This window comes from Siphateles boraxobius, unplaced genomic scaffold, assembly GCF_051911475.1.
Source record: "Siphateles boraxobius isolate OS27281-9 unplaced genomic scaffold, OSU_SipBor_1 20, whole genome shotgun sequence".
NCBI classification, from domain to species: domain Eukaryota; kingdom Metazoa; phylum Chordata; class Actinopteri; order Cypriniformes; family Leuciscidae; genus Siphateles; species Siphateles boraxobius.
This window is the reverse complement of record NW_027508811.1, coordinates 8,041,946-8,169,675: the sequence shown is the minus strand read 5'-3', so window position 1 is coordinate 8,169,675 and position 127,730 is coordinate 8,041,946. Positions and strand designations below refer to the sequence as shown.

Genomic DNA, 127,730 nt, shown 5'->3' with positions numbered 1-127,730 from the left:
GTATCACAGTTTCCACAAAAATATAAAGCAGCACACCATTGATGATAATAAGAAATGTTTCTTGAGCACCGAATCAGCATATTAGAATGATTTCTGAAGAATCGTATGACACTGAAGACTGGAGTAATGATGCTGAAAAAAAATAAAGTATTGCTGTTAGAGAAGTCCTTTCGTATAACCTTTATATTTTAGGGCCAATCAAATCCATGCAAGCAGAAATCATAATGTTTTAATTATCATTAATGCATTTGAGCACAGTCGGAGCAGAAAGAACTGTCAGCACTGTATCAAGCGCTCCATGCAGAAGAAAAGGTCACCATGTTCCATTACTTTTTAAAGAGCCAGTTGTTAAGCCTGTTGATCAAAGGCTCCACTGATATTTATATATGTATTTAAACAAAAACATTTGTGCACAATAAGGGATGACATGGTGGGCTGCAGTAACTGTGTTGCATGACTAGCATCCATAACAACTAGGCCAAGACAGAAGAATCGGCATTGTATTGTACATTGTACATTTCCTGCTGATTTTAGGGGATGAATTCAGCAGAATTCATTTAAAAATGGTAAGCAGATCTGAGAAAAGGTTAATATATTCCAACTGGTAGCTGGGGGTGAAAAAATCAAATTAGCCAAAATGTTTGATAACAAACATATAAGGGGGTAAGGGTTACACAGAGGATTTCGTGTAAGTCTAGTTGTAACCAAAGTGCGTGAAACGACACTTTACTGACAAATGGAATTATTTTGCTATATTATTTTACTATAACCTGATGAAAACCACAAAACAGAGAGAGACAACTGCTATCCTAAAAATGTACTGGAGTGCATTTCATGATTTCAACTCCTTATCATCCTGACTGGGAAAAAAAGAAGATTTACATGTATACTGAAAACTATCTTACCATGCATTACACTTCTGAGAAACAATTGCACAGTGGCTCGTGTGCGTCATTCCCTTCTTTTTGGCAGGTACAGTAGCTGTTGCTTTTCCAGGCTCATAAAAAAAAGCAACTGGTACATAAATGTTTCTAATCAGTGAAGCAGGTCAGAGGAAACATGATTTGCAATTCATTCATCAAAATATAATTCACATAAAATAAAATACTCGTCATGTTCTGTATTTTACATTACAATGACATTTTCATTGCAATGCCCAATAACATGATATATGATACTGTAATGACATTTCATACAAAATGAAAAAAGATGAAAATAAATAAAAGCTGTGAAGCAATTGCTCTACATTGTGTCCTTTCTGGTAGCACAAACATTTACTTGAGCCATCTTGCAGTTAAATCTTAATAAAGCTATTCGGGATTTAAAATTGCAATTAAAATTGCTATTCGGGAAACGTGGCATTTGTTTGACTGCAGCTATCTTTCAGGATCCTACAGTCAACATAGGCTGAGTGTGTTCCTTCAAGGCTGCAGTAGCTCTTAAACATTTAATGGGTTTGAGCCTTTTTAAAGACTTTGAGTAAAAAGCCTGACTTCTCCCCACTCCCCTCCTCTTCAGCTTCCAAAATCCAGTACACACATTAACATCCCAGACTGTTAAAGAACTGAAACCCTACCGGGGGCTCAATTCAGGAAACACCTCTGACGGACCTCTAACAGTCTGTCAAACTCATTTAAATTACCAAATTGTAGCGCCTCTGTATATTCAGTTCACATTATGTATATCTAAGCTGTATCTGTGAAAGGTAGGAAGAGGATTCCCTATGGTTGCCACAGAGTGTCACTAGAGTGCAGACGTTCTGCTATCAGAGAAGAGGGCAGGAGAGGGAGAGGCGAGTTTTGCAACTTGGTATTCCAAGGTTTTGGGTCGTGTTACTGAAAAACCACACAAATGCTTTTCATTTACCACTCAGCAAAACAGATACGGCATGATACCTTGATCAAATATTTGTAGGAATACCAATTTTCCCCTTCATTTCTTTTACACGATATTCAAAGGCCATTTGAGAACGGCTTCAAACCAAATGCTCTCTTCCTCTGGCAAACATTTTCATCCAAAATCTTTTGCCAAAGAGCTCTTATTTCAAATTTCGCAAAGATGTTTTGCACTAATTTGAGCTAATGTAATGTAATGGCGCTCTAAAATAATGAAATAAAGTTAATAGATTTTAAGGGGGTGGCTATACATCTTATATAATGAGATTCTCTTAGGCACTGGTCCTAAACACATGCAATAAATACATTCTTTATGACAAACTAGGAGAGGGTTTCTATCCCCCTTGTACTGTTTCCCAACTTTTCTCTTTCGAAGCATGTTTTCTTTTGGTTTTGACTGCACTCGCCACCACAGAGAGGAGGAAGGAGAGAGAGGGAGAGAGGTAGATCCGGGAGAGGGCCTAGACTCCGAGCCAAAAAAAAACAGTGAGTTTCAGCACTGTCAGAAAGGGCTCCTCGCTAAAGAAAGCTGCAGCACGGTGTTTAACACTCTCCAACATATTGAACATTTCCTGTGTTTCTCTTGTTTCCCTGGGCCACTCTCCTGTTCACTGTCACAGAGCAAGCTGCTCTGTATAGCCACGCCCACTTTGGGTTTAGAAAATCTAATTGGTTGAGACTAATTATTATATTTACAGTCAGGTTCTTTCACCACCTTCCCAGGTCTCCACATAGGCAACGGATCCTCAATTGGCATTTTTCCTAGGAATTCGCCTGAATAACAACCATTTGTATTGGAGCAAATTATTACCAGTTTACATTAATTATACTGACGATTATACAAAACATTAGTTTAAGGGGTCTCTACTACATGATACCGCTTTCAACTAAAAATGGAAAACTTTTTATGTGTTTTGGCCATTCATTTACTCAACAATTGCGTTTTAAGGGCTGTCTCAATCGCAAAAACCTTTCACTGCACTGGAGTGTTCGCTCCCTAAAAAAAAATCCACAATGCACCTTAAAAATCTGGGATCATCAATGCTCACTATGCTCCCTTACCGGAAATTGCATCACATATCTAAAGCGCGAAACACAAAACGCACAAGCCAACTCAATAAATATAATGACACTCGATAGAAGATTTGAAAAAACAAGCCATGTTTTTAGCATAAACATCGCTTGTGAACACGTCTAGTTAACATTTCTAATTAACACTCGGATGAAATGTTGTAAGGATATGTAACAGGACAGTGGGTCTCATTTACTAATAATTACATGGATTATTATTTTGCATTTGTACACACAAGAGAACTTCTCAAGATTAAAAATATCCGCCTATAATTCACAACACATTTGTGCGCACATGAATTTGTTCTTAATGTCATTCTGATGTTAGTGAATTTTTAGTATAGAGAGTATGCATTGACGTCACTTTCCCTGCCGGAAAACGTCCTCTCAGCCGGACTGAGTGGCAAAAGAGCTGGCTGGATGACTATTAATAGAGGAAAGATCCAGTTATCCATGGATATTGACCTGCATTTCCTGACATTTTTATGTGCCTGATTTTGATGCCGGGAAATACATAAAGCAAATTTTCCTGTGAACGCTTTATATACAATATAGGTAGGTCTAAATCCGGGTGATCACTTATATGTTATATATATATATCGTCATATCATCCAGCCCTGAAACTTGTATAGTTTTTGTCAGGGTTTATTTTAAAACATCCAATTATGCAGCACATATGATGGTAAATATTAATTGATGAGTTTGGCAATATAAAACAATACAATATGTAGGGTATAATTTTACCCCAAAATTCAACATATTGACACAAAATACTATCTGCAAATCTCTGCAAAGTGCACACACTATCACACAGTTCTAAATGTAAAGTTAGCTATATGTTATATCCAACTTTATCTGAATCCATACAATACACACATGTAAAGCAATATAATCTAGCAAATCTCAGCTGCCTGATTTATTATTGTTGCAAAACGTTACTATGTTATCAGCCAGCTCTTTATGTAAAGTTGGAATTATACGTCCAACTTCATAATACATTATATTCGCGTAAGGGAATATAGCATGTCTTGTCGCAAAATATAAATTATATTATCGCTCAGCTCAAAACTGCTGAATGCAGCATGGAGATATTAAGATATTATAAACATTAAAATCATGATTTTCTGTGCAGCTGCTACAATGAGCATTGTTAAAGGCACTATACAAATCAATTTGACTTGACTGTTGTTATTACTGTCTTATTTCCATTTGTGTAAGCTTATTTTGGTGAGGTAAGTCGGTTATTATGGGTTTGTTTTGAAAGACCAGTGATACTGATCAAGCAAGATCTGAGATTTGGATTTGGATTTCTAACATGCTTTCCCATTGATGCACAATCCAGGGATTAGTGAGTTACTGAGATGCCAGTACTGTTACTTTGGCCTTGAGCAAACAACTAACCAATATCATTCATAGAGAGAGTAACTAGCATGACTATTGTGAAGCCATCCTTCAAATGATCATTCACAAAGGCTCAAGCACAAGACTCAACACGTGCTCTCAAAGCTCTTCCCCTCCTGGACACAATTATAGAAATAAAGTTGGCGGTGGAGGGATGGAGGACAGATTTTTCCAGGAGTGAGGTAATCAGCTGTTTATCTGCAGCGTTGTGATTCAGGGAATTAAATGAACATATGCCTAATGTTTTCTGAAATTATTTGCCTGTAAATAACTCTACATAAAAAAACAAAACTTAACATAATATTTGGAAAAGTGTTCAATGCAACTGTCATTGAAAATGACAGTGGCAAATACAAAGCGCATTAAACAAAATCCACATTTGAGCTACAAAATAAGGAGCATATGAAGTACAAATATTTAGTCATCAATGCTGAGGCCAAAGCATGTTTTGTAGAGCTTAACGGGGCTGTGTTTTCTTCAAAAGTCTGCTTTCTCATTGCCTGTGAACCAGAAACTACTAGGACGCACCTAAACAACATCCTCATGTTTGTGTAGAGCTCAAGTTATTGCAAATGTGGCCAAATATTTGGAGTTTCCCCTGGTGGCTGGACCTTAATGACTAGTGCATTGGAAACTCTGTCCAAATAATTGAGAGAAAAGAGGCAGAGAAGAAGGAGGGAGGCATTGACCTTGGAAACCTCTTTCACCTCTCCCCCTTTAAAGCCCTGAGGCTTCAATCCCATAATCAATTATCCACTGAAGGCTGAAGACCACCAAAGTTTAGCTGCAGTGAGGATACAGGGCTGCAGGACTGTGTGTGAATGAGTGGCGGTGGTACAGGCATTTTTGTTTTGTTTTTAACCAAATTTTTGTGTGAATGAGCAATGGGCTATTTTTTCAACTTGCATATGAAAGGGCAACTACATTCAAATGTATTTATGAAACAACTGCTGTGCTCTTTGCTGCAGCTGCAAGTCTATGAATGTTGATATGTCACGAGATGCCAGTGTTACAGTTATTTTACCACGGTTAAGAGGTGGCCTATAATAAGGTTCTATAAAACGATTACAGCAATAATACAATAAAAGTAACAGATTTTCAACAAATAGTTTTATGTATTAATATTACAATTTTCCATCAATCAACATTGATAAGCCACTATAATTATATTGAAAAAAAAAAATGGATTATATAATTAATTAATGTTGAAAACTTTAAGCTGTTAATGGTTGCTAGGCAATACAATTGTGCGCATTAATATACAATGTGCAGCTTCGATCCAATCAGAATTTAGAATTGTCTGTTTTATCATTTTGATTGAAAAATTTATTCTTTTTAAAACAATATTAAACAGGATTTAGTAAAAATACTAATTGTATAATAATTATAATTATAATATGTAATATATTAATTATATAATAATATAATAATTATAATATATTCATTATATAATAATATTTATTATTATTATATTTAGATTTTAATTATTAATTATATAATATAATAATTATATAATTATTATTATTGTTAAATCCTTAACAATAAATAATTTATAATTAAAATTATGATAATATTTGAATATTTCATTTATGTTGTTTGTTTATTTTATTTTTTTCAATAAATAGAGAAAAAATGACCAAACAGAGAAGGGATACAGAGACTATACAGTAAAAACACATAATATACACTAGCATCTTGCCTTTATTTGGCTTTGTGTTAAACTCAAGGAATAGTTTATTTGCCTCTTTTTATAAGAAACCGTACTGTTCCCACACCCAGTGTGGTTAAAGGAAAACCAATTCATTTGTCTTTAAATGAACTGATTGGCTTTCAGCAGCTAGAGTGTAAAGATGATGACATGAGTTAATCTTTCTCTCTCTCTCCCTCCCTCCTTTTTTTGGTTGGTCCCCTGTTTATCTTTTTATAGAAGGGGCCACTCGTCTCGTGCATGTCAGCATTGTGCCTTTCTTTTATCCTCCCCTCTCTTTCATGCAGGGAGAAAATGAGCAAAAGAATGAAAAAGAGTGTGTGTGTGTGTGTGTGTGTGTGTGTGTGTGTGTGTGTGTGTGTGTGTGTGTGTGTGTGTGTGTGTGTGTGTAGAGATGTGGCTCATGAAGACCTAATTTACAGGATGTGGGTTTGCTCAGGGTTCCTGACGTGTCCCAAACCCTTTTAGCCCAGCCCCCAACCCCCCCCCCCAGACAACACAAACACAAACACACACACTCATTTAATGGCATTAAGAGTTGCAGTGGAAACGTTTTGCACTAAAAGAAAAGACAAACTGAGGCTTTATACAAACTTTCCCATGGGAATGGTGTTTATGACCACCGGTTCCTGCTTTAAGACGCAGGTCCACTGTTATCAAGGATTCACTGCCAAAGATAAAAAGGCTTAACTTGACTTTTCTTTTTTTTCTCATATCAGATGTAAAATATTTCAGTCAGAACAATTTACAGAGGACAGGAAGCAGAGAGGGGAAACAAGAAAAACTGTCGCCGCAGTAGAGAGAGGGCCCAGAGGAGCAGAGAGAAGTCTCTTTGGTTTCTGTGGTAACCAAGGGGGAGCTGCGGTCTGGTCAAAGGTCCTATTGTGGCAAATGCATTATCAGGTCAAAGAGGGAGAATGTAAATGAAGCACCATGAATTTCTAGTCAAAACAAGGCAATTTGACCATCTTCACTTTCAATGTCATGATCTTTCTAATGGTCCTTACCAAAATATAATATAAAACCACCATAAGAACTTTACAGAGTAAAAAAAAATGAGGTGATTGTGAGATGAAGTTTGAAATAAGGTCACAATTGTGAGAGTTACCATTGTGAGAAATAAAGATGTATTTGTATGAAATTACAGTTGTGAGATAAAGTCTTAATTACTAATTAACATGTAAAGTTTGTTGAGAGAGCAGTTGTGAGTATAAATGCATAATTATGAGATATAAAGTCACAGTCGTGTCTATGAATTCCTAATTGTGAGATTTAAAGTCACAATTGTGAGTTTAAATTCATAAAAGATATAATCACACTGAGATATAAGTATTCATGCATAATTATGATATAAAGGCACAATTGTGAGTAAAAATTCATAACTGTGAGATATAGTCACAATTGTGTGTATAAATTCACAGTTGTAAGATGTAAAGTCAAAATTGTGTATAAATCCATAACTATAAGATATAAAGCCACAATTGTGTGTATCAATTCATAGTTGTGAGATATAGTCACACTGATATAAAGTCACAATTATGTGTATAAAATCATAATTGTCAGATGTAACCACAATAATGAGACATCATCAAATCTATGATAATGATTGAATGTTAATATTAAGTGTTATTCATTCACAATTGTGAGCAGTATCACAGTTGTGAGTATACTGTCATCACTGTGGGACATTAAGTCACAATTGTAAGTATAAAAACATAATTGTAAATATAAATTCATAACTTTAAACACTACAGACTTCATTTGGAGTATCTCGCCTTGTGCAACGCTCCATTCAGAAACCCTCCGCTCCCCTACTAGCAGCGCGTACACAAGCCTTCGGAGCACAATAGCACACCACTGGCATGTAGTTCATGCGCTCACCCCTTCAAAGTCCTTTAATTGCCCTCGCGCCTGAGCTGCCATAGAAATCAGTCCAAATGAATTGCAACACTTTAAGAATGGGCAGATTATAGGAGGAGAGGAAACAATGGGACATCAAATATGGTGAGCAGCAGGTCGGACAACAAGTCCTCCCCACCAGATTACACTGGCTGCCTGGCAGACTGTCCTTTTCAATAAAGCCTGACCTAATTTCCAAAACATGAGGATTGTTTTCTGTCAAGCTCCATTGTATGTCAGCCCAATAAAAGCCACTAGAGTGTAATTTGGATGGGCTTCTCTTCTCAGTTCACGATTCTTTAGAAGTATGTTGCTTGAAAGGAATTATAAAGGTTTATTTGAATGTGGCAATTGATTGGATGGCCCATATTGATCACTAGAAGGGGAAGTGATGGAGGAAGACACCTCCTCTTCAAAGAAAGACAAGCAGAAAGAGCAGATGGCTACAGTGCTATTCTTCAAATTCCCTCCTTTTTCAACAATTGGCCCATGGTGTCAAGAGTTTTTCATGATGATATTACTGACACGAAGTGGACTTAATCCACAAGTCCACTCGCTTAATGGGACAAAGTCTGAAAAGCGCTCATGAATAAAAGTGAGGGGGCTTTCTGACAAGTCTTGAAGAGCCTTAACCTAACTGCTCCTTATGAATCAAAGTAAACCTCAGTCTCAGTCTGATCTTCAACTTTCATTGTGTGGAATGAAAACACTGTTCCACAGAAGAAAGAAAATTATGCAGGTTTGGAATGACTCAACAATTTTCATTTTTGGATGAACTACCCCTTAAATAAAACAAAGAAAAGTTGTTATTACTCATGATTAAACTCATTCTCACATGATAGCATCATGACAATGTCACATTTCATGCATATATCCGTTATGATCGCTTTAATTGTTGTCTGCTCTGTAGGCTGAACTTCTAATACTGATGATTTTTGTTTTGGGCAAACATATGCATTTCGTGAAAGTCACAAATGGCTCATGGCTTACCTCATACACAAATCTTCTTAGACAAAGTTTCCCTCTTAAAATCTTTCTCCAAAGTCATAACTAATCTTGTGGTATGCTGTGCAGCTGAGGAATGTGTTTACTCACACCGAGTTGGTCTGCCAAGGGCTTCATGAGACAGAACCCAAGTCAAAAAAAAAAAAAAAAGGTAAAAGAAACAGCATTAGGCTGATGCCACTATTAATAATAATAATAATAATAATAATAATAATAAAACTAAGTATTCTTACATGTTGAATTGCAAATTTATTTCTATCGTAAATGTATTTCTATCATGTATATCACTCATGTCTATCCAATCCAAACCTATATGACTTTTTGTCTTTTGTGAAATACGGAATACTTTTTTTTTAAACAATGCCTGAGTGTTTTTGTCCATACAATAAAATTCAATGCTGTCAAATATTGTCTTCAAAATATCTTCCATTGTGTTCTGTAGAATTTTTTTTTGGAGGGGGGGGGGGGGGGGGGGGAATTACAGTATTCTTGTATTTTTATTAAAGCGTAAGTTCACCCAAAAATGAAATTTCTGTCATTAATTACTCACCCTCATGTTGTTTCATACCCGTAATACCTTTGTTCATCTTCGGAATACAAAATAATTCCGAATAAAATAATTCCCCCCCCCCCACCCCCCCACCGAAACCCCCGTTGTTGTGCCACAGGCAGGGAGTGTGCACTGTCCTGTTAATGGAGATTGCGGTTCTACTGGCAAAGGACACAATACAGCAAGGAGGTAAGCAGAAGGAAATGGCTGTCTCCAAACATTGGTTGGCCCACTGGATAGTGGATGTCATCGCCTTGGTGTACCAGGCCCAAAGCATGCCGTGCCCCCTTGGGGTGGGAGCTGAATGGCCGGGATCCCTATCTAGGCTCCTCAGAAAAACATGAATGAAGTGAGTAATGCCAGTCATATTTATACCCATATGTACGTGTAGGTGTGACTCGGCATGCAAATCTCACTGTCCAATGCCCATTGTCTCATTTTGTTTGGGCTTCCAGGTGAGACCCCATGAAGTCAGTCTGACAAAATGTCTCTGTTTCATCCTTCACGGAACGGGGGTTACATTGGTAACCTAGATGTTTTGTTCTGAAATGCCTGAGCAAAGTCTGTTTTCAATGTGGTTCGGTATAATTACTCCCAGAACTGTCTTACACGACTGTGTTCCCAAACAGCAGCATCTACCTTCTAAAGCAACATAACACATTTATTGCGTTTCGTCAGCGCACTCTGAGACTCAAGTATATACAAGTAGGGATCGCTGCATCCTGCGCTGGACATCCAATCCCAATACCTAAGGGTAGGTTTTGTGTGGGTTTCAGTGCAGTCTGTCATAAAAAGAGAATTATAAGAAGTAAATGAATGAGAATTAGGTGTGAGGGTTAAGTCTTCTGGATCCTTCTTCCTGTTTCAAAGTTAAAAAAAAAATATCCCAAACCACTTCACCAGAAATCTTGGCTGGCAGCTAATATCATTGAGTAAGGTTACAGTGATGGGCAGGTTTAGGGATCAATGTTTGGTGTAGGCAATCAGTGCTGTGATTGACATGACCAATAAAACCTTAAGAAATGGCTGCAGGGCGGAGTTTTCATTGAATTGATTTTGGCGGGGGGAAAAATCACGCTAATGAGAATAGGATGTATTTGGACATGGGCGCGGCTTCTGACATCACACATGGACCTTAGATTTGAGGTCCATCGCAGGCTGCAGCTAAATGCTTCTCAGTATATACGAAAATTATGTGTAAATTAAGTGATTTTTAGCGCCATTTTGTCAGGAAGTGACAATTTTGTTCTCTGACTCACTGGTTGGTGCTTTATTCGCAAATGTTTTATGCAATATTCCAATTTTGCAAGTTAAAATGGCAACTTTGGATAGAAACATAGCTAGTGTGAAGGTGTGTGAAAACAGCAAAAGAGTGAGAGTGATCATGTGACCACTCCTCCTCTCCCTTTTGGACATGGTGTAATGTCCTCAGATGGATTACACGCAGCTGTGTGAAGTCGGAAACCTGCAGTGATAAGTGTAATTATTTATCCACCTGTTGTGCCCTATTTTATCATAATAATTCACCTATTAAAATAAAGAGTTTAAACAAAATAAATTAAGCATATGAAATCGGATCACATTCTTTATTTATAAAACATGTTCAAACTTAATGGAAAAGTGTTCCTAATCTGATTGGCTGAGCAGCATTCCAAAAGACATTTCTCTGATTTGGAACACATACAAGCAGGATGATACCAACAAAGTATGCTCCTGTGAAAATTCTTTGGTGACCAGTTTAGTTGGGAGAAAAAAAAGGACAAATTTAGTCAGAAACCTCTTGTTTATAGAACAGTTGTATAAAAGAACATTCAAGCTGTCTATTATATGCTGCCAACGATGGTCTCGGTCAAAGTGCCATCATATAAACTTACCGGAGTAACAGACCACTAACAAAGCACAAAGCCGGTGCTTGAAAGAACACAAACACGCATGCACAGTCACACACACAATATGCATGTTGACAGAGGCTAATGAACGTCCTGCGATCTGCTGCCAAAAGCCGTGAGAACCACTTTTCGGGCTTGTGGTGTCCTGCTGGGTCCCTCGAACACAAATGAGCATCGTGACAATACATTTCAGCACAGGAACACAAATGTAATAACAAAACTGGGAATAGAGCACCTACATCTCATACAGAAAAGGGCACTTCTCCACCTCATCAGAAACAAACAAGGATCCTCAGCTTGCCAATAGGCCCTGTAACCAAGGGAACTGACATTTATTGTGCCGGGAAAACAGTTATAGGAAACCAGACACCTGCAATCCAGCCAATTAAGTTATGAGGGAATAGTACTGTTTCATTTCCTGACACTGAATGGGCTTTTCAAATGACCAAGAATAGCCATGAGGGTTATTCATGCTCGTCTTATATTCAAAACGTAGAGAGATCTCTTTATGCGCTTGCTTTGACGGAACTTTTGTCTCAGCAAGTTTAAGTTTTGTTTGTTTAGTTGGTAAGTCTATTTCACTAAACATTTTAGCTAAATGCACCTAAAAGGCAATGCAACATATTTAGATTATAGCAACTGTCATTGTTTTCAGTACAAACACACTTATTTATTTACACTTATTTGCTTCTTTATTAATCTCAATTACCGGTTTTATTTTTTTACTCTGGGGCAAAAACAGGTTTTCAAACTGCTAATTAAATTTTAAAAGATGTTTGTGTGCACTTTATTTTGATTATGACAGCTGATATAAATCAAATGATGAAAAAAAGAAGCAGTAGTTAGGAATTGCTGCTTTTCAAGTGATTTTTTTTAATACTAAAAAAAAATTGCTATTAACAAAAAGTTCCTATGTTTGCCACCTGTCTGGTATGGGATAAAACAAATCTCTCTATTAAAAGCCAAGCACCAGGGTAAATTTAAATCACTGTTTCTTAAGGAGGCACCATTTGTGATCTTTTTCCTGTTCCGCCCATTGGTGTCTCATGGGTATTATATCCTACGGTAGACAGCGGCAAGCTGCTACATACTCAAGTTGCCAAAGGTCCTCCACTTGCCTTGACCCCGGCTGACACCCGATCCCCCTAAAGCCATCTTTTATTCCTGCTTCAAGAAGAAACATTAGGATCATTCTTACACCCCTGCTGTTTGGTTGTGGTGACCTCTAAGCTTATGGGAATCCAAGGCCGACACCAGAGTAAACGGCAACAGTCGGTTTCTAACAATCAGCTCTCTCTCTCTCGCTCGCTCTTCCGGCATAATGTTTAAATGGAGAGATTGAGGGTTAAGCAAGTGGTGCTTGGGGTGCTGTCTCCCGTTCCGGCTCTTGTCCGAATTAGTTCGGGATCACCGGTGCTGCCAATGGCGTGTTCTCAGGCTAGTACTGCATTCCTCACAGCATTTCATTCTTTCATATAGCATCTGTCCCTCAGCCTACAGGCAAAACCACAGCACAGAATCAACAGCAATTTGATAAGTACGGGATAGTTCACCAAAAATGTTCCCTATTCCACCCGTATTTTGTAATCAGAATAATGCAATATCCAGGAAGTGATAAAATCAATCTGATATTCAAGGCGTGATGACTATGAAAACACATCTTTCTACAGCATACTTGTTTGAGCAAACAAGCTGCTAATCTCCAGTCTGTGTCTTGTAAGTGAGAAACTTGATTTTAAAGAATTGAAAACTAGTTTGGAAGATGCACCCAACCACACACACACACGGTATCCATGTTTTATGAGGATTTTCGGTAACACTTTACAATACGGGTGCACTAATAAGCATTAATTCATACTTAACTAATGCACAGATAATCATGAGTTAATGTATGACTCATGAAGAACTAAACCATTAATTAATTATTACTGCATCAGCAACTAATAAAGAGTCTATATGATTAATAGATTAAGTAATAAATGAATTGCTATTAATTAAACATGTCATCATGTATTAATTTCTTAATAGCATATTAGATTTTCCATAGACATAATGATTTTTATACTGTACAAACTGTATATTCTATCCCACTACACTAACCCTACCCCTAAACCTAGCAATCATAGAAAATGTTTTGCATTTTAGATGATTTTAAATTCATTTAGTATGATTTATAAGCTGTTTTCCTCATGGGGACCAGAAAATGTCCCCACAAGGACAAGGATTTTGGATATTGCCATATTTGTTGGGATATTTTGTCGCAATAATGTAGGGTTTACCAGGACACACACACACACGCACGCATGCACGCAGGCACGCACGCACACACACACACACACACACACACACACACACACACACACACACACACACACACACACACACACACACACACACACACACACACACACACACACACATTAATCAAAACTGTTTTAAAGTCTTCTGGATAATTGATAATTTTAGTAGAGTATGGTTCTCATATTTTATTGCTCAAAAACTAATATTAAAGATGCACTAATTAGGTTTTTGGGTAACACTTTTTTTCGGTTGTCCACTTTAGACATTCTACTAACTATAAGTAACTTTATAGCTACATGTCAACTAACTGTCCATAGAGTGTTAGTAGACTGTCTGATTAATATCTGCTAAAACTTTATTTTGATGTTCCCCCAACAGACATTCTACTGACTATAAGTAACGTCCTGGTTGCGTATGCAACCCACCGTTCCCTGAAGGAGGGAACGGAGGACGTAGTCGACGCGACTGAAATGGGATCACGCTAGGGAGCCTATCATCTTCGAGTACTATTGAACGAGCCAATGTAATTGGCGTGCGTGATTCGCATCACACACTCCGCCCCCGCGGCGCGGGTATAAATACGGAAGTGGATGCACGCACTAGTTGCTTTTCGCTGAGGAGCCGAGAGTAACCCGGGGTCAGCGGTGGTCCAGCGGTAGTGGCAAGGGGACTACGTCCTCCGTTCCCTCCTTCAGGGAACGGTGGGTTGCATACGCAACCAGGACGTTCCCTTTCAGTCGATAACGTCGGACGTAGTCGACGCGACTGAAATGGGATCAACCATTGAACACGCCACTAACGCTGCCACCTTCCAGTGCCTAAACCAAAGCCTCCTGATGCCCCCGCAAACTTAAGGCGGGGAAGGACAGGGCTTAGGCCAGGGAAGTCACTGCTGTTCCTACAGGACCACTGGGAAAGCGTTCCCCGTACGTTGGAAGGAAGGGACGCTGCGGAAGCCACATCCAACCCGAGGGAGGAAATGTGGAGAATACACATATGAACTGGGCGGAAACCGGGCAGTCTAACATATGGAATGTCACTGGGGTGGCTCCAGCCTAAGACGGGGGGAGACACACCGGACAGTGACGGCAGAGAGACTCTGCCGAGGGAAGACACGGGCTCACCGCAGGGAGCCGTATCGTGGAAGAATACACATATGGGGTCACCGAAGGGACCGCAACATATGGACCCAGCCTAACACAGGTTCCACACTGCTTACGAGTGGTAGGCCTAACACCAGACGTTCCGCACGTCCGACGTCGGAGGGGTGTGGAGGAACTCAACAGGGTTCAATTTTAAGGGAACTCAACTGGAGTAGAAAGGCGCACGTATCCAGTCCATAGGAGGGGAATGGCGCAGCAAGCCGACACTTGAACCGGGCTCACGGTGAAACTGGCTTCATGAGAAGGGAGCCCACGGGAAGCAGCGGTTCAACTAGGTGTCGTCCAGCCCCCAACTCTAGAATCTGTTTAGCAAAGTATATCGTCAACGCCCAGGCGGAGCACTTTACACTCATCATAGAGGAGCTCAACACCTAAGTGGACATGTTGCATCTCGGATCTTTGCCGAAATGAAGGCAAGCACTAAGTGCAACTTTGCATGGAAACAGCCTTCCCTCTCTGCTGAATTCCAACAGATATTTGAAGAGCTGGTCTGAGGTCTATGACTTGCATTCTGTACACGTCCAAGCGAATCGGACAGAGAAGCCAGGGCTGGATCTGCCTCCTCCAGGGCAGCGCTTGCAGGCTCACCACCTGCTCCTATTACGGGAGAGGTAGGAACCTTGGGCACAATCCGAGCCGGGGTCTCAGCTTGTGAGAGTTAGCCGGCCCAGACTCCAGGCACAATACGTTGACCGAAAGCGAGCAAGTCCCTACCCTCTAGTAGAGACCACGCGAGCAGGAGAACTGATATAACAGAATTTTTAACTCACTACCCGCAGTGGCTCAGGGGCGGTCTCTGCAGTGCAGTCGCACCAGGGACAAGGCCCAAGAGGATAAAGAGGGACACAAGGATTTACAAGACCTTGCTCCTCAGGAACCTGACGATCAGAACGTGCTTCTGCATACTTCTGCAACACGATGAGCGTCGTTTAAACACCGAGGCAACATCATTTTGAGGGTGATTTAGGAAAACAGCCTACTGCAACCCATTTTGCAGGAAAGAGAGCACTGAAGTGATCGAAAGCTTTCAGGATCTCCTCAGGGGAGAAGACGCACTCAACGACTAGGTTCCACTTCTAAAGGCGTAAGCACGCTACCCAATTCTAGGGGGTGCTCGCAGAAGTGATGGTAACTAACACATGTTCTTGTGATAGCCACCTGAACCTCCGCGTTCGGATGTAAGACCGCCCGGAATCTCCGGGGGAAGAACGCGTGTGCCATCGTGCCCCGTCCCCGAATCCAGGGGAAGTCAGGAAGGCTGTTGAAGGGAACCAGGTCTAGTTGGGCCAATGAGGGGCAACTATGAAGACCTGTTCCTCTCCTGACATGGCACGTAGGTGCAAGTGACGGGCGCAAAAGACAGGAGCATTGCTCAACACAACATGTGAAGATCACTGGGCTTCAGGAGCATTTTCTGCTCAGCACTTGGGTGTGACAAGTTCACTGAGCTTCAGGAGCATTCCTGCTCAACACCTGAGTGTGATAAACTCACCGAGCTTCAGGAGCATTTCTGCTCAACACTTGAGTACGAAGAACCTCACTGAGCGACAGGAGCATTTCTGCTCAGCACTTGAGTGTGACAAGTTCACTGAGCTTCAGGAGCATTACTGCTCAACACCTGAGTGTGATAAACTCACTGAGCTTCAGGAGCATTTCTGCTCAACACTTGAGTGCGAGGAACTTCACTGAGCACCAGGAGCATTTCTGCTCAGCACTGCGTGTGATGAATTCACTGAGCTACCTGTGATGGACTCACTGAGCTACAGGAGCATTGCTGCTCAACACCAGAGTGCGATGAACTTCACTGAGTTTCAGGAGCAAATCTGCTCAACATGAAGAGTGATGATTTCACTGACTTGCAGGCGCAAGGCGACCATGAGTCGCAGTCACTTTTAGAAGGCTCACCGGGGTTAAACGCATTTCTGCGGGCCCCTGGGGCCGCTGAGTCCCAGTGTTTGTCCAAGGGTAGTCCGCTCGGTTTACCCAAACACTGGCGGAAAAATAAAACCGGGGGGGCAACTGAGCGGCCCCGGAATGGTCATGACCCAGCCGGACCCAGGGGATGGAGTCTCCACTTGCCCTGGCTATAACTGTCGTGAGGCTCGATGGCGGCACGATTGAGTAAGCGGGAGGAGTGGAATAAGGCGCCCTCAGAAGCGTCTGACTCCAAGGAGGAGGTGACGGGTGAGTTTGTGACATGCAGGGGAAGCTTGCGCAACGGTCGCAATGTCTAACAACTCGAGGCACGAATGCCCGTGTAGTCGGGGGTCGCCCAGGCCCCCGTTAAAACACGCCCTTTGTACATGGCCGCTCTGTTGAAGAGGGTTTGGCAGCAGACCAGGATGAACTATAGTCACACAGGGTGAGCTGCTCTGCCACGGTCACCTCGGGACTCGATCGTGAAGCTAGCGCTGAAGCGGTCACATATGGAGGGAGCCAAAGGCTGCGACTACCATATACCCCAGGAGCCTCTGAAAGTTCTTCCAGTGGGACCCTTTCTCACTTCAACACCAGCTGAACACATTCTCATTGGAGAGACATGTTGGACCGAGTACCTCTCCAAAACTAGAAAAGAGATACTCAGCCCGTGGGCGAGATTACTCTCTTCCAGTTGACCTGAAGACCCAACGGGCTCTGGAGCACTCGAGGGGAAGGACACTGTACTGATACTCCACCCTTAGACGCAACACACAGGATGGCCTGCGGTGCGGGAGGTAGAGATCTGAAGCACATGTCTTTCAGGTCAAAGCTGCAGACCAATCTTGGGCCAAGATGGTCACGACCCACCACCTAGTAGCACGAAGAACGAGTTTACAACTGGCCTTCGTACCGGCTGGAGGAGCGGCTATATCAAATCCTTCGCCAGCAGGATAAGATAAGCACGCACAAGTCAGGAGCACTGCTCAACACTTGGTGTGATGAATATCACTGAATTTTCAGGAGCACGTCTGCTCAACACCTAATGTGATGACTATCACTGACTTGAGCGGGGTAGCCGAGCCTGAGGTGGGACAGCAAAGTAGAGAGAGTGGTGTTAGTGTGCTGTGCAACACTTACCTGTCTCCACAAGCGGCAGGGGGCGCGTGAGAAGGCGGATGACCGGGTCCTCGAACGCACCAAGCTGCCTGCTGGCGACCAAGGGGGAGCTGAGGGGTGTAAGGCTATACAGGGTCACACCCGCCAGACTGGCCCTCTTGGGACCCAGGAACAGATGAAATTGCTCTCTCTTTGAAGTGTGGGTACCGCTTGCTCCGCTTTTTTTTTTTTTTTTTTTTTAGGGAGCCAGCGGCGGAACAGACACACACACAAACAAAGGCTCCACCCGGCCCTCACCCGGGGGGAGGGAGTGATCGTGCCACTCCAAGAGCATCTCATCCATTCCTGGGCGGCCCGCTCCGGAATGCTTTCGCTGTCGCTTGCCACCTGGCTTGGCAGCGCCTGGAGCGGGCTGGGCGTCTCTACTGCGGCCGGCTCCCTGCTGAGGCCTGGGTGGAGGCTGCTGCGGAGGGCCAGCAGGAGCGGCGGCCGGAGAACGCCCACGGCGACGAGCAGGCGGAGGAGCTGCCACCGGCGGCGGGTGGAGGCAGCAGCTGGCCACCGGGGCAGGATGTGCCGGATGACCTCCGTCTGCGCTTGAGCGGCAGAGAACTGTTTGATGCAGTTCTCCACCGCGTCGCCGACCAGCCCAACCTGGGAAATTGGGGAGACCAGGAACCGAACCTTGTCCGCATCCGCCATACCAACCAGGCTGAGCCAACGAAGGCGCTACTGGACCACCAAGGTGGACATCGCCAGACCGATCACGCACGCTACGACACCCGTACCCCGGAGGGTGAGGTCGGATGCAGTGCGGTGCTCACCTATGAGCGCACGGTCTGGATTACCCTCGTGCATGCCATGGGTGCAACGCCATGGCACGCAAGAGGAAGGGGCTTGCCCACAGGCTTTGTAAGCTCTGCCCGTCGGAACGGACGAAACTCACAGGCCTTAGGGGGGAGACGAGGATCCCCCCAAAAGGCAGCGGCCGCCGGACACAGGTGCACCTGTGTCGACAGACCGCTCCAATGGAGGGACACCTCGCAACCCTTCACCGTTCCTCCATCAAGGGTAATGAGGGGGAAAAGCTATTCAGGCAGTTTCTGGCAGAGAAAGATGCTGTTCACCACCTGATAAGCTCTCCATGCATTTCGGGAAAGAAAGGCACTGGGGCGGCGAGCTGAGAACCAGCGCGGCCCGCCCCAAGATACCAAACTCCAGATTCCAACCGAGACTGAACGGGACACGGTGGAGGTTCCACTCGAGCCCGGCAGCCTCGGCGGCCCGTTTCAGCATAGCTGATAATTCTGGATCCGGCTCGGGCAACATTGAACTCCCGGAGGGAGACAATGCAGCCGAGTCATCATCTCCAGAAGTCAGCTCACCCTCTGATGCTGCAATCGGCGTCCTGTCCTCCAGGGGAGCCCCGAGTGAAACCGCTGGCCCACCCATTACAGATGGACCAGCAGACAACACAGGAGGCTCCAGTGGTTGCAGTGGAAGGGAGGAGTGAGGAGCCCACAGGGAATGGTTACCGGGCGGGACATCCAACACTATCCTCCGGTCACCCATCCCACACAGCACCCGAGGGTGGGGCATGGTAATGGGGACTCGCTCTCCGCGAACGAAGGCGAGTCTCGCCCTCAACACTGCGACAGTCATGTTCCCACAGTGAAAACATGAGCTGTCCACAAAAGCTGTCTCAGCGTGCTGTAAGCCAAACACGTGACACAACAGTTGTGACCATCAGAGAGAGACAGGGAACGACCGCACCCAGAAACGCACGGGCGGAATGACATCTTGAAAAAGACGCAAACGCACCCGTGTTGCTCTTTCAGAAAATAGGACCGTCACCAGTGCCGGAGCACACAGGGAAATGACCGCGGCAACACTGAACAGAGAACTGAAACAGTGAAGCACTCACTTTTCCGCCCTCTAACCAGCCATCAACACACACAAACATTTAGAAATTTGTTGCTGTTAAAACAGCAGTTGAGAGCTCAAAGCTCGCGATCACCGCTGCACTCGCGCTGTAGAACACCAGCACTGGGAGAGTCTTCCTGAAGAACACCGACACACTCGCTCGTTGTAGACAACAGCACTCTCAGAGACATCAAACGATCGGCTCCGAAGCGAAAGGCAACTAGTGCGTGCATCCACTTCCGTATTTATACCCGCGCCGCGGGGGCGGAGTGTGTGATGCGAATCACGCACGCCAATTACATTGGCTCGTTCAATAGTACTCGAAGATGATAGGCTCCCTAGCGTGATCCCATTTCAGTCGCGTCGACTACGTCCGACGTTATCGACTGAAAGGGAACTTGGAAACTACAAGTCAACTTATTCTTCTAATCCGATAATATAATTATATTTGCAATTAGTAGTACTGTAGTAGTAAGGGTGAATGCGAGTGCAACATAATTCATGTAAAATAAAACATTTACAAAACATTATAACACAAAAAAAAAATTGTATATATAAAAAGTTACTGATTAACATTTGGATTCATTGCATAAAGTGACGTTAAACAAAACTGTAAATCTTTTCAAAGTGTGGAAATGTGCTTGGGGTGTTATAATTGTTAAGACACTGATTGACAGTGTTGCGTCAAACAGGCATTGATGATATTTCTCTCATGTAATTGATGCACATGGTTTGAGCCCAGCCCTTGCCTGCAGCCACACTCAGGAATGTGCAAGAGAAGGGAAGTTCTTCTCCTTGGAAGAGTACAGTCCTCCATTGCATCATAGAAACGGCCTGTCATCAGCACCTACACTGCATGCTAACAACCAGAGCAGAATGCCAGAGATCTGAAAGTTGTGTTTTGATAAGGCCGTGTGATCTTGACCTAAAAACAGCAGAGAGGAGAGAACAAAAACACTGCAGTGTTAAATGCTTGAGACACCCAAAAGTAGCTCTACCTGCACTGTATACAAAACCTTTAAAAAAACATTAGCAACTTATAGTGTCTAAAAAAGCGAGAGGGAAGCTTTGTTTATACAGTCACCGCACTTTCAATGAAGACGACAATGACTTCTGTATAACAAGCCCAGACATACAGTATTTTTATTGCTGCTCAGGTACTCTATGACCATCACCCCATATCCAGATTCAGCCTGTACCTTCATTCAGGCTAACGTAGCAGAAGAATCCCAGGAAATCTTTCTGCATAGAGGAAGTTTGGATTGCAGAAGCTCATTTCATCCAGGGCCCTGACAGCACAAGAGGCGATGTCATCATGGGCCCGGGCCAGAGCGTTTCATTGTTCCTGCTCATGGCACAACAAAAGAGGTAAATAAACATCAGCAGACTTGACTCCCCTCGGCTGTCAGTCCAATTACCCACAAAACCATTCCCCTCAAAAAGACTATTTACCCATAAGTCATGACCTCAACGGCTCGTGCCTGAGGTGGGTTTTTTCGTGGGAGGGGAGGGGGAAAAATCTCTGGGTATCTGTTTGTGTGTGTTTGTATTAAACTGCTCTAACACTCTCGAGAGATGTTTGCTGAGTCAACAGTTATCTTTCCTGTTCAATGGCTGACTGTCCCATCCAGCAGATAAAGATCTGCCCAGTGTCCAAACCCCCTAAATCATGCAATTCACACATTCACTGAGCCACTGAGATTTAAGATCCATGAAGGACAGACATACTGTAGAACATCAGCCTGTATACTGCATATATATATATATATATATATATATATATATATATATATATATATATATATATATATATATATATATATATATATATACATTTTTTTGTCCTGTTGTCCAGTAATATATCTAAACATCCCTACAATAATACATAATAAAAAAGAAAATAAAAAAATTGCCTGATGAGCACCTGTGTATACCTGAATATAAGTGAATATATATTGTTATATATTTTTTCACTCGTTTTTCACCTAAAAGGGAATTTTACTGAAAATTAAGAAAGAAAAACATTGTAAAGAAAAGTTTCTCCAGTGTAGATGTACAACTTGACAGAAAAGCTATGCTAAATGGTAGGCCATCACCCTTCAACTTCAAATATCAATACTAAACAGGACAGATTGACAATGTATTTTTTTAAAATACAAAGAAAGCCCTTGAGAAAGAACTCCAAAAGATCACTATGTCCACATGATGTCATGGATACTAATATCTTCATTACTCTTCATACTCTAAATTCAAATTTAAGATACTCCTCATAAAAATATAATAACTTGTTGGTTATGAAGTTATATATTTTTAAACACACATACACACCCACACACACACACACACACACACACACACACACACACACACACACACACACACACACACACACACACACACACACACACACACACACACACACACACACACACACACAAAAGGGAGTGTGACATTTGCATCTGGCTCAGGTACTGGCAGAACCAGATTTTTTTTCTTAAATTACAACCTGTAGCAATAACAAGATTGTTAAGTAGTTAGGTAATAAGGCGGAATTCTAAATTTTGCCATGTCAGCTATAAAAAAATATTAGTTACAAAAAATAAAATAAATGTTAAAAAAGTACAAATATATTTGTTATATTATTCAAATATTTTGTTTTAATAAAACATTATTAAAGTAAAACATTGTCACTCATGACTGTGACTTAGTTATTTTAAATACTGTATATAACTGCGCCTTAATGTTGTTTTTACAGTAATAGTAATAAAAAAGGACAATTTGTTAATAAAAACACAATAAAACAATAGTTTATTATTAGCCTAAGTGCAAGATTTTTACAGATGCCATATACAAATTTTAATTTAATACAGAATTCAACTGACATGCTGTCACGGGTGTATTTGTATTAGCTATTGTCAAAAACGATTATTCAATCAAAATTTAGAATCCTGTATCAATGGTATCTATGGCAAATTTAGCAATAACTTAGGCCAAAATGATCTGTGATAAATCATCGTTTAATAAATTTCAAACTTCTCTTGTTATGGGGTGCATAATAATAATAATAATAATAATACATTTTATTTATAAAGCACTTTTCATAAAATAATCTCAAAGTTCTACAGAAACCACAACAAAACAATCTAAAACAAATAAAATACATGAGAGGAAAGGAAAATTTAACAAAGCCTAATGACCACTTAAGAAAGCCTGCCTGAACAAAACAGTTTTTAGCTCTTTTTTAAAATTGTCCACCGACTGGGGTTTTCGCAGATGTTCTATCAACACCCCAAAAGCTTGCACAATCCTATACCTCTTCCTGGGTGGACATCTCATTTGGTAATGTTAGCAGTTTTGATTTAAATGCTGTTTAATGTTTGATGATCACATTAGAATTCATGCACATAAGAAATGCCTTACATGGCTTGTTTCTGCTTCTTCTTCACTTGAAGACTCTGTACTCTTTCAGAAGATGAGTAATAGTGCGTATAACAGTGAAAACATGGATAGCCGGAAATTTCAGTCAATGGGGGGGAAAGAGTTAAATAGATTTGAAGTAAACGTCTCAGGTTACGACTGTAACCTATGTTCCCTGAGAACAGGGAACGAGACAATACGTCATCGACGCTATGGGGGAACGCCTCAGGCGTGACAGGTGTTTGAAATCACTATCAAATCACGGCAATCACATTGACAGGCGACAGCCCGTGAATCATTAGCAAGAATGATTAACGTGCGACCTGGAAGTATATAAGGGCGCCTTGCAAACATGACAAATCACCTTATCGTCTGAAGGGACTTTACGGTAGGCAAGCCCAGAGGCATGGCAGGGAGACGTATTGTCTAATTCCCTGTTCTCAGGGAACATAGGTTACAGTTGTAACCTGAGACGTTCCCTTTCGAAGGGAACTAAGCAATATGTCATCGACGCTATGGGGAACGAAATACCCACTCCGCCATGCTGAGGGGAGTGCATGCCCAAGGGTAGTGACAACTGTCAGAATCAGCAACTTCAAATGAAACGCTAAAACCACTCACCCTCATGTCACACTGGGCTGTCAGTGACAGCATTCCCTACGGTCATAGCCCAAGCTAAAGCAAAGCAGGAAAACCTTCATAAACATGGTTAAATGAAGGCCTACCTGGGCCTAATCTGGGCCTGGAACCACAACTTCCAATTAGAAGGGTTCTCTTCTAGGGAATGTGGCTAGGGAACCCAAAGGAACCCCAGCCAGTCACTATTCAGGGGACGTACTCCCCCCGAAATGCCACCAGGACGGCCTGACCTGGCGTCAGAACATAGACACTAGTCTGGCCCATTCCTGTCTGTCTGAAGATAGAACCTCTGGACAAATGCCTTAAGTAAGGCATCCAGCCCGAGGGACTGCGAAGCTGGCAGTGAACCACTCGGCCCGGATCTCAGAGACGGGATATCCCGGAGAGTATGACTCAGCATAGTGCTTTCCAACCCTTGCTAGCGAGGGGAGTTTCTCTACTCGATCCACGAATCAACCCAGTGTCTGTGTTTCAAAACACTGAGGAGGCCTGTGAAGGCCTGAGGGCTGATCTAACTGGGAGGCCTCACGAGAGGCCTACGACCGTCTGACCAGACTCAGGAGGCCGCATGCTCATAGTGACCCTCGTGGAGGGGAGCACAAGGTCCGCCTGGTAGGCAGACCAGGCTGTAGGCAGGAAAGGTTCTGGGAGGGAACCAATAGCAGAGAATGAACACTTTAGCGAGCCAGGGCGCAAGCTCGCCTTCACCAGCTGCCTATTAAGGCTAGCTGAGACTGATAGGAAGAGGCCACTAGCTTCATAAACCAAGCACCATTAGGGAAACGTTACAGGGAGGCTCAGAGAGGCCTACTACCTGATAGCCAACGTAAGTGGGAATTCACCTTCAGGGAGGCCCGTTAGGCCTACTACCTGATAACCACAGTATGTGGGGTGCTCACCTTCAGGGAGGCCCGGAGAGGCCTACTACCTGATAGCCAACGTAAGTGGGAATTCACCTTCAGGGAGGCCCAGTGAGGCCTACTACCTGATAACCACAGTATGTAGGAACTCACCTTCAGGAAGGCCCGGTGAGGCCTACTACCTTACAACCACAGTATGTGGTGGGCTCACCTTCAGGGAGGCCTGGTGAGGCCTGCTACCTGATTGCTACAGTCGGTGGGAACACTTCAGAGAGGCCTGGCAAGGTTTATTACCTGACCGTTCTCATTCAAGGAGGCCTGGAGGAGCCTACTACCTGATAATCACAGCATGTGGGAACTCACCTTCAGGGAGGTCTGGTGAGGCCTACTACCTGACAGCCACAATATTTGGGAGCTCACGTCCAGGGAGGCCTAGAGAGGCCTACTACCTGACAGCCACAATATTTGGGAATTCACCTTCAGGGAGGCCTGGTGAGGCCTACTTACCTGATAGCCAACGTATGTGGGAATTCACCTTCAGGGAGGCCTGGTGAGGCCTACTACCTGGTAACCACAGTATGTGGGGAGCTCACCTTCCGGGAGGCCTGAGTGGCCTACTACCTGATAACCACTGGTAGCTATGAGCCCTGAGTCCGGGTGATAGTACAAGGTGGCCTGCTCAGGCCAGCCAGCTGGGGACTCGCCTATCAGGGAGGCCTGGTCTGGCCTACTAGCTGATAGCAAGTCAAATTCTGCTAACATACACTGTTGGGAACCATACCACAAGCATATTTTACTATTGGGATTCCAGTAGCGCCATAAGGAATATCCCACAATGTTGGGACTCACCTCCGAGGAGGCCTGTTTAAGGCCTTATACCCATCAGTGAGTCAACTGCCCGAACCACCAAGGCCAACCACGTAAAGTGAGCTGGCCTCCAGCGCCCTCTTGGGGGCTGCCCAATCAATGAGGCCTGCTGAGGCCTACTACTCAATGGCGCAGCCTTCGTTGGCAGATAAGCTGTTCACACAGCGCCTACAGCAACCTGGTGCCTAATCACATCGCCCATGGCAGTGTACTCTGCAAGAAAGCTAGCACCTTTAAAAAACAAGGGGAGTACAACATACGCCACTCTCCTTTAACTGAAGCCCCAGTTAGTCAGGGGCCTACCATCTATGCATGGGCGTCAACTCAGGGCAATGCTCTGGCTTCAGGGGAGCGTACTTTGACCAAAGAAGAAGTGAAGGCTTACTTCATACTCAACCCGAGCCATAGTGGTGCGAGGTAGGAAAATACAGAACTGGGAGTGAAGTGCTCATACCTACCCTGTATCACAGGGGAATACTCACACCTCACCCTGGTTACCAGGGTGCGGGCCTGCAGTGGTGGTAAGTAACGAAGTAGAAATACTTCGTTACTTTACTTAAGTATTTTTTTCGGGGATCTGTACTTTACTTGAGTATTTTTTATTTGCATCTACTTTTACTCTTACTCCACTACAATATTGAAGACAAAGTTTACTTTTTACTCAGTTACATTTCCCCATGCCTGCTCCAAGTATTTATTACACTGGCTTTCCAAACCAATGAAAAACTTGGTTTTATTTTGAAAAAAAGAACGCGCAAGCTCTTTGCCAGCATACGCTCACATAGCAGTCAGTTCGCCATTGTGGAAGATGACCGCAGAAACAGGTGAAGGTGCAGCTCTGCCCAGCAATGACCCAGAGATTCCCGCTTGCACTGTATCTTGCAGATCTTCTGTTTGATGCAGCTAATGTTATGGAACATGTCTATTGCAGAGCTGCCAACTCTCACTCATTCAGTGGGAGACTCACGCAATCGACACTTTCCACAAGCTCTCACGACACACATCCATTTTCTCACGCAGAGAGATTTTCTCAAGCGAAGCAAAGAGGACACTGACACCGACAGACAAGACAGAGTAGGTTACTTTTGATATGGAACAAATTCTCAGCTCTCAGATTCTGTCAATTTTATTATGAAATTCAAACAATAAATTCCGTGTTGGAGCTTTTAAATGTGACGTGACAGATATAGCCAGCGCCTTCTATATGGGGTGCCGTTAATCTCTTTACTACTCTAGTTAATTGTAAATAAACACAAATGAACAATAATAGGTAGCCTATGTTGAAAGATACAGTACAACTTACCAAAATGTATATACCTTATACATAATATCAATAAATCAGTGTTTTTCACCTGCGGATAGAGGTCAATAAAACAGCTGGAGAACAATGTCACATAACGTTACATTTACCCCAGGAAAAAAAAAAAAACATTTAATGACCATAGTATGTTAGTTGGCTAGAAAAATTAGTATTTTATAATATATGTAATTTTAGTATTTTGTTAAATGTGCACTATATATTTATTATATTTTTTACTTATATCATTAAAATATTATAAAGTTGTTATTATAATAAAAATCACATGTATTTTTAACATGTAATAATACCAGCTGACAGGGCTCTCTGTAGCCTATGTTTACAGAATTAGGTGAGATTTTCTTAATTTAAAAATTAACATGCATCTACTGTACCAAATATTTATCAAAATGAATCTATTGAATCAAGATCGGAATCAAACCACAATAATTGAATTGAAATTGTAAAATTTGTATCAAAGAATGGCCTACCAGTCATTGCACCATAATATGCTGTCACTAAACTTAATGAAATTGTTTAGAATTGATGCAAGGTGCTTCATTGTCTCTTGACTGATTGCAAATCTAACAAATTCTTAATTGCAGTATCTAATAATTTGTTCAATTAAAACAGATCAATTGTTTTGGGAGTGATATGCAATGTTTAATCATTGATATTTACAGTTTGAATATTTACTTTTTACTTTCGGTACTTAAGTACGTTTTAAATCGGATACTTTTGTACTTTTACTCAAGTGATATTTGAATGGAGGACTTTCTACTTTTACTGGAGTCATTTTTTATTTAGGTATATATACTTTTACTCGAGTACAATTTTTGAGTACTTTTACCACCCCTGCGGGCCTGCCAGCGGCTCTAGGGGTGACAGAAATGTATCTGTGCCCAACCTAGGCGAGTGGGGCTTGACTTGAAAGCCACCACCTACAACCCAGCACTCGAGCAGTAGCTCAGCGAGGTAAGTAAAGCCTATACTGGCGGCCTAATCCATATGCCAGTTCTGCACGGCAGGGTCGACAAACCCAGTCTTCTTTTTGAAGCGAAAGACGGTCTAACCCTGCTCAGTAAAGACATAAATACCACGGAGGCCTGTCTAGGCCTACCACGTCCTTATAAACCAACCTCTGCACAAAGCTGCATTACTCTAGTCGCCCCAGAATGCAGAGAAGGGGGCGGGCCTTAGCCTAACGACTCCCATGGGAGGAGGCTGTTATACAGGGATGCTAGAAACCTACATTCACAAAGTGAAGAGTCAGAGGAAGAAATGCTATTCTTAGCAGCCTCATTATCCCTGGCACATCCTAGGCCAGCTACAGAGCAGCTACGGCCCTGGTGAGGGCCAGCCTGCAAGCATAGATCTATCTGAGGGCTCGGGGGAGCCACAGCCTCTAAAGAATATAGTCTGTATTATTCTATACAAAGGGCTGCAGAATCGCTCAGCCTATTGAAAACCCAAACAGAGCTCAAGGGGCAAAAACTCAGAGAAGTCAACGGACCCGTGGTCCGGACATAAGATCTATCTGAAGCTCTAGCGTCAGTCAACACTCAAAGTAACAGCCCGAAGGCTAACACAGGTACCGTTCTGGCCACCTAGTGGGGAACTTCAGGGCCCTGATATATCCAATAAAGTTCTCTTACCTTATTACCTTGACTTGACCCCATAACTCTATACAGGGAACGAGGTCTGTAAAGAGAAAACATATTTTTTTTAATCACAAAAAATACTCTTCAAAGACCAGTCAGCTCACCTGCGGCGTGCAAATTGAAGACCCGCCAGATAGTTATTTTAAGATAACTATTTTAAGATAACTATTTTAAGATAACTATTTTACATGCCTGAAAGGGGCGTTTCCACTAACCAAGCCTAGGTGGACCATCAGAAAGTAGTTCTCATCCTATGCCCATCCCCAGCCCTGATGTAATGAACGCATGGGGGTCAGGAGAGAGGAGAGGGCAGATTTCATGACCCTCAGGGGAGGTTATCCATTACCGACGCTGTGTGCGTTTGACTGGATAACCTCCCTCAAATCTCTCCTGTTGCGGGAGTCACGCCTCCTCTGCGACCTGCTCCTCGAGAGAGAGGGGGTGCACGAGAGACGACACTGGCTCGCTGGCCCTGTCTACGGTCCTCAGACCGTGAATGGTCAGGCCCTCCTGCCTGCCTGGGCGTGGAACCGGATCTTAGCGGTATGCAGGTCCTAAAAGCAGCTGAGCGCGCCTTCACCTCTCTGAACTTCCCAAGCACCGCCTCCACAGAGGTGCCAAGAGTTCAGAGGGCGAAACCGGCGAATCGAGGCCAGGTTTAACCACAGAAGTCTCTTCGTGGCCACCATCGCCGCCATCGACCGACCGATCGCGGCAGCAGTTTGTTTGGTGGCCCGGAGCGCAAGAACCGCTGTTCGGCGTGGCTCAGTAACTGCCTCAGGGGACATCCCTACCCCCTGGTCGAGATTCTGCAGCGGGTCGACCTGGTATGCCTGCAGTACCGCCATGGTGCAGGGAAGTACCAGCCTGAACCGCTGCCGTGTATGCTCTGCTATTCAAACGCGCTGTTGTCTTTAACGGTTTGGATGGCAGGGTTGGAGCTCTCAGTGTCTACGCCTGCCCAGACACGAGATTGTTCGCAAACGACACGTCAAATGGGCGGCATCGACACATACCCATGCTCTGTGATCCCCTCAACATCAGCGAAACTAACCCGCTGATGCCGGTGAAAACGGGCAGAGCATGGCCTCTTCCATGCCCTCTCGATCTCCGTGTGAAAATCAGGAAGGAATGGAAGGCTTACCTGAGCTGGTGGTGTATGGCCGGGGAGAAACCGATCGCCAATTTTACCGCGGGCGGTCTCTCCTCTTGTGTGTTGCCATGGCAGCTACAGCCTGCCGGCGGCACGCTCCACAACATCCACCAGCTCTGCATACACGGGGCAGGGTGGCTGAGAGGGTTCAGGATCTACCTGATTATAAACCTCCTAAGCCATCTCATGCTCGTCCTGAAGAGCAGCAACTGCAAGAAACCGTCGGTGAAAAATCCTCATCATCGACCTGTAGTTCGCCCTCGTCCGCCATCGAACCATCTGAGAGGTTTACAGCCCTCTCAAAATGATTGATGAGCTCTATCTGGAAGCCCATGATGCAAGTCACCGCTCTGCCTCGGCACGAGCGGGACCAAGAGGACCAGACGTTGAACCCCCTTCACTCGAGAAGAGGGCCAGACGAGAGAGGAGCGTTTTAAAAGAGAAACGCTCACAGTTCACACAGAGGGTTCCCTCGAGAACCTCCCGTGCGCGCTCTTCTCCCAGGCAGGAAACGCACAGCCCGCTGTACATTTTATTTTCTTTCTCTTACCGTTTCTTTGAGTAGCATTTTCAAACAGACAGTCCCTGAAGACGATGAGATGATTTGTCATGAGATGATTTGTCAGGTGCTTCCCCTGACTGAGACCTGGATCAGACCAGAGGACACTGTCACACCTGCTGCCCTCTCCACTAACTACACTTTCTCACACACCCCCCGTCTGACCGGAAGGGGTGGCGGTACTGGTCTGCTCATCTCAAATGACTGGAAATTTGATCCTTTACCACCTCTATTTGACAACAGCTCATTTGAATCACATTCAATTACCATCACTAGTCCTATTAAAATCCATTTTGTAGTTGTATATCGTCCCCCAGGTCAACTTGGCAGTTTCTTGGAGGAGCTTGATGTGCTACTCTCATCCTTCCCTGAAGATGGTACTCCTCTTGTAATTCTTGGAGACTTCAACATCCACCTAGAAAAACCTCAGGCTGCCGATTTCCACACCCTGCTTGCATCATTTGACCTCAAACGAGTATCTACTGTGGCTACTCACAAATCAGGTAACCAATTGGACCTTATCTACACACGCTACTGCTCTACGGACAATACACTGGTCACTCCACTGCACACCTCAGATCACTTCCTCCTCACTCTCAACCTCAACCTGCCTCAGAACACAACACACACTCCTCCACAGGTCACCTTTCGACGGAACCTACGCTCACTTTCACCCTCTCACCTATCCTCTTTGGTCTCATCCACACTTTCCCCACCTGATCAGCTCTCAACACTAGATACTAACAGTGCAACTGATACTCTTTTCTCCACTTTAACATCCTGCTTGGACAACTTCTGTCCCCTTTCCTCCAGGCCAGCCCGCGCCACACCCTCTGCCCCCTGGTTATCTGATATTCTCCGCGAACATCGTACTAAACTCAGGGGTGCAGAGAGGAAGTGGCGCAAATCGAAAGATCTGACAGACCTGGGTCTTTATCAATCCCTCCTCTCTTCCTGCTCTGCTAATATCTCTACAGCTTAAATGGCTTACTATCACAACAAAATGTTCAATTCTTCTGACTCTTGCATGCTTTTCAAAACCTTCTCCTCTCTTCTTAACCCTCCTCCTCCTCCTCCTTCATCAACCCTAACAGCTGACGATTTTGCCACATTCTTCATAGAAAAAAAACCCACCATCAGCGGCCAATTTACCAATCCACAAACTGACACACACATTTTACCAACAAACGCACACATTCTACCCTCCTTCTCTCTACTTTCAGAGGCGGAAGTCTCTAAACTCCTCCTTTCCAATCGCCCTACTACCTGTCCGCTTGATCCAATCCCCACTAATCTACTTCAAGCCATTTCTTCCTCAGTTGTACCCACACTCACGCACATCATAAACACCTCTCTTCACACTGGTACTTTTCCCACAGCTTTTAAGCAGGCTCGAGTAACCCCACTGCTTAAGAAACCCAATCTAAATCCAGCACATCTAACAAGTTACAGACCGGTATCTCTTACATTTGTCGCGAAAACACTTGAACGAGTTGTTTTCAACCAGATCTCCTCCTTTCTTACACAGAACAACCTCTTGGACAACAATCAGTCTGGTTTCAAGAGCGGACACTCAACTGAGACTGCCCTGCTCTCAGTAAGCTGAAGTTCAGTGAAGCTCTGAGACTGGCAAGAGCAGCTTCCAAATCCTTAGTCCTCATCCTGCTGGATCTGTCTGCTGCTTTTGACACAGTTAACCACCAGATCCTCCTGTCAATCCTAAAGATGAAGGGCATCTCGGGAACTGCACTCCAATGGTTCGAGTCTTACCTCTCAGGTTGGTCCTTTAGGGTGTCGTGGAGAGGTGTGGCATCTAAGACCCAACATCTAGCTACTGGGGTGCCTCAGGGCTCAGTGCTTGGACCACTGCTCTTCTCCATCTACGTGACATCACTAGGATCTGTGATTCAGAAACATGTCTTTTCCTATCATTGCTACGCTGATGACACACAACTCTACCTCTCATTCCAGCCTGACGATTCAACGGTAGCTGCTCGTATCTCAGCCTGCCTAACAGACATTTCTGGCTGGATGAAGGACCACCACCTTCAACTAAACCTTCCGAAGACAGAGCTACTTGTGGTCCCGGCCAACACAACACTTCATCACAACTTCTCCATTCAGCTAGGCTCGTCATCCATAACGCCATCAAGGTCATCTAGGAACCTTGGGGTTGTAATTGATGATCAGTTGAAATTCACAGACCACATTGCTAGAACTGCCCTGTCCTGCAGATTTGCCTTGCACAACATTAGGAGGATCAGGCCCTTCCTTACAGAGCATGCTACACAACTCCTTGTCCAAGCACTTGTTTTATCCAGACTGGACTATTGTAATGCTCTCCTGGCTGGTCTTCCAGCTTGCTCTGTCAAACCTATACAATTGATCCAGAATGCTGCAGCCAGAGTAGTCTTTAATGAGCCAAAGAGAGCACACGTCACTCCTCTCCTCACTAAATTGCACTGGTTGCCAGTTGCCGCTCGCATTTAATTCAAGGCACTGACGTTTGCCTACAGAACAACCACTGGCACTGCTCCCTCTTACCTAAACTCATTACTTCAGACTTACGTGCCACCCAGAAATTTGGGCTCTGCTAGCGAATGTCATCTTGTGGTACCATCTCAAAGAGGCACAAAATCTCTTTCTCTGACCTTTACCATGACTGTTCCCTGTTGGTGGAATGATCTGCCTAACTCAACCAGAGCTTCTGAGTCAGTAGCCACTTTCATGAAAATGCTGAAGACGTATCTTTTTCGGCAGCACTTGATTCAGTAGTACTAACACTTTCTCTTCACTTTCTCTTCTCTTCTATTCTATAAAAAAAAATGCACTAAAGTTAAACTGAGAGGGGTTATAGCACTTGCGTATTGTTGTCCTACTGTTAGTTTAACTGCTTCTATTGTTCTCATTTGTAAGTCGCTTTGGATAAAAGCGTCTGCTAAATGAATAAATGTAAATGTAAATGTCATGTTTGCAAGGCGCCCTTATATAGTTCCAGGTCGCACGTTAATCATTCATGCTAATGATTCACGGGGTGTCGCCGGTCAATGTGATTGCCGTGATTTGATAGTGATTTCAGACACCTGTCGTTTCAGGTGTCAGGAATCAGGCGTTCCCCCATAGCGTCGATGACGTATTGTTGAGTTCCCTTCGAAAGGGAACTCCTATGTACACTACCAGTGGACTACACAAAAATTCACATCCTCAGAATTAGCAACATAGGCCTCTTTTTTTAATTTCTTTTTATTAATATCAAACAATAATTATTTAATAGGGTACTTAATCAAAAGAGTTAAAACAAGCTAAGTATACTTAGAAAATGTAATTATAATGTTAAGTATATTTCGAGTACAAGTATAGGCCAAATATAGTTAGACTTTTCTGTCAGTATAAGTCAGCATGCAAGTTACACAGTAAGTTACTTAAGTGTAATTTTAATTATATTTTTGAGAAGTAGATTTCCCTTTATAAAAAACACTCTGTATTGTCATGAAAACAGATTAAGTTTACATTTAGGTTTTTAATGTTGCACAATAAACAGATCTACATTTCATCGTCCTATTATTAACTGCCATCAGGAATGCATCATTCTAATTGTGCCATCTGACAAATTTTATGTGAACACTTACAATGACAAGAAGGATTACATTTTGTTAATTGCTACGTGTTTGACAGGAATCATAGGTGTGAAACAACAAGATCGCTAGTTTCAGCACAATGTTACAGCAGACAGTGAAGTTTGTAAGTGCGTGTGTCCCGTGCATTATAGCGGTGATGTAATGACAGAAGGTGTTCAGTTCACATCGTCACTGTCATCATTATTGGGAGGCTAATCCTGTCATATGATCATTGTTTATCACTACCAGCAGATTGCTTAATCTCTCTGAGAGCCTGAAGAGAAAAATAGAGAGAGAAGAGTGGATTTAAATTGTTCTGATCTGATGACCCATGACATCAATCTGGGTCCTACCTTCCAACCAGGACCACACAGACGAACAGGCCTTCCATCAAATCACATCAAAGCATTGCAGAAAGTGATTGAGTCTGTTTGAAGACAGCAAGAGACGTGCAAGACTTCATATCTAACCTTAGTCACTCACTCAAGCCATATGACCAAAGCATGAGAGGAAAGTTGCATGCAAACCAACCTAAGAAGTCATCAAAAACCTCTCAAAACCATCAAAGATTACAAAACAATGGCTCGGATGATTGTCGCCTAATACAGTCCACAGATACGGCTCACCTGCAATTATTCCAGAGCAAGCCACACTCTATCGCTTTCTGCCCGGGTAAGATGATGCTCTGTGGGTGGTGGTCTCCAAAGGCCTGTCAGGACAATGGATCAAATGCCAGCGCAGTTCCTTTGAACTATTGTGTCTGTCTCTCAAAGGCATTATCTGACCTAGGACTACCTGGCCTGTCAGTGAAAGAAGCAGGCACTGCTCATTGTAGCAAAAAATCTGCTTGTCTGGTATGTGAGATGGGAAATACTTTCCTTTATTCTGCTGCTTGGGGTTCTCTCAGGGAAATCGTTCAGGTCTCTGAAGGGTGAACAAATTTGGATAAGATCTTGTTTGACTGAGTTCTTATCAAGCTGCATTGCTTACGAGAAGGTGAAAGTGAAAAAACAACAACACTTTGGTAATTTACACACATTTTTGGATATAATAAAATCAAGAAAGGTCATTATAGAAGTAAGGGATAAAATAAACTACTAGTGTTTGCTATTTGAGATGAATCATGGCTAAAACATGACAGCAGCCCAAAAAAAACAGCCACCTCACTCCCTACCCCAACAAACACGATTATCGTTGAGAGAGGCCCTGAGAATCCACCTCTCTGTACACGTTCAAGATAGACAAGACAAGAGATCTCATTCGTTTTACGGTTTAGGAACAAAACCACCAGCACCACCCTACAACTTGTTGAGAGTCGTCCAAATACAACAAGACGTTCTCTGACTGTCACGATTGAGCCTTTATTTCTCGGAAATGTAAAAACACTGTAGGGGCAGATTTTCCTTTTACGACATTGACATATTTACTGACTGATTTTAATGTTAAATATCCAGTACTAACCTGCTGTAGCCAATCAAATTTATCTTAATTGAGTTAAATCTAGAAAGATGGAACTGAAGTATTTCAGCACAGAAGAAATGAAATAAAGATTTTTAAAAAATCTTTGTTAGTGAAGGATTTTTTTGTCAACAATAGTGAAGATGAGGCAAAGTGTGCATCGTGGCGATAATTATTTAATATAAAATACTGTTCCAAAGTTTAGTGTAAATATTACTTTTTTTAAAGATTTTTTTTCATTCAGCAGGGATGCATTAAATTGAACAAAAATGTCAGTAAAGACTTTCAAGACTTTTTTTTCTCTAATAAATGCTGTTGGTTTGAATTGTCTATTCAAAGAATTCTGAAAAAAATGAATATACTCCATGAACATACTGTGTACTTATTATATTTATAACAATAACTGGGTAATAACTAAGCACTTACCCTGAACCTACCCCTAAACCTAACCAATACTCACCCACACCAAGCGTACTGCACATATCATTCCAATTTTGCATGATCTTCACTGGCTTCCTGTGGCTTACCGTATTAAATTCAAAATTCTCCTTCTCACTTTTAAATCTCTGCACGGCTTGGCTCATCCCTATCTCAGTAATCTGCTTCACCCCTACGCACCGACTCGCTCTCTACGATCCTCCGACTCTAGCCTTCTCGTCATCCCTCGGCATCGCCTTGTTTCGATGGGGGGCAGATCTTTCAGTGTTGTAGCACCGAAAATATGGAACTCTCTACCCCGATCACTCTGTTCTGTTAACACTCTCTCTGAATTTCAAATCCATGCTCAAAACTCATTTATTTGCTGAATGTCATAACTCTTAAGTTGTACTGGAATGGTTTTTTTTCTAATTTCTCATTTTCTGTACCTACACTATCTACCTACTGTTGTTTTGTCTGCTGTCTTTGTCCTCTGCCTTTATCGTTGCTTGTCTATTGTAAAGCGTCCTTGAGCTCTGGAAAGGCGCTATATAAATAAAACTTATTATTATTATTATTATTTATTATTAACCTATGTAGTTACCTTATATTAACCAGTACTTTCTTAGGAAAGTACACAAAAAGTACATGTACTGTAAAATAAAGTGCAACCAAAAAATGTATTACGATTTCCACAAAGATCTTAAGCTGCACAACTGTTTTCAACAGTGATAATAAAAAGAAATGTTTCTTGAGCACCAAATCAGCATATTAGAAGTATCCGTGAAGGATCATATGACACTGAAGACTGGAGTAATGATGCTGAAAATTTAACACATGTATAAATTACATTTTATGAGGGAAGAAGGCAGAGAAAAGTTATTTAAATTGTATTATTTCACAATATTTCTGTTTTTGCTGTATTTCCGTTCAAATAAATGCAGCCTTGGTGGGCATAAAATACTTTTGAATGGTAGTATAGACTGTTGATGAAAACAAGTACACTTTACACGGTTTGTGCTGAATGTTGATACACATTTAAAGGGGTGTTAAACAGTGTTGGGCAAGCTACTTAGAAAATGTAGTGAGCTAAGCTAGCAGTTACTCTACATTAAATGTAGCTTCACTACACTGAAGCTACCACCCTGGGAAATCTAGCAAGCTAAGCTACAGCAATATGGCAAAAGTAGTTTACTACATCTAAGCTACTTTTTCAAATAAAATTTTTATATTGAACCAACTTAATTCCAAGTCAATGCTATCTCAGTGATCAATAAAATTGTCAATCAAACATATAGGCAGGCATGATTTGTCAGTTCAGTTGTTTATTCAACAACTGTTCCAAACCATTTTGGCCAAAAAAACAAAAACAAAACGTCTCAGGTTACGTATGTAATCCTGGTTCCCTGATAGGGAACGAGACGCTGCGTTGAGACGCGGTGGGAAAGCTCTGCATGATTGCGTCGTGAAGCACGTGTATAATCAGTCCAATGGAAGAGCGAGACGTCATAAGCGGGTGACGTCATCGACCAGGAAACTATAAAGCAACCCTGAAATCAGACCGCGACAGCTTCTGAAAGGCCTGAAGCAAGTCGATCAGGGCATGCAGGAAGTATGGCAGATAAACGCAGCGCCTCGTTCCCTATCAGGGAACCAGGGTTACATACGTAACCTGAGACGTTCCCTTTCAAGGGAACTAGAGCTGCGTTGAGACGCGGTGGGAACCCCATTCCCACTACGCCATAAAGACAAATGCCCATTCTGTGTGAAGTCCTTGCGCACACTAGAAGCAAGCAACCTAGCCCCAGGAGTGGAGAGGTGTAGGTCATAAAATCTGACAAATGTATGAGGTGAGGACCAGCCTGCCGCATTACAAATATCCTGAAGGGAAACACCCGAAACTAAAGCCTAGAGGCAGCCATACTCCTTGAAGAATGGGCCTGAAGAGCCACAGGTGAACGCTGTCTGGCCGCTTCATAAGCAAGTGAGATAGCCTCAACTACCCACTTGCTCATTATCTGTTTAGATGCAGGGCAACCTATCTTAGGTTACCCGAAGCAGACAAATAATTGTTCTGATAAACGCCACTGAGCAGCTCTGTGGACATACGCATCCAAAGCCCGTAAAGGGCATAACAGATTTAAAATTTTCCTGATCTGGGGTATTAAAGGTGGAGGACAGAAGGCCTGGAGCACAAATGACCCGCACATTTAGTAGGGACCTAGAAATACAACCCGACCTGGGGTGAAGAAATACTACCACCAAACCAGGTGCAAATCCAAGTACATGCAGGCCTCAGCCTCATGTACCACGGAGAAGACGAAATTAAGGATCTCTCCTCAGAGATAACCCAGCAAAGAAACATTCATTTCAGAAATCAAGTACTGTACCAACAGAGCAGAAACAAGATTCAGAAGGCGTTCTCTGCACCAGAGAACAGCATATTAGTCTTCTCGTGGAGGGAGCTCTAGACTGGAGTATGGTCTCCACGACCTCGGTCGAGAGACCTGAGTCTATGAGCTGGGCCCCCTCAGAGGCCGAGCCCACAGTACCCACAACTCCAGAGCTCCCAGGAGCAAAGATATCGGGAAAAGCGTATAGGTGTAGCAGCAACCACACCTATTACATCACATCCAGTCCCAAGGCATAGACGCGTGACCTTGATCATGCGAAAACGGATTTCCCCTCTGAGAAAACCCCTTGGTCCCGAGCCACCACTGCAGGGGTCTCATGTACAGAAGGCCAAAAGTAACTACGTTGGACGCAACTACCATGAGCCCCAACAGTCTCAGAGACTGTTTTGCAGTGAGTGACTGACCTAGTTTTACATTCTTTACGGCTGGGAGAATCGCAGAAATACATGCAGGAGACAGACGTGCTTGCATTGTTGTCGAATCCCATAATACACCTAGAAAAGTGGTCCTCTGAGCTGGGAGGAGTACACTCTTTTTGGTGTTGAGCCGCAACCCCAGCCTCCTTATGTGGGTTTAGAACGACATCTCGATGTTGAACTGCCAAAAGCTCGGACTGAGCTAAAATCAACCAATCGTCGATATAATTTAATACGCGAATGGAGGCACTGTCATACCATGATACTTAATACCCATAGCATTACTATAGTTAGACGTTTGGGCATTAAACACATAAAATAGAAACCGGCTTATTCCACAATCTCGACACATCAGTGTGGTGTTGTCAGGTAGTGTGCAGGTAGCTGAAGATGAGGATGCAGGAACTTCAAAGTAGTTGATTTATTTACAAAATAAACTTCAGGAACATACAGGAACAAAATAACAAACTACAGGAATTCAGAGACACAACCATACAAGGACGACTACCAACAAACACTGAGGGAAAACACAAGGCTTAAAAGAACTGGGACTAATGGGATAATTAACTGAACACAGGTGAAGAAACTGAACACAAACGAGGAGCGTGAAAAACTAACAGGACTGAACCAAAATCACAAACACAGGGGAAAACCAAGATCACAAAACAAAACTCAAACATACTGAAACGTGACAGTACCTCCCCCCTCCCCGAAGGCGCGTCCTCGCGCCGTATAACATCCAAAGGGGTGGGAGGGTTGGCATCCTGGACTCCAGGACGGTCCAGGCGGAGCAGGCTGACCACAGCTGACCACTAACTGATCCAGCATCAGTGATACTTAGCAGTTGTATTTCCGATTTGAGCTTGAGCTTTAGAAATGCCCTGGAAAATGTAACGTCAGCTTGTGTGGACGCTACCGCACTACTTGATCAAAAAAAGAGCTTCGCTACTGACTCAAAAGCTATTTGATTCAGAAAACAGCGACGCTACCACCAAACTACTGAGAAATGTAGTTAAACTAGTAGCGTCACTACTTGTTGCGACGCTACTGCCCAACACTGGTGGTAAAACACATTTTTTCGAAGGCTTGATTGTGTTTGTGGGGTGCACTGTAACATGTGTTCAATGATTGCATTATTTCTCAATATCTTAACTTTATTCCATACTGCTTTGTCACTCCTTGTAAAAACGGCCTGATGGTTTCCGGGTTCTGAAGCCAGTCCCTCAAAAATACGCAATGGGCTCAGATTGGTTAGCTGGCCCAGTGTGTTGTGATTCGGTAACCGCCTAGTGCACGTTTTCCGGAAACGTCACGCCCCTTACCTTTACAGGTAGTTTGTGCTTTGGTGTATAATAAACGATGGCGTCAATCGGACCCAGAAAATGTTAGTGAAGATGATAGAGCAGAACCTGTTCAAGAAGCTGTTAAACAACGTTTCAGAAAGGTTAGTTTTTTGTTGTTGTTTCTGTCTCATTTCTTTTTAGATACGCCATAATTAAATTGTACTAATTATTATAGTATTACAAAAAATAAGCTTCATATTCATAAACAAGAATTTCATATAATCTTTTTAACAAATTATACTAACGTTACAGTCCTCAAAGGGATTTTTTTTTAGTGAAGACTGCGGATCTATAGTAATCGTTACTGACTGTATGGCACCATACTTTTGTATTTTTAGAACGATTGTAGCCAAATATCTGTCGCCAGAGCTATTAACCCAAAACGAACACTAAACATTGGCTTTAACGTTACTACAGTAAGTTAGCCAAATCAAACACAGAACCATGTTTAGCATGCCTGTAGATAAACAAGCATGTATATAAACAATACATAAAAGCTCTAATCAAAGAATAATTAACACTAATTCCAAGTTCGCTGTTGAGATTTAAGGTTAGGTTTGAATGAGCATTTAACAAGCTGGTTTGCAGAGCCAAACAGCGTTGTCATTTGTTCACTTCCTTGCTGCAACGTACAATTAACAATACGAACTATAACAGGAAAACACATCGACGAAAAATAAATCATAGGTTGTGGCCCGTAAACAACAGCTTCTGTTCTTAAAGTAAGAACTGCTCCATCTTTCAGGACAAGCCGTTGTGCGAATCCTGCATTGAACTCGCGAAGATTGTGGAAGCTTTCCTCCGTGTGCAGCACAGAGAGCGAGATTTGGGTAATAATTATGATGAGGGACCTTGTTAAAAATAAATTTTAACCATTGATCTCTAACTCCCCCGACCCTAGGAAGGCTGAACAAAGTGAACCTGCAATCCGGATAAAAATAACAGCGTTTGGACGGCGTTGCGGCAACAACAGCCTAGTATACCACAAAAACTCTTCTCCAACGCAAAAATGGCCTCGCCCTTATTTAGTATTCTCGGAGGAGGGGTTTATGTAAATATTGGGGTTACTGACATCAGAAACCCTGGATGAATGTTGTGTAGTCCCTACAGGCCGTATGCTGTAGTGCTTACATTGATTTGTTTAAAAGCAAATATCTCCCTTTGCTTTGAACTTTGAGAGCTGTAACTTTGCAGATGTTGTTTATGCTCAAACAGCAACATTACACACTAGCTAAAGTTAGAAAAGTGAAATCGTGTTTTACCACCCCTTTACATATATCAGATTTTTGAATAATTTTTTTTTTTTATATATATACAACTTTCATGTCAACTCAAATGTTATTTTTGTTGGCTTAAATTAGATGCCATTTTAGTCAGAGTAAGAGTGACTAAAATGAATGGATATGACAATGTTATTGATACTGCAGTAATACCATTTTATGGTCTGCAGAACCCCACCAAGATTTCTGTCGTCGTCATCTATCTCTTTGCCTCTTTTATTGGAAAAAATAGCCATTTGTATTATATGAAAAAAATTAAAATAATAATAATAATAATAAACTTTATTTTATATAGTGCCTTTAAAACAACAGATACTGACAACACATGTATAAAACAGACTCAGACAGAGAGAGAGCTCAAGATCTACAACAGCCGTGACTGTTATTCAGATGAAGAGTGACAGGCATGCTAGTCTGAAGGGCAGCTGAATGAGATATGCTGGCACAAGCAAGAAGCAGTAAAAGCCTTGTAAATGTAAAAGGTAAAGGTTAAAGAAAAACTCAAAATATGCCTTCAAAAAAATTCAACTCACATTCAAAGTCCTATTGAACTGTGGTCAGAAATCCATTTAGGAACACCCCTCACCGCATACAGTCCATTTTGTTTTGGCTAGACACAGTAGATACTGTGAACGGAGTGGGTGTAATATCTGCGTGTGACACTGCAGGATTACAGAATTTAGAGTGTGCAGATGTGGGAACATCCACAGATGGGCCATCATCCCACTGACACACATTGACATTGACACACTGACCCACTGATGGGCACCAATCAGCTTCCACTGATAAAGTAAAGAAGATGAAATAATTTATTATGAAATGTGGAGGTGGTTTCCAAAGATTCAAACAAAAGCTCTTCAAGGCCTCAGACAGTGAAGATTTTAATGCAAGTGCTAAAGAGCGGTATTGCTGAGAGTGTTTAAAGCAGATACTGTAATGGCAGGAGCACAGACGAGACGGGCTGAAGCCTCTTTGAGCTAAAGCTGATTAAAGAGGGACAGATGGACCCATATCGGACTAAGAACAGTATTATTCACACAAACATAACATTGTGCATGCTGACATCACTGCACATACACATCTGTACACATGTTGGGGATACATAATAAAGAAGGTCAACACACATGAGCATCACTATATCTATCAATCTATCCATCCATGCATCCATCCAAAAATGATACTAACAGGTTTAATTCCAGCCTTGAATCATAATGGGAAATTAGTAACTCCATGAACCACTAATGGCAGACTGATGACCTTTCCCCTTCCTTCTGTGCGCTTGCTACACTTGAGGAATCGCACTAGGCAAGTCTGCATGATTGTTAGCCAGGTAATCTGGAAGTTGCCATAAATTCATTGAGTAAATTAATTGCTCAGTCAACACTTACAGAGTAATAGGAATGCATTAAAGATCAATCTCATCAACCAATATCTACAGTAAACACTCAGGCCTGCTCTAAATTAAAATCATCAGTTATGACAGTTTAGTCATTCTAATGCGGTCTAGGAAGGTAACTGCAAGACTTCTAATATATTTCCTCTTTTGTCAGATATCAATTAATCTTTTTTTTTTTCTTTCTCTCAATCCGTATACCCAGTACAATCCCTCATTTAAGTGCAGATACTAACTCAAAGGGACGTTCTACCCAACTTCATAGTAAGTGCTCCCTATTTATGCTTTTGTTTCATTGTCTACAATATGTACTTTCATTGACAGGAAAGGCTTGAGCATGTAGTGTCATCCTGTTGTCGAGGAAGGTTTTATGATCAGACACTGACTCAGCGACTGCACCACTGATTGACTCAACAGATGGATAATTCTCAATCTGTGAAGTATGAGAGCTTTAAAAATGTGCAGGGGTGCAGAAAAGTGCACTTACTGCCAAAACTTGCACTGCATTTACTGTGGAACAGTAGTAAATCGTAAAAAAATCATTTTCTTAATCAGTTCATTTTCTTTGTCTTGCGTTTGAGACATAAAACTGTCTCTTGCCCCACTGGCATTGTTTTAAGAAAGTAAAACAATCTTGTAAGATAGCATTTGTAAAGGACAAACACTATTTTAAATTTCATTAAGAAGTGATTTTCTCAGTGCATTTACTTGCACACAACATACTATTAAGCCTCTTTAATCTGTGGTTTTTACCAGCATGGCCTCCTGAATATAATTTTTCTTCTTTACCTCAATAGATGATTTAGTTGTTTTCATTTGTGCATTAAGCTCCAGATAAATTACTCCCAGCTGAAAATGAGGCACATGTTGGAATCACGGTGATTAGCATGATATTTCCCAGGGTGTGTTTGCATTGCAGATAGAAATCTTCGAAGGAAATGTCTGAGAAGCTATGATGACAGAAACACTATTATGAGGAATTCAAACGGGTTAATCACAGGGAAGTTAGCTAATGCTGCAGTCTCAGGCTTTAATTATTTATTTAGAGTATGGTGCGTCTTTTTCTGGATGCTTAACAACAGTTGCTTTATGCCGTGCTGTTTCATTGGACGTGCAAGCCACATTGTAAAATTAAACAGTAACACTGTTTGGCTTTGTAAATAGTAACAGCAACAATGTTTTTGTTGTTGAATGTAAAAATTTAAAGTGAATATATTTTTTTTATTTTTTTATTTTTTTTGCGTCTATAAAGGAAGTACAAGACTACATACACATACTTTTATTGTGCATATAAAATAACCATTGCTATTGCAGTGGTGTTGTTCATATGCATTTGCCAGCTCTACTGTGTGTTGCATTACAAGCAATTATGGCTACTTTAGGGATCCTATAAAACGCACTGATGTAGACATTTAACAAGCTCAGACAAACTTTTCTCAAGAATTAAATCATAATTAAAAAAAAACATTCAGGGTGACATCATCTGCTACTATTATTGGATTTACATCTGTACAGCTCCACGGCACTGACTGGACGGTTTTCCTATCTGACCTCCTGGGCTGTTCTGCAGCGCTCTGGTGTTGGACTTGCCTCATGAGATTTATTCAACTTTTTTTTAACTTATGTTTGGAAATTAAGCAAGCTAGTCTACTTGCCTGTCAAACCAACAGCTATTCTGTATGGATTCCAGTAGGTTTGTCTCATGCATTTTAAAACAAGAAAAAAAGAAAGAAAAAAAACTCTTATGGAACCAGACCTTCTGCAAAACTCCTCACAATGTCTTTAAAGTTATTTATAGTATTTTATGGTAATCCAACTATGCTAATAAAAAGGTATTTTAAGGAATAACATTCACTAAAGCCTTTTAAGTGAATCACTTTCCTTCTAAACATCAAGTTTAATACAGTGCTATACAAGATTATAAAATATTTAACTTTTTTTATTATATTTAACGATATATCAGAACATTAGTTTCAAAGCTGTCATTAACACCAGTAATCAGATATGATATAACTCCAAGCAACACAACATACCATCAGTAAATATCCAGATATCAAAACTTCATTCTTGGTCCAGATAAGAATGAATTGGCGGATCTTGAAATCATCGCTTCTGAAAAGCCGACATGCTTTTTTTGAGACTTCCAACAAAGCCAAATTCTTCCACTCTCAACGGTCGTCTAGAAGCTGTGATTCTCTGCAAATCAAAGTATAACAGTGTCTTGATTTAATTGATTAAGTTGATTAAGTCTTGATTTAATGCTAACTGAAAACAGCTCATTCATTATTTCACAACTGTACAGCAAATGGACACTTCAGTTAGATAATTTATTATCATTAATGCATCTAAATAAATCAAGTTTATATTTTTTTGGGAGCCAAAAATAAAAAGCCTGGCCATCTATGGAGGTTTATTTTTAATCAAGGTTGTTTTGCCTATCTTGTCCTTTATGACTAAGGTCTGGTTTTCTTTCACTCACCAAAGGAGACAATTACAGGAAATCAACTTAGTTAGCACTTAGCGAAGTGACTAACAGTGCAAATAAGAGTGTGTTGTCTTGATTGGATTGGTTCAAAGCTAAGGGGTGTCCACTTATGGAAGAATTGAGAGATTGCCCAGAAGCCCATTTTTAACAATTTGCTCAACCTTTCTTCTCCTGCCAATCCATTGTCCGCCCCAAAATGTCTCATTCTTTTGTAGCAGCAAAGTATAAGGGATAAAACAAATTACTTAAATGGCGATGCTACATATATTTCCATTTGACTTCGTCTTAAGAAATAGTTGTTTGGTCTAGTGCTGATTGAAGGTGCTCACTTGTAGAGTTTCTATTAAACATGATGATTTTGGAATATATTTGAATGGGGTATCATAAGAAGTTTAGGATATGACTCAGAGCTGTTTGTATGGTTAGACGCCTAATATGAAAGAGATGGATGACTGCTTTGAGATCTAACGTGTTCAGTTGGCGTAGAGATGGATGACAAATCACGTGGTGGTTTTGGCCTGCCATGGGAGATGTGTGGGTGAACAACAGACAAAAGTCTGTACAGCTGTTTTGAGTGACCCAGTTAGTGAGTGACAGGCTGGAGAGTCTATTGTCTATAATGTGTATATCTGTGATGTGTCTGAAAAGCATACCAATAAAGGCTTGTGGTGATTAAGTTGGTGGCCCCAGGAAAGTCCTCAGCATCACATCTCCTCCAGCCTTCTCTTTTTCTCTCACACTGTAAGCAAAAAAATATATATACAGAAAAATGGAAAAAGTATGGGGCATTTTCTGCCAGGACATTATCCATTACAAATATGCCAGCACGGCAGATTTTGGATGTCTGTGATATCTAACACACTTGATTCAACTCATCAGGGTGGCATTTCCCAAAAGTATCATAAGCCAATAAGTAAATTGTAGAACCATTGCCACGAATGGTCTCTACGATCAACTTAGCTCACAATGCTTTTGAGAATTGCAGCCTACACAAGAATGATATGCAGCATGATTTATGCATTTGTAAATGGTTTGTCTTAAAGCATATTAAAAACTTTAATATGCTTTAATATGCTATACCACATGGACATATAAACAACATTAAAAGCTTGATTTTCATCACAGGGGGACTTTAAGATCTTCTTATCGAAAAGAAAAACAGATTCTATATAGCTGTAATTTCCTTTTCATGTGTGATTTGAATTTAAATAAAAAAAACAACCACAACTGGCTTTGTGATTCAGGAAAACTAATTAGTAGCACTGATTGATCTGAAATAAAGTACTCGAGTGTAACTGTCATCGGGGTTGTCATCTTTTAAAATCCCAATTTAACTCCTAAATATGAACTGAATCTGAATTAAAGTAGCAAACAGGATGTAGAATTACAATTAAAATGTGAGTGTAATGTTCATCAAGACAAACTTTGAATGATGGAAGAAATCGCATCATTCAACTGAAGAAAAATGTATGTATCAAGTACAATGATTTATATAAAATATTCATCCATCTTTCTAGCATTATTCTCACTCATTTTCAGGGTCCGCTTCACACACACACACACATTTGATTTGGCACAGGTTTTATGTTGGATGACCTATACCTGACATATTCACACTCACACAACAATTTGGCATATCCAATCCACCAAACCTGCATGTCTTCGGACTGTGAGGGAAACCGGAGCACCCGGAGGAAACCCATGCTGACACGGGAAGAACATGCAAACTCCACACAGGATGGACTGCTGGCTCAGCTGAGGTTCAAACCATGGACCTTCTTTCTGTGAAGCGAGAGTAATACCTACTGAGCCACCATGCCGCCAATGTGTATAATATATTATTGCAAAAAATTCAGTAATACCCTCTTTCTTTCACTCCAATTCAGCCTCCTGTGGTGTGACCAATACAAATTCAAATCCACGCTTCAATTCAAGGGAGCCAATTCTTCAAATATGAATTCTGCACAAGCCTTATTGTCTTAATTGTAATGGTAATTTCTGATTTAATACAATTGCCCATAACAGCCGTAGAAATTTTTAACGAACACAGTTCGACTACTTGTGATGCAACTGCACAGATGATTTAGCAGGATATGCAGAGGTCCATATGCATGCCATGGACAGCATTATTCTTCTCACTCACTGTCTGTGCATGTTTGCTTTTGCTCTGCAATGACAATGACCTGCCTTCCTCCATACTGGCTATTAGAGAAAGACACACACACACACACACACACACACACACACACACACACACACACACACACACACACACACACACACACACACACACACACACACACACACACAGTTTCACTCTCTCCACTATTTCTCTCCCCCTGTTTCTCCCCACTTCCCTCTCTGGGAACAGAGGCGTGCTTCAGGCCGGGTCTGGGAGAAGAACAGACAAGGATAGGCCTTTGAAAGAACAGTATTGTGAGGTCACATTCTTCCCAAATGCAAGCGGGAGCCAAGTCAGTAGCTGTCGGAATTACCCCATGAATCATACCCATTGTGATGCCTACTCCAAGATGAGAACATGGAAAGGAATTAGGTACGGCTAGTCTTATCAGTCCTCCGACATGGACACGGTAGCCAAGTGTCCGCAGCGACAGGGCGATGTTCCCGCGACCGTCGACGAGAAGAATTCCTCCACTGCCATATGTTGTTACTTAAGGGTGTGCTGCAGCCAAGCAGAGTGTGCTTTTCCATACACGCCCGTCTTCCTGTCTGTGCACTTCCTCCCATAGCCGTTACCCAGAGATCTTTGTGGTGGGTCCTGGAGTTCAGGCAATATTAGGTTGCACCTCTTAAAACATGTCAGCTTTGTGGTGAAAATTAAAGAATGGAAAAAATGATGAAACGTAATGTTTTATTGATCCTTTTCTTCAAGTTTCAACTGTTAAACAGAGAGAGAGAGAGAGAGAGAGAGAGAGAGAGAGAGAGAGAGAGAGAGAGAGAGAGAGAGAGAGAGACGGCTAGAAGGGGAATGGAACGGCTAGAAGCCACTCGCGAAGGGTGGTTTTTGACAACTTGGATTTATTTAGCATGGAGAATTTGCATGGAAATTGTGTTACCTCCAGTGTCTGACTCACTGTTTGGTCTCTGCAGCGGCACTTTGATTTAAAGGAGCGAATGCTGAGCTGGAAGTTTTCTGTGTTTTACAGTCAGACCTTTGTTTTTGCTCCTCTCCTGTTTTCACTTTCGCAAGTTCGTTTCTTGATGAGGGAAAAAATTTTTTTACGAAGACCTCCAGTGGAAACATCAAAACACATGTTGAATATTAGATACACAGATACCTTGTTAGGAGGCCCCTGACTGCAGAGCAAAGCCGTTTCCCCTTTGAGCCACTGTATCTTTACGGCAGGCCTGGAGAGAGGGAGATTCAAGCGAGATATGACAAATGAACTGTGTTCTGCAAGTTAAAAGAGAAATGTGTTTGTCATTTTAGTTACGGAGGATGAAAGAGGCAGAAATCAACAATGAGACAGTGTAATCTAAACCACTTTACAATGGAAAGAGACACAGTCTCTCCCAGGATATGGGGAGGGGAGGGCAAGGTTAAGGAATAATTGACTGGACCTTTCAGATTTTTAGACATATGACCTGTATGTCCACAAAGAGCTCCGTCCTCAAAGAATCTGATGATGGATGTGTACAGTGCCAAAAAAGAGAGAAAAAAAATTTCGAATGAAGTAATAGCGATTTGAACAGGAAAACACACTGGCAGGAAATCTCATGTCAGCATTCTCCATGCACAGACCCCAAAAAACACATGAGGAGAGGGAAAAGACAGGGTGGGAGGAAAAAAAAAGTTAGGGATTCTCTGAACTCACAGACACGCATCAAAACAGCAAGTCTCCTGTGAGAGGGCTGTCGGTGAAAGCATTTATATGTGCGTGCACAGTCTGCACACGCTCTGGGCTGCTGACTGTCAGTGGTCAGGGGAAAGAGGTGGTGGATACGTGCGAGTTATTGGTGGATCCCGTGAACCACACTTCTACCAGAAAGACTCGGGAGAATAATACTGTAACAATTAACCATTTATTAACAGCCCAGCAAGCAATATATGATATAAAGTTATTTGGTTTAGGCCCCGTCCGTAGCGCGCAATCTGAGAGTACGGACTCTGCCTTTCCTGCCTGAAGACGAAGGCAGGGGCGCAGCCGACCCCCTGTGAGGTATGGGAAAACTCAGACATGTCTAAGTACCTATCTTATATACTACAAGTATTAGAACACGATTGGATAGATGAGAAGGTAATGAGTGACGTAACAATTGAGTCTTCCCGGAAGAACTTATGCTAGAGCTTCATTTCATGTGAGCCTCTTTCTCACTTGGAGGAAACGTACTACATGGGTACATTAAAGTATGTAGACTGCAGAGCTTATGAGGTGAACACAGGCAGAGACACAGGAGAACCAGAATAGCAATGATATGATTATTATTAGATACTAAACTGTGAAGGCAAAAAGATGAAAACGTAATTAAAAACATAATAACATTATATTATATATATAATGTGGTAATATGGTATATATACCATATTTTCACCCAATCTTGGATTCAATCTTTTTGTCACCATGTTCTCTTTCAATTAGGACTGGTTTTATATTTTGATTTGCATCTGAATAATCATAGGCCTCATTTATTTGAGAGTAGGCATTTCATTTTTTTAGTAATTTTTTTAATATTTTTGAATAATTTTGGAAATATTAAATAAAATCTGAAAAAAATTGTTATTGTTGATCACACTAGTCAACTTAAAATTTTCACCAGGAATTTTTTTTTTATTTTTTTTTTATTTTTTGTAAAAAATATGGCACATAGTCCCACTTGTGGTGTTCCCGGTCAAAAATGACCGGCCTATAAAAAATTGCTTATAAATCACTCATTATACCATATTTTCACCCAAACTCGGATTCAATCTTTTTGTCAACATGTTCTCTTTCAATTAGGACTGGTTTTATATTTTGATTTGCATCTGAAAAATTATAGGCCTCATTTATTTGAGAGTAGGCATTTCCTTTTTTGAGTAATTTCTTTTTTAATTTTTGAATAATTTTGGAAATATTAAATAAAATCTGAAAAAAATTGGTATTGTTGATCACACTAGTCAACTTAAAATTTTCACCAGGAATTTTGTTTTGAAACTTTTGTTTTCTAAAAAATATGGCACATAGTCACACTTGTGGTGTTCCCGGTCAAAAATGACCGGCCTATAAAAAATAGCTTATAAATCACTCATTATACCATATTTTCACCCAATCTTGGATTCAATCTTTTTGTCAACATGTTCTCTTTCAATTAGGACTGGTTTTATATTTTGATTTGCATCTGAATAATCAAAGGCCTCATTTATTTGAGAGCAGGCATTTCATTTTTTTAGTAATTTTTTTTAAATTTTTGAATAATTTTGGAAATATTAAATAAAATCTGAAAAAAATTGGTATTGTTGTTCAGACTAGTCGAATTAAAATTTTCACCAGGAATTTTTTTTTAAACTTTTGTTTTGTAAAAAATATGGCACATAGTCACATTTGTGGTGTTCCAGGTCAAAAATGACCGGCCTATAAAAAATAGCTTATAAATCACTCATTATACCATATTTTCACCCAATCTTGGATTCAATCTTTTTGTCAACTTGTTCTCTTTCAATTAGGACTGGCTTTAATATTTCTGTTTGCATCTGATTAATCGTGGGCCTCATTTATCTGTGAGTAGGCATGGTCAAAAATGGTCACAATGGCCGACCATTGAAAGTGAATGGGAGAGACTGAAAATAACAGAACAATTTAGTTTTCAGGAGCATGTTCATTATTTTCATGTACACCTATGAGCATGTGTGCTTGCAAACATCGAGCCCTTGGACCTGTGCATGTATCGATACATTTATACACACGCTACCCAGACACACACACGTTAAAACACACAAACTTTTTTGAGTATTACGTATTACACACATTCTTTTCCACAGAGAGAAATTTGATCCTACCCTAACCTCCATCTAATATACATTTATTCATCTGACATTACCACACACACACACACACACACACACACACACACACACACACACACACACACACACACACACACACACACACACACACACACACACACACACACACAAACTGGCCGTGACTGCAGTGACCCGGCTACAAAATAATCTTTCTTTCTTGTTCTTGTTTCATCACAGCTTCCAGACAAAATATTATGACATTTTGTTTTGGAACTGTGAGGTTCTCACACAGAACTAGACAATATTTACAAATATACATCATGTGATAGCACAGGCATATAGTATAAATGCCACACAGCACCTTGCTTGTCATTCATTTCACAATGGCAAAGCAGCTCTCTGCACATGATGTTATTCATCAGATTTTTGACTCAGAAACTAGTGAGGAGGAGGAAATGCAGGATGCATCTTGCAGTGAAGATGTTTCTGAAGAGGAAGGCACCACTGAATCGGCTACGGAGCTTGAAACAACTGATGAGGAGCAGTCTTCCAGTGATGAGGGCCCAGCTGAGGTTACCGTTTCATTCTGGTCAAAAGATGGAACTTTGTCCTGGTCTTCATCCCCACCTATGAGGCAAGGCAGGTTTTCTTGTCAACATGTTCATGAAGATGAAGCCAGGGCTAACAAGATATGCCATATCCCGAATTGATGACATACAATCATGCTTCAACTTGTTTGTGACGGAGCCAATCAAAAACATAGTCATATCCATGACTAATTTAGAGGGGAGAAGAGTCTTCAAAGACATTAGTCATGGATATGACTGTTTTCGATTGGCTCCGTCACAAACAAGTTGAAGCATGATTGTATGTCATCAATTCGGGATATGGCATATCTTGTTAGCCCTGGCTTCATCTTCATGACATTTTCAGAAGAAAACCTGCCTTGCCTCATAGGTGGGGATGAAGACCAGGATATTTTCCATGTCCCGCACAGATGGAGGACAACTTGGACTACCCTTACTCAAGTATGTAGGAAAAAACAAACTATCCTATCTATGGCAGCATCGTAGATCAAAGGCGATTGACATTATCCTTAATGACTGCATGTTTCCCACATCATTGTCAGATCCTGGTAACACTGAGCAAGTGTATAAATATTATCAGAAAAAATGCCAGTCTGATCCTACTACTATCACGCTTGAATTACCGCCTTGGAATGTTGACCTAGAAAACGTCTCAGGTTACGTATGTAACCCTGGTTCCCTGATAGGGAACGAGATGCTGCGTTTGAGACGCGATGGGAACGCTCTGCGTGATTACGTCGTGTAGCACGTGTAAAATCAGTCCAATGGAAGTCCACTACGACATAGGTGACGTCATAGACCAGGAAACTATAAAGCAGCCCTGAAATCAGACCGCGACAGCTTCTGAAAAACCTGAAGCAAGTCGATCAGGGCATGCAGGAAGTATGGCAGGCAAACGCAGCGTCTCGTTCCCTAACAGGGAACCAGGGTTACATACGTAACCTGAGACGTTCCCTTTCAAGGGAACTCGAGCTGCGTTTGAGATGCGATGGGAACCCCATACCCACTACGCCATAGTGACAATTGCCCGTTCTGTGTGAAGTCCTGCGCACACTAAGAAGCAACCAACCTCGCCCCAGGAGTGGAGAGGTCAAGGTCATAAAACCTGACAAATGTATGCGGAGAGGACCATCCTGCCGCATTACACACGTCAAGAAGGGAAACTCCCGAAATAAAGGCCATAGAGGCCGCCATACTCCGAGTAGAATGGGCCCGCACAGCCATAGGTGAAGGCTGTCCGGCCGCTTCATAAGCCAATGAAATAGCCTCGACTGTCCATTTACTCATACCTTGTTTAGATGCAGGGCATCCTCTCTTGAGTGACCCAAAACAAACAAATAATTGCTCAGATTTACGCCACTGAGCAGCTCTGTGAACGTAGGCATCTAAAGCCCGGACTGGACATAACAGGTTAAGCTGTTCCTGATCTGGGGTATTAAAGGGTGGAGGATAAAAGGCCTGCCGCACTATTGGGCCCCCAAAATTTAGTGGGACCTTAGGAATATAACCCAGTCTAGGGTAGAGGAATGCTTTCACCATACCAGGTGAAAATTCCAGACATGAAGGAGCAACCGACAGAGCATGTAAATCACCAATTCTCTTGATAGATGAAATAGCAAGGAGAAATATAGTCTTTAGAGTGAGGAATTTTTCTGAAACCTCCTAGATGGGCTCGAAGGGAGCCAAGGCCAGACCCTCAAGTACAATGGCCAAATCCCAAGCCGGTGCTCTAGATTGCAGTGCAGGCCTGAGCCTCAATGTACCACGGAGAAAACAAATAATAAGAGGATCTCTCCCAAGAGAAGAAGCCCCGAGAGGGGTGATAAGCAGATATAGCCGCTACGTACTCCTTTAAGGTTTAGGGAGATAATCCAGCAGAGAAACGGTCTTGTAGGAAATCGAGAACTGTACCAACCGGGCAGTTAACAAGATTAAAAAACGTTCTCCACGCCATGTAGAGAACAGTTTCCATTTCAATGTACATAGTTTTCTCGTGGAAGGAGCTCTGGATTGAAGGACGGTCTCAACGACCTCAGTCGAGAGACCGGATTCTATGAGCTGGGCCCCCTCAGAGGCCAAGCCCACCGTTTCCACAACTCCGTTTAACCCTTTTCTATTATGTGGAGGACCCATAGAGAAATATTTGGCAGAAATTTCCACGCTGCCAGAAATTCCGATAAGGGAACCAGTCTCTCGAGACTGGCCTCTGGATTTGATTGAACAATCATTTCGGTGCCGTGAAGCGGCGAACCGGCAGGGAACAACCGAACTGACCGTTCTACAACCCTCCTCAGAGGATTGCACGGGGACGCTGACACCTCGGCGCCCTGAAGCGGCGAACCGGCAGGGAACAACCGAACTGGCAGCGCTGCGACCCTCCTCAGAGAGTCGCACCCCAGAGGGCGCCGTTAGGAGAAAAGATTTCTCAAAACCGTCCCTCTTTTTTTTTTTTTTTTTTCATTCGACAGGACTTCTTTTCTAAGCTTTATTAGAGATGACGACAGTCCTCAGATCTTGCCCACCTCTAACTAGCTTAGTTCCTACGACCCTCCTCGGAGGATCCTAGGAAAAAGCAGGCACCTCGGCACCCTGAAACGACGAACCGGCAGGGAGACCTAACTGACTGCTCTACGACCCTCCTCAGAGGATCGTATGGGGACGCTGACCCTCGGTGCCCTGAACGGCGAACCGGCAGGGAACAACCGAACTGGCAGCGCTGCGACCCTCCTCAGAGAGTCGCACCCCAGAGGGCGCCGAGGAGAAACGTTTTCTCAAAACCGTCCCAACCCCGGAGGGGACCACCCTTAGAAGCCTGATAGCCTCGGCATCAGGTCTTCTTCTTTGCACTCTATGCCAGTTTCAGGAACATAGATTGGTGAGGAAGAAACCTCTGGAACGCCACTGAAAGGTTTAGTTTTCTTGAAAGCGGAGTGTCCAGAAGAACAGACATTTTTATCTTTCTTTTTCTTTATTTTTATATTCTTTATTTTTTATATAAAAACGTATACATATAAACATATATATATATATATATATATATATATATATATATTCTCGAATAGAGTCAATGCTGACATCCTCACATTCATCTATGTCATTAAATACTTTACCCACCAGTACTGCCTAATAAAATGTATTTATTATTAAAGATGGCTGGTGGGTAACGTCGGGGTTAAAAATGATGACGCCGACTCGGGAGAGAGAAAGCTTGCAAGCGTCTCTATAATCCAAGGCACTGTCATACCATGATACTTAATACCCATAACATTACTCTAGTTAGACGTTTGGGTATTAAACACATAAAATAGAAACCGGTTTATTCCACGATCTCGACACCTCAGTGTGGAGATAGGGAAAAACCAGTAGTCCCCGACGAGGAGGCTGAGATACAGAGTTTTCCTGTTCCTTTTTTTTTTGTTTTTTTTTTTATATATTTCATCTAATAAACTCTTTTTATTTTCATTCTCATAATGTTCAGCTGTCCAGTAAATATTTAACTAGCAACAGCATTAGAAAAACCTCCTTTTAAAAGCTCCTCTTTATTCAACAGAGTTATGAGCTGCCTATTTCTTGAAAAATCAAACATCTGCCTTTTTCTTAATATTTTTATTTGTTTTGTTCACTTTTTCTCAACAAAACACTAACGATACCAATTCCTCAGAACTGGAAATCGCAGCACACTGGATCTGCAGGTGAAAGCTGAGATAGGGCGGGGCCCGTCCCAACCCACGCTGTCAGATCCGTTTTCGAACCCCAAAATGCGAGTCGCCGCCGTGTCTAGGCAACAGCGGGACCCGCGCGGGGAGCGCAAACTGTATCGTCCTCCGCAAAGAACGATCAGCGAAAGCAGAGCGTCTTCATAGATAGACTCATACAATGCTCACAATCAGCCCCCTCGAAGACTGACTGAGCATGCTCCACTCCCAAACAAGCAACACAAAGCTGATGTGTGTGTCCCCACCCGTATATAACGAGGGCAGGGAACAACACACCGTCTATAATCTTGCTTGCTCGCCATAATAATGATAGATATATTGGGCTTGACAGACAACAATAAATAGACAAGGACAGATATACAGAGAGAGCTTGCTGAAGGTACAGAAGCTGTCGCGGTCTGATTTCAGGGCTGCTTTATAGTTTCCTGGTCTATGACGTCACCTATGTCGTAGTGGGCTTCCATTGGACTGATTTTACACGTGCTTCACGACGTAATCACGCAGAGCGTTCCCATCGCGTCTCAAACGCAGCTCGAGTTCCCTTGAAAGGGAAAATCATAACTGATTTGTCGCCACCAACATCGAGGTTTACAATAGAAGAGATTGAAAAAATAATTGTAAATCTGCCCAATAACAAAGCCAGTGGCTCAGATGGTGTTACTTACGAGAATCTTAAAGCAACACGGCAAACATCTTGCTATATACTGAAAAGAATATTTAACACCTGTATGATTAATGGTAAAGTCCCTAGTTCGTGGAAGGGAGCACTCATTCACAGAATACCGAAGAAAGACAATGTACCAGAAGATCCCTCAACATGGAGGGACATTTCTCTATTGCCATCTGTATATAAAGTCTTTATGAAGTGCCTTCTTTCAAGAATATTACCTTGGCTGGTTGATACTGGAATTCTGTCTAACAAACAAAAAGCCTACATTGAGCGACAAGGCATGAATGAGCATGTTTTTTGCTTAAAAACTGCCATTGATGATTTTAAGCTTGAATCTGCTAAGCTATACATTGTCTTTCTTGACTTCAGAGATGCCTTTGGCACATTGCCTCATAGAGTCATGATTGAAGCATTGGAAGAGATACAGCTCCCTAAGATCTATGTGGACATAATAAAAGATATATATAGTGATTCCTACCAACAAGTGATCTGTGGAAAAGACCTCACCAGACTAATACCACTGGGGGTAGGAATCAAAACTGGTTGTCCATGGAGTGCTGTAAACTTTATCATTGCAATAAATCAATGGCTAAAATGGCTCTGCGTAACATGCCCCACCCAACGCGCTGTCACTGAACCCAGTCCAGGGCTATGCTGATGATGTGGTCGTCGCATCCCGAGATGAAGGCGGGATTAAAAACATGCTGTCGTGCACTGACAGATTCCTGACGTGGTCTGGCCTACAAGTGAAGCAAAGTAAATGTGCAGTTTTCTATGAGAGGAGGAGTGGTGGGAACCGTTGGTATAGATTCAAGGCCGACCAACCCCCGATTTTACCATCTTAGACCAGCCACTCAGAGTGTATACTAGACACGAGACCTACAACTATCTGGGTCACAAGTTTAACATCGCCGGAGAATGGAGTCTGCAAGTGACTGACATGGCACATCAGTTTATGACCAGACAGGATCTCATTGATGCATCACCACTTCCTGTTACTCTAAAAGTGCAAGCAATAAGAGACATAGCGTTTTCTAAAATTCAACATCTTTTTGCAAATGTCCATATTCCGCAAAAAGTACAAAAAGTAAAAATGGACAACAAAACCGTAAGCGTGGTTAGGAAATGGCTTTGTCTCAACACACATTCCACAAGATGTTTTATCTTTCAGAAAGGACAGGACGGGGGCCTTGGAGTTCCTCACTGCATGTGGGAGTACACGGCTACAAGACAGTCTCACCTCACCAACATGCTGAACTGTGATGACGTCAACGTGAGGAAAATGGCCAGAGCATCCTTATTGCTGGATTTTAAAAGACGGAAGGTGCTACACGCATGCGGTGGGGAGGATAGCTTACTGGTTTTTAAAAGAAAGACCAATGGAAAGCTAGATGGACGGGCACAGGGATTTGGTGTGTCATCAGACTGGCCAGACCTAAATGACCTATGCTGGAAGACAGGTACTGAACTGAAGTGGAGCTCTCACGATCGACCTGTAGAGGTCTCTGATGCAGTCGTAGAGGACTCATCTGTCCTCGTGGAAGCCAGGCTGCACCATAACAATACTGTTCATCTGCTCCAGCATAGAACATCAAGGCAGAGTCTCTTGTTTATTCACAGAGTCCAAAATATGGAGTACTGGTCCAGTCTGAAACTCCAGGGAAAGTTTGCAAAACTGCCCTGTGCGGACCACTCCGTATCACACACTATCTACAGCAATGCCACCATCAGTGAGGAGATCCTCACTTTCTGTTTGAAAGCCCGTCTGCAGGTTCTTCATACAAAATACGACCTATCACTGTGGTTTCCCTCCATCAACTCGCCTCTCTGCATGCTGCATACCCCCCCTCAACACCTGGAGTCAGTAGCCTACATTATGAACAGTTGCTCAGCACTGAAAGGACTGTATATTGCCAGACACGACAGACTCGTGGACCTCATTGCTGCTCAGATTCCCTGCGTGGCTGAGGAGCAGATTTTTAAACACACTACCATACAGTCCGAATGGTTTAACTCTCCTGCAAACACTTTTTTAGGAATTGCTAATACGGCCGATATTGTTAACATCTCTCAGAATGGCAAAAAAGTTACACTATTTGAGGTGTCATGTGCATTTGATTTGTTTATGGAGGAGTCTTACTGCTCTAAGATTCTAAAATATCAGTCATTGATATCGACCATTGAGAACCTTGGGTACAGATGCCGACTTATTGTGCTAGTGTTTGGTAGCCTAGGTCATGTACACAGGCTGGCGGTCCGTGGACTTTGTATTGGGGGGATTTCTAAAACAGGGGTCAAACAGTTGGCAAAGTACTATTCAATCTCAGCAACTATAGGAAGCATGTTTATTTGGAAAAGACGATGTTTCCTGTACCCTTAGAACTCTAGTAATCCATAACAATGTGCTGCTTTGTTTTAATCTGTTGGATCATTAAAAATGTTTTGATTCCAAATGAAATTGACTTGTAATGTGGAATCAAATAAAGTATATAAAATATGTGTGTGTGTGTGTGTGTGTGTGTGTGTGTGTGTGTGTGTGTGTGTGTGTGTGTGTGTGTGTGTGTGTGTGTGTGTGTGTGTGTGTGTGTGTGTGTGTGTGTGTGTGGTAATGTCAGATGAATAAATGTATATTAGATGCAGGTTAGGGTAGGATCAAATTTCTCTCTGTGGAAAAGAATGTGTGTAATACTCAAAAATGTTTGTGTGTTTTAACGTGTGTATGTCTGGGTAGCGTGTGTATAAATGTATCGATACATGCACAGGTCCAAGGGCTCGATGTTTGCGAGCACACATGCTCATATGTGTACATGAAAATAATGAACATGCTCCTGAAAACGTCTCGGTTACGTATGTAACCCTCGTTCCCTGAGTAGGGAACGGAGACGTTACGTCGGATGACGACGAATGGGGTTTCGCTTAGAACACCTATCGACTTCGAGTATTACAAAACGAGCCAATGGCAAAGAAATGCCATGGGTCTGCGGAATTTGCATAGCGTATCTCCGCCTTACCTCGTGGGTATAAAAGGAGGACGCCGGCAACAGGCAGATATGTTTCTTCGCTGAGGAGCCAAGACTGAGCTCAGGCGATCCCCGCGGTACAGCGGAAAGTGGCAGGAAGACGTAACGTCTCCGTTCCCTACTCAGGGAACGAGGGTTACATACGTAACCGAGACGTTCCCTTTCGTTGTCACTCCGAGTTACGTCGGATGACGACGAATGGGGTTACCAGTCTAATCACGCCACCTTCTCAGCTGTCTTCCAGTGCCCTGCGTAAATCTGAGATCCCTGTCGTGAGACTGGCACGGACGAAGGACTCCTATTTAGCACAGGAATACCAAGGTACACTGGGGAGCATATCCCAAAGTTTAGGGGAAATATGCAATTACTGCCAACCCAGAGGGGGGGGACTTAGAGAATACACATATGACCCGAAGGAGACATATGGAGAACACTGGGGTGTCCAGCCGCAGGTGGAATATTTCAACCCCAGGGGTGGCAAGGTGGCTTGCCAAGGGAAAGACACATGCTCAAAGAGGCTTACAGTGGAAATACACATGTGGGGGTCGCTCAGAGGAGGGACCATGCACACGGGAGGCACCTAGCCGACACGCAGGCAATAGACACTGGCGCCGACGTCAGGAGTGCTGGAGGAGCTCAGGGCTTCCGGGGAAGCTCACCTGAGGAGAATATCGTACGTATCCAGTCCGTGGAGTGGAATGGCGAGCAAGCGAAGACACCTGAGCGGGTCCGGTACTAGCTGGTTGAAGCGAGTACACGAGAGGACACTGGCTCCACTCGGAGATTAAAGAATCTGGCGAATGTGTTAGGTGTCGCCCAGCCTGCAGCTCTGCCGATGTCTGTTAGCGAGGTGCCATGCACTAGAGCCCAAGAGGATGCCACACTCCGGGTGGAGTGGGCAGTCACACCAAGGGGGCACGGTCGACCTTGCTGCTGGTATGCAAAAGCAATGGCGTCCACTATCCAGTGAGACAACCTTTGCTTTGAGAGAGCCTTTCCCTTCAGCTTCCCACCATAACAGACAAAGAGCTGGTCTGAGGTCCTGAAACACTGCGTCCTGTCTACATAGGCGCGGAGAGCGCGTACTGGACAGAGCAGTGCAAGGCTGGGTCTGCCTCCTCCAGGGGCAGCGCTTGCAGGTTCACCACCTGGTCCCGGAAGGGAGTGGTAGGAACCTTGGGCACGTATCCAGGCCGGGGTCTCAGGATCACGTGAGAGTAAGCCGGCCCGGACTCCAGGCACGCTTCGTCAACGGAGAATGCGTGCAGGTCCCCTACCCTCTTGATGGAGGCCAGTGCAACCAGGAGCGCTGTCTTCATAGACAGGAATTTAAGCTCGACTGATTGCAGGGGCTCAGATGGAGCACTCTACAGGGCAGTTAGAACCACTGAGAGGTCCGAAGAGGGAACGAGAGGAGGGGGCGGATTTAGTCTCCTCGCTCCTCTCAGGAACCTGATAACCAGGTCGTGCTTCCCCACTGACTTACCTTCGATGAGGTCATGGTGTGCGGCAATAGCGGCAACGTAGACCTTCAGGGTGGAGGGAGACAGCCTTCGCTCCAGCCCCTGTTGAAGGAAGGAAGGCACAACGCTGATCGAGCATCTCCGGGGGTCTTCTCGGTGAGAAGAGCACCAGCTGACGAAGAGGTTCCACTTCAACGCATAGACGTGTCACGTGGACGACGCCCTAGCGGAAGTGATGGTAGCCACCACCGCTGGTGGTAGGGTACTCAAACCTGCCTCGTCCCATCGAGGAGCCACACGTGGAGGTTCCAGAGATCGGGACGAGGGTGCCATAGGTGGCCCCGTCCCTGAGGAAGAAGGTTCTTCCTCAGAGGGATCGGCCAGGGAGGTGCTGTCGCGAGGAGTACTAGTTCGGAGAACCAGGTCTGGGCGGGCCAGTATGGCGCGACCAGAATGACCTGCTCCGCGTCCTCCCTGACCTTGCGCAAGGTCTGCGCAAGAAGGCTCACTGGGGGAAACGCATACTTGCGGCCCTGCGGCCAACTGTGCGCCAGAGCATCCGTGCCGAGCGTGCCCTCGGTCAGGGAATAAAGCTGGGCGCAATGGGTCGAGTCGTGGGAGGCAAACAGATCTATCTGTGCGTCCCCGAACTGGTCCCAAATCAGCTGAACCGACTGGGGATGGAGTCGCCAATCTCCCGGGAGGGGCTGAAGCCGTGAGAGCTCGTCGGCTGCACAGTTCAGGGCTCCGGGGATATAAATGGCATGAAGCGACCTCAGATGCTTCTGACTCCATATGAGGAGGTGGCGGGCGAGTTGCGACATACGGCGGGAGCGTAGACCACCATGATGGTTGATGTACGCTACAGAGGCGGTATAGTCTGAACGGACTAGTACGTGTTGGTTTTTGAGCACGGCCCGGAAGCGGCGCAAAGCAAGACGTACGGCCAGCAACTCGAGACAATTGACGTGCCAGAGGCGTCGGGGTCCTGTCCAGGAGCCCGCGGCAGCACGTCCATTGCACATGGCACCCCAGCCCGTGGAGGAGGCATCTGTCGTTACAACAACATGCCGCGAAGCTTGTTCCAGGGGTACTCGGCCCGTAGAAAACTGAGGTTCGACCACGGGGTGAAGGTCTGACGGCAGGTCGGAGTAACTGGTACTCGGAGGGTGCCGTGTTGCCATGCCCACCTCGGGACTCGGTCGCGGAGCCAAAGCTGAAGCGGTCTCATATGAAGCAATCTGAGCGGCGAACCACGGCTGCAGATGCCATATGCCCCAGGAGCCTCTGAAGAAACTTCAGTGGAACCGCACTCTTGCGCTTGATAGTCTCAGGCAAGTCAGCAATGGCTGAGTGGAGAAGGCGACCAAGTCCATACCGAGAAAAGAGCTCCTCTGCACGGGGCAAAGTTTACTCCTTCCCCGGTTGACCCGAAGGCCCAGACGAGCTAGGTGCCGAAGCACTGGGTCCCTGTATTCGCAACCCTGGTCTCAGGAGTGAGCTTAAGACAGCCAGTCACCGAGATAGTTCAGGATGCGAACCCCGTGTTCCCATGGAGGAACAAAGGCAGCCTCAACAACCTTGTGAAGGCGCGAAGAGACAGGGCTAGCCCGAATGGGAAAACAGCGTACTGATATGCGCGCGCCCTGACAGCAAACTGTAGGTATGGTCTGAGTCGAGGGAGAACGGAGACATAAAAGTAGGCGTCCTTCAGGTCGATCGCTGCAAACCAATCCTGTGGCCGCACACATCCAGAAATGCGTTTGGCCAGGAGCATCTTGAACGGCAGCCTGTGAAGGGAGCGGTTCGGACCAGGATTGGCCGTAACCCACCAGACTTCTCCGGGACAAGGAGGTAGGGGCTGTACCCCTGGACCTCCTTTCGGCTGGAGGGACAGTCTCAATCGCACCCTTCGCCAGTAGGGTAGCAACCTCCGCTCTCATGATAGGGCATTACCATCGACCAAAGTGGAGCGGACTCCCCTGAAGTGGGGAGGAGACCGTGCGAACTGAATCGCATAGCCGAGCCGATGGTTCGCGCGGAACAGAAGGGAAGCTCTAGGCAGGCTCCCAACTGTGCCAGCGGCGTCGAGAACCACAGACGTCCCTCCGGTGGTGCAGCAAAGCGGAATGACCGGCCCAGACGTGGACGGCATAGCGGCCCGGTGTGGGGGCAAGGTCAAAACCGCACCCTGACAGAGGAGGCCAGGGAAGGACCAGCGTTCCACAGTCAACCTCAGTCTGCTCCATCCCCGAGGAGCCCGTCTCAGGAGCGCCGCTTAACCCGGCGTGTAGCGGGGGGCGGGGCTGGAGAGGGGCTGTGGCGTCCGCCCGGGGCCCCCAGAGCCGGCCCGGTGAACGGGCGGGGTGGGAGCCGCGGGGGGGCGCCTTCGGCGGTGGGCAGACCGAGGGACCTGGGCGGACGGCGGGGCCGTCGGGACAGAATCAACGTCAGTCTGCTCATGAGCGGCTGAGAGCTGTTGGTCAAGCCCTCAACCGCACCGCCGGAGAGGCCGACCTGGGATATGGGAATGTCGGACAGACGGGTCCGTGCGACATCCAGCACATCAGACAGGTTCAGCCACAGAATGGTGAGCATCACCTGACCCAGGGAGCGTACGGCCACTTTCGTCGCTCGGAGAGCAAGGTCAGTGACGGCGCGCAGCTCAGTGAAGAGCCCTGGGTCAGTCCCGCCCTCGTGCAGGTCCATGAGCATCTGGGTCAGCCATGGCATGCAGAGAGGCGGCTGCCAGTCCCGTGGCACTACAGGATCTCGCCACAAGCGTAGACGAAAAACTACAGGCCACGGGCGGGTGATTAGGATTGCGCCGAGAAGAAGCACTCTGAGGACACATAGCATCGCAACAGAGCGTTCAGCCGGGGGAACCCCAGTGTACCCAAGGGCAGCGGCCCCATCGAGGGGAGGAAAGGCGGATGAGATCAGCGAGCGGTCCTGAGAAGACAAGGGGGTCTTCTAGGACTTCGAGATCTCATCATGCACGTCCGGGAAGAGAGGTATTGGGGTTTGCCACGGACGAGGGTCGGCGGCCTTACCCAAAACCAATCGTCCCAGGAAAGCATGGCCGTCATCTCCGGATCAGACTCAGGCACAGCCGTATGCACACCGGAAGGTGGCAGCTGTGACGAGCCCTCACTTCCAGAAGACTCAAGCCCACCTAGTGATGCTGCAACAGACATGGCATCTTCCTCTGTAGCTTCAACTGAAACAAGCGGGCCACCAGAGGGTAGACTCGCGGAAATCAGCAGTTCACTAGCGGGCACCGTCATTGAAGAGGGGAGCTGGGGTCACGGACACGTAGTCGGCGCCTTGTTCCAGACCGTAACCCTCAGGTCACCCTGGCCACCAGCCGAAGATCGGGGGGTGGATGAGGGGACTCTCACTCTTGCGAGTTCACCGAGTCTCGACCTATATATGACGCGATGATCACGTTCCCTTGCGAGAACATGAATCACCCACGAGCGCTGTTCAAGCATGATCAAACACACTAGACAGCGCTCGTGCCCATCAGAGTCCGATACCAGTCCGCTGCAACCAGAAATGCACGGGCGAGCCGTCTTTAAAAAGACGTGCCGCGTGCGAGCTCTTTTATGAGAGGAGAGAAAAAAACTCCGCGATGTTGAAGCGCACAGGGAGACACACACACACTGGCAGATTACTGCACAGATCAGCAGGCACCGTGAGCTCGCTGCAGATCGCCGTCACACCAACACCGGAGAGAGAAGCTCGTCTCGTAGAGCGAAGTCAGAGATGACTGTGGAGTGAAGAAATACTCTTGGCTCCGAAGCGAAAACATATCTGCCTGTTGCCGGCGTCCTCCTTTTATACCCACGAGGTAAGGCGGAGATACGCTATGCAAATTCCGCAGACCCATGGCATTTCTTTGCCATTGGCTCGTTTTGTAATACTCGAAGTCGATAGGTGTTCTAAGCGAAACCCCATTCGTCGTCATCCGACGTAACTCGGAGTGACAACGAAAGGGAACTAAATTGTTCTGTTATTTTCAGTCTCTCCCATTCACTTTCAATGGTCGGCCATTGTGACCATTTTTGACCATGCCTACTCTCAGATAAATGAGGCCCACAATTAATCAGATGCAAACAGAAATATAAAACCAGTCCTAATTGAAAGAGAACAAGTTGATAAAAAGATTGAATCCAAGATTGGGTGAAAATATGGTATAATGAGTGATTTATAAGCTATTTTTTATAGTCCGGTCATTTTTGACCGGGAACACCACAAGTGTGACTATGTGCCATATTTGTTACAAAACAAAAGTTTCAAAACAAAATTCCTGGTGAAAATTTTAAGTTGACTAGTGTGATCAACAATACCAATTTTTTTCAGATTTTATTTAATATTTCCAAAATTATTCAAAAATTAAAAAAAAAAAAATACTAAAAAAATGAAATGCCTACTCTCAAATAAATGAGGCCTATGATTATTCAGATGCAAATCAAAATATAAAACCAGTCCTAATTGAAAGAGAACATGTTGACAAAAAGATTGAATCCAAGATTGGATGAAAATATGGTATAATGAGTGATTTATAAGCTATTTTTTATAGGCCGGTCATTTTTGACCGGGAACACCACGAGTGTGACTATGTGCCATATTTTTTACAAAACAAAAGTTTCAAAACAAAATTCCTGGTGAAAATTCTAAGTTGACTAGTGTGATCAACAATAACAATTTTTTTTCAGATTTTATTTAATATTTCCAAAATTATTCAAAAATTTAAAAATAATTACTCAAAAAATGAAATGCCTACTCTCAAATAAATGAGGCCTATGATTATTCAGATGCAAATCAAAATATAAAATCAGTCTTAATTGAAAGAGAACATGTTGACAAAAAGATTGAATCCAAGATTGGGTGAAAATATGGTATAATGAGTGACTTATAAGCTATTTTTTATAGGCCGGTCATTTTTGACGGGAACACCCCAAGTGTAACAAGGTAACAAAACCCCCAGAAAAAAAATTAGAAAATTTTCAAAAAAAATGAGATTTAGTTATACCGTTTGGGAACAAAGTCACTAAGTTTCAGTCCAAAGCGATAACATTACAAGGTTTTTCGGGAAAAAGAAAATCTTCTCCGGGTCAAATTGACCCGAACACCACATGAGGGTTAGAAACTAATACTTTTATTCAGCAAGGATGCATTAACTTGATCAAAAGTGACAGAAAAGACATTTACAATGTTACAAAAGCTTTCTATTCATTTTGAACTTTCTATTCATTAAATAATCCTGAAAATAAATTGAATTGAAAATAACTGTTGTCAACATTGATAATAATAATCAATGATTCTTGAGCAGCATATCAGCATACTAGAATGATTTTTGAAGGAATCATGTCACACTGAAGACTGGAGTAATGATGCTGAAAATTCAGCTTTGCATCACAGGAATAAAATGCATTTTAAAATATATATTTAAATAAATCAAAAAGAGTTCACAATATTACTCCTTTTGCTGTATTTTGGATAAACAAATGCAGCCTTGGTGAGCAGAAGGGACTATATATATATATATATATATATATATATATATATACAATTTCTCCATTGCAAGATGTCCTAGATCCTTCAACGGTAGTGTACTGTATAGTCAGAATACACAGCTAATTTTGAATGACTGTCAACGAAGAAAGTTTCAGGTTAACAAATTTCCTCTTGCTTTTATGTATTTAAAGGTTTCGGTTTTGGATCTGCATTAGAAGTACCACATTACATACATCTTACACTTGCAGCAACATGCTGTGCACAAATGGCTGAAATGTTTAGTGAAACTAACTTAACCTAAACTATAACATTACACTCATTTAAAAATAGTAGTAAAATAAAAAAGTTGCAATTTGTAAAACTGCAATAACCTTGTTAAAAAAAGAGAGATGGAGAAAGCAGATGAAATCAAAAAAGGAGATGTAAAAAGTAGCGGGTGAGTGCACAACAAAGCAGCTAGCCCCCCCAAGTTGATTTGCTCTCTGGTCAGTAAGCTTTCAGTCCATTAGGCCAAATAACAACCAGGTGCTGTCACTGCGGCGTTTCATGTAAGGAAGGTCTGCTTTGTCTCATGAAGAGATGCAGGAGGTCAGGAAGCGGTCCAGCCAGAGCCATAAAGAGACTTCTCACTGCATTTAAACTGCTCTCCTCTAATCCTGTCACCAGAGTCACCTCTCCAACTGTCCAAAAGGGCAGCATACTTTTCATTTCAAGTTCTGACATCAATGTGCGTTACAGTACCTCATTCCTTTGTAACTGTGGGTGTCATCTCCCCCTGAGTGAGACCTCCCTCCATTAACCGTTCACGCTGCTTCCCACAACAGGCCCCCGGGCCAGCACCAAAAAAGCTTTTTTCCCTCCTTTCCATCTGTCTCCCCCTGAACTTTTAATGAGAAAAAGAAAAAGAGTAGGCAATGGAGGGAGAGGAATGTTTGACAGAAGTACAGAGGAATTTGACAAAACAACCACAGACAATAAATGTCAATGACAATAAGAATGGGAACAAAGACCCTTCCGACCGAGTTCAAACGATAGACTCTCTCGCAAATTGAGGGCCACCTGGACCACCTCGACAAATCAAGAATCTGACTAATGCAGGGAGACTATAGGAAGATGTTGTGTAAGAGTTTACCCAAACGTTTCAAAGTTTTCTCAAAGAATCTGTGACTTAAGCTTTGGAGAATTGAGGCTTCGACCAAAAACCACAGCAGAAAGGAGTGCAGAAAATATTTTTTTATAAGTATCCATCCATAATTCAAAAAAGAAATGACAGGGAAGTCAATGCCTGGCTTGGGCGTGCCGCGTACAGTAGACACTAACGGGTAAAGGCTCTGCTGTGTACACTGCTCATTCACATACAATCCTTCCTTCAATGGGAATACATGTCAGAACAAGGAAGGAAGGCATTTATCTATTCCTTCTGGATCTAGTTTGTCAGCCTAGTCTGCATCTCAGCATCTTAACTTTAAAACCCCATCCTAGAATCCTTTTGTACCTCAGTGTTTGTTTGTCCCTGAAAAAACAAACCAAGTGGAGACGCTCATGTGTGACATCCAGAATCAGTTCTCACTGTACATTCACTTAACACAAATCAACGGTCAAGAGAAGATAGTATTAGTGTCAACCCAACCAGAAAATCCACTGGTTTATCTCCCCCACCCCCCACCCTACTGATCTGAGAACAGTCATTATCTGACACAAAAGAGCACTGAGTCATGAAATAGCACTTCTCAGATTAAGGGACTGTTTGGGGATACTGTGCACTGTATGACTTCTCGGATCAGTGGAAATATGTTCTTTAAGCTCGGTAACGACGGATGGCTTTGTTCATATCTCATAGTGAGCTCTAGGCTCGAATCAGTCTTAATGCTTTTTCTTGCTCAATGGTTCAACCTATATTTAAAGAGTCATGTTTACCAATTTGTACTGAACCACTGAACAGAAAATCCGATGAGCAGTAAAAACAGAATGGAAATGTTTTTGTAGGAGGGTTTATATTGTTGCATGCATGGCAGATATAACTTCTCTTTCAATCAATCACCTTATACTTAGTTGTTATTTAATCTTTAGAAAGGCAATGAGATGGAAAGACAAGGCAAGACAAGGTCTGGAAAACTGGCAAACGATAGTTTACTTGCCCTCACATCATAATTTTGTGCAAACATGAAAGAATTGAAAACGCTTCAGGAGGTTCTATATGTATTAATAAAAGGTTGTATCAGCGTTTTCAGGCCCAAACAAAAGTTATCACATTCATCTAATCTTTCCTTACAATCCACTAGCTGCCCGCCCCATAAGCAGGCTGTCAAAAAAACACGTCTCTGTAGGCAGCCTAGGCTCTGAGATCTGCACACAAAAACAAAGGGGTACAACAATCACTCAAAATCAAAATAAACAATGTTCTAACCAATCACCGACAGGGGCGGGTGTTATTTGTTTTTGCGCTCGTGCACGGCGCCTGCACGCGAAGTCGGAGCTGAAGAATAAGGCAGCGTCTATCAAACCTATGCTATCAACGGACCAGATACATTTAACATGGAAGAGACAATCCCCAAGAAGAGAAGGAGGATTAGGGCGAGGGAATACCCTCGTTTTTCATCAAAAAGAAACGAATAATAATCAGGAAGGCTTTTGAACAATGGAGAGAATTCAAAGATTTGAAAAAAAAACACAAACAGAAGTGACTTCACCCAAAATCGCTGATACAACCTTTAATGCAATAGCTAACATGAATTAACAACGAGCAATAATTTCACAATTGTTTTTAAAAGATATGTTATCCAGTAAGGGTGCATTAAATTGATCAAAAGCCAGAGGAAAGACACATTGTTACAAAAACAAATTCAATAAATTGTTCTTTTGATCTTTGTTCAACAAAGAATCCTAAAAACAAAATCCACAAAAATATTAACCAGTACAGCATTGATATAAACTAGAAATATACTGTATTTCTACCAGAAAGACTCGGGAGATTAATTGAAAAGCTGTATACATTTATTGACAGCTCAGCAAGCATACATTTATAAGTTCTTTGGCGTAGGCCCCGTCCTTAGCGAGCAAAGCGAGGTTAGCCGAATCTGCATGTCCCGCCTGAGATGAAGGCGGGGGCGCAGCCGACCCCCTGGAGGTAAGGAAGGGACCATCCTGGTGGTGGTGATATGGAGGATGGAGGGGAAGGTACCATCTTGGTGGTGGTTGGGGAGGATGGAGGTGAATGGCAGCGTCAGCATCTGCGAACTCAGACAAGTGTAAGTACCAATCTTTTATACTGTGACTGTTAACACCTGATTGGATAGGAATGAGGTAATGCATGACGCGCTGATTGAGTCTTCCTGACAGAACTTAAGCTAAAGCTTTCATTTCTGATCAAATAAATGCATCATTGGATATAGCAGAAAAGACAAAAAAATTAATATATATCTTAAAGACTCAAACTTTGTAACGGTAATGTATACTAATACATTAGTAACTCTTTATAATATAGTATTTTCAACATTTCAAACTGTATAAGTTAACAGTTAGTTACCGAACATTAATTAACAAAAGTTAATTTCATAAATAAGAACTGACTGACATATTAATAATTGCTTTAAAAAGTGTCGATCATTGTTGGTTCATCTTACCAAATGCATAAACTAATGTTAACGATTTTAACCTTTTTGTAAAGTGTGACCAAAGAGTTCATATAGTTCATAGTTTCTCATGACAACAAGGCACTGAACAAGCCATGATACTCAGAAAATCTCATTCTCATGCTTTACATCGACCTAACTTTACTATGTGTTTGCTTTGTGTTATGTTTATTGGGCCCAGCAGGAGGCTCTAACCTAAAAGCGCAAAGATTAATGACTGTGGTATGGAGTGGTGTTACTGAGCGGCCACGGAACAAACAGCAGACCAGTGGTGTGGGATCCCCCCTCATTCAACACCAGATGGTGCGGCCCAGGACATGGTTTCACTTAACTGACCTCACATATTCTTATATCACATTTACTCTTGAAGACTGTACTGTACATAACTAGCTATATAAGTAACTGTAATCCATATGAGTATTCAGTAGAGTACTTTCCCACAGTCATAATTTAGATAGATATGAATAAGTGAATAAGTGATAGAGCAAAACGTCTCTGGTTACGTCATAGGCGGGTGACGTCATCGACCAGGAAACTATATAAGCACCCCAAAACACAAGCGCGTCAGCTTCTGATAAGACTGAAGCAAGTGCTCACGGACATGCTGGGAGTATGGCATAGACACGCAGCGTCTCGTTCCCTTCAGGGAACTAGGGTTACATACGTAACCAGAGACGTTCCCTATCAGGGAACTCGAGCTGCGTGACAACGCTTTGGGAACGCTCATACCAACGTCGCCATACGAGCAAGTGTCCATCGTGTGAAGTCAGAGCGCACATTCGGACGAAAGCACCTGCGCCCCTGGAGTGGAGCTGAAGTCGAGATGATAAAACTTCACGAATGTGTGCGGTGAGGACCAGCCTGCCGCATCACAAACATCCTGGATTGATACTCCTGACAGGATAGCCTTAGAGGCAGCCATACTCCTGGTTGAATGAGCCCGGACAGCCAAAGGAGAAGGCTGACCGGCAGACTCATAGGCAAGTGAGATGGCCTCAACCACCCACTTGCTCAACCTCTGCTTAGATACTGGACAGCCCTTCTTAGGGGGTCCAAAGCAAACGAATAGCTGTTCACTCTTTCTCCACAGGGCAGCTCTGTGGACGTACGCATCTAGGGCCCTAACAGAGCAAAGCAGATTTAGTTTCTCTTGGTCCGACGTCAGAAATGGAGGAGGACAGAAAGCCTGCAGTACAATAGGCCTGACCACATTGGTTGGTTGCTTGGGAACATATCCCGGCCTAGGAAGGAGGAAAGCCTTCACCATGCCTGGTGCAAATTCCAAGCACGAGGGAGAGACCGACACAGTTTGGATATCTCCTATTCTTTTTATTGAAGATAAAGCCAGATGAAAGATAGTTTTAAGAGTGAGGAATTTCTCCGAAACTTCTTCAATGGGCTCGAACGGTGCTAGAGAGAGACCTTCTAGAACAACCGCCAGGTCCCAGGTCGGCACCCTCGTGCGAACTGCTGGCCTCAGCCTCAGAATGCCACGAAGGAAACGGGTTACAAGTGGGTGTCTCCTGAGAGAAGCACTACTCAAAGGGACGTGGTAAGCAGATAAGGCCGCCACATACACCTTCAGTGTGGAGTGGGATAACCCTGTGGAGAAACGCTCCTGAAGGAATTCCAGCACTGCACCCACCGGGCAGTTAACTGGGTCCGGCTGGTGTTCTCCACACCAAGAGGTGAACATTTTCCACCTCAAGGCATATAATTTCCTAGTGGCCGGAGCTCTGGAGTGGAGGATGGTCTCCACGACCTCAGTCGAGAGACCAGATTCTATGAGCTGGGCCCCCTCAGAGGCCAAGCCCACAACCTCCATAGATCTGGGTGGGGGTGAAGTATCGACCCGCTCGCCTGAGAGAGAAGGTCCCTCCTCATCGGAATCTCCAGAGGAGACCCGTCGAGGAGAGAAATTAGGTCCGCAAACCAAACTCGGGCCGGCCAGTACGGGGCTACCAACAGTAGACTGACCCCGTCCCGGTGAACCCTCTCCAGAACTCCTGGGAGCAGAGCAATCGGGGGAAATGCATACAGGCGTGACCTCGGCCACTCCTGTACCATCGCGTCCAACCCCAGAGAGGCTGGAGGACTTAGGGAAAACCACAGTTGGCAGTATGATGTTTCCCTGGATGCAAATAGGTCTACCTCGGCACGAACGAAATGTTTCCATAGGAGCTCCACCACCTCGGGGTGGAGTCTCCACTCCCCGGGCCTCAGCCCCTGACTCGACAGGATGTCTGCCCCCTGTCTGCCTCAAATCCCCCGGGATATAAATCGCCCTCAGTGAAAGAAGCTTCTCCTGGGACCATAGAAGGATCTGGCGAGCCACCTTGTATAACGGGCGCGAACGCAGACCCCCCTGATGGTTTATATAAGAGACCACCGATGTGTTGTCTGACCGGACAAGAACATGGTGACCTCTCAGGTCTGGGAGGAAGTGTTTCAGAGCCTGAAACACCGCCATCATTTCTAGACAATTTATGTGCCAATGAAGATGATGGTCCTGCCACAGACCCTGGGCCGAGTGACCACTCATGATCGCCTCCCAGCCTGTGAGAGAGGCTTCCGCGTTAGTGTTACACGACGACACGGAGCCCCCAACACAGGACCTAGAGACAGGAACCAAGGTTCTTTCCACATAGCCAGAGCACGGAGACATCGTCGCGTGACCCTGATCTTGTGGAGCGGGTTTACCCTCGGGGAGAACCCCTTGGTCCTGAGCCACCACTGCAGTGGTCTCATGTACAGCAGGCCGCAAGGTATAACGTTGGACGCTGCTGCCATCAGACCCAGAACCCTCTGATATTCTTTTACAGTGAGTGACTGTCCTAGCTTTGCCTGTTTGATGGCTAAGAGAATCAAAGCTATACGAACAGGAGACAGACATGGCTGCATCGTCGTCGAATCCCAAACCACGCCCAGAAAAGTGGTCCTCTGTACTGGAGAAAGCACACTCTTCTTGGCGTTGAGCCTCAACCCCAACTTTTTGATATGGGCGAGAACGACATCTCGATGCCGAATCGCCTGATGCTCCGATTGACCCAGAATCAACCAATCGTCGATATAGTTTAAAATGCGGATGCCCTGGAGTCGCAGCGAAGCCAGAGCTGCATCCATACATTTCGTGAAAGTTCGGGGAGACAGTGCTAGGCCGAACGGAAGAACCCGATACTGGTACGCTTCGCCCCCGAAAGCGAACCTCAGGAACTTCCTGTGTTGTGGAAGGATGGAAATGTGGAAGTACGCGTCCTTTAGATCTATTGTGACAAACCAGTCCTCGGACCTGATCTGTGACACGATCTGCTTGAGAGTAAGCATTTTGAATTTGAGCTTCCCTACTGGGCGATTTAACAGGCGCAGATCTAAAATTGTGGGAGGAACTGCTGGGAGGAAGAACTCTTTCTATAGCCTCCTTCAGCAGGAGAGTTTTCACCTCCTGTTCCATAACCAGAGCCTGCTTGGGGCCCACCACTGTGGGCAGAACCCCTCTGAAGCGAGGCGGGCGTGATCTGAACTGAATCGCGTACCCCTTCTCGATAGTCTGCAGGACCCAATGAGATACATTTGGAAGGCTTTTCCACTCTGCCAAAAATTCTACTAAGGGTACCAGTCTCTCGAACAGCAGTTGAAAGGCGGACGTCCAGGAGAAAAGATTTTTCCTTTTCTTTCATGTTGGATAAATTCAACCATAAGTGTCTCTTCGTTGCCACCATGGCTGCCATAGAACGGCCCACTGATTTGGCCGTCTCCTTGGTGGCATGGAGAGATAGATCTGCTGTAGATCAGCACTAATATTAATAATAATTTCATCCCCCTCACTCATATTTTTTAATAGGTCTGCTTGATATGCTTGTAATATCGACATAGTATGTAAGCACGCTGCCGCTTGACCTGCCGCCGAGTAAGCTTTGCCCACCAAAGCCGAGGTATTTCTTAATGGCTTTGTGGGCAATGCCGGTGTCTTAAATGTCGATGCCGTATCTGGAGATAGATGGCTCGCTAGCGTTCCTTCAGCCTTAGGCATCGCCCCATAACCATGATTCTTAGCCCCAGAGATATTTGAATAAACAGATGTTTGCTGGCTAAATACTCTGGATGACACTGGTCTTTTCCATGACCTCGACACCTCGGTGTGGAGGTCAGGAAAGAATGGAAGAGACCGGCGTGGAGATGCAGCACGAGACGGCAGAAATCTTTCATCTAGTTTACTTTTTGAACGAGATTCCTGTCTATCAGCTGGCCACTCGATGCTTAATTTTTCTACAGCACGAGTGAGCACCTCCATAAGCTCCTCACTAGCTGGAGACTGAAGTGACGAGTCCCCAGTCTCTGCTGTATCAATACTTTCAACATCCAAATCCTCAGAACTGGATAATTGAAGTGATGGTGCCTCAGCCGGGGGGGAAGAAACCACAGCGCGTGCTTCCACACCCGGATCTGAGGGACTGGATCTACCAGGTAAAGGCTGAGATAAGGCAGAGCCCGTCTCAATCCCCGCTGATAGATCCATTTGTGATCCCCACGATTGAAGCCTCCGCTGTGCCTCGGCAGCAGCGGGACCCGAACCGCGGGGAGCGCGCACCGAACCACTCTCCTCGAAGAGGGCTCGGTGGGAGCGGAGCGTTTTCATTGACATACGCTCGCAATGCTCGCAACCAGCTCCCTCGAGAGATGACTGGGCATGCTGCACTCCCATACAAACAACACACAGATCGTGAGTGTCCCCACCCGTGATATAACGTGGGCAGGGATGAACACACTTTCTGAACTGCTGTTCGCTCGCCATATTATATATATATATATCGTCTCTTTATAGTTTTTTATATGTGAAAAACTCCTGCCTAGCAATTTCTAAGGACAGACAAAAACACTTTGAGACACAGACTGATATATTCACACACAGAGCGCTTGCTGAAAACTCAGAAGCTGACGCGCTTGTGTTTTGGGGTGCGTATATAGTTTCCTGGTCGATGACGTCACCCGCCTATGACGTTCCGTCTCGCCATTGGACTGATTTCATACGTGCTTCATGACGCACTCACGCAGGGGCGTTCCCAAAGCGTTGTCACGCAGCTCGAGTTCCCTGATAGGGAACTTGTACTTTTAGCTTGTCACACCCTTAAAGGAATAGTTCACTAAAAAAATTAAATATTGTTATCATTTACTCACCCTCAAATTGTTTCAAACCTGTATGAATTTCTTTCTTCTGCTGGAGACAAAAGAAGATATTTTGAAGAATGTCAATAACCAAACAGTTGATGTTCCCCATTTGCTTCCATAGTAGGGGGAACAAAATACTAAAGAAGTCAATTAGGTCAACTTACAGACAGTCTTCAAAATATCTTCCTTTGTGTTAAGCAGAAGAAAGAAATTCATACCGGTTTTAAACAACTTGTGAGTAAAAGGCTGAGTAAAGGATGACAGAATTTTCATTTTTAATTGAACTATTCCTTATTCCTAAAGTTAAATCTTTGTACCTTATCAACCCCTAAAGGCCTCATTATGCTTCTGCGTCAACTCCACGGCGTAGCTACGCCGTCACTCCTGCGGCGTCGTGGCCGTTTTATGGTTCTGCGTCAGGTTGAGCTGCATCGCGGTGCATCTGACCAATCACAGCCCTTGTGGTCTGCGTCGCCTCGACGCGTAGTTACAATTTTTTGTAGGTGCACGTCGAGCTACGGCTGAGGGGTTCGCGGCGACGCAGAGGGGTCTGCGGGGGTACGCCGTCAATTTGACGCAGAAGCATAAAACATGCTTAAGTTTTGCATTACCCATTTTTCTTCAATTTAAACACCTACAACTTTAACAATTAAACACTTTTTTGGAAGTGGCATTCAAAATCCATTTGGCTCAGAAATCTGATTCAAAAGTTTGGGGTTAGTAACATTTTATTCATCAAGTATGCATTAAACTGATCAAACGTGACAGTAAAGAATGTTACAAAAGATTTCTATTTCAAATAAATGCTGTTAAAAATATTTACAAAAATATCAAGCAGCACAAATGTTTTTGACATGATGCTGAAAATTCAGCTTTGTCATTAAAGGAATAAATTACATTTTAAAATATATTAAAACAGAAAACATTGTAATAATATTTCACAGTATTGCTGTTTATATTTTTGATCATATAAATGCAGCCTTTGTGAGCACAAGATACTTCTTTCAAAGACATTTACAAAAGCTTACAGACACCTTAAAAAACCTAAAACCTTTGGACGAAGTGTAAGTTGTCATAACTTAACCACCTTATGGTTTCATAAGAGAACAGTCCTGTGGCATACTAAATTAGCCATGTAATGCAGTCATTAATAATTGTTACAAACTATAATTATGCAACTGCTCCGCAAGATAATGACTGTATTTTTCCAACTCTCAAAGACTACAGGATTATCCATTTGTACAGGCACTCTTGGCTCGTTCTCAACAAGGGATTTAGAGATAAAAAGATTTAGTTAATATAAAAGATACAAAGCACACTGATTCTGGGAGATCCCTCTCATCATAATGGGGCCTCTAAGATGCTGCAAGTACTCATATGATAACACTATAGTAACGTTCTCCAAATGCTGACATCAACGTTGGAGAGGACGGAGGTGGTTAGAATCAGTCAGCAGGGTGTGACTATGGTACGCCTGGCAATAGGTGCCCTAGAATATGCCATGAGGAAAAGAGATTCCAAGTTCCTGTCCAGATTTCATTGGCTTGACATGACTTGGGTCTACTACACTACAGTTAAATCTTTATTTATTGAGTTTATTAAAAAGGTTTCCTCAATGAAACACTGTGAGAAACTATGGAAACAGAGTCCAACAGAAAGTATAACTGTAATATGTGTTTGCTCAGTGGTTCGAGTTGCTGGACTTTGCCATGGCTCACTTGGTGGGTTTGATGGAAGAGGGCAAATGATACGTAATTGCCTCTTTCCACTGGTGACCCCTGTATTACAGCAAACAGTTCAAGACCATTTTTAAATTAGGTGGTAGATTTGAAGGGGTCGTTGTAATACGTGCCTCCTCGAGAAAATACAGATGAGAAAATAATCATAGCACAAATAGTGTGTACAGCATGTACCAAAGATCTTTTTGTTTAATGGTCAGCTTAATAAACGTTTCTTGAGTAACAAATAAATTAAATATATAAAATGGAAAACAGTTTTTTTTTAATTGTAATTATATTTCACAACATTACTGTTTTTACTGTATTTCTGACCAAAGAAGCGACTTCTTTCAAAAACAATCTTACAAAGACATTTTTTTTTACATTCAAGTTGTATAAATTATCAGTTAGCCAATGAAAATGAATTAACAAAAGTATATTTCTAAATTAGCATTAATATGATTAATACATGCTGTAACAAAGTTTTTTTTTTTTAAATAAACCTCACTTTTTTTGAAAGTGTAAACATTAATTTAACCTGGGAAATATGTCAAATTCACAACACCACTGGACAAAACTGGTTTCCACATACAGTACCTTCAATCTGTAAATTGTATAAACATTAAACGGAATGTTAATTTACATTGGACTTAAAAAACACCTGTGGGGACACATGGGGATCGCTTGCGAGAGCCTATCTACTTTGAGTGAAATTAAACGAGCCAATGCACATTGGCATGCCATAATTGCACCAGCTGCTGTGCATCGCGGTGCGCGCATATAATGAGCTGAGGTGCGTCGCATCCTTGTCTTTCGCTTTGGACCCAGATGGTGAATGATGTTACTGCTCTGCAATCTTATCTGAGCGTGTTTTAACTTCAAAAGACAAGTCTGCTTCTTTAGGAGAACGACTCTTCAAGCTGGTGTTGGTGTTACAGCGCAGACAGCACTGGCCGCAATCTCACCATGAGCAAAACAGCTGTTGTCACAGCTCAGAATTTTGTGCCTTCAATGAATTGAATTGAATTGAATTTTATTTCAGGATAGCCCCTTGAGATGTAACATCTCATTTTCAAGGGGGTCCTGCATCTATATATACATGTACAGACACAAAAGACAACCACACAGCATCAACATAAGAAAAACACAGACACACATACAAAACATAAACTCGCTCACCTGCCCTTAACCCCACAAATAACATAGCACACTTAATAAAGTATATTAACCAAAATCAGCCAAATACATTAAACAACTAATGCGTCATTTATCAGTATGCCTTATACAAAATGTAACATGCAGTATAACGTCACATCTCACACAGAAATGTCAGAGACAAAACAGAAAAGAAAAGATGCATACAACTATATGTTATCTACATAGATCATTAAATGAAATACCATTGTGTTCCCTAATTACAAGAACATGTAGTTTTAAGAAAAGAAAAAAGTGATGATTTGAATAAACCAATTGAAGAAATAGACCTCAAATAAAGAGAAAGGTTATTCCAGTCATGAGGGGCTTTATAATGAAATGCTCTCCTACCAGCTACAGAAAGTAACCTTGGAACTGCAAAAAATGTTGGACATTGGAGGTGTCTCAGTGAGTATGTTGAGCAATAGGGTATTAAATGCTGTTTAAGATATTCAGGACAATTGAAATGAACACATTTAAAGATAAATAGAATCCAGTGGTAGTCCCTTCGTTGTTTAGGTTGCAACCAGTTTAATGAATCATACATAAAACAATGGTGAGTTTTAAATGGACATTTCAATATAAATCTGCAAAAAGAGTTGAATACAACATTAATAGGTTTGAGATTGGACTCAAAGGTATTAGTGTAAACTATGTCTGCATAATCAATAATTGGTATTACCAGTTGAGAAAAAAAATTTCTAACTTGAATTGAAAAACAATTAATTGATCTGTACAGAGTGTTAAGACATCCGTATACTTTCCTAATGATTATCAATGTGTATCTTAAAGGTAAGGTTGGAGTCGAGCCAAAGGCCCAAATATTTAAATTCCTCAACAATCTGCATAAGGGACCCATCTAAAAACTTTATTTCAAAACCTGAAGCACAACGACGATTTTATATCGTGGAAAATACCATGCAGCAGGACTTCTTCATGTTCAACAGAAGTTTATTAATGAACAACCCCTGTTGTACTTTATCAAAGTTAGATTGAAGAGTTCTTTGAACGTGCAACAAATCCCGATCTGAGGTGTAGACAACAGTATCATCAGCATAGAGCTCTAATTCACAATGAGAACAAACTTGTGCCAGGTCATTGATAAAGATTGAAAAAAGTAAGGGGCCTAAAGTTGAGCCTTGAGGAACACCTTTATCAACAATTAAGTAATCTGACTGGAATCCTTGATAAACAACACATTGACGTCTATTATGCAAATAAGAGTTGAACCAAAGCAGAGCATTTTTGTTCAAACCAATAGAGTAAAGCTTATCCAGTAGAAGATAATGGTCAACCATATCAAAGGCCTTTGAAAGATCAATGAAAGCAGCACCAATGAAATTACCTTTATCAAAACCCAAGAAGACATCATTTGTAAATTTTACGAGAGCAGTTGAAGTAGAAAAGTTGGCTCTAAAGCCAGATTGATGTGGAGATAAGATATTATAGTTATTAATGTACACAGTTAATTGATTAAAAAATAATTTCTCAAATATTTTAGCAACTACACAAATGATGGAAATCGGGCGATAATTATTCACATCCGATTGGTCTCCACCTTTAAAAAGAGGTATCACTGTTGCAGCTTTCCAAATATGTGGCACAGTACAAGTAGTTAGTGATAAGTTAAAAAGATCTGCAAGAGGAAAAATCAATATGTGAGCAGCAATTTTGATAAACTTAGCTTCCAGCTCATCTGGTCCTGCACTACAATTTAATTAAAGGTCCTGTAATACATTAAAGACATCAGTAGGCATAATCTTTTTAAATGAAAAAGAGCCAGCAGGCATATAAGAATAAGAAGACCATGCCGAACCATCAGAGCAAACAGATTTTGAACTACATAAAGACGAAAAATTATGATTAAAGGCATGAGCTAAATGCAAAGGATCAGTTAAAGTGTCATTATCCTTGCATATTCGCTTCACAAATTCAAATGAGAATGTGAGTGCTCACATCAGGGAGAGCTGCAGCCGCGGCCATCGCGGTCATCCCGCAGTCATCCCTGGGTGCCCCTCTATACCCTCTTGGTACCTTTCTCTGGTGCTCAGCGCACTGCAGAGACGTCCCTTTGACCACTGCAGTCAGCTGAGTGAAAGATCCTGTCATTAAAGACAGTGCTCCTGACTGCTCTGGCTTCTATCAAGAGGGTAGGGGGCCTGCAAGCATTTTCGGTCGACGAATCGTGCCTAGGATTCAGGCCGGCCAACTCTCCCGTTGTCCTGAGACCCCAGCTCGGATACGTACCCAAGGTTCCTACCCCTCCCTTCAGAGACCAGGTAGTGAACCTGCAAGCACTGCCTTCGAGGGAGGCAGGCCCAGCCCTGGCTTTTCTCTGTCCCGCCTGCTCCTTACAGTTATACGTGGACAGAACGCAAAGCTTTAGGACCTGAGATCAGCTCTTCGTCTGTTACGGAGGCCAGCAGAAGGGAAAGGCTGTCTCCAAGCAGAGGATGGCCCACTGGATAGTGTATGCCATCGCCTTGGCTTTCGAAATCCAAGGCGTGCCTTGCCCGCTCAGGTTGCGAGCACACTCAACAAGAAGTGTTGCTTCCTCCTGGGTACTGGCTCAAGGCGCCTCGCTGACAGACATATGTAGAGCTGTGGGCTGGGCAACACCTTACACATTCGCTAGATTTTATAGCCTCTGTGTAGAGACGGCATTGTGGAACCTGTGTTAGGCTGGGTGCCCATATGTAGTGGCGACCCCATATGTGTATTCCTCCATGACCACCTCCTCTGCGGACAAGCCCATGTCTTTCCCCCGACAGAGCCTGCTCTGTCGTCTGTGCTGGTGTTCTTCCCCCTATAACTAAGCTGGAACCACCCCAGAGACTGCCACATGTTGTACTACCTTGTTTGGCTAGTCAATATGTGTAACCGTTACAGTACCTCCCTCCGGGGTAGGATGTGGCTTCCGCAGCGTTCCCTTCCCCAAGGGCACACTTTCCTAGCGTTATCCAATAAGTCACACTGAGTGGGTCTTGCGGAACAGCAGTGACTGACCTTCTCTGCTTAGAGCTCCTACTTTCTGCCCAACACTGCGATCAGGCCAGGAGGCTCAAGTGGAGCGCTGGAAGGGCCAGCAGCCAAGGCGTTTTTCTAGATATCCCTATTCGTCAGAATCACCTCTGACTTACGTAGTAGTGAGCTGAAGAATGGGAACGTCTTGGTTATGTAGGGTAACCCTTGTTCCCCGAGGAGGGAACAGAGACGTAAGTCCCCTCGCCACAATTGCTAAGCTTCAGCTGTACGGCCGAGTCACAGGTCCGGCTCCTCAGCAGAAAAACAAGGATGCGACGCACATTCTGCTCATTATATGCTCGCGCCGCAATGCACAGCAGCTGGTGCAATTATCGCATGGCAATGTGCATTGGTTCGTTTAATTTCACTCGAAGTAGATAGGCTCTCGCAAGTGATCCCCATTCGTCAGAATCACTTCTGACTTACGTATTCGTTCCATCATCGGTCATTATCGTGACCGAGACGTTTTTAATGTTGTTTATACGCCTGTGTGGTGTTTTTAATATGCTTTAAGACAAACCTTGTGCAAATTCCCGCAGTCATCCCTGGGTGCCCCTCTATACCCTCTTGGGACCTTTCTCTGGTGCTCAGCGCACTGCAGAGACGTCCCTTTGACCACTGCAGTCAGCTGAGTGAAAGATCCTGTCATTAAAGACAGTGCTCCTGACTGCTCTGGCTTCTATCAAGAGGGTAGGGGGCCTGCAAGCATTTTCGGTCGACGAATCGTGCCTAGGATTCAGGCCGGCCAACTCTCCCGTTGTCCTGAGACCCCAGCTCGGATACGTGCCCAAGGTTCCTACCCCTCCCTTCAGAGACCAGGTAGTGAACCTGCAAGCGCTGCCTTCGAGAGAGGCAGGCCCAGCCCTGGCTTTTCTTTGTCCCGCCTGCTCCTTAATGTTATACGTGGACAGAACGCAAAGCTTTAGGACCTGAGATCAGCTCTTCGTCTGTTACGGAGGCCAGCAGAAGGGAAAGGCTGTCTCCAAGCAGAGGATGGCCCACTGGATAGTGTATGCCATCGCCTTGGCTTTCGAAATCCAAGGCGTGTCTTGCCCGCTCAGGTTGCGAGCACACTCAACTAGAAGTGTTGCTTCCTCCTGGGTACTGGCTCAAGGCGCCTCACTGACAGACATATGTAGAGCTGTGGGCTGGGCAACACCTTACACATTCGCTAGATTCTATAGCCTCTGTGTAGAGACGGCATTGTGGAACCTGTGTTAGCCTGGTTGCCCATATGTAGTGGCGACCCCATATGTGTATTCCTCCATGACCACCTCCTCTGCGGACAAGCCCATGTCTTTCCCTCGACAGAGCCTGCTCTGTCGTCTCTGCTGGTGTTCTTCCCCCCTATAACTAAGCTGGAACCACCCCAGAGACTGCCACATGTTGTACTACCTTGTGTTGGCTAGTCAATATGTGTAACCGTTACAGTACCTCCCTCCGGGGTAGGATGTGGCTTCCGCAGCGTTCCCTTCCCCAAGGGCACACTTTCCTAGCGTTATCCAATAAGTCACACTGAGTGGGTCTTGCGGAACAGCAGTGACTGACCTTCTCTGCTTAGAGCTCCTACTTTCTGCCCAACACTGCGATCAGGCCAGGACGCTCAAGTTGAGCGCTGGAAGGGCCAGCAGCCAAGGCGTTTTTCTAAATATCCCTATTCGTCAGAATCACTTCTGACTTACGTAGTAGTGAGCTGAAGAATGGGAACGTCTTGGTTACGTAGGGTAACCCTCGTTACCCGAGGAGGGAACAGAGACGTAAGTCCCCTCGCCACAATTGCTGAGCTTCAGCTGTACGGCCGAGTCACAGGTCCGGCTCCTCAGCAGAAAAACAAGGATGCTACGCACATTCTGCTCATTATATGCTCGCGCCGCAATGCACAGCAGCTGGTGCAATTATCGCATGGCAATGTGCATTGGTTCGTTTAATTTCACTCGAAGTAGATAGGCTCTCGCAAGTGATCCCCATTCATCAGAATCACTTCTGACTTACGTATCCGTTCCATCATCGGTCATTATCGTGACCGAGACGTTTTTAATGTTGTTTATACGCCTGTGTGGTGTTTTTAATATGCTTTAAGACAAACCTTGTGCAAATTCATCAGTCAACACCATAGCGGAGTATTTTCTCCTTAAAACTGCTTTGTACCAAAGAGAGTCTAAAAAACAGTTTGAAACTGCCCGTTTATACCGTCAAATACATCATGTCAATCATCTGTGTTAACATCAATAACAAATCATGTCAACGTGCGAGGCAGGACTTTTCTCCGCTGACTTTCTATGATGTTCAAAGCATTTATTTCTAAGGATGCTGATTGTTAGAAAGTGTTATGTTCGACTGGGAATCGAACCTGGGTCTCCTGCGTAGCAGGGGGAAGCACTACCTCGGTAACACAATGTGGTGTTTTCGACTCAGAATGCAGAGGTAGAGACAATAACTCCGTTCAAGGGCTTTACTTGAAAAGCAGGGCAAAAGTATCCAACAAGGAACAGGCAAAAACAAAAAGTACAATCCAGACAAAGGTCAGAGTCCACTATCTCAGTCAGAATCAGTGAATAATCCAAAAGCAGGAGGCAAATTCGTAATCCAAAAAAAGGCATGTACAGGTCGGTAACAAACAACAATCACAGGGGAAAAATACTCTGGGAAAATACTCTGAATAATAACTCACAGACAGGTTTAGTAAAACAAGTCTGCACCGGTGTCAACTCAAGACTGAGCAAAGAACTCAAGACAACAGGGTTTTAAATAGGCAATTTAACAAGGTTCAGGTGAAACTAATAAATCAATAATGAGAACATGTGGCAGGCATAAAACAACAAAAGAAAAACACTGAGGACCTCACATGGCCAAAAAAGGAACAACAGCCACATAATTCATGACCGAAGGTAGCTGTCTCACTCTCACTCAGATGGCGAATGGGCACATGGTTTGTGTAACATTAGCAACGAATCATTAGCTTTTTGATAACTTAGTCAAGCAAAAGGATAATCATATTAATTACTGTTATGTGTCAAACTTTGTAGAGAGTGATACATAAAACACATTACCATTTGGATACATCAACTTGTAGATGACCCCGTATAATTTGCTCTTCCTCTTCTTCTGAATCAGTTGGTTCAAACATATACTGCTGAATTATTTCCACTTGCCATTGTGTAGCGTTTACTACCACAGTTGAGTGAGTGGATCAGGTAGTCCGAGCTGCTGTGATTGAGTGAAGGTGGGGACTAATTTGCATTTTAGAGATCCAGATATCCTACATGAAGCATGGGTGTAGAGTTAGATTCAAGCTATTTTAAGGCATGAACAAATTATTTTCACGGGGGAAAAAAAACATAAATATATCACAGATGGGAAGGATAGAGGGATACAATTATTGACTGCTTGGGGACTTCAAATGTAATAATAATAATAAATAACTATCGATATGGAGGAAGGTAAGAAATGTATTGTCTGTGTTTCTGTTTTGCCACTTCTATTTGATTATACGCATCTAAGATTTGGCCAATTGCAGATGCTCATTGGTTATATCTAACATTCCTGCCATTATCAACCAAACACAAGACGTCTACATAATTTATAGCTAAAGTGCTGTAAAAATAATGACTTAAACTCCAGTTATTGTTACCTTAACTGGAATCAACCCTACATCTGTTTAATGAAAATAGATCAAATGACAGTCATTCTCTGTATCCACAAAAGGGTCAGTCTGTGAGCCAGAACAACATGTGGAGGAAATTCATGTTCTTCGGATTAAAATCACAGCTGGAAACAGAAAGCATTTTTACAATGTACATGACAGGATAAAACCAGGCTATTTGAGATCATGATCTGAGCTGGCTAACTTTTGGTCTCTTTTGATCTTTGGAGAGCACCTGCATCTGATGGCTCAAGGAAATCATTTTAAAGTGACTTCTACAGTAATGTGGGAGCAGTTGAGATGAGGCAGACAACTCTAATCTGACAAAGGTTTGGTAATGAACAGCAAAGAGATAGAGGGACATGCAGATCCTTATGAAACATATGGAAACCCTAAAATACATAACAATGATTAAAATCAATCCATGCTGACAGTCAGTACAACATATGGGATGAGAGGAATTATATAAACCACCCATATTCCACAACAATATCAGTGCACTTATTGGCAAATGTATTTGTGTGAGCATTATGCATTAACATTGATGCATGTAGATGGTTTGAATGCCTAAAAAGTGGGGGGAAAAACACATTTAACAGTGCCAGGGTATGTGTGTACATGAAATTAGTAACAAATAAGTTTGTTTGAGAGTATATTAACTCTTTCACCTGGTATTAAGATGTGTTTTGGTCGATCGGATCACATGTAGACGAGGGAGACATATTCCCATTTGGTGTTTTAATCCGTCTCTTTTGTCCACTTTCAACTACTTCTGTCCTGATTTCTTCAAGGGAGGATCTATTGGTGGGTAAATGTATGTTGTTGTTTTTGGTAACACTTTAGAACACGGTTCCTTTGTTAATGAATAACTACACAAGAACAAATGTGTAACACAATATTAACAATCTAGTAACTACTATTAACTAACAAGAAATTCTGATTAACGAATTAGTAAGTAATAGCACACAGATGAAAGTGGTAGTTCACTATTAACTAATCAATAACTACTATTTTTTTAATGCTTCCCAGAGAACTACTGTAAGAATCATGGTAACTAACTAATAATGACTCAAGTGTTACTACATACTTCTAAAGGAATTACTAATTATTTGGATCCATATTCTAAAGTGAAGATCATGGTAACTAACTAGCAATGAGTAAAGTGTTACTACATACTTCTATGGGAATTACTATTTAAAACTTCACCAAAAACCTCAAAAGCTTAAAATAATTAGTAATTCCTTTATAAGTATGTAGTAACACTTGAGTCATTATTAGTTAGTTACCATGATTCTTACAGTAGTTCTCTGGGAAGCATTTTAAAAAATAGTAGTTATTGATTAGTTAATAGTGAACTACCACTTTCATCTGTGTGCTATTACTTACTAATTCAGTAATCAGAATTTCTTGTTAGTTAATAGTAGTTACTAGATTGTTAATATTGTGTTACTCATTTGTTCTTGTGTAGTTATTCATTAACGAAGGAACCGTATTCTAAAGTGTTACCTTGTTTTTTTCAGATCTTCGATCTAATAGACTAAGCTTGTGCAATTTACATATGAACGAACGGAGAAAACGGAAAAACACACAGAGAGCAGAAGCTTTCGTTTCTGCTCTGACAGCCGCAAGACAACATTGAATGCGGTGAGTGCATGTTAGAAATCAGAAATGGTGAGAGAACATTGTGCTTGGTACATTTTTCGTCTTTAAACCAAACTTGGGTCTTCAGCCAACAAACTTTAAATCCCATCTGGCTAGCGCTTTCCATAATGTTTACGCATTAGACCAGTAGACGGAGAGCAGGCAGTCTTTTTTTTTCAGTTTACACCTGTATTTAGCGTCGTCCACTTGTGATCCAATCAACCAAAACGCATCTTAATACCAGATGTAAACAGGGCCTAAGAGGTCTTTGTGCCAGAGCATCAAGGCCTAAGAGGTCTTTGTGCTCGAGCATCGGGTCGCACCAAAAGCAAATAGAACCCATTATAATAAATTACGCTGTATACACTGGGTACACAGATGCCCGTTTACTTTCTGATGTACTCCACACGTTTGAGTCTGCCGGCAAGAGGAGAAATGAAAAAGTAAATGGAAGCATATAGGAACATTTGCTTTGGCCAGTTTAAACATCTAATTTGCTCATGTAGAGACTTCTGAAGGATACCAGCATCAGGAAGATGGTTTATTTTTAATGGGATTCTAGATTACTTTGAAGGATTATATGTTTGTTCTGAGATTTTGACTACAGATATTGTTGTAAAAGAAGCACAGTGTAATGAAGAGTTTGCAAAGAGACTTTTGTTGATATATGAAGCAGTCGGCTATATTGGATCTGACAGCAGCTACATCACATATATAAGTACATTGTTTCATAAAGCTTTGTCTGTAAATGACAGTTTATTATGGATAATGTTTGCAAAACATTAATGGAAATCTGCTCATGGATTTCTGGATTCCACATGGTCCACAAGTAATTAATACAGAGTCTGTTTTTGAGACAAATTAGAATTGACAAAAAGCAACAACACTGAATAATCAATTAATCAGCATTAATCAATTAATTTTCTGAATCTGTTAACACTAATTTACACTGAAGTGTTTTTGTCTCGTTTCAACGACGTAACTCACAGACTCTTGTGAGCATAATCAACACATTTAGGTTTGAAAACAACAGCCTTGATAATTTCAATTAAATAATAAAAGATGAATTTGAGATGAATTTGAGGTGTGAGGAGATATGCCACCTGAAAAAATTTGAGAACCACTTAGACCAAATTTTATAATCAATCTGACAAGAAATAGAGATAAATCGTGAAACCATACAGTATGTGTGAAAGTATTAAGATGCACAAGAGATAAAGATCAAGCACATAATCAGCGGGAGTTGGCTCAAGATCCTTTGTTGTTTCACTTAATTAGTTTTACCTAAAATCACAGCATGCACCAATGGCAGATGATGAGCCTGGGCGCAGGGCAGATGGGGCTTCCTGTCTGGCATGGACCGAGCAGGCAGGGCTGACTCATCGCTCAGGAGGGGCCGTGACTATGAGTGTGAAGATGAGGGGAAATGAATGCACCGGTGGCCTGCCTCTCCATGGGGCTAAATCACTGCCCTCTAATTAACAGAAAAATGGCTCTTTCGGAGGCCCCTGGTGCTTAAACCATTATAGACACCGTCTCACACAACTAATAACTTTTGCAGTCTGGGGGGTACACACACAACGCTTTGAGGTCTTGCTTTCTCTCTACTCAGTAAATGCTAATAAATAACAGGGACCTCCATGGTGAAAAAACAGATGAAGATAAGTATGTTCACATGAAGATTTCTTTTCCAATAAGTGAGAAAATTCAACATTATTTTATATACAGTCATGTGAAAAAGAAAGCACACCCTATTCATACTTTGCACGTGACGTCACAAGTACTGGCTGGCGGGCAAGAACGTCCTTCTCTAGCAACGAAACCCAGTAAACTAATCAATGATCTTGCCAGGACGTTGCCAGTTTTAATATACAAAAGTTGGTGTTTTGAAGTGTAAACAACATGCCAGATAGTTGTTGTGCGATTGGATGCACTATTATTCAGCATAATCGGGTTAACCCTTTCACACGTACGATCACACCGGTGTGATCAGTCTTGGCTGGTCCCTGGACCGTACGATCACACCGGTGTGATTAGAACGGTCAGTGCATCACGTGATCAACTGCTAAATTAAAACGTGCTTTCCGTGTTTGCTGGGACTGAGCCAGAGAAGGACCCACTCAGTGCTGTCATATATCACAACTATTGAGTGTTTTCAACCACATAATGTTTATTTTAGGTTTCAGACATTTAAATACACACAAGTACTAGCAAAACGTCTCGGTTACGTATGTAACCCTCGTTCCCTGAGTAGGGAACGGAGACGTTACGTCGGATGACGACGAATGGGGGTTTCGCTTAGAACACCTATCGACTTTGAGTATTACAAAACGAGCCAATGGCGATGAAATGCCATTGGTCTGCGGAATTTGCATAGCGTATCTCCGCCCCACCGCGTGGGTATAAAGGAGGACGCCGGCAACATGCAGGTATGTCTTCGCTGAGGAGCCGAGACTGAACTCAGGCGTCTGCCCAGCGGTACATCGGAAGTGGCAGGGAGACGTAACGTCTCCGTTCCCTACTCAGGGAACGAGGGTTACATACGTAACCGAGACGTTCCCTTTCGTAGTCACTCCGAGTTACGTCGGATGACGACGAATGGGGGTCCCCGTGAAATCACGCCACCTTCACAGCTGTCTTCCAGTGCCCTGCGAAAGTCTGATCCCCCTGTCGTGATGCTGGCACGGACGAAGGAGTCCTACTTAACACAGGAATACCAAAGTACACTGGGAAGCATATCTCAGAGGAGATATGCCGCAGCATGCCTACCCGTAGGGAGGACTTAAGAAACACATATGGCCGGAGGGCTTCATATGGAGGAACGCTGGAGTGACCAGCCCAAGGGGTGGCAACTTTCAACTCCAGGAGGGCAAGGTGGCTTGCCAAGGGAAAGACACATGCTCAAGGAGGCTTACAGTGGAATTACACATGTGGGGGTTACTCAGGGAGGAACCATGCACACGGAGGCACCTAGCCGACGCCCAGGCAATAGACACTGGCGCCAGCGTCAACAGTGCTGGAGGAACTCAGGGCTTCAGAGAGGAAGGCTCACCTGAGGAATAATCGCCCGTATCCAGTCCGTGGAGTGGAATGGCGAGCAAGCGAAGCCACCTGAGCGGGTCCAGTACTAGCTAACTGAAGCGAGTACATGAGAGGACACAGGCTCCACTCGGAGATTATAGAATCTGGCGAATGTGTTGGGTGTCGCCCAGCCTGCAGCTCTACAAATGTCTGCCAGCGAGGCGCCATGCGCTAGAGCCCAAAGGAAGCCACACTCCGAGTGGAGTGGGCTGTCACACCAAGGTGGCACGGTCGGCCTTGCTGTTGGTAAGCCAAAGCAATGGCGTCCACTATCCAGTGGAACAACCTCTGCTTTGAGAGAGCCTTTCCCTTCAGTCTCCCACCATAACAGACAAAGAGCTGGTCTGAGGTCCTGAAACACTGCGTTCTGTCTACATAAACGCGGAGAGCGCGTACTGGACAGAGCAGTGCCAAGGCTGGGTCTGCCTCCTCCCGGGGCAGCGCTTGCAGGTTCACCACCTGGTCCCGGAAGGGAGTGATGGGAACCTTGGGCACATAACCAGGCCGGGGTCTCATGATCACGTGAGAGTGACCGGGCCCGAATTCCAGGCACGCTTCGTCAACGGAGAATGCGTGCAGGTCCCCTACCCTCTTGAAAGAGGCCAAAGCAACCAGGAGCGCTGTCTTCATAGACAGGAACTTAAGCTCAACTGAATGCAGAGGATCAAAGGGAACCCTCTGCAGGGCATTTAAGACCACTGAGAGGTCCCAAGAGGGAACGAGAGGAGGGCGAGGAGGATTCAGTCTCCTCGCTCCTCTCAGGAACCTGACGATCAGGTCGTGCTTCCCCAGAGACTTACCTTGAACTGCTTCGTGATATGCGGCGATAGCGGCCACATACACCTTCAGGGTGGAGGGAGACAGCCTTCGCTCCAACCCATCTTGCAGGAAGGAAAGCACGACAGAGATCGAGCATCTCCTGGGGTCTTCTCGACGAGAAGAGCACCAGTTGACGAAGAGGTTCCACTTCAACGCATAGACATGTCTCGAGGACGATGCTCTAGCGGAAGTGATGGTAGCCACCACCGCTGGTGGCAGGGTACTCAAACCTGCCTCGTCCCGTCCAGGAGCCACACGTGGAGCCTCCAGAGATCGGGTCGAGCGTGCCAAAGGGTGCCCCGTCTCTGAGAAAGGAGATCCTTCCTCAGAGGAATTGGCCAAGGAGGTGCTGTCGCGAGGAGTACCAGTTCGGAGAACCAGGTCCGGGTGGGCCAATACGGCGCAACCAGAATGAGCTGCTCCTCGTCCTCTTTGATCTTGCACAAGGTCTGTGCGAGAAGGCTCACTGGGGTAAACGCATATTTGCAGAGGCCCCGCGGCCAGCTGTGCGCCAGTGCATCAGTGCCGAGAGAGCCCTCGGTCAGGGAATAGAACAGGGCGCAATGGGTCGAGTCGAGAGGCAAACAGATCTATGTGTGCGTCCCCGAACTGGTCCCAAATCAGCTGAACCGACTGGGGATGGAGTCTCCATTCGCCGGAGATGGCCGAAACCGTGACAGCTCGTCGGCTGCAAAGTTCCGATCTCCCGGAATGTAGATAGCACGAAGGGACCTCAGGTGCTTCTGACTCCATAAGAGGAGGTGGCGTGCGAGTTGCGACATACGGCGGGAGCGTAGACCACCCTGACGGATGATGTACGCTACAGTCGCGGTATTGTCTGAATGGACTAGTACGTGTTGACCCCTGAGCAACGTGAGGAAACGGTGCAGGGCAAGGCGTACTGCCAGCAACTCGAGGCAATTGACAAGCAGAAGGCGCTGGGGTCCTGTCCAGAAGCCCACGGCAGCATGTCCGTTGCACATGGCGCCTCAGCCCGTGGAAGAGGCATCTGTGGAGACAACAACATGCCTGGAAACTCGTTCTAGGGAAACACCGGCCCGTAGAAACTGAGGTTCCACCACGGGGTGAAGGTCTGACGACAGGTCGGAGTTACTGTAACTCGGAGCGTGCCATGATGCCATGCCCACCTCGGGACTCGATCGCGAAGCCACAGCTGAAGCGGTCTCATATGAAGCAATCCGAGCGGCGTTGCCGCGGCTGCAGAGACCATATGCCCCAGGAGCCTCTGAAACAATTTCAGTGGGACCGCACTCTTGTTTAATGGCTGAGTGGAGAAGGCGACCAAGTCCATACCGAGAAAAGAGCTCCTCTGCACGGGGCAAAGTTTACTCCTTTCCCAGTTGACCCGAAGGCCCAGACGAGCTAGGTTCCGGAGCACTGGGTCCCTGTATTCACAAACCTGGTCTCAGGAGTGAGCTTAAGACAGCCAGTCACCGAGATAGTTCAGGATGCGAACCCCGTGTTCCCATGGAGAACAAGGGCTGCCTCAACAACCTTGTGAAGGCGCGAGGAGACAGGGCTAGCCCGAATGGGAGAACAGCGTACTGACATGCGCGCGCCCTGACAGCAGAACGTAGGTACGGTCTGAGTCGAAGGAGAACGGAGACATAAGAGTAGGCGTCCTTCAGGTCGATCGCTGCAAACCAATCCTGTGGCCGCACACATCCAGAAATGCGTTTGGCCAGGAGCATCTTGAACGGCAGCCTGTGAAGGGAGCGGTTCAGATGCATAGGTCCAGGATTGGCCGTAACCCACCAGACTTCTCCGGGACAATGAGGTAGGGACTGTAAACCCGGACCTCATCTCGGCTGGAGGGACAGTCTCAATCGCACCCTTCGCCAGTAGGGAGCAACCTCCGCACTCATGATAGGGGCATAGCCACCGACCAAAGTGGAGCGGACTCCCGTGAAGCAGGGAGGAGACCGTGCGAACTGAATCGCATAGCCGAGCCGATGGTTCGCACGACCCAGCGGAACAGATAGGGAGCTCTAGTGCAGGCTTCCAACTGTGCCAGCGGAGTGAAGAACCACAGACGTCCCCCCGGTGGTGCAGCAAAGCGGAATGACCAGCCCAGACGAGGGCGGCATAGCGGCCCGGTGTGGGGGCAAGGTCATAACCGCACCCTGACAGAGGAGGCCAGGGAAGGACCAGCGTTCCACGGGGGCCTGCTCTGTCAGGGGTCTGGCGACAGAGGGGGACAGGGCCGAAACGGTCCGTGGACGGCACGCCGTGTCAACCACCTCTGGGGACTCTGTATGCTCAGAGAGGAGAGAGTCAGTTCTTTCTGAATAAGGATTCTTCCCCAGCCCTCCACCGGGGAAAGGAGTGGCCCTGCTACCAACTCCTGGAAAGAACTCATCTCTGAGCAGCCCATCTCAAAAGTGCCGCTTAACCCGGCGTTTAGCGGGGTGCGGGGCTGGAGAGGGCTGTGGCATCCCCCTACGGTCTTCCAGAGCCAGGCCCGGGTGAACGGGCGGGGTTGGAACCGTGGGAGGGAGCCTTCGGCGGTGGGCAGACTGAGGGATCTGAGCAGACGGCGGGGCCGTCGGGCAGAATAACCTCAATCTGCTCACGGGCGGTTGAGAACTGTTGGGCAGAAGCACTCAACCGCACCGCAGAAGAGGCCGACCTGGGAGATGGGGGTGTCGAGCAGACGGGTCCGCCCGACATCTTGCACATCAGACCGGTCAGCCCCAAACTGATGAACATCACCTGACTCCGAGAGCGTATGGCCACTTTCGTCCCTCGGAGAGCAAGGTCAGTGGCGGCGCGCAGCTCACTGAAGAGCCTCGGGTCAGTCCCGCCCTCCTGCATGTCCATGAGCGTCTGGGTCAGGTAGACCAGCAGAACGGTCATGGGATGCAGTGAGGCAGCTGCCTGTCCGGGGGCACTATAGGATTTCGCCACAGATTACTGTGATGAAAAGAACTACAGGTTTGGACGGGTGCTTAGGATTGCGCCGGGAAGCACTCTGAGGACACAGTAGCATGGCAACAGAGCGTTCAACCGGGGGAACCCCAGTGTACCCATGGGCAGCTGCCCCTGAGGGGAGGAAAGGCGGATGAGACCAACGAGAGGACCCGTGAACTCATCATGCACGTCCGGGAGGAAAGATATTGGGGTTTGCCGTGGACGCGTCGACGGCCTCACCCAAAAACCAATCGTCCCGGGAAAGCATGGCCATCATCTCCGGATCAGACTCAGGCACAGCCGTATGCACACCAAAGGGTGGCAGCTGTGAAGAGTTGTCATTTCCAGAAGAATCAAGCCCACCTAGTGATGCTGCTACAGACACAGCATCATCCTCTGTAGCTTCAAATGAAAACACACGGGCCACCCGAGGGTAGACTCATGGAATCATCAGTTCGCTAGCGGGCACCGTCATTAAAGAGAGGGGGGCTGGGGCGTGGACACAGAGTCGGCGCCTTGTTCCAGACCAACACCCTCAGGTCACCCTGTCCACCAGCCGAAGATCGGGTAGTGGATGAGGGGACTCTCACTCTTGCGAGTTCACCGAGTCTCGACCTATATATGACGCGATGATCACGTTCCCAGAGAGAACATGAGTCATCCACGAGCGCTGTTCAAGCATGATCAAAGCCCAAACACACTAGACAGTGCTCGTGCCCATCAGAGTCCGATACCAGTCCTCTGCAACCAGAAATGCACGGGCGAGCCGTCTTTAAAAAGACGTGCCGCGTGCAAGCTCTTTTATGAGAGCAGAAAAAAACTCCGCGATGTTGAAGCGCACAGGGAGACACACACACACTGGCAGATCACTGCACAGATCAGCAGGCACTGTGAGCTCGCTGCAGATCGCCGTCACACCAACACCGGAGAGAGAAGCTCGTCTCATAGAGCGAAGTCAGAGATGATTGTGGAGTGAAGAAATATTCTTGGCTCCGAAGCGAAAACATACCTGCATGTTGCCGGCGTCCTCCTTTATACCCACGCGGTGGGGCGGAGATACGCTATGCAAATTCCGCAGACCCATGGCATTTCATCGCCATTGGCTCGTTTTGTAATACTCGAAGTCGATAGGTGTTCTAAGCGAAACCCCCATTCGTCGTCATCCGACGTAACTCGGAGTGACTACGAAAGGGAACAATGATTTTGAGTTTGTAAAATCCACACTGATGTCTATGGAAGCGGCAATAATAATCCTTTACATTATAATAAGACGACACATTTTATTCATATCAGATACACATAGTGTAAGTAGCTTTACATTTGACCCTATTCTTCTCCCAGTTCACCGGCCACTTACTTTCATGCATTTCGGGAGAAGTGGAGCAATTGACGTGTAAATCCAACAGATCCGATTCTCTGAACTGTGAAACAAACTAACATGGCGCCGCCCATCGCGCATACAGCTCAACTAACGCGATCGTTATAAAGGTGTTTAAACATCAAAACACATCCACTCACACATATTTGACAATCGGAATATCAGTGTTTCATGCTGTAGCTAATACATTTGTGAATATTTTTAATAAAAAAGGGGAAATGACATAAAAGCAGATCATCATTCATTCAGCGCTGTGTTGTGGTTGCGCTATGTCACGTGACAAGCAATGACGCGTCACCATGGAAACTTTAAAGTGACAAGTTCTAAATAACGGTCACCTTGAAAAACTCACGCTGGGGGGTCAGTTAGAGTATTTTAAACGTACGTGTGAAAGGGTTAAGAACGTGCATGTAAACGCGCTCATTCCCCGAAAGTGAAAGTAGACACGGACTGGGCTTTCAGCATCTGTCGCTGCATTAACGCCGCATTCTCTCAGAGACCACGATGGATATAACGGTATAGCGACTATCTTAATTTACTGGCTTAATATTTCTCTTGTGGACCTACATTAATGACAGTAAAAAAATTAGAAGAATATTTCTTTTTAAACAAGTTTTTTGAAGCTGCTTTTGATTTTCACAGATGGCAGAGTTGTGCTTTTCGTGAACTAAAGACTGCTGTTTTGTTTGCATAGCACATTAACAAAAATTTTAATGACACTAATAACACTAAAAACAATACAATTACTAAATATTAATAATATCACTAAAATGATATAGAGCTCGGGATCGTTTCGTAATTTTAGTGATATTATTAATATTTAGTAATTGTATTGTTTTAGTGTTATTAGTGTCATTAAACTTTTTGTTAAAAAAGGGGAAATGACATAAAAGCATAAAATTACAATAATGTGCTATGGAAACAAAATAGCCTCACTGTATAATTGATTGTAGGCTAGTATTGGAAATTTCCAATTTTGTCTGCGTTTGTTGCCAGCCAGGTATCCATGGTAGTCACGTGACTGCAAAGTATGAATTGAATTCTATGGTTTTACTGTATGTATCAGGACATAATAAAAATCTTCTGTTCCTTGGCAGGTCTTACAATTAAGTAAATACAGCCTCAGATAAACAACAACGCATGACATATTACACTGTGTAATTATTTATTTAACAAAAACTAGGCCAAAATGGAAAACTAAGTACACCCTTACTGCTTCCATAGGAATTAAGAGGGTAAGTAGCAGTCAGGCACTTCTAATCAAATGTCTTTGATTAACTGATCATCAGCAGGTGTGATCACCTCTATAAAAGAAGAAGTTTTGGTAGTTTGTTGGTCTGGAGCATTCAGGTGTGTGTTAAAACAATGCCAAGGAGGAAAGACATCAGCAAAATCTTAGAGAAGCAATTGTTGCTGCCATCAATCTGGGAAGGGTTATACGTCCATTTCCAAACATGTTGAAGTCCATCATTCCACAGTAAGGAAGATTATTCACAAGTGGAAAACATTCAAGACATCTGCCAATCTTCCCAGGAGTGGACGTCCCAGCAAAATTAACCCTAAGGTCAGACCGTGCAATGCTCAGAGAAATTGCAAAACACCTAAGAAATACACCTCAGACTCTACAGGCCTCAGTTAACAAGTTAAATGTTAAAGTTTATGACAGTACAATTAGAAAAAGACAGGAAAAGTATGGCATATTTGAAAGAGTTGCCAGCAGAAAGCCTCTTCTCTCTAGGAAGAACACAGCAGCATGGCCTGGGTTTGCAAAGTTGCATCTGAACAAACCCTAAGACTTCTGGAACAATTTCCCTTTAGACAGACAAGACCAAAGGGAAGATCTTTGGCCATAATGCACAGCATATCAACACAAACACCTCATACCAACAGTCCATCACGCTCATGGAGGGTTGATGATTTTTGGCTTGTTTTTCAGCCACAGGACCTGGGCAGCTTGCAGTCTTTGAGTTGACCATGTTCTCATCTGTATACCAAAGTATTCTAGGGTCAAATTGTGAGGCCATGTGTCCGACAGCTAAAGCTTGGCCGAAATTGGTTCATGCAACAGGACAATGATCACAAACACACCAGCAATTCTACAACAGAATGGAAAAAGAAAATAATCAGGGTGCAATGGCCTAGTGAAAGTCTAGACCTCAACCCGAATAAAATGTTGTGTTAGGACCTTAAGAGAGCGGTGCATAAACAAATGCCCGCAAACCTCAACGAACTGAAGCAACGTTGTAAAGAATAGGGCCAAAGTTCCTTTAGATTAGAATGATGCGAGAGACTGATACTGTCATACAGAAAACTATTCCTTCAACAGTGCATTTAAGCTAAACATTTTCATCAGTATGTTCTCTTGGAATAAAACACATGACCTTAACAGTGTCAGCGGCATGTTCTATCAGTTGCACTATGGAAATATTTCAATATGTGGAATATTTTAATACCAAACACTGTTTCAGTTTACAGATGTCATGATTTTACGAAGATATCTTCAAGGCTATTATGTGAAATAGATCCCACAAAAATTATTTGGCAGCTTATAAGTCTGACCTATTGGAATTCCAGAGTGGCTAGCAAAATCTGCATACGATGACCACAACCGACCACAGACAAGGCGAAGTCTCTCTGTATTGCAGCTTTGATTATATCATTGTAAACAAACCTTGTAAACATGCCTCGTTAAGAAAAAATACAAAACAGATCGACCGTTCCACATTTTCCAGTCTGGAAGGAAGGCAAGTGAGCCAATATCCGCAAGAGACCCGGTTATGGCTGACATAAGTCATTTGAAAGATTACACAGGCCATTGAGTAAAGCCTTTACAGACTCTGGTGCCATAAAAGCACATGGTCACAGATACAGCGGTTATGCCCATGTTTAATAAAGGTTTCCAGCTATGTTGCCCTCAGTTGCTAACATGTGGTATATTTTTGCATCGACTGTGTCCAACCCAAATCCTCTTCTTTTGCCCCAGATGTCTAGTCATTCTGTGTTCATATAGGGCCCTCTGCCAACTCTGAGCTGGGTTTGAGGTGAAAGTATATCCCATTGAGCTCCACGCATGATTGCCGTCTTGGGAGTGCCACAGAGCGGCATCACTGGAAATGAGAGGGGGTCAAAGGCTGTCTATGATGTAGTGTTGATGTAGTATGGCTCCCATTATCTCCAACAATGGCCAACAGATGAGGAATATCCTCCCTAACATCAGAGTCAATTTGGCCTCGAGAAAACTAATGTCACCTCCCTGCCAACGGCACATATTAAAGTATCAGATCACTAACTGTACTGGAGACAAGTTTAGCCATTCTGATTGAATCCATGATTAAAAAAAGTTATGAAATTAGTTAACACTAGTGATTGACACTCAATCTGGCATGAAATAACAAGGAATTCTCTGCACATCAGTGTTGAATAATGTTACTTTTAAAAGTAATATTACAATATTGCGTTACTCATACTTTTATCGAAAATAATGTACAACAATATTGGTTTACTTAGAAAAAGTAAATATTGCATTTGAACTTTTTGCAAAAAAAATTTAATTAGTAAATAAATGAAAAAAAAAAGAATAATGCATTTAAAAAAAAACATTTTTTAATGCATGTTCATTATTTGAACTCGGTGCAAATTTAAACATTGTATGTGTTCCATGAAAAATAAAGGGGACCTATTATGCCCCTTTTTACAAGATGTAATATAAGTCTCAGCTGTCCCCAGAATGTGTCTGTGAATTTTCAGCTCAAAATACCCCACAGATAATTTATTATACCATGTTGTAAATGCCCATTCTGAGTTGAAGCAAAAACATGTTGTTTTCGTTCATATATCCTTAAATGCACATTAGCTGCTGAAATCGCTGATTTCTCTGGATTTAAACATTGTTGGAAACATTTGGGATGATGTAAGTACACAAATAATCAAAATGTATACCATTGTTCTAGTGGTTTTTTGATATTTTAATCTAAATATTGTACCTTTAAATGCTCTGGCGAGGAGATAAACATGGCGGACAGTGTACAGCTCACTAAGGGTAGGAGCTAAGCTTATAGGCCAGATAACGTGGCCAGTCGGGGCCTGTGATATCACATTGTGAAGTACATTTCTGAATTGTCAAACATTTTGAAACACTGTTTCATTGGGAAAATAACAAATGGAATGGGTGGATTTTCACCACAATTGGGTGGTTGTGAACACACTGTGGACACATAATTATGTTCAAAAACAATATAAAAGTTTTGCATAATAGGTCCCCTTGAAAAATAACCAATAGTATTATGTGCATTATCTCTAACACTGGTGCTTCGTAGTGCAATAATTGCTTCTTTGGGCTCTTGACTCTTTTAGCTTTCTTTTCCTAAATGATCTCCTTAACTTGCAAAGCAAATATCTGAAATGTCTGCATCTCCCTATGGAGTCTAGAGGCCACTGGAGAAAAGAAGCCACAGTTCCAGTCCCCCACAGCAAGCCCATGAACAGTCATGGGGCAAGGACTACATACCAGCAGAGGTCCACATCAAGGACCAGACAGAAAACATGGCCTTACTCACAGCTTGCGTCCCACACACAAACATGTCTCAATATGAAGACACACCCTGACCCAATCTGTCATCTCCACATTCCTTCTCTGCTGGGTGAAGTCTGACAGAAATTTCAGGGTTAGCAGCAGGGTTATTTGCACAATACAATGTCTTGATCAATCAAAGCAAACTAATGCGTAGCTAGACCTTCAGACTGACGGTGGAAGGTCTGGACTCCATAGCAGCTTTCATTGGCGAAGACCACCTAGAGGCAGTCTGACTGACATGAAAAAGCAACCAGTCACAGTTTGTTTTGTTCAGCGTCATGTTTTGGAATGTGACAATGTAACATCGATGTCCCTATAACAGATCAACGTGTCTCTGGACATATTTTAAAGAGTCTATGCCGCAAATTTCACATACTTTTGAAAATTCCAATGGTTAGTTGATCCTGATAAGCGCTCATTGTCACAGTACTGAACATGACAGCCTTTTTCTTCCATGAGCAGTTTTGGCATCATGGGGGGTTTGTTTCCAGTTAGAACGTTAAAGAAATCCTGTAGAATTCAACTAATCAGATGACAACTTTAAAAAATCCAGAAGTATTTCAAATTTTGTGTGCAATATGCATCAGACGTTCAGCCAATGGTCTATGGGCATGACATCTGAGGATGAGACTAGCTGATGCGTAACCAATATCATGAAACAATTAAAGGTGAGTAACTGTTATATGAATATTATATGTTCACTGTTGGCAAAAGTTCCATATGATTATTTGGCCATGCGAGACTGAAGTGAGTATTCAACTGTGTACTCACTGTGTGCTTCCTTGTAGAAGTAAGACCTCCTGGAAAAACTTCTCCAGGAAAACTTCTATCCAAAAGCAAAGGTAATGGTCTGGATAGCTCTGAGGAGAAGCAGAACAAACATGTATTTTCATTGGCACACTGCAATCGCATTGTGAGGGGCATGCAACTCTGCAGACCCAGGCAGCTGAAGTTTCACCCAGTGAATGATGTCATTGGATAAAAAATGGCATTCTGTATGACTATTAAACCATTGTATCCCCACACTGCAGAGATCCCAATATCAAGAACTGATGTGAAAGACACAACACAAGTTATTAAAAGATATTTATGGGTACTTCATTCTTGATAATCTTCACACAGTACGCAAATGTAACAAATCAGTCGGATTCATAAAGGAATCATTCTGTTTACTGAAAAGAAATGGTTAAAAGTAAACGACTTATTCATTTATGCAGTTCACATGAGGGTGAGTAAATAAATGACAATTTAAGGCTAATTGCTTGCTATGTTCCTCATTTGTAAGTCTCTGGATAAACACTTCGAAATATTTGAATAAATATTACTTAATTCTCAAACAGATTCATGATCAAGGGAAAGGTCTGAAATTCACTACAATAAATGAAAGTTAGTATTTTCATGAGGCACTCACTCACTTCTCCAGGCATGACTTGCATTTTGAATGAAAAAAAATTATAGCAAGGAGGGGGAGCTCCTGAGATTTGACTGAAACATCATCCCCTCGTTCAGGTTGTTCATAAAGTGCAGCAGCCTGTTTTCAATATTGTTGTAGCACAGTTGCCAAGCACAGGAACACACCTGAGTAAATACACAGCACGCTTTCTCCCTCTCACTCCCTTTCCCAAACACAGATGAGGAACTCTTGGCGCTGTGAGGCAGCCGTTTCTTCTGTCTTCATTCTTCTCGCTGTCAGTGCTGTTAGGCTTGGCGATTAGTATAGATCCATCTCACTTCGGGGTATTGTCTGATAAGACAACAGTATATCTGCACCAAACCAGAGACCCAGCCTTTCCAGCATACTGTACTGCATGAAACCACTTTGAATCTCACTCCATCAATCTGTTCTTCAAGAAGTTTAGCCATTGAGCATGTCAGTGAACATGTCTGGGTCGCCTTATCTAATGATGAAGTCCTAGGGCTCAAAAAGATAGTTCACGCAAAAATGAAACTTCTGTCAACATTTACTCACCCTCATGTCATTTCCAAAACCATATGATTTTCTTTATAAAATGGTATGCAAAACATATTATTAGCAATAGGTCAAAGCTACTTATTTCATTACAGGGAAATTGAATGGTGAGCACAGCTGTAAAACGTCTCAGGTTACTATTGTAACCATAGTTCCCTGAGAACAGGGAACGAGACGATGCGTCCATCGACGCCATGGGAACGCCCCCAGCGTGACTGCGTCTGAAGCATCTATGTCAACTAGTCCAATGGAAAGAATGAGCGTCACGGGCGGGTGACGTCATGACCAGGATATGATAAAAGCACATCCGGTGCAAACCGGCATTAGCTTCGAAAATTGCCGAAGCAAGCCGATCACAGGGATGCAGGAAGTATGGCAGGGTGACGCATCGTCTCGTTCCCTGTTCTCAGGGAACTATGGTTACAATAGTAACCTGAGACGTTCCCTTACGAAGGGAACTCAACGATGCGTCCATCGACGCCATGGGAACGAGAATACCCAAAGCGCCAGAATTCCAAGTACCTGAGTGTCAGTCTGTTGTAACTAAGCACTAAGCACCTGAGAACCTGGGGCAGCATCCAGGTCCAAGCTGTAAAACCTCATGAATGTGAGCGGTGAGGACCAGCCCGCCGCATCACAAACGTCTTGGAGAGAACTCCAGATAATACGCTTAGAAGCCATACTCCTAGTGGAATGAGCCCTGACCACCAAATGGTTGGCCAGAAGACTCACAAGCAAGAAGAATAGTCTCGACTATCTATATGCTCAATAGGTTGGATTTTCTCGACAGAGAAGTCCGATGAACATAAGTGTCCAGTGCTCGCACTGGCACAAGAGGTTCAGCTTTTCCTGGTCCGAAAAATGGGGGAGGACAGAAACCTGCAGCACAATAGGCCTCGGAATAATGGTAGGCACCTTTGGAACATATCCATGTTTCGGGTAAGATTGCCTTGGCCATCCCGGTGCACTCAAGGCAGGTGGGGACCGAAAGGGCCTGAAGGTCTGACTCTTATAGGGACGAAATAGCTAGCAGAAAATAGTCTTAAAAGAAAGGAACTTCTCTGAGACCAAATCTAAGGGCTCGAAGGGAGCCCCAGATAGGCCTTCTAGAACTATTGCAAGGTCCCAAGCCAGCACCTTAGTGCAAGTTGCATGCCTCAGCCTCAAAGTGCCACGAAGGAAACGAGTGATCAGGGGGTCTCGACCCAAAAATGTACTACCCACCAGGGCGTGGAAAGCCGCAATGGCCGCCACACATATTATACCTTAAGCGTGGAAGGACATAGACCTGATACAAAGCGTTCTTGCAGAAACTCGAATACTGTGTTTACTGAACAGTTAACCGGATCCCACTGACGCTGGTAACACCAAGAAGTGAAAAACTCTCGAAATAGTGAATATAGTTTCCTCGTAGCGGGAGCTCTGGAGCTTAGAATGGTCTAAACAACCTCGGTTGAGAGACCACTCTCTATGAGTTGGGCCCCCTCAGAGGCCAAACCCACAGTTCCCAAATCCCCTGCCGGGGGTGCAATATTGCATCCCCTGCCTGAGACAGAAGGTCTCTCCTGATCGGGACCTCCAAGGGAGGTCCGTCGAGGAGAAAAATTAGGTCCGCAAACCAAATTCAGCTCGGCCAGGCTGGTGCTACTAAATAGGCTTATTCCATCCTGGCGGATTCACTCCAGAACTCCTGGGAGCAGAGCAACGGAGGGAAATGCGTACAGACGTAGCCTCGGCCACGTCTGCACCATAGCATCCAGCCCCGAGGGGACTGGTTGAGTGAGGGATAACCAGAGTGGACAGTGCGTCGTATGCTGAGACGAGAACAAATCCACTTCTGCCTGGCCGTAAAACTCCCATATTTGCTCCACCGCCTCGGGGTGGAGTCCCCTGGCCTCAGCCCCTGCCTCGACAGGGTGTCTGCTCCAATATTCTGGCCCCCCCTGGAATATACACTGCCCTCAGACAGCGTAATTTCTTGAGGGACCAAAATAAGAGGCCACCAACGTGTTGTCTGTGGGTCAAGAACCAGAGTTTCCTCCATATAACCAAGGCGCGGGGATACTGCCGCGTGATCTTGATCGTAAGGAGTGGGTTTCCCCTCAGGGAGAACCCTCTGGTCCTGAGCCACCTCTGTAAAGGTCTCACGTACAGCAGGTCAAAGGGTATCACATTGGACGCTGCTGCCCTGAGGCCTAACAGTCACTGTTCCAGAACAACACATGATGGCCCCTCAGGTCTGGGAGGAGATGTCTCAACGCATTGAAGACGACCATCATCTCTAGGCAATTCATGTGCCAAGAGAGATGATGACTCCTCCACAAGCCCTGAGCTGAGCGGCCTTCCAATACCGCTCCCCAGCCGGTGAGGGAAGCATCTGTCGAGATCACAACTCGATGGCAAAGAGCTCCCAACACCGGACCCTGGGTTAAGAACCAGTGTTTCCTCCATATAACCAAGGTGCGGAGACACCGCCGCGTGATCTTGATCATACGAAGTGGGTTTCCCCTCGGGGAGAACCCTCTGGTCCTGAGCCACCACTGTAAAGGTCTCATGTACAGCAGGCCAAAAGTTATCCCGTTGGACGCTGCTGTCACAAGACCCAACAGTCTCTCTAACTGTTTTACAGTGCGTGACTGGCCTAGCCTCAGCTCTTTTGTGGCTGTTAGGATAGCAGCTACACGAACGGGCGACAGAGTGGCCCGCATCGTCACTGAATCCCATACCACACCAAGGAAAGTGGTTCTCTGTACTGGAGAAAGCACACTCTTCTTGGCATTGAGCCTCAACCCCAACATCTGCATAGGAGCGAGAACGACACCTCGGTGCCGAACCGCTAACTGTTCTGATTCCGCTAGAATCAGCCAGTCATCTATGCAATTCAGAATGCATATACACTGCAGCCTGGCGGGGCCAGAGCTGCGTCTACACGCTTCGTGAATGTGCGGGGTGATAGAGCTAGACCGAAAGGAAGTGCCTGATACTGGTGTTCTTTGCCCCAAAGAAAACCTCAGGAACCTCCTGTGCTGAGGGAGGATGGAGATATGGAAGTATGCGTCTTTTAGATCTATCGTGAAAAACCAGTCCTCGGATCTGATTTGAGTCACGATCTGTTTGAGTGTCAGCATTTTGGAATTGAGTTCCAGCACCAAACACTCCAACAGACGAAGATCTAGTATGTGACGCAGCTCTCCATCCTTTTTTGGAACAATGAGATAACGACTGTAAAGACCCGACGCAATGTCGGGTGAGTACACCTGCTCTATAGCTTCCTTTGCTAACAGGGCCTTTACCTCTTGCTCCATTACCAGAGCCTGCTCGGGATGCACCACTGTGGGCAGCACCCCGTTGTAACGAGGAGGACGAGAACCAAACTGGATTCTGTATCCTTTCTCTACAATCTGCAGGACCCAATGAGAAATATTCGGCAGAAGCTTCCACGCTGCCAGAAAATTTACTAAGGGAACCAGCCTCTCGAGGCTGGTCTCTGGTGTTATCGAGACAGCCAATTCCGGAGCCTGAAACATAATGGCAGGAACTACCTGAACTGGCCGCTCTAAGGCCCCCCTCAGAGGGCGCGAAACCGATGCTGTGCCGCAGCATAGCATCAGCGACTCGCTGGAGACCGCTGCGCCCTGAAGCACCGAGGGTGGCAGGGTTGGCAGAAGGGTCTCGTGAGGACCCCGAAATGGAACGGGCACCGTAAAATGAGGTGTACACCGCTCCACTTCGGTCGGGGCTGTCCTCACAGGCCTGATGCGTGAACATCAGGACCTTTTTTTCTTTTGAGCCGCAGCCTTCTCAGCGTGAAGAACGGTCCTCGGATCCGGCTTCTGCTTTGAAGGCTTTGGCTGCTGTGTTGTGTATGAGAAACTAGACGGCTGGAGCTGCTCACGCCCAGCAGCCCCAGGGGGTTGGACATAGCGAGGGAGAGATTATCTTGTATCTTTCTCTATGATTCCCATCAAATTGAGCCAGAGGTGTCTCTCAGTGACCACAAGGGCTGCCATCCCTGAGAGATAAATCTGTGGCCCGACGGAGTTCTCAAACCCCATCGGGCCAAACTCCCTCACTTCTGTCCAAATACCGCAGCAGGTCAGCCTGATATGCTTGTAGCACTGCTATGGTGTGCAAGCAGGCCCATGCTAGACCCACTGCCATATATGCTTTTCCCACTAGATTAAAAAATAGTTTTCTTTAATGGTTTAGTGAGAGAAGCCGACGCCTTCAGGTACGATACTGAACCGGGAGACAGATAGCTCGCAAGCGTCTGTTCTACCCGGGGTATAGCCATACCCTCTTAACCCCCAAATATCTGAATATACATGAATGTGGGGGCTAAAAGACAAGAGGAGAAAGGCTTTTTCCATGATCTAGACAGCTCGCTGTGCAGATCGGGAAAAATGGAAGGCCCCGTGATGGAGGTGGAAAAATAGAGGGAAGGAAACTCGTTTAATTTATTTTATTTTTAGGACGAGTGCCCCCTTATTTCTGCTGGCCATAAATATTTAATTTATCTACAGCCTTAGTAAACACTTCCACCAGCTTATTATTTTTTATATATATTTTTTATATATATTCACTTTATTTTATATATAATATATAAACTATCATATATATATATATATAGGCTATATATATTTCTCATACGCTGGGGAAAGAGATGGCAAATTCACTTCCCCCATGATTGTGTCACTTTCAATGCCCAGCACATCTACCTCCTCGGAGGTAGAGCACTGAAGCATTGATTTCTCTCTCTCCCCGGGCGGAAGAGACCGCAGCGCGGGCTTCCGAGACCGGCGAGAGAGCACTGGATCCCTCGTGGAAAGGGAGGAGATAAGATCCGCGGACCCGTCTCCAACCCCGTAAAGAGATCCTATTCGCGATCCACAGGAATGCATTCTCCGCGCTGCATCGGCAGACGCGGGACCTGTCACCTTGAGAATTGCGAGCCCGGCCACTTTCCTCGAAAAGTGACAGGCGGGAGCGGAGCATGCGAAGCGAAAGCTTCTCACAATGTTGGCAATCAGCCCCCTCGGAGGCTGATACCGCATGCTCTACTCCCAAACACATCACACAAAGCTCGTGTGTGTCCCTACTCGTTAAATAGCGCGAGCAGGGAGAACACAGAGTTGTGCAATTGTTTAGTTTCCATAAATATATATATATCAGACAGACAACAGTAAATATAACAGACAGTTTGACACAGATCGCTTGCTGAGGCAACAGAAGCTAATGCCGGTTTGCACCGGATGTGCTTTTATCATATCCTGGTCATGACGTCACCCGCCCGTGACGCTCATTCTTTCCATTGGACTAGTTGACATAGATGCTTCAGACGCAGTCACGCTGGGGGCGTTCCCATGGCGTCGATGGACGCATCGTTGAGTTCCCTTCGTAAGGGAACATGATTTTCAACGTAAATTGACTGTACTTACTGTACATAAAGCTATCACAGGCTTGAAATATAGCCATATGGATTATTGATTATTATGGTATTTTTTGGTCGTTTTGGCTCACATGGTCGCCATTTACATTCCCTATTCGGAATAGAGCAGCTTCGACACTAAGCATGTCTTTTTGTGGTCTACAAAAACAAGACGTTTTGTAAAAATAAAACTCTAGTACCTTGATACTGAAATTGTTAAAATTTGAAGGTACCAGCTTTTCTGCAGTACCCTAATATATAGTACAGAGTTTCGGTGAGAGGTACTGTTTAACATGCATTTTTGTGTGAGCACTGTGTGGAGAGCATCAAAGGTCTATTTTTACGTGTGTTTTTTTTTAAAAAACGTTTAGCATTGTAGACCATCACAGACAGGTCTGTTGAGCATGTGAACGCAATGGCCATTCAAAGGTGTTTAAGTTAGTTAGAATCTACTCAATACTACTCAAGAGTTTTCGCTTAGGGCGAATAAACTGCAAGCTCACAATTTTTTCATTATAACTAACAAAGTGTGAATACAAATAAATAAGAGACTTGTTGTGCAATGTTGACAGCTTCATTGATTATAACAGTTTTTGCCAGAGTGAGTTTGCGCTGAATATTAGTGATTAACAGCTTTAATGATTATATTCTTATTTTGATTTGGTCATAAGTCTTATTTTTAAATTTACACAAAGTAAAAGTTTGGGAATGACAACCATATTACCACATCAATTGTCATGACTGACAGTGATAACCATAGCAAAGGAAGGAACAAAATAAATCTGATGTCAAAATTGATCTGTGAATGTGTCAGGGTTGTTGCAGGTAGCTGAAGACGAGGACACAGGATTAGCAGTATAGTTGATTTATTTACAAATTTAACTTTCTGGAACATACAGGAACAAAAGAACAAAACTCCAGGACTTCAGTAACACAACCATACAAGGACGACAACCAATAAACATTGATGGAAAACACAAGGCTTAAAAGAACTGGGACTAATGGGATAATTAACAGAACACAGGTGAAGAAACTGAACACAAACAAGGAGCGGGAAAACTAACAGGACTGAACCAAAATCACAAAGACGGGGGGAAAAAAAAATCTCAAAACTGAGCTAATAACAGGACTAAACAAAAATCACAAAGACAGGGGAAACCAAGATCACAAAACAGAACTCAACACATAGAAAAATGACAGAATGCTACATGCAATGTTTTATTAATGTATTATTTACTTAATTATTTTTAGCATAAACAATTAGTGACTTAATTTATTTAATAGTTATATATTATTTTATTTTCAAATAGTTCAAATAGTAGTTCCAATAGGTTTTGCTATGGTACCAAAATTGGTAGAGCGGATGGTCAAATTTGACTGTATTGGTAACGACCACTGAAATTTTGGTATTGTGACAACACCAGAAGAAATTCATAAGGGTTTGGAATGGCATGATAGTGAGTAAATTATGAATATCCCTTTAAAAATAGTCAAAAAATACATTTAGTTAACCTCTGAGCATGGCAGAAAAATGAAAGAACATTTACAGCTCGTTGAAAGAGGAACTAGTGGAAGTAGTTGCCAGTTCTACTCATGTCAACCACATTTGTAACTAAAAGTAGAATCCATAACTTTCTCAGCTTCGTAATGGGGCCTCTCAGTCTGAATGACATAACCCTATTTGCCTGTAAACCAGGAAAAAGAGTAACAGAATGGTTATAATGACTGTATTGGTGTACTATTTGCCTCAGAGTGGGGTTTTGGCTGAAACACTAGGCTGCATTGGAGGGCCAGCAAGTATTAGTGGTTCCAGTAAAGTGCTCTGGACTAGTTCCTTTCGTATCTGACTTCCCTCTTGCACTCAGTTTGTTCTTTTTCTTGTAGCCTTGCTGTTTGCTGACGGAGAAGAAATGTAGTTTTTTCATTTATTTATGACTTTTTTAATACCAAGGCAGCCTGGTCCAGAGTTTTATAATGGAGGTGAGGTACAGACACGCCCATGTCACACCACTAGGCCTCTGTAAAATTTTACAGTATCCCACCATGTGTCCATGGAAACCTGATTTAAGTTACGCAAGGCTCTTGAGAACATTATTTACTAACATAATTCCACTGTAAAGGGAGATGGTCAAAAGGTGCATAGTTACTAGTCAATGTGACATAGTGGACTAATTACAGAGATTACTCTGAAGTAATCTGTGGTTAGGTGCCTCACTAAAAACGACTACAAAGTTTGAACAGGACAGTGATTGCAGACACTTTTAATGGTGAATTATAGAGGGTGCAAAAACAGGTCCAATTTTCATTGTCAATAGAGTAGAAATGTATGAAGCACGGCTTGCACAGAAGTCGTTTTTAAAGCAATCAGCTTTCTGAGGGTCAGGGTAGCGAATATTAATATGAACATAAGCCAAATCTGCGTGAGGAAATGTTTTGCCCTCATGCAAAAGCCCCAGGCGTTCTTATTAGAATGACTGGATTTTGCCCACAAATTTCGACCGACCAAAGGTAAATGTGACCGCATCCATGGGCGTAGGTTTAGGGGGGGACGCTAGGTAGGCTACTTGTCCCAATCAATATTTTGGGATGACAAATTTGTCCCCACCAATATTTAGCAAGCTCCTTTGAACTGCTATTTTGATATTTGCGCTGCATTTGGATCTTTACGCTGCTATTTGGATCGATTCCAACGGCCAGGACGACGACAGTACAAGATAGTCTACGCCGTAATTTGATTGGCGGCGGGATATCTGACAGGCAGGGTACACGCGCGGGCCGGGACTACTTTTTGTGCTTGCACTCACTGGCAGCGAGCGGGTCGGGTGGTGTGTGTGTGTGTGTGTGTGTGTGTGTGTGTGTGTGTGTGTGTGTGTGTGTGTGTGTGTGTGTGTGTGTGTGTGTGTGTGTGTGTGTGTGTGTGTGTGTGTGTGTGTGCGCGTTAGTGTGTGCGCGTGATGACGCCGACGGTAAGTTACCAGGGCTGTCTCTCCGCCTGCCATATACAAAGGCCAGAGTAAAACATTTTAATATTCCGTTTTTTTGCCCCTTTTTGTACTTTGTAGCTCAGCTGTGTCACCCAAGAAGAAGAAAGGGGACATACGAAGCTTTTTCATAAAGCAGAGTGTAAGTAGGCAAAAATAACTAGCCACACAAATAACTAGCAGTAGTAGTGACTGACCAGGCTTTCAAATGCAGATTCTTCTGTGGAAAATAGTATTAACTGGTGATCCTGGTTACCCAGGATATTGTTAAAGTTAAAGCTTCTGCAATCGTTCAAGGTTAGGAGCATTAATTAGGGGTGTGCAGCACGGATAGACTCATAGAAGTCGTACTATCATGATAGAATGCTACGTTAGCAAGTCACTGAATGTTAATTAGCCTACCTTAACGTAGAATCTTGCAGTCATAAACAGTGGATCATCTGAGACATTTTTCGTTTCTACATTCTGTTTATGTAATGTATTTGTGAGTGTAGCCGACTTGCTAGACTGGAAAAACATGTTGGCAATGTTAAAAAGTCAAATGTTAACACTGTTGGTTATTCAAATATAATGAATCATTATTTGATTGATAATATCCAAATAACAATATCTGGTAGGAGGGTTAAAATTGCTAGCCATAGGATGGACTACAAAATTAATTTTAGTTAACTCAAAATTAATCTCCCGTCCCGTCCCGTCCCCACCAAAGCTGAGACCAAACCTACGCCCATGACCGCATCTAACAAAATATTGGTTAGATCGTTTTTTTTTTATGCCAATACATAAATAACACAACTAAATTATAAAACATAGATTTAAAAAAATAAAAAATAAACATGCTTCATTCAAAATTCAGTCATTTTGAAAATTAAACTTAAAAAGAAACTTTTTCTAAAAAAATGAATATTAATTTTGATATTTGCCAAAGATTATATAATATGCACAATTAAATCCTCAACATCGACAGACACAGATAAACTAAAAACATCCAATATCTATATGACTTTTTTAATACCAAGGCAGCCTGGTCCAGAGTTTTATAATGGAGGTGAGGTACAGACACGCCCATGTCACACCACTAGGCCTCTGTAAAATTTTACAGTATCCCACCATGTGTCCATGGAAACCTGATTTAAGTTACGCAAGGCTCTTGAGAACATTATTTACTAACATAATTCCACTGTAAAGGGAGATGGTCAAAAGGTGCATAGTTACTAGTCAATGTGACATAGTGGACTAATTACAGAGATTACTCTGAAGTAATCTGTGGTTAGGTGCCTCACTAAAAACGACTACAAAGTTTGAACAGGACAGTGATTGCAGACACTTTTAATGGTGAATTATAGAGGGTGCAAAAACAGGTCCAATTTTCATTGTCAATAGAGTAGAAATGTATGAAGCACGGCTTGCACAGAAGTCGTTTTTAAAGCAATCAGCTTTCTGAGGGTCAGGGTAGCGAATATTAATATGAACATAAGCCAAATCTGCGTGAGGAAATGTTTTGCCCTCATGCAAAAGCCCCAGGCGTTCTTATTAGAATGACTGGATTTTGCCCACAAATTTCGACCGACCAAAGGTAAATGTGACCGCATCCAAGGGCGTAGGTTTAGGGGGGACGCTAGGTAGGCTACTTGTCCCAATCAATATTTTGGGATGACAAATTTGTCCCCACCAATATTTAGCAAGCTCCTTTGAACTGCTATTTTGATATTTGCGCTGCATTTGGATCTTTACGCTGCTATTTGGATCGATTCCAACGGCCAGGACGACGACAGTACAAGATAGTCTACGCCGTAATTTGATTGGCGGCGGGATATCTGACAGGCAGGGTACACGCGCGTGCCGGGACTACTTCTTGTGCTTGCACTCACTGGCAGCGAGCGGGTCGGGTGGTGTGTGTGTGTGTGTGTGTGTGTGTGTGTGTGTGTGTGTGTGTGTGTGTGTGTGTGTGTGTGTGTGTGTGTGTGTGTGTGTGTGTGTGCGCGTTAGTGTGTGCGCGTGATGACGCCGACGGTAAGTTACCAGGGCTGTCTCTCCGCCTGCCATATACAAAGGCCAGAGTAAAACATTTTAATATTCCGTTTTTTTGCCCCTTTTTGTACTTTGTAGCTCAGCTGTGTCACCCAAGAAGAAGAAAGGGGACATACGAAGCTTTTTCATAAAGCAGAGTGTAAGTAGGCAAAAATAACTAGCCACACAAATAACTAGCAGTAGTAGTGACTGACCAGGCTTTCAAATGCAGATTCTTCTGTGGAAAATAGTATTAACTGGTGATCCTGGTTACCCAGGATATTGTTAAAGTTAAAGCTTCTGCAATCGTTCAAGGTTAGGAGCATTAATTAGGGGTGTGCAGCACGGATAGACTCATAGAAGTCGTACTATCATGATAGAATGCTACGTTAGCAAGTCACTGAATGTTAATTAGCCTACCTTAACGTAGAATCTTGCAGTCATAAACAGTGGATCATCTGAGACATTTTTCGTTTCTACATTCTGTTTATGTAATGTATTTGTGAGTGTAGCCGACTTGCTAGACTGGAAAAACATGTTGGCAATGTTAAAAAGTCAAATGTTAACACTGTTGGTTATTCAAATATAATGAATCATTATTTGATTGATAATATCCAAATAACAATATCTGGTAGGAGGGTTAAAATTGCTAGCCATAGGATGGACTACAAAATTAATTTTAGTTAACTCAAAATTAATCTCCCGTCCCGTCCCGTCCCCACCAAAGCTGAGACCAAACCTACGCTCATGACCGCATCTAACAAAATATTGGTTAGATCGTTTTTTTTTTATGCCAATACATAAATAACACAACTAAATTATAAAACATAGATTTAAAAAAATAAAAAATAAACATGCTTCATTCAAAATTCAGTCATTTTGAAAATTAAACTTAAAAAGAAACTTTTTCTAAAAAAATGAATATTAATTTTGATATTTGCCAAAGATTATATAATATGCACAATTAAATCCTCAACATCGACAGACACAGATAAACTAAAAACATCCAATATCTATCTGATGTAAGTCTGATAATCAATATACATTGCATCCCTAAAATAAATCCTAATTAATTTGTTGTTTATCTAATTCAACTTACAATACACTTATTTAAAGACAAATTTTCCTGGAGCAACTCATGGATACCACAGAAACAGAAACCAACAGTGCAGCAAAATTCAGTTTAACTTGTCTCTGTTAGGACAGAAACTTGGATTAACATGAAGACAACTTTGTGTGCCTGGTTCGGACACATTTTAAGTGATATTCTTAAACATGATGGAAAATTCCCATTCACATTTGATGGCACATGCCATAATAAAATCTCCATCATCCTCACTAAAGCTCTCACTCTTAACCATATTCTCTCTCCCTCTCATCTCTCTACTTTCCTCACTCTCTTTTCTTTACCCATCTGGCTTTTATAAGAGCCAGACCCCTATGGAAGCATATTAAAGCAGCACAACACGAACGGCAGGAGAGGTAAATGGAAGGTAGTGAGTCTTTTGAACCTCTGTTACATTATAACCCTCCTAAACACATCCAGCTGGCCAAAGTTCAGGGAAGACATAAAAGAGGCTTTTGCGTGTTACCTCGGAGAATGATAATAGCCAAGCACCACTAAAACTACTGAGACACTTCACAATCAAAGGAATGACTCCCAACACTTATTACTGGCTGCTAATGGGAAGTCTATATGAAGGAAAGCGCTATGTGAAAGGATGTCCATCTCATAACATGGCCAACAGAAATCGTAAAGGAGAGGAAATTTTCTGTGAAAGCGATTAAACCCAATTAAACCAGGGTCAATAAAATTTCCTAAGACCAGGATTTGTACTAATTTCACATGACAAGGTCGTCAATGTCATTTTGATTATAGTACAGAGGCTACAAGTGAAAAGCAGCTTTGCTTTTGGATCATGTCAGCAGCATGAAGCCCAAAGTTGAAGATTGCAGATCTGTATCTTTATTCTCACACACTCCAAAACCACAGATCTGTTTGCATTAGCTCTGAGAACGTTGAAACCACTAGTCTTCTACCATATGGTCTGGCTTGGGGTGTCTGTTTGGAAAAAGACTAAAAGCAAGATTAGAACAGAAAGAGAGAGAAAGGTATTTTGCATGCTGTTGGTGTGCTGATAGACTGTATCGATGGTGAGTATTTGCACATATTGTGTGGTGTGTGTGTGCGTGTGTGTGCGTGTGTGTGTGTGTGTGTGTGTGTGTGTGTGTGTGTGTGTGTGTGTGTGTGTGTGTGTGTGTGTGTGTGTGTGTGTGTGTGTGTGTGTGTGTGTGTGTGTGTGTGTGTGTGTGTGTGTGTGTGTTTGTTTGTGCATCTGTGTACGCAGTTTATGTTTGAGCCATGTGTTTTCTGTGGTTCCAGTGTGGAGCTTCTACCACACACAGTAAAATGAGCTTGTGGTGGGACTGCAGGGTTTCAGGAATGCTCTTATGTGGTAAGGCTGCTAACCACCATTGACAAGAGAGTCAGGAGTCTTTCGTCATCCATGCTGGCCGGTGACATATGAGAGACATGAACAGTCTCTTTATGGATAATGGGAAGACAAACAGCATTTGTTTTCCACTATCTAACACAACATGGTAAAAATTTCAGCCATAATAACAGATCAGTGCATGTTACAAATTATCATATATTACTAATAATATGTATTAGGGGAAAATATACATACTCATACTATACTGTTCAAAAGTTTGGGGTCAGTAAGATTTTTTTAACCTTTTTGAAATTAGTCTCTTATAATCACCAAGGCTGCATTTATTTGATAAAAAATATAGTATATCAAAATATCACATGAGAACGCTTAATGAGAAATGCTAGTTTGGTCCGTCTAAAACCGAGCTGCAATTATCAGGGAGCTTGTTAAAAATAAAAATCTCTTCTCTATTTTTGTTTATTCTGAGATCCTTGTCGCACCAGTCTCTCCCGCACTCACTCAGCCTTCACACTCACTTGAGTACTAATCATTCACACCTGACACTCATCAGACCTCATCACCAGCATTATAAGAAGAGAGCGCGCACACACCCGGGCTGAATCCGAAATCGCCCCCCGTGTTTTATTTGAGGGTACAGCCATTTGTAGTGGTGTCCTAAACCATAGTGGATGTTATTGAGTGCACTCATTCAATCCTACATTGCACTGCAATAACGAGTGTACAGCTGATGTACCCTCAACAGCTGTCTGAATTCACTCCCTCGTTTTCATTCACTCTTTCAAGTGAACAGTATTAGTAGACTAAAGTAGGGAATAGTGAATGAGGGTTTAGGGGGCAATTTCGGTTTCAGCCCAATTCATTTGGCGTTTTCTCAATACCAAGTGTTCGGATACCAAAGTACTTAATACCAAAGTTCAGATTTGCATCCTTGGTAGTTTGGACTTGGCCAGTTCGCCTCGGGACGGAAGGACGAGGACGATAAGGTAATAATGGAGAATAAGCTGATAGGGGATAATATAGGCAAAATGTGGACATAGGGTGCCCGGGGACGTCATAGGTGATTTGTGGACCCCCGCTAGCTCAAAAGCGCCCCCAGAGGTGTCCACCAAGCCCCTGTGGGTCATTACCCCTCATTACACGTGAAAAAGGTCCATTTCACCATTAACTTAAGCACCAAATGGGCGTTCATTTGGAGCACAGATCCTACCGAGTGATTACGCGTCCAATGGCAGGTTATATGAATGGGATTTTTTCCATGAACTACCTAGGTTCCCATAATTCTGCAAATGGAACAGTAGTGTACTTGTTAACGTCACTCACCTCGCCTTGGCTAGTCTGGTTATCCTCAATATATATCAACAAAAAAATTAAATATGATATACAACTCCACACTGCTTCTTTTCGCTTTTATTTGAACTCTTCCCCCACCAAACACAGAATTTTTCATTATTTACGAGAAAACGCTTCCACGTCAAACACAGATTTTTCTGGGTATCCGTGTTTTCAATGTTATACGGTAAGGGGCGCTATGACACATCTTCTGAAAGAGTACTGAATCTGATCAAAACACATGTGAAGAAGATGCAGAAACAAGCAATCTCATATGTAATCATATGCATATGTAAAATAATGCGATCATCAACATTAAACCGCTTATAAATCAACCAACTGCCTAATGTTACTGAATAAAATTTCGCTGTATGTACAGTAAATGAAATAAGACAAATCATAACCCTGTCTGTATCTTTTTGGTTAATGTCAGTTTTAATGAACAATAATAGCCATTGTAGTATAAAGTATAAGAAGTTTATACAATAAGAAATAAAGACAAGCAAACAATTCAGTCAAACATACAAAGTCAGTGCTCTAGTATAACAGTATATAAATATATAAAGTTATGAAACTTAACTTTGCCCTAGATATGCCCAGGAACAAATAATAGATTCATGAGACCAAAGATTGCCCGTTAGATATAAAGAATATTAATTATATTTCATACTTAATGATTATAAAGACATCAGAGCCAGCGCCAAATGTGAGAAGGACTAGCCATGGAAAGGAGAGACTTATACTGCAGATTTGAGCTTTAAACAATGTCTTTGGTTACGTATGTAACCCTCGTTCCCTGAGTAGGGAATGGAGACGTTACGTCGGATGACGAGGAAATGGTGTTTCGCTTAGAAAGCCTATCAACTTCGAGTATTACAAAACGAGCCAATGGCAAAGAAATGCCATGGGTCTGCGGAATTTGCATAGCGTATCTCCGCCCTACCTCGTGTGTATAAAAGGAGGACGCCGGCAACATGCAGATATGTTTTTTCGCTGAGGAGCCAAGACTGAGCTCAGGCGATCCCCGCGGTACAGCGGACAGTGGCAGGCAGACGTAACGTCTCCGTTCCCTACTCAGGGAACGAGGGTTACATACGTAGCCACAGACGTTCCCTTTCGTTTTCACTCCGAGTTACGTCGGATGATGACGAAATGGGGTTACCAGTCTAATCACGCCACTTTCTCAGCTGTCTTCCAGTGCCCTGTGTAAATCGAGATCCCTGTCGTAGACTGGACGAAGGACTCCATTTACCAAGGTACACTGGGAAGCATATCCCAAGCTAGGGGAAGTATGCAATTAATGCCAACCCGGAGGGGGGGGGGGGACTTAGAGAATACACATATGACCCGAAGGAAACATATGGAGAACACTGGGGTGTCCAGCCGCAGGTGGAATATTTCAACCCCAGGGGTGGCAAGGTGGCTTGCCAAGGGAAAGACACACGCTCAGAGAGGCTTACAGTGGAAATACACATGTGGGGGTCGCTCAGGGAGGGACCATGCACACGGGAGGCACCTAGCCGACGCGCAGGCAATAGACACTGGGGCCGACGTGAGGAGTGCTGGAGGAACTCAGGGCTTCCGGGGAAGCTCACCTGAGGAGAATATCGCACGTATCCAGTCCGTGGAGTGGAATGGCGAGCAAGCAAAGACACCTGAACGGGTCCGGTACTAGCTGGTTGAAGCGAGTACACGAGATGACACTGGCTCCACTTGGAGATTATAGAATCTGGCGAAGGTGTTAGGTGTCGCCCAGCCTGCAGCTCTGCAGATGTCTGTTAGCGAGGCGCCATGCGCTAGAGCCCAAGAGGACGCCACACTCTGGGTGGAGTGGGCAGTCACACCAAGGGGGCACAGTCGACCTTGCTGCTGGTATGCCAAAGCAATGGCGTCCACTATCCAGTGAGACACCTTTGCTTGGAGAGAGCCTTTCCCTTAAGCTTCCCACCATAACAGACAAAGAGCTGGTGTGAGGTCCTGAAACACTACGTCTGTCTACATAGGCGCGGAGAGCGCGACTGGACAGAGCAGTGCCAAGGCTGGGTCTGCCTCCTCCGGGGGCAGCGCTTGCAGGTTAACCACCAGGTCCCGGAAGGGAGTGGTGGGAACCTTGGGCACGTATCCAGGCCGGGGTCTCAGGAACACGTGAGAGTAAGCCGGCCCAAATTCCAGGCACGCTTCGTCAACGGAGAATGCGTGCAGGTCCCCTACCCTCTTGATGGAGGCCAGTGCAACCAGGAGCGGTGTCATCATAGACAGGAACTTAAGCTCTACTGATTGCAGAGGCTCAAGGGGAGAACTCTGCAGGGCAGTTAGAACCACTGAGAGGTCCCAAGAGGGAACGAGAGGAGGGTGAAGCGGATTTAGTCTCCTCACTCCTCTCAGGAACCTGATGACCAGGTCGTGCTTCCCCACCGACTTACCTTCGATGAGGTCATGGTGTGCGGCAATGGCGGCAACATAGACCTTCAGGGTGGAGGGAGACAGCCTGTTTCGAGGAAAAATGATGACAAGAAAGTAGGCGTCCTTCAGGTCGATCGTTGCAAGCCAATCCTGGGGCCGTACGCATTCGAAAACGCGTTTGGCAGTGAGCATCTTGAACGGCATCCTGTGAAGGGAGCGATTCAGCACGCGCAAGTCCAGGATAGGCCGTAACCCACCTGTTTTCTTGGGGAGAATGAAGTAGGGGCTGTAGAAGCCGGACCTCATCTCGGCTGGAGGGACAGTCTCGATTGCACCCTTCGCCAGCAGGGTGGCAATCTCTGCTCTCATGATGGGGGCATAGCCACCGACCAAAGTGGAGCGGACTCCCCAAGCGGGGAGGAGACCGTGCGAACTGAATCGCATAGCCGAGCCTGATGGTCCGCGCGACCCAGCGGGACAGACAAGGAAGCTCTAACCAGGCTCCCAGGAACTGAACCAGCGGGATCATGCGAACCACAGGCGTCCCCCCGGAGGGGCAGCGAAGCGGAGTAACTGGCCCAGACGTGGACGGCATAGCGGCCCGATGTGGGGGCACAGTTAGCAGCCAGGGGAGGACCAGGCTGGTCGTCCCGCGGGGGACTGCTCTGCCAGGGGTCTGGTAACAGAGGGGGACAGAGGCGAAGCGGTCCGTGGACGGCAAGCTGTGTCAACCACCTCTGGGACAGAGGGGCATGAGGAGAGCACGGCTTGTGGGCGTCCGAGAACTCTGTGTGCTCAGAGATGGGAGAGTCAGTTCTTTGGAGAATAAGGATTCTTCCCCGGCCCTCCACCGGGGGAAGGAGTGGTCCTGCTACCAACTCCTGGAAAGAACTGAGTCCCATCTCTGAGGAGCCCATCTCAAGAGCGCCGCTTAACCCGGCGTGTAGCGGGGGGCGGGGCTGGAGAGGGCTGTGGCTTCCGACCGCGGCCTCCAGAGTCGGCCCGGGTGAACGGGCGGGGTGGGAGCCGCGGGGGGGGGGCGTCCTCGGCGGTGGGCAGACCGAGGGATGTGAGCGGACGGCGGGGCCGTCGGGACAGAGTCAACCTCAGTCTGCTCTATCCCCGAGGAGCACGTCTCAAGAGCGCCGCTTAACCCGGCGTGTAGCGGGGGGCGGGGCTGTAGAGGGCTGTGGCGTCCGCCCGCGGCCCACAGAGCCGGCCCGGGTGAACAGGCGGGGTGGGAGCCGCGGGAGGGCGCCTTTGGCGGTGGGCAGACCGAGGGATCTGAGCGGACGGCGGGGCCGTCGGGACAGAATCAACGTCACTCTGCTCATGGGCGGCTGAAAGCTGTTGGGCAAGCCCTCAACCGCACCGCCGAAGAGGCCGACCTGGGATATGGGAATGTCGGACAGACGGGTCCGTGCGACATCCAGCAATTCAGACAGGTTCAGCCACAGAATGGTGAGCATCACCTGACCCAGGGAGCGTACGGCAAATTTCGTCGCTCGGAGAGCATGGTCAGTGGCGGCGCACAGCTCAGAGAAGAGCCCTGGGTCAGTCCCGCCCTCGAGCAGGTCCATGAGCATCTGGGTCAGGTAGACCAGCAGAATGACCATGGCATGCAGTAAGGCGGCTGCCAGTCCCGTGGCGCTATAGGATCTCGCCACAAGCGTAGACGAAAATCTACAGGCCACAGACGGGTGCTTAGGATTGCGCCGAGAAGAAGCACTCGGAGGACCTATAGCATCGCAACAGAGCGTTCAGCCGGGGGGACCCCAGTGTACCCATGGGCAGCGGCCCCATCGAGGGGAGGAAAGGCGGATGAGATCAGCGAGCGGTCCCGAGAAGACAAGGGGGTCTTCTAGGACTTCGAGATCTCATCATGCACGTCCAGGAAGAAAGGTATTGGGGTTTGCCGTGGACGAGGGTCGGCGGCCTTACCCAAAAACCAATCGTCCCTGGAAAGCATGGCCGTCATCTCCGGATCAGACTCAGACACAGCCACATGCACCAGAAGGTGGCAGCTGTGACGAGTCGTCACTTCCAGGAAAATCAAACCCACCTTGTGAAGCTGCTACAAACATAGTATCATCTTCTGTAGCTTCAAATGAAACACACGGGCCACCAGAGGGTAGACCCGTGGGAATCACCTGTTCACTAGCGGGCACCGTCATTGAAGAGGGGGGCTGGGGTTGCGGACACATAGTCGGCGCCTTGTTCCAGACCGTAACCCTCAGGTCACCCTGGCCACCAGCCGAAGATCGGGGGGTGGATGAGGGGACTCTCACTCATGTGAGTTCACCGAGTCTCAACCTTAATGACGCGATGGTCATGTTCCCACAGAGAAAACATGAGTCATCCACCAGCATTGCTCTAGCATGATCAAGCCCAAACATACTAAACAACGCTCGTGCCCATCAGAGTCCGATACCAACCTGCCGCACCATTCTTTTTTTTTTTTTAAATGCACGGGCGAGTCGTCTTTAAAAAGACGTGCCGCGTGCGAGCTCTTTTTGTGAGAGAAAACTCAAGTGTTGAAGCACACGGGGAGACACGCACTGTCTGACAAACCACTGCAGAGATAAGCACGAAGCACGTGCTCGCCGGAGATCGCCGTCACACCAACACTCGAGGTACTCGTTTGTAAAGCTGACAATTCAGAGATGGCTTGTGGAGAGAAGAATAAACTTGGCTCGGAAGCGAAAACATATCTGCATTTTGCCGGCGTCCTCCTTTTATGCCCACGAGGTAGGGCGGAGATACGCTATGCAAATTCCGCAGACCCATGGCATTTCTTTGCCATTGGCTCGTTTTGTAATACTCGAAGTTGATAGGCTTTCTAAGCGAAACCCAATTTCGTCGTCATCCGACGTAACTCGGAGTGACAATGAAAGGGAACTACACATTCACCTGAAAAACTCTTAAAACTAATTTTCATAATACAACAACGCAGAAGATTTTTTTTAATTATGCAGGTTTTCTCCTGCACCATTGACGCTTGCTGGTTGGCCTGAAAAACTCTTAAAACAAATTTTCATGACAGCAGCAGAAGATTTTTTTTAATTATGCAGGTTTTTCTCCTGCACCATTGACGCTTGCTGGTTGGTGCTGGTGCTGGATAGTTGGTTGTCTCAAGTTTGCACAAATGATGTTTCATTAAACAAAGTTCGGGAGAAGTTCAAATAGTCAATCCAATCAACTTGTCATCAACAATTACCATGTCTATCCTATCAGCATGGAAGGAAGCATATATATTCACTAAGTCGACTCACCTACATTCCTCGACAGTTTTTTCAGCATCTCTCCACCACCCTGACTCCTCACTCTTGGCTTGTTCCGCTCACAGCCAGGAACACGGAGGGAGTACTCTGGGTTCGGGCCGAATACCGAGCCCTCTCCTCGGATAGCACGCCAAATAAGCATACCATTTATTCGATCTGACTTATTTGTAAGTGTGAACTTGTGAAGTCACCTCCTGATGCATACTCAATAAAAATTGCTGAGCAAGAACACATCTGGGGATTTGAATTATACTTGGCTAGATGTGAACTTTGAATTGGAACAGTACTTGGGCAGCGACTGATGACGTTTCACAAGTTCAAGAACACAAGTACAGAACACAAGAACACATATTGAGAAAGGGCTAATGTCTGGCCTTGTCTTATGCTACAGACTCTCTTACCTAAATACTTACCTGCTAGATCTTACTGTTGTACCTTAACAGCGCTTTTACCTCGATCAAGCCATGCAAGTCGTCATCCAGTCATCCCTCGTATATCCCGCGCTATCTATATAACGTTGTAACGAGGTTAGATGTTGTGGGAAGAAGGAGGTGGGAACCGGCGAACATATAACATATTTTAATACAATAAATGAAACAAATACAAAATGCAAGTAAAAGACAGCAGCCCCTCACGGACAACTGCTGTCACATATAACAAAATAAAACACAACATAAATCCAGTCCTTGCCTCTCTCGATCTTCACTGTCGTCGCTCCTCCTTGAGAGATACGAGACCGGTGCTGTAATGCTTGCTCGCTTGCGCACTGGCTAAACTAGCTTATATAAAATAACTGGAACACACACCGGATATTCTGAACTGGGTGTTTATTTCGCCATCTTGATCTCCCCGCTTAATCTCGTGAGAGTACAGGGATCTTGCCCGAGGGCTACTGTGTCCCTTTGGGGAAATACTGTACAGTCAGGATGTTATATCTCCCTTTTTGAGAGAAAAATGGCAGTACCTAAACACACACAGCCTTAATTCCATGAACAGAACACTTATGATTAAGGCACATATAAGAAGTCTGAGAAATACATTCTGTGGTCATTAGTGTAATTGCTGTAATGTAAACAGGTACAGGCAGCAGTTAAATGACATAAGACGTGGGTGCAAACAAGTCAATAGTGTTCAAGTTAGAAAGCAAGGTTTTCATTTCTTGTAGGATTCAAGTAACTTGTATGTGAACTCATTGTTTTCTTTTGTTTAGTGAAAAGGCAAGACACAACAGTCAGTCGAAGTTATTTCACAGTGTTTTCAAGGTAACAAGTAACAGGTAAGTAAACTAATTTTCTCTGTTTTTAATTTTTGTTAGTTTTTTTTTAACAAGAGGGAAGTGATCAGAAACAACAGTTGAACTTTGTTTTTGTTTTTTAGGGCAGCAATCCGCCTACACCTTTTACATTATAAGTCGAGGACTTGTCTTGGCCTGGAAATGCGGCCAAACCTTGTTGTGTAGTTGGACTGTCATTGGTTTGCTGGTCGTGGGTGGTCCGCAGGTTCAGGGCCCAGTGACTGTGTGTTGTTGGTGTGTGTGTCTGCATGTTGTGTGTCTTTGGCGCCTTGAGCATCTCTGTTTTCGTGGAGGTGCCAGCGGTTGCGTTGTAGAGTCTGTCCATCTTCTGTCTGGATGTGGTAGCTCCTGTGTGTGCATGTTGTGTTACCATTGCAGGTCTCCAGGAGCCATCCTCCTGACGGAAACAAATAGGTGGGCCAACAGGTAGGTGAGACAATGGCTTGGTGCCTCTGTTGAAGTATGCTTGTTGACGGTGTTGGCATGCCTTTCGCCTATCTAGGACGGCTTTCTAGGGTACTACCTGTGGTCACTGGGAGTATGGAGCATAGTCGTCGGCTCATCAGAAGCTGGACAGGTGACTGGAGGTTGTCCACTGGAGTGTTCCTGTACTCCAGCAGAGCGAGGTAGGGGTCTGTGTTTCCAGCTTTTGCCTTGTCAAGGATGCGCTTCGCTGTCTGGACAGTCTTTTCGGCAAGGCTGTTGCTCTGTGGGTTAACAGGACTTGTGGTGGTGTGGGTGAAGTCCCACACATTTGCGAAACGGCGGAACTCCTCAGAGCTGTAGCATGGTCCGTTGTCGCTAATGACTGTCTCTGCGATGCCGTGACGAGCGAACGCGGACTTGAGTTTGATGATTACTGTAGGTGAGGTGCAGCTTGTAAGCCGCTCCGTATCAAAGAATCTACTTTAGTAGTCTACAACGACGATGAAGTTTTGAGTGTTCCATGTGATGAGGTCTGTACCTACCACTTGCCATGGTCTCTCAGATATGTTGTGTGACCACAGGGGTTCTTTCGGGTTGGCATCACGTCGTTCCTGGCATATATTGCACTGCTCTACTGTTGCTTCTTTCTGTTTGCCCATCCCTGGCCAGAACAGGAGATCTTGGGCTCTATGCTTGCTTTTCTCCACGCCCATGTGTCCTGACATGTATACGCTGAATCATGCCTCCTTTGGGGCTCTGGGAGACTATGATTTTCTCGCCTTTGAATTGTATTCCTTCCATCTCAGAAATCTTGTCTCAGTGATTCCGATATTCCTGGATGCTGGGCGGGCATTTCCTCCTTGCATCAGGCCATCAGTTCCGTGTGGCTATTCTAAGTGTAGTGAGCTGTACATCCTGTGCTGTCGCGTCTTTCATCTCCAGTAGCTTGCTGTCACTCACTGGAACAGTACTTATGAGTGTGTGTACCTGTGCTTCCATGCTTCCATACAGTTCCTTTTCTATCTGAGCGTAGTTCACTTCTGTGCTGTAGGGTATGGACCAATCAGACACACACTAATTATTCATTATATACAAAGGTTTATGAAACTCCAAAACGAACAACCCAAATGAACGAACACAAGGGCAGAAACAGTGTCATGTTACAGGGCTGACAAGGAGATTTTATGACCTCAGAGGAATGTGGCCACATGCACAAGAGAGAGATACAATGGGAACACCGAAACCCTCTTTAAAACAGACTTTGCTGCATTAATCATAGACTAACTGATCTATAAATGAACATGCATAAAACTTTGAAAGAAACAGTGTAAATGGTTTACTGTCTCGTGTACTATTAGGTATATATTATGGTATGTATCCTGGTATACAACCAACTAACGATCAATGTAACCTCACCTGTATCATGCCTCCTACCTAATTAATCCTCATTTATTAACTCACACTTTGATGTACATCACCTTCTTCTAGAATGCAGTGTGGATGTGTTATAGCTATCTGAGCATTAATGAAGGTATAACCACGCTAGGGACAAAAGACTCGTAAATCAACTAAGAGCCACTTTCCCTCTCAGACATGTCACCTTTCTGATTGGTCGAGTTCCACCCTTAGGGGAGGATCTTTTCCAGGCTTTATTAGAGACAGTCCACATGTGACCTCCCTCTCTTAGTTCTTTCATCCAGCCGCAACACTGCTCTGATGATCCTGGGGAACCCCCTCCCCCTCCACGGGGGCCCCAGGGCCCAGCAGGCCTCGATCCAACCAGATATGGGCTCAGGCAGGAGAGAGAAGACTCTCTCACAAAGAACCAAGGACAATCTCAGGAGTTTTGGAACAAAGACTCCAACCGACAACGACTCCAATCACCCACTGTTCCGACTTCCTCACTTCTCCTGGGTGCTCGGCCTCAACATGGCCCCAGGCCCTGACCAAACCAGCCGTGCGTTCCTGGAGAAAGAGAACTCTCAACCAACTTCCACTTGACACTGCCGGAACAATCAACGACTTAAATTTTCAACAACTTCAAGAATATTTCATATAGCTAGGTTCCTTACAGTGCTGTTGAGTGACTTGGAAGCATATGCAAAGGGCTTTTCATACTGTACCATGACAGCACCGAGGCCACATTTTGAGGCATCTACTTGGAGTCTCAGTTCTATCTGGGGGTCAAAGTATGCAAGCACGGGTGATGTGTTATCAGTTTTTTCGTCTGCATGAATGCTTTGTTGTGGTTTTTGTCCCATAGGAACTCACTGTCCTGCTTCAGTAGTTGACGTAGTGGTGCATTTATCTTGGAAAGATAGGCCAAATCTGGCCAAATAGTTAATCATCACAAGGATGGTTTCCAACTCCCCTCTGGTTGTGGGTGGCTGCATTTCTCGTTTTGCTTTCACCTTCGCCGGGTCCTGACCGGAAGTAGCTGACCTCTGATACACCTATTTGGGATTTGTCAGGATTTAGCCTTACCCCTCTTCCTCTTGTGCACCTCAGCATGACCCTGAGGTTGTTGTCGTGTTCAAGCTTTGTCTTTCCCGAAAACGAGTATGTCGTCGACAATGGCGGCAACACCTGATATCAAAATCGACTGCTGGTGGTAGATCCTTTTCCTATTTAGCACCGAAACTTTGGAACAATCTTCCTAACATTGTCCGGGAAGCAGACACAGTCTGTCAATTCAAATCTAGACTAAAAACACATCTCTTTGGCTTAGCATACACATAACACATTATAGACTTCTATAATTCAATGTTAGGCTGCATAGTTTAGATCAGCCAGAACCGAGAACACTTCCCATAAATCCTGATGTACTTTGTACATCATAAGAAGGATGGCGTCTACGCTAATATTAGTCTCTCTGCTTATCCCGAGGTTTACCGCCGTCCGCCGGATCCAGGCCATATCTGGATCTGATATGGACCTGCGCCCGGACACGACGACAACGCAGTCCTGAAGTGTCAACTAGTCTCTCCCTTGTGAAGGCCTCCTTCCCTCTGTACTGATAAAACATTGTTGGGATAATTCCGTTTTCAGTTTATTTACATCTTCATCTGTTAGTGTCCATGTGTTGAAAACGTCCCGTTCTTTCTCCCCGATCCATAAGAGAAGGAAGCTGCATTTTTCCTGTTCGAGTTTCTCCCGTAGGAGTCCGGAGAATATTAGCTCAGCGTGCTGCTTGAAACGTCGCTACACTTCCGGTAAATTAGCTGACTCCCAATCCATCTTGGGTGCTGGGATGCCGAAACTATCCATATTTCTGTCGGAACGTGAGTATTAGAGCCTCTACTCTGACACCATGTAATATTTGCTAAAATATTGGCTAAACTAGCTTATATAAAATAACTGGAACGCAAACCCGGACATTCTGAACTGGGTGTTTATTTCGCCATCTTTATCTCCCCGCTTAATCTCGCGACAGTACAGGGATCTTGCCAGAGGGCTATGGTGTCCCTTTGGGGACATACAGTCAGGATGTTACAGGTGCGTTGCGCCGGTTTTGCTCATTATCATTGTCAGCGGCCTCGTGTGCGCTCTCTCGCGGCCCTCGGCCTCGTCCTGCTCGCCACAAACGTGTATATACAGTATATATATATATATATATATATATATATATATATATATATATATAACGTTACTATCAAGTCATCCTGCCAAGTATCTCTCTATTGATCATATTAACTTTTTAAAGACTGTGTTCCTGTCGATTTACTAATAAACTTGCCAGTTTTATCACTCTAACCTCATTGTGTCTAAGCCTGTACGTGACAACCCTTCAGAAAGATTTACAGAGATACATGCAGCCAGGAACAACATAAGATTTGATCAACTTTCCACCATTCAACCGTTATCATTATTTCTTCTGGTTGTTCCCAACAATAGCATCAGCATTAAAAGGCTTAGTTTGAATAAAAACACTTTTTCATAATATATCAAACGTTTTTAAGTCTAAAGATCATGGAAAATTTGATTCATCATGATACAACTTTTTTAAAAGCAACAATCAGACTTCCCCAAACTGATATTTCCCAGAACTGGGAAAAAAATATTTCTAGTTTAACAACGAACACTGATTAGCTGTTGGTCCGAGATGAATGTTTCAGCCACAACATCCAGAGATGGATGTGAATGGAAAAAAAGGTGGAAATGAAAGAAGACTCATAACCAATGCCAAATACAACGCTTGTAGTGATAAGCCTTTTGTATGCTTTATGAGTTCATAAATAAAATCTCAAATTCAGGACTTCAGATCTGCCACAAGGATTGATAATTTGTTTCAGCTTCACCCCTAAAGATAAAATATGTGGACATATTTTAAGCATTCCCTGATACGTCTATCATTAAACCTCGGGCCAGAGCGTCAACTATTTTAAAACATTACCCAGACATCTAGGAGAATGGAGAATAGAAATACTGGGCTAGTGTAGCTGACCTTGTGTGCCATAGGGTTCTGGGAAATGAATGCAAAAGGTGAGATAAACCCCAGCAGCCATGTGTGTAGTCTGTGACTGATGCCACACAGTGAGACAGCACTCAAGAGAGGAAAAGCAGTTCCCTTCTCCCTGCACATGGAATACTACACCAATATGATCATATTTGTGATCACTATCAATGTTTGGGTTAGATCCAAGAAACAGAGACAAGGCTGACAAGCTTAATTTTTCTCTGTGAATGAGACCTGCAAGGAAATTGACATGGTTCCATGCCAACAGCGCAGTCCTGTCACTCTCAGAATAAAACGAATAGCAAGTATCTCTGTTTGTTTGCTTCTTCATTCTCTAATGCCCAATTTTAGAATCAAATTCTAATGGATCTTCAATATTTGTATCTAGCTTAAAAAATAAGCAAAAAAGTTTGCAGTTCTACCAAAAAGACTCGGGACATAAAATTATGTAACAAAAGTATACATTTATTAACAGCTCAGCAAGCAAATATTTATAAAGTCATTTGGCGTAGGCCCTGTCCGTAGCACGCAACCCGAGGGTTGCGGAATCTGCATTTCCTGCCTGAAGATGAAGGCAGGGGCGCAGCCGACCCCCGGAAAGGTATGGGAAGGGACCATCCTGGTGGTGGTGGGAAGGATGGAGGGGAAGGGACCATCCTGGTGGTGGTGGGGAGGATGGAGGTAAGTGTTTGCGTCAGCATCTGCGAACTCAGACATGTGTAAGTACCAATCTTTTATACTGCAAGTATTGGAACATGATTGGTTAGATGTGAAGGTAATAAGTGACGTAACGATTGAGTCTTCCTGGCAGAACTTACGCTAAAGCTTTTATTTTTAGA

At 44.0% G+C, this 127,730-nt stretch overlaps 1 long non-coding RNA gene across 1 annotated transcript; it reads right to left on the bottom strand.

Moving 5' to 3' along the window:
• Positions 1 to 11,103: 11,103 nt before the first annotated feature.
• Positions 11,104 to 109,695, bottom strand: LOC143744894 (uncharacterized). Its single transcript, XR_013205929.1, has 7 exons — positions 109,639 to 109,695; positions 99,630 to 99,718; positions 46,770 to 46,899; positions 45,771 to 45,856; positions 44,666 to 44,828; positions 20,240 to 20,766; positions 11,104 to 14,123 (listed from the first exon to the last, which is right to left on the bottom strand). It is a non-coding gene; the product is annotated as an uncharacterized LOC143744894 (long non-coding RNA).
• Positions 109,696 to 127,730: the final 18,035 nt, after the last annotated feature.